General features: G+C 50.8%; 5 protein-coding genes, 1 long non-coding RNA gene and 1 pseudogene across 23 annotated transcripts; 6 read left to right on the forward strand and 1 right to left on the reverse strand.

Moving 5' to 3' along the window:
* Positions 1–26,540: 26,540 nt before the first annotated feature.
* LOC132656148 (U4 spliceosomal RNA) lies at positions 26,541–26,671 on the forward strand (annotated as a pseudogene).
* A 10,542-nt stretch (positions 26,672–37,213) lies between these two features.
* On the forward strand, positions 37,214–69,682 carry Eeig1 (estrogen-induced osteoclastogenesis regulator 1). Its single transcript, XM_021659197.2, has 11 exons — positions 37,214–37,687; positions 58,660–58,780; positions 59,008–59,037; positions 60,882–60,998; positions 63,267–63,313; positions 63,452–63,609; positions 65,048–65,152; positions 65,235–65,451; positions 65,927–66,048; positions 66,143–66,212; positions 67,249–69,682. The coding sequence occupies exons 1-11, from the start codon at positions 37,542–37,544 to the stop codon at positions 67,292–67,294; spliced, it is 1,179 nt and encodes a 392-aa protein (XP_021514872.2). The 5' UTR covers positions 37,214–37,541; the 3' UTR covers positions 67,295–69,682.
* A 1,098-nt stretch (positions 69,683–70,780) lies between these two features.
* On the forward strand, positions 70,781–74,078 carry Dpm2 (dolichyl-phosphate mannosyltransferase subunit 2, regulatory). Of its 2 annotated transcripts, none has more exons than XM_021659308.2 (4): positions 70,781–70,945; positions 71,262–71,351; positions 72,738–72,840; positions 73,451–74,078. In XM_021659308.2, the coding sequence occupies exons 1-4, from the start codon at positions 70,796–70,798 to the stop codon at positions 73,507–73,509; spliced, it is 402 nt and encodes a 133-aa protein (XP_021514983.2). In that variant the 5' UTR covers positions 70,781–70,795; the 3' UTR covers positions 73,510–74,078. The 2 variants fall into 2 exon arrangements, with proteins under 2 accessions (XP_021514983.2, XP_060245923.1); XM_060389940.1 differs by lacking the exon at positions 73,451–74,078 and adding an exon at positions 73,171–73,444.
* Positions 74,079–76,329: 2,251 nt separating this feature from the next.
* LOC132655880 (uncharacterized) lies at positions 76,330–86,259 on the reverse strand. Of its 5 annotated transcripts, none has more exons than XR_009593807.1 (8): positions 86,187–86,259; positions 85,601–85,670; positions 80,872–81,013; positions 79,484–80,501; positions 78,735–78,900; positions 77,767–77,927; positions 76,920–77,064; positions 76,330–76,554 (listed from the first exon to the last, which is right to left on the reverse strand). It is a non-coding gene; the product is annotated as an uncharacterized LOC132655880 (long non-coding RNA). The 5 variants fall into 5 exon arrangements; XR_009593809.1 differs by having other exon boundaries at positions 79,484–79,590; positions 80,052–81,013; XR_009593810.1 differs by having other exon boundaries at positions 77,767–77,900; positions 78,789–78,900; positions 79,484–81,013.
* On the forward strand, positions 76,550–85,315 carry Pip5kl1 (phosphatidylinositol-4-phosphate 5-kinase like 1). 3 transcript variants are annotated; one of them, XM_060389938.1, is made up of 10 exons: positions 76,550–77,093; positions 77,829–78,029; positions 79,149–79,202; positions 79,376–79,530; positions 79,766–79,890; positions 80,159–80,193; positions 80,283–80,338; positions 81,140–81,252; positions 81,382–81,535; positions 84,331–85,315. In XM_060389938.1, the coding sequence occupies exons 1-10, from the start codon at positions 76,551–76,553 to the stop codon at positions 84,596–84,598; spliced, it is 1,704 nt and encodes a 567-aa protein (XP_060245921.1). In that variant the 5' UTR covers position 76,550; the 3' UTR covers positions 84,599–85,315. The 3 variants fall into 3 exon arrangements, with proteins under 3 accessions (XP_060245921.1, XP_060245920.1, XP_021519402.2); XM_060389937.1 differs by having other exon boundaries at positions 77,829–78,083; positions 84,331–85,313; XM_021663727.2 differs by having other exon boundaries at positions 76,550–77,057; positions 77,829–78,083; positions 84,331–85,313.
* Positions 86,041–100,679, forward strand: St6galnac4 (ST6 N-acetylgalactosaminide alpha-2,6-sialyltransferase 4). Of its 2 annotated transcripts, none has more exons than XM_021659429.2 (6): positions 86,041–88,166; positions 88,517–88,617; positions 90,163–90,348; positions 95,666–96,078; positions 97,249–97,356; positions 98,788–100,679. In XM_021659429.2, the coding sequence occupies exons 2-6, from the start codon at positions 88,606–88,608 to the stop codon at positions 98,975–98,977; spliced, it is 909 nt and encodes a 302-aa protein (XP_021515104.1). In that variant the 5' UTR covers positions 86,041–88,166; positions 88,517–88,605; the 3' UTR covers positions 98,978–100,679. The 2 variants fall into 2 exon arrangements, with proteins under 2 accessions (XP_021515104.1, XP_060245922.1); XM_060389939.1 differs by lacking the exon at positions 98,788–100,679 and adding an exon at positions 97,556–98,767 and having other exon boundaries at positions 86,043–88,166.
* A 7,254-nt stretch (positions 100,680–107,933) lies between these two features.
* St6galnac6 (ST6 N-acetylgalactosaminide alpha-2,6-sialyltransferase 6) lies at positions 107,934–121,386 on the forward strand. Of its 10 annotated transcripts, none has more exons than XM_021659899.2 (7): positions 107,934–108,085; positions 108,981–109,035; positions 110,158–110,248; positions 112,806–112,985; positions 115,695–116,101; positions 119,262–119,369; positions 119,942–121,386. In XM_021659899.2, the coding sequence occupies exons 2-7, from the start codon at positions 109,010–109,012 to the stop codon at positions 120,129–120,131; spliced, it is 1,002 nt and encodes a 333-aa protein (XP_021515574.1). In that variant the 5' UTR covers positions 107,934–108,085; positions 108,981–109,009; the 3' UTR covers positions 120,132–121,386. The 10 variants fall into 10 exon arrangements, with proteins under 10 accessions (XP_021515574.1, XP_021515353.1, XP_021515722.1 ...); XM_060389941.1 differs by having other exon boundaries at positions 107,939–108,085; positions 108,981–109,164; positions 112,868–112,985; positions 119,946–121,386; XM_021659622.2 differs by having other exon boundaries at positions 107,940–108,085; positions 108,981–109,164; positions 119,946–121,386.
* Positions 121,387–121,896: the final 510 nt, after the last annotated feature.

Below are 121,896 nucleotides of genomic sequence, written 5' to 3' on the forward strand. Positions count from 1 at the left end.
TTGACTGGTTTGAAGGAAACTGTAGCCTATCCCTCGAGCTCTAACATGCTGCCCAGTCCTCTTCTGGGGATGTCATGCCGAAGCCTTGGGCTGTGGCTCACACGGGCAGGTCGCAGCCACAGGGCCAGGTGGATCCCCAGGAAGTGATTCTGGGGTGGAGAAAGGGCAGGGCCCTTGCCTCTCCATGCATGCAAAGCGGCTGACACCTGGCAGGGACTCAGCCAACCTATGTCACAGGGCGCTTTCTAGACTAGGGGTTGGACCACCAGCAGGGAAGGATGTGTTGAGGATAAGACGGCCTGACGAGAAACTATATGATGCAACGGGATAGGATGAAGACGGCAGAGCTAATGCCTAAAGCAGAGCCACGTGCTCCTCCAGCGTGACAAAGGCTCTTGTCACCATCAGCGAAGCACCTTCTCACCAGCCCTAACAACCGTTAAGGCAGCGTCTACCCAGAGCCCAGAGAGGTCAAGCCCCACAGCTAAGGAGCCCGACTGTACCAACCAGTTGGCCCCACTGCCCCTCGAGTGTTCACGTGTTGGATGGCATTCATCAATTTGGGGCAACAGCTCCTCAAAGGAAACCCACATCCTGTCTCCAGTGCTGCCTCAGAGATATGAATATGTGATAACGGGGCACCAGGAACTGGTCTCTTAGGTGAAGCCCCACCCCCTTTTCCTTCCTCTCCCCTCTGTCAACTGTCACAAAACCCCAGCAAGCCCAAGACTGCCTATGGTCCCAACACTCTGTGGCCTGTGACATCTGTGGCACGGCACGGCGGACCTCCTGCCTTGTTGACTTGGTTTCCTCGGTATGGAGCTGGGGGAAGAACGAAGCTTACCTCAGGATCCCCGTGGGACCTGAGTAACTGACACATGTTGATTGCCTGACATTTAGCGCTGGTGGTGGGGTCTGGAGGGAGCGCAGTAGAGTCAGGGGCATGGCTGTGACTCCTGGATGTGTCACTGGTCAGCTGTGCAGCCTGAGGCAAGCGTCTGTCCCTCTCCCAGCCTCCATTCCCTCATCGGTGAGGTGTGTGTCTGTGTCTGTGTGAGCACAAGCATGTGCACAATTCCACTTCATGTGCCTGAAGCAGGTCAGTTGTGATGTATCCCTGCAGTTGGCAGACATTCTCTAGCTTCAGCTTTGTGGGCCTCTTCTCCCATTGAGTTTAGATTATATACATATCCCAACAGTGGTGGTGGCACAAGCTTTAAACCCAGCACTCAGGAGGCAGAGAAAGGTGAATCCCTGAGATTTCCTGGCCAGCTAGGGCCACATAGTGAGACATTGTTTCAAACAACAAGAACAAACCAACCAGCCAAATTACCCCCATCCCCCCCATGCTCAGGATCCCAAGGGAGGGGCTCCTGTGGCTGCCACCCTCTACCCACCAAATGGCCACAATGGTCCTGTGGGGTTTCCACGGGGCGGAGGTGAGAGGGCAATGGGCCTGTGTTTCCATTCTGCCAGGGGCAGTTTACCCAACAGAACACCTGCCTTCCTGTAAGTGTGCAAGGAGAGGAGCAGAGAGGGTCACATGGCTGGCATGGGGATGTTTTCCCAGCTGTGTCAGCTCTGCCTGAGGGAGCCAGCTCCGAGTATCTCAGATGAGCCAAGACTTCCAGCAAACCTGTGCACTGCAGCAGAGCTGGCCAGGGGCCTGTGGCAACGAGGCCAGTCACTTCTCAGAGCCAGAGTCGGTTACAGGAAACGCTGCTTTCTTCTTGTGCTCCCTCCGCTGGTTCTAGGGGAGCAGAAGTCACGTCATAAGGACAGAGATAGCAAGGAAGTCAAGACATGAGGTTCAAAACAACAGGATACAGAGCCCACAAGCAGGTCTCTAGCCTCTTCAGAGGACTAAGCACAGCCATGCCCTCACGAAACGCTCCAGGTCAGACCACAGGCCAGTCACAAGCTTTCCCCACCAGAAACCGAAACAGCAAATACTTCCAGCTCTAAGCTGCTAAGTTGTTTTTTTTTTCGTTCTATGTTTGTGGTGGTGGTGTGCATGTGCTAACAGGTACATTGCATTCATGTAGGCACCTGTGTGCAGGCGTACCTATGAACATATATACCCATGAATGTGAGGCTTGAGGTTGATGCCAGCTCTTCCACATCATTCCCTGAGACAGGGTCTTAACGTCAAATCCAGAGCTGGATGACAGGCTGTCCTCACTAGCCAGCTTATGAGACTTCCTGCCTCTCTCTCCCAAGGCTGGAGTCACAGATGTGTTCCTACACTCACCGAGCCTTTACAGGGGCTCTGGGGATTTGAACTCTGGTCCTCAGCCTTGCACAGCAGGCACACTGAGCAATAAGCCATCTCTCAGCCCCTCTGCAGCTAAGCTTTGAGGAGATGTGTTGCACTGTGGCAAAATAGTGTCTACGTTTCAGGAGGCCAAAGCAGGAGGATGGCTACAGCTCTCCAGTTCAAGGTCAACTTGGGCAATGTAGTAAGACCTCATCTAAAAAAAAAAAAGTCTAAAGTGCAAATCAAGTGTGGTGGTGCACACCTTTAGTCCCAGTGACCGGGAAGCAGAGGCAGGTAAGATCCAATGTAAGACTACTTAAGTATATTTTCATGAGTGTGTACCGTAAAACAACCCATTAAAGTTAAAAAGAGTGCTACAGGTTCTGCTCTCCAAGGCTGCCAAAGTTCCCCAGATGTGCAGATAAATAAAAGAACATCTTTCTGTAGTTGGTAGCACACACTTGCAATCTCAGCACTCAGGAGGAGGCCAGAAGATCAATAGTCACTGGAGGCCAGGCTGGCCACGGGCGTATAGAAAAACTATGTCTGAAAAATAAGAGTCAGTCTGGCATGGTGGCACAAGCCTGTAATCACATCCCTTGGGAGGTGAAATCAGGGAGAACTGAAGCTCAAGGTGATCCTTGACTACAGAGAGAGTCTGAGGCCAGCCAGGGCTACATCAGACCCTGTCTCAAAAAGAAATAAAAATAAAGTTATGTGTGATCATAGTGGAAAGTTTTGGTGTCTTTAAAAACTCAGTTCTGTCATGTAAACATGTTTTTGTTTTAATCCCAGGTGTGGAATATGGGGCTGATTCAGAGGGTCCACAGCAGCAGACTGTTTGCCTCCTGCGGGCTCTGAGAGGGGCTCTTTGCCAGCTGCAGATAGTTTAATTCTGAGGACTCTGGAGAGGGAACAAATGCCGAAGCCCTGAGAAAGGGGGCTCTGAGAAAGAAGAACGCTGCTGGTGCTTCCTGCCTGCTGCTCCTGGTTGCTGTTGATGGAAGTTTGATGAGAAAAAGTTGGGGATATCCTGAAACAAAGATTGGACTTGCCCCCAAGGAACCCAACGACCCTAACCAGCAGGAAGTAGCCAAAAAGAACTCTGTCCCCTCTCCCCACTAACCTTCTTTCTCTCCTACCTGGTGTTGGGGTGTTGGAAAGGATTGGGGTGGAGAAGGGAGAAAGAGTCATAAGAAACGTAAATAAAAATAGTTTTAAAAAGTACACCAACATCTGATAAAGTCACAGACTGGCAGGAAATATTTGAAAAAGATGTGTCATGAAGTATTGATAAAGTGTGTTAAAGGTAAACAACTTTAAATTCAATACGAAAACCCAATAAAAATGGGCAATAGGCTTGGATAGACACTTCTAAGAGATATTGATAGGTGCATGGAAAGAGTACATCTTTAATGATCAGAGACGTGCGTGTCAAAATCTTGTGTAAGGAGTGTGTGTATGTAGCTAGTGTGTAAGAGTATGTGCATACTTAAGTGTATGTTGGTGTATGTCTACTCTCAGGGGCCAAAGGAACATGTCAGGTGTCCTGCCTCACTCTCCACCTTAATCCCTCGAGGCAGAGTCTCTCTGTGAACCTGGCACCAGGCTGGCAGCCAGCAAGTACCATTTACCCTCCTTTCTCCACCCCGCCCCCCCCCAGCACTGGTTGCAAGCTAGTTCAGCCATTTCTGGCTCTTGATGTGGGTGCAGGAACCTGAACCCAGTGTGCTTTGCTTGCACATCACACACTCTTATCCACTGAGCTATCAACTGGAAATCCTGATGAGAAATTCCACATAACCGCCCAATGTGCCAAAAGCACACAAGCTTGGTGGGCGGCGGTGGCACACGCCTTTAGTGCCAGCACTTGGGAATCAGAGGCAGGTGGATCTCTGAGTTTGACACCAATCTGATCTACAGAGCAAGTTCCAGGACAGCCAGGGCTACACAGAGAAGAAGCCTTGCCTTAAAAATCAAGGTCCAAAACAGAACAAAAAAGTAGACAGGCTGACAGCCTGCAAGCGGGTGCGGCGACAGACCTCACACACCCCGCACACCCCGTGAGTCAGCAATCCTGGCACCTTACCTAAGAACTAAGTGTATGTCCACAGAAACGCTCGGGCAAGAATATTCATAGCTGCTTTATCACACTCCCAAACTGGAAACCGCCCAAATAGCCATCAGCAGGAAATGGATAAACAAATTGTACTGTAGTCCTAGAATACCACTCAGCAATAAACAGGAGCCAACCCCCGACTCGGACGACACTAGAGATGCAGAGCTATGTGCAGACATCTACCGAGCGAAAGGGCAGGGCCTGCTGCTGGGCTTCCTGCACAGGAAATCACAGCAGAGAAAAGGCCAGAGATGGGAAACTGGGTGGTTCGGGGTGGGGGGGGCAGGAATGTTCTAGACACGGTCAGAGGTTTGTGTTTCCCCCCAAACTCAATAAAATCCACAATTAAAATGCGGGTATGGTGGCCCACAGCTGAGGAGCCTGGGGCAAGAGGCTAGCCTGAGCTACAGAGTGAGGTCCTATCTCAGAAAACTAACACACACACACCACAAAAACACACACCACAAAAACACACACCAACCCCTCCCCCCACACCCCATCCCCTCACCCACCCCCACTCTCAATGCTGAATGCGTTTTTGGGTTGCAGAGAGGACTCTACAGTTAAGAGTACTTGTTGCTCTGCAAGAGGACTTGTGTTTGGCTCCCAGCACCCACATGGTGGCTCCCTGTAACCTATAACTCCAGTTCCAGGAGGTCTGACTCCCAGGGCATCAGGCCTGTACTGATGCAAACACTCAAACACATGTAAAATATAAATAAAAGTGTAAAACTTTTAAAAGAAACTCTACCACGTACCAAAGTGAATAATCCCAAAAAAATGTGGTTTATAAACATGTTGACAGCAGAACGTAGAGAGGCCCTGCAAAAAAGTGCTAAATAGGCCACACATGCAAATGCTCCTGACAGAATCTATCATCATCGAGACAGTAGTAAGATGTGGTGGGGCAGCCAGGCTCAGAGGCCAGGAACTCAGAGATCTGCCTGCCTCTGCCTCCTGAGCGCTGGGATTAAAGGCGCGCGCCACCACCGCCTGACTCGGTACTTAGGATTTATAGGGACGTCGGTGGATTACAAGACACAGCAGCTCTGGAGTCAGTGTAGCTCAGGCTGGCCTGGGCACTCACAGTGTAGCTCACAGGACGAGCTGCTCACCTCAGCCTGCCAAGTGCCGGAACACACATGAGCCACGTGCCCAGCTATGTTGCTCTTTGTAGAAAAATATGCTGAGTGTATACAGTAAAAAGCCAGGAAGAGTGTTTGTAGCTCGGCTCAGAAGTCAGGAAGGGATCTTTATGTGTCTTTTTTTTTTTTTTCCTGTTGTTTGCTTTGTTTTTTTTTTTAGACAATGCCTGTGCCTACTCTGTGACCCTGGCTGGTTTCCAACCTTTTTTTTTTTTTTTTTAAGGCAGGGTCTCACTATGTGGCTATTGCTGTCCTAAAACTCACTACGGAATCAGACCAGGCTGTCCCGGAACACACAGATCCTCTTGCCTGTCTCCTAATGCTAGAATTACAACTGTATACCCCCACATCTGACCGATGCTTGCGTTTTTTTTTTTTTAATAATACGTGTGTCCATTTTGATAAACCAATAGGGAGTATGATAGTTTACTTTTAAAAACTGTTTACTTATTTATTCCAGACGGCACATGCACACACGCCATAGCTGCTGTGTGGAGGTCAGAGACAACGTGGTGAGTGGATTTTAATTCTTCCGCTGTGGGGGTCCCAGGGGTTCGAGCTCATGTCGTCAGACTTGGCAGCAAGCACCTTTACTTCCCGAGCCATCTTGTCAGCCCTAAAATATAACTTAAAGAATGTTTGCCCCAGAAATCTGGTAGAAGAGCATACCAAGTTGGCTTGAGCTTAGCACGCATTCCTGTGACGTCTGGGGTGGCAGGAAGAGGTCAGGGAGGACCTCTTTCCACCAAGCCATCCCACCTGATGTGCATGTGACATAGGCACAGACATCGGGCTGGTAGAGTGGTGAGTGAGTGAGAGGATAGAGGAAGAGTTGGAAATTTGTTGTGGTTCAGCCCTGGAAGCCATACCAGGGGTCACTTCAGCCCATTGTCCACTTGCCCCACCCCCACCCCCCAGTCGAATTCCAGCATGGCTCCTGCTCCATGACTCAGCACCACCTGCCCCTCAGCCACTATCATCGATGCATGGCAGGTCCGCTCACCCTGCATAGGCCCTGCTCATGACCCTACATTCCAGGGCCACCCAGAAGAAGGAAGTGTTGAGGCCGGACATGCTAGAAGCCTAGTAACTTTCCTCAGGGGTAGGCCTAGCCTGTCTGGGGCAGCAAGGAACACAGTGTTCTGACCGATCCAGCCTCCCCACCCAGGGTCAGGGCCAAGGCCTGGGGCATGGCTGCTTAAGGAAGGCCTCTGGGTCAGGAAAGCTCCTTCAGGCCTTGTGAACCATCCCCAGGCACCTGCCTGTAGCTCCAAGTAGGAGTTCCTCAGGAACAGCAAGCAAGAGAGCAGGCGGTCTGTTTTGTTTTGTGGCAGGTTCTCATGAGGCTCAGGCTGGCCTGACTCACTGTGTGGCTGAGGGTGACTTTGAACTCCTGCCACCGCTTCCCAAGGACCGGGATCAAAGGTGAGAACCCGCACCCTGATGTAGTCTCACTTCGGACCCACACCCTCAGTCAATTTCATCTCAGTAATCTCACCTCAAAAGGGACACCGTCCTTTGTTTTTGTTGGTAGTGTTTGTCTCTGTCTGCTTCTGAGATAAGGTCTTAGACCCTGGTTGGTCTCAAATTTGCTGTGGTAGTCCAGGTTGGTTTCCAACTCAAAGCCATCCTCCTGCCTCCACAGCTGGCCTCCTCCCTCCCTCGTTACCTCCTCTGTCTTCCTTCATCTTTTTCTCTTCCTTTTTTCAGTCAGGATCTCACTATGCAGCGCTGGCTGGCCTAGAACTTGGTATGTAGCCTAGGCTGACTCTAAGCTCACAGAGATCCACCTGCCTCTGACTCCCTGAGTGCTGGGATTACAGGTGTGCATCACTTCGTCCCACACTGGGGTCTTTTTTGGGGTGTGTGTGCTGGGCAGAGAACGCAGAGCCTCAAAACGTGTCAAGCAGAGACTCTCCCACTGGACCACTTCGCTGCCCACAGCTCTGGGCAAATGCGCTCGTTTGGAATAATGTTAGGTTTGACACGATGGTTACCAAGTTTACATGCTTTTTGTCTGGTTTTCCTCCTGTCACCACCTTAGTCAACTGTGGACTGTGTGTCCAGAAACACTGATTTTGGTCATGACTGCTAGCCAAACCCGGCCTCCCCCTCTCCCCACCCCCCTGGCTATCCTGGACTCGATTTGTAGACCAGGCTGGCCTCGAACTCATAGAGAGCCGCCTGCCTCCGCCTCCCTGAACACTGGGATTATGGGTGTGAGCCACCGTGCCAGGCTGCCAAACCCAGCCTTAATTCAGATTTCATTCACTGGTTCACACAGGTCCTGTCCCAGGATCCAGATGTTTGGCCACGTTGCCATGTCTTCTTGGCTCCTTCCAGTCACAGATTTTCAGTCTTGAGGTTTGAGGCTTGTCAGTCAGGCATTTTGTAGATGTCCGTCTGCCTGTCTATTTATCGATGTTATATATTTTTCTCTTGATTACCTTGGATGCTTGTTCATTCCATTAGACCAAGGGCAGGCGATCACCATGTGACACACGGAGTTAGCATCACTTATTTAAGGTGGTGGTCAGCTTTTGACTATTTTCCTCTTGTGTCCTCTTCCTTGCCCTCTCCCTTCTCTCCTCTTTCCTTTCTGTTCATCTCCTCTTCCTCTCCTTCCTTCTCTCCTCTCTGTGTTTCTTTTTTGTTTTTTTGAGTGGGTGGGGGGGGGGGGGCAGGGTCTCACTATGTAGCCCAAGCTGGCCTTCTGGTCTCAGTCTCCCCAGTGCTGGAGTCTTTGAACTACCATGCCCAGATCTGAAATTTTTTACTTTTTTTTTTTTTTTTGGTTCTGGGGAGCAAACTCAGGCCCTCCCTCGTGCTCTGTGCTTTATGCTTTAGAAGTGAGTCACTAGGTCCCATGCTCATTCAAGGGGCAGTGACTTGAGCCACTTCCTGGAGAAAGAACACAAATTATTGGAATTCTCCTGGGAAGACAGAAGGTCTTTTCTTGCAGTCTACTTGTTTCCTCAGTCACTGACTCCTGTGGTGTGGATGCAGCAAGTGTGAATTCGTCTTTTAGACTTGGTTGTTTCCCTGAGCCAGGGGCTGGAGACCCGGGCCTTTCATGACAGGCAAGCTCTGTCCCTCCGAGCCTTCCCAGCTCCACAACTTGCCCTTCAAACTGCAATCCAGAACTCTGCTATTTCTTCTGGTGTTCAGATTGCTTTGTGTTTGGACTTGAGAGAGAGTTGGCTCTCTCAGGAGCCGGGTTGGCTCCTGGTTCCTTAAACATGGGGCTGTCCTTTCCTTTGTTTTTATTTCAGTTATTTTAACGTATGTGTGTGCGGTGTAAGTACACGAGTGTGTAAGTGCCAACACACCTGAGCCATGACTCGTGCAGAGGTCAGAGGACGATGACAGGTGTCGGCCCTTGCCTTCCTCGTTGTGTGAGTTAGGGCCTCTGGCCGTTCACCACTGTCACACAGGCTAGCCGCCCCCCAAGCTTCTAGGGAGTCTCCTGTCTCTACCCTGTGTTCCACCAGGAGAACTGACAACTCACACACAGTTTGTTTTTTTTGAGACAGGGATTCTCTGTGTACCTTTGGCTGCGCCAGACTTGCTTTGTAGACCAGGCTGGCCTCGAACTCAGAGAGATCCACCTGCCTCTGCCTCCCAAGTGCTAGGATTACAGGCATGTGCCACCATGCCTGGCTTAAAAAATATTTTAATGTGTTTTGTATTTAGTTTTTTTGGGAGCTGGAGAGATGGCTCAGTGGTTGATGTCTGCTCTTCCAGAGATCCTGAGTTCAGTTCCCAGGAACCGCATGGTGGCTCACAACCAAATCTATACCCTCTAATGCCCTCTTCTGGCATGCAGGTGTACCTGCAGATAGAGCACTCATATACATAAAATAAATAAAAATATTTTTAAAATGTTGTAATAAGCAGGGTTGTAGTGGCACAGGCCTTAATCACAGTGTTCTGGAGGCAGAGGCAAGTGGAACTCTGTGAGTTCGAGGCCAGCCTGATCTACAGAGCAAGTTCCAGGACAGCCAGAGCTACACAGAGAAACCCTGTCTCAAAAAACAAAACAAAAAAGTTGTAATAAAAATTTATTTATGGATATTTTGCATGATGCTTGCCCATGCCTGTGCACCACATACATGCCATGCCCTCAGAGGCCAGAAGAGGGCATTCAGCCTCCTAGGACTGAAGTTGTAGACAGTCGGGGCCTGCCGTGTGGATGCTACAAATCTAACACAGGTCCCTCAAGAGCAGCCAGTGCTCCTAAGCACTGAGCCATCTCTCCAGTCCCCCTCCCCCCACATACTGTTTCTTAATGCACTATGACCTTACCACAGACATTGTGCATCAATGCAGATGTCCTGGCCCCCGGGTCTTGCCTCTAGCATCCGCATTCTGCAATAGGTGCTCTTAGAGTAAACTGAGAGCCTCGGCGTATGGCCAGCCTTGACAGACGGGACCTTAGTAGTAGACATGGCCTAAACAGAGGCTTGTACATGTGTGTGTGTGTAGATACATATATATACATATGTGTGTATAACATACAGATGTATATCTAATAAATATCTGTGTGTATGTATGTATGTATAGTTATAGATTTTTTTAAAAATATTTATTTATTTGATGTTTATGAGTGCTCTATCTGCAAACAGACCTGGGTGCCAGAAGAGGGCTTCAGATTCTGTTACAGATGGTGGTGAGCCACCATGTGATTGCTGGGAATCGAACTCAGTACCTTTGGAAGAATAGTCAGTGCTCCTAACCACCGAGCCATTTCTCCAGCCCCAGGGAGAAATTTTTTTTTTGTTATTTAGACAAGATCTTGATATGTATCCCTGGCTGTCTTGGAAATCGCTACGTAGACCAGGTTAGCCTCCCGCTCACAGAGCTCTGCCTGCCTTTGCCTCCCTAGGGTTGGGATTAAAGATGTGCTCCATGATGGAAGGGGAGGGCCCATAACCACAGGCTGACCCCCATAAACATAGCCTGGCCCATGTATACCCCTCACACACAGACTTGTACACACACACACACACACACTGTACACATACACAAAAATATATTTTAAAAAATCTATATATGCCAGGTGCACACCTGTAATCCCAGCACTCAGGGAGGCAGAGGCAGGTGAATCTCTGTGAGTTCGAGTCCAGCCTAGTCTACAAAGCAAGTCCAGGATAGCTAAGGCTACACAGAGAAACCCTGTCTCAAAAAACAACAGCACCAACAACTACATACGTATATAAATGTTCTTGTATATTTATTTTTAAGGTTTATTCAGTTATTATTTATACAGTATTCTGCTTGCATGCCAGAAGAGAGCACCAGATCTCATTATAGATGGTTGTGAGCCACCATATGGTTGTTGGGAATTGAACTCAGGACCTTTGGAAGAACAGCCAGTGCTCTTAACCTCTAAGCTATCTCGCCATCCCTGTATATGTAGTTTTAATACATATAGGAGCTGGGGATGTACCTCAGTAAGTAAAGTGATTGCTGTACAAGCATGAGGACCTGAGTTCAAATCCCTAGAATGCAGTAAAAAGTTGGGCGTGATGGTTGGAGCCTTGGAAGCATCAGATAGCAACATTGGCCGGCCAGCCAAGCAGAATCCATGAGCTTCAGGTTCAGTGGGAGACCCCATCTCACAAAATAATGACGAGAGTGATAGCAGAGGTTGACCTCTGGCCTCTAACATACACATATATGTAATGTGCACACACAGCTTAAAGATACATAGAACTGTCACAGACATGCTCCTCTGTTGGTTCATAGTAATCCACTCAGCTTGTTGTTGGTTCCTTTACTGTTCTGTTGTGCTGGGATGTAACCCAGGACCACACGCACATGCCTGGAAGTGTTTGCATAGGTTAGCTTAGGCTCTGAGTAACGTCACCACTTTCCATCCTCCATGGAGTGAGTGACGTGCCATTGTTCTACCGTTCCGGCTGATGGACAGTAGGTGGGTCCTGGCGTGGCTGCCCTGTGAGCATTCTCTCTCCCTGTGAACATCAGCCTCTGCTACGCTGCTGTTCCTTTAGGGCAAATCCCTCGCACATTCGTGGATCACAGTGCCACACACATAGACAAATTACCTTCCCAAGTGGTGCCAACTGCTTTCCACTCCCACCCACGGTGGGCACATAGGCTTGGTCCTCAGCCTTTGTCTACTCCCCGTGTGGCCCATCCCAGAAAGCCGTTTATGTAGCAGCACTGGCCACAGTGAACGTGTGAGTTACAAGATGGCTGCGGGTAGGATAGGTGGAGGCCAGACGTGAGGACGCTCGCTGGGCCACTTGGCACGGGGTCTATGCCCTCCGCTGCAGCCACGGGTTCCTTCCTCTTCTGGGCAGCTGTGCTCAGCACATCCTCTTGAAGGCACTTCCCCAGGGGACCTGTCGCTTGGATTGGCCCAAGTTCCTCTGGCCTTGACCCCCTTCTCACAGCTCTGATTCCAAGCCGTTGCCTCCTGCAAGATGGAAGCCTTCCAAGTTTCTCTGGTATCTTTGGACAAAAGTCTCATCTTGTGTGAGGCCCTCTCTGCTTTTGAAAAACGGTGGATGAAGGGATGGGAGGAGTAGCTCTGTTACTGAAGAGCTCGCCTATCACACGCAAAACCCTGGGGTTCGATCCCGAACACCACATAAAATGGCTGTACACACTTGGGGTCTGACCACTCAGCAGGCAGAAGTAGATAGATAAGATGTTCAAGGTCACCCTTGGCCACGTAGCAAATTTAGGGGCTGGTCTTGGCTCCATGATCCCAAAAGACACAGAGAGAAAAACTGAACAAGAGCTTTGACTCCACCAGAGACTCTGCTGGTGACTCCTTCAGTAAACACGCTTATTCCTTCAGCAAATATTTACCGTCTGAACCTTGTAGCCGTGAGGATGAGGTGGGGAAGCAGATACCAATCAGGTGAGCACATGGAGGTGTATTTCTGGAATGGAACACTGTGCCTGGTTTATGTAGAAGGTGGAAAAGCCAGCCCCTTGGAACAAACAGCAGAGGATGGCTGGGCCCTGTGGGTGGAGAGCCCGCTGGCTGCATTCCTGCAGTGGCTTGTGCACAGGCCCCCTGAGAAGAAGGGCAAGTTACACTCATTTATGGGGCTGAGAGAAGCTGAGCGCAGAGGGTGAAAGAGAGAGCGCCCAGGCACGTCAGCGGGGCCACAGCACGCAGGGTTTGGCCCACAGTCACTGAGACAGCGAAGTTTAAAACAAGAGCAGTGGGGAGATTAAATGAGATGCGTCATGCAGGCTTTCTGAGATAAAAGGGAGCTGAGAATCAAGGCCCCTGCACATACATGCTAAACATCGCCCTAACCACTGGGTTATCCTCCCAGCCCATGTCACACAACATTCTTTTGTTTGAGACGGGGTTTCTCTGTGTAGCCCTGGCTCTCCTGGAACTCGCTCTGTAGACCAGGCTGGCCTCTAACTCACAGACATCCCCCTGCCTTTACCTCCCTGCTGGGATTAAAGGTGTGCACTGTCACCACGTGCCTAAGTAACATTCTTATGCTCAACAAACAGTGTGTGCTAGGGACATAGTCCAGTTGGTAGAGGGCTTGTTCTGCTTTCACAGAGCTCTAGGTTTGAATCCCAGGACTGTAAAAACTAGGCACAATAGTCCCAGTCCTCAGGAGGCAGAGGCAGAAGGATCCTGAGTTCAAGGTCATTCTCAGCTATACACTGAGTTTGAGGCCAGCCTGGGATACAGGAGACCCTGCCAATAAATAAATACATGAATAAACAGGTGCCAGTAATTATTCACTCACTATTTATTGTGTGTGTGGTAGACACAGCTTACTCTCTTGTGTCACCCCTTAGTTCTCCACTGTTTGTTTTTGTTGTTTGAGTCCAAGTACCTCACAACGTGCTGCCCGTATTTCTGGAGAAGAAGCGGAAGTTTACAGCCAGCCCACCTTCATGAGGTGTTGTGAGTTTAGAACGGGCATGGCCACACACTGGGGCTAGTATTAGTGCCTCTACTCCACATCTGGGAAAACAACAGTTATGGAGGTGAAACGGCTGAGCCGAGGTCACAGAGCCAGATCTGAATGCATTAGGACTCCCTTCTGGGTCTCCTCCCCTCTCTCCCCTCATCCGAGTCACAGCTCCCTCAAGCCCCAGCGAGGAACTTTCCAAGGCTGCCTCAAGTGAGTCCTGTGGCCAATTTGCCCTCTTCCCTGGCTTCCTGCCAGAAGTCATAGGGTCACACTTGAAAGACTTCCTCCAACCCTGCAACTCATCACTCTGGAGGGCTCTGCCTGAATTAGAAGCAGGAACCATTTCCTATATGCTGCCAAAGGGCATGGGATGAACTGGGGCAGGTCTGCAAAACCTTAACAGGGTGCTTTCCTTCTTTTCCTCCCACCCACCCATGCCCCAGGAAGGAAGCAGGCAAGCGCGCAGAAATGCATATTCAAGGTTGCATGCACACAGGAGCATATTCAATAGAATGAATAGAAGCTTGTAGTGTGTTGTCGTTAACAGTCACAGCCTAAGGGCTGTGAGAGGGCTCAGCGGGTAAGGGTGCTCACTGCAGGTCTGATTGTTACCATCTAGGGGTCTTAGTTGGGTTAAAGAATCAAAAGGCAGGAAACTCGGACAGCATGGGAGGAGCCTGGAACACAGAACAGACGCAAACAGAATCGGCACTGAAAGGCTCAGATTAGGGGTAAGGACACCTCAGTGGGCTCAGATGCTCTGCATAGCAGAAGGGAGACGTGGGCAGCTAAGCCCAGCTTCCTGAGTGCTGGGAGCTTTTAAGGCCTTTGAAGGGTTTTCCTTCCCTAATTTAGGGTCGATCAATTTGAAGAAAGACAAGATGACCAATTGGCCCACCACTGTTGTGTAAGAATGTCCCGATCCAGTCTTGTAAAGCCCACGGAGACTTTGTTTAAGCGGCCAGGTTTTTGTCTCAGGTCAGGAGGGTGAGGAAGAAGCCGGCCATCTTGGGAGTTCATGGCCCCTATCCCTATCCATCAGCTTGTTAGAGAACCTGCATGACTCCTAGTTCCTCAAGACCATCCGTCCTGGGACCCACCAGGTGGAAGGGGAAAACAGACTCCCAAAAGCAGTCCTCTGAGCTCCACACTCACTACAGCACTGTCACGTCTATGCACACTCCAAACTTAAAAACTTTTAAATGGAAAACAATTTTAAAATGTAAAATGGGCTGAAGACCCGTTTGGCTTGGTGGGTAGAGTATTTGCTGCACGAACGTCAGACCCGAGTTTGATCCTCATGAGACATGTGAAAATCCAGGTGTGGTGGCTTGTGATCCCGGTGTGCCAGCAGAGATCTTAGACCTCCTCACCCAGCTGGGCAACACCAGACCTCAGTGACCTGTCGCAGAAAACAGAGTGGATGGCTCCTGGGGAATGAAGGCTGAGATTGACCTCCGACCTTTTGTATAAACATTCATGGACTCTTGTACATACAAATACATGCGTGCACACACTCAGTGTACATATAGATGCCTGTGCATACACACATACAAAAATGCTAACAGCCTAGGTTGGTAGAGGGCTTGTCTGGTATCCCTGATTCCCAACGATAGAAGATGATGGATGCTTTACCGTCATACCCTGGACCTGCCTGTTCAGCCCACCGTAGGCTGAGATTATGGGCATACTCCAGCACTCCAGTTCACACGTCTGTTGACTGATACAGGAAGATGTACCAAATAGCCTCAAATAAGCACAGGAGCTGAGCATGGTGGCACACGCTTTTAAGCCTAGCAGGGAGGCAGAGGCAGGTATGAGTCCGAAGCCAACCTGGTCTACAAAGCGAGTCCAGGATAACCAAGGCTACACAGAGAAACGCAGCCTCGGAAACAAAACAAAACAAAAACAAAATAACCACAGAAAAAGACAGGAGTCTAAGGTGTGATAGTTAATGTTGAAAGTAAACCAATGGAATTGGTTTATTATTTTGTATTTTGTTTTTGTTTTTCAAGACAGGGTTTCTTTGTGTAGCCTTGACTGTCCTGGCTTCTGCCCTCAGTCACCTGGACTAGACATTCCCTCTTAGATAAGCCAGACGTTTGTTTCCATGATGATTCTAAGTCAAGTTGGAGCTGCAAAGATGGCTCAGAGGTCAAGAACGCTTGTTCTTTCAGAGGACCTGTTTTCAGTTCCCAGCTCCAGCCCCAGGGGATCTGACAAGCTCTTCTGACCTCTGTGAAAACTATTCGTGCGTGTGGTACACATACACACATGTAGGCAGAACATTTATTTTTAAAAAGGAATAATAAAGAAACAGTAAATAAGATGACAAGCAAAGGAAAACAAAGAGATCTAAAAATAGATATAAATCGCAGCTGGGCATGGTGGCGCAAGCCTGAAATCCTAGCACTTGGGGAGGCGGCGGCAGGCGGAGCTCTGTGAGTTCCAGGCCAGCCTGGTCTACTCTGGGAGTCAAGACCAGTCAGGACTAAGTAATGAAACCTTGCTTCTTTAAAAGAAAAAAAAAAAAAAAAAAAGCTAGTCCTGTGGAGTAGGTCTTTAGTCCCAGCACTAGGAAGGCAGAGGCAGGTAGATCTCTGAGTTCGAGGTCTACAGAGCGAGTTCCAGAATAGCTAGGAGTATACAGAGAAACCCTGTCTCAAAATAATAATAATAATAATAACAATAATAATAATAATAATAATAATTAGATGCTAAATTGGGAAGCTGAGGCAGGGAGACTGATGTGAATTCAAGGCTAACCCTGACTACACAGCGGAGCTTGTTTCAAAACAAAACAAATGAAAGCTAAGGTGTTTATGCCTGTAATCCCAGGATTTGGGAGTCCACGGCAGGGATAACTGCTGCAAATTTGAAGTCAGCTGGGACTACATAAGGAGGTTCTGGCCAGTTTGGACTACAAAGTGAGACCTAGCTCTTCAAACAAAACAAGCTGCAAACATCACGAATCTCACCGTATGTCCAGTTCAGCTTCATTTCTGCGGTGGGCTGCGTTCACGTGTGTTTTCTGGGAAATGGGATCAGATGGAAGGAGTCTTTTTTCTTTCAACTTTCCTGCTTCTGCATAGTGATTTTTTTTTTTAACTTGGTTTCCCCACTCAGGGATATGATTTTTTTTTCCCTAAGGACCCCCCCCCACATCTGCATTTATACGTATAACAAATAAAGCAATTTCCATTTTTTGCAAGAGAAAACAAGAGCCGTGCACAGAACCTGACTCGGCTGACCTCACAGAGGCTCCTGTCTGGTGTCTGCTCCCCTCTAACCGGAGACGGAGATGACACAGACTCAAGGGCTTCCTGTGCTGGCCAGCAGAGCTTGTCCCAGGCGCTCTGTGGCAGTGACGAGAGTGGCCACAGATGCTTCCCGGAAGGCTCAGGGTCAGGCTTGGAGCGGCATTAAATCAATGGTTTGGGCCCAGGTTGTGCCGGCCAGAGGGCCAGAGTGCTTAAAACACGCAAGCTTTGCATGAGAGTGGCGTCCTCGAACACTGAGCCTCACCATCTGGGGCTGGTGAGACGGCTCAGTCAGTAAAGTGTTTGCCTTGCAAGAGTGAAGACCCTAGTTCAGATCCCCAGAACTCAGGTAAAAACCGGGGCACGGTAGGGTAGCATATCCCTGAAAATCCCAGCTGGGGAGATGAAGGTAGAGATGGGCGGATTCCCGGAAGCTCCTGGGACAGCTAGCTTGGCCCATGTGGCAAAGTTCCAGGCCAATGAGAGACTTGATCTTATAAAAACATACAAGTTGCCTGAGGATTGATACCTGTGCCTGTCCTCTGCCCTCCACCCAGGGTCCGCTCCACAATGCACGCACGGAGGGGGGGAGGGGCTAGGCCTGCATGGGGAAACGGGTAGCTGCAGCTGGAGAGAAGTGAGGGCAGGAGTGCCAGCCATGCCCCCTAGTCATGAAAAACGGACCCGGAGAACCAGCGGACGTCTCAGACCAGTGATGACCTGCTTTTTTCTCTGCTTCTCTGGGCTCATGTCCACGCCTGTGGGTTGTGCACCTGCTGATGGAAGTCGGGCTAGTCCATGCTTGTCATCCCAGCACTGGGGATGCCGAGGCAGAAGGGTTGGCCTGAGTTCTAGGACAGCATGGGCTACAGAGTAAGACTGTCCAAAGGAGCCTGAGAGATGGCTCAGTAGTTAAGAGCACTCTCTGCTCTTACAGAGGATCTGGGTTTGGTTCCCCAAACCAACATAGAGAGCTCACAGCTGTCTGTAAATCCGGTTCCGGCAGATCTCACGATCACATGATACATATGCAAAAAAAAAAAAAAAAAAAAAAAAAAAAAGAAAAGAAAAAGAAAAAGAAAGAAAGACCACGTTCAACCTGCTAAATAGTTCCTATGCAGGGGGTGTGTTGGCAGACAATCTACCAGGGCCTGCTGTCCTGAACCCCAGGGGACCCTCATCCAACCACTGGCATCTATTTATTTATTTATTTATTTGGTTTTTCTTTTTGTTGTTGCTTTTGGCTTTTGGGGATGGGGGTGTGGGGATAGGGTTTCTGTGTGTAACTGCCCTGGCTGCTGGCTGCCCTGGAACTTGCACTTGCCCTGTAGACCAGGCTGGCCTCGAACTCAGAGATCCTCCTGCCTCTGCTTCCCAAGTGCTGGGATTAAAGGTGTGCACCATCACAGCCCGGTTAAAAAATATTAAGGTCTGGCGTGGAGGCACACGATTTAATCCAAGCACTCAGGAGGCAGAGGTAGGAGGATCTGTGTGTTTGAGGCCAGCCTGGCTGACATAGCAAGTTCCAGGACAGCCAGCGCTACACAGAGAAACACTCTTGAAAAAAAATTATTTATTATGTATACAATGTTCTATCTGCACGTACACCCACATGCCAGAAAGGGGCCCCAGATCTCATTACAGATGGATGTGAGCCACCATGTGCTTGCTGGGAATTGAACTTAGGACCTCTGGAAGAGCAGCCAGTGCTCTTAACCTCTGGGCCATCTCTCCAGCCCTGAGAATGTATTATATTATTATTATTATTATGTTTGTGAGCATTTTGCTTGCACGTTTTAAGCACTGCACCCTGTGTGTGATGGATGCTTGGAGTGGTTAGCTAGGTCCCCGGGTCTGAAGTTACAGAGGGTTGTGGGGCCCCGTGTGGGTGCCGGGAATTAAGCCTGGGTCCTCTGCAAGAGCATCAAGCGCTCTTACCCACTCAGTCAGGACTCCAGCCAGAAGTATTTGATGTCAGTTTAGCATTGAGCCAGCTTCGGTCCAGGCACCCACCTCACACACACCCAACCATGCATTTCTCCTACTGTCCCTAGTAATCAAGTACTACCTTTTTCCACCCAAGGGATTTGTTGATCCCTGTAGAACCCGAAGAAAAGCCATAAACAGTCATAGCCAGGCACGACAGCTAATGTTTCACTGTCTTCCCCATCTTAGGACATATTCTATGAGGTAGTCCATCCATGTCTGCCCAAAATGTTCACCAAGTGCCTATTCTATGCCAGGCATAGAGGAAAACAGATTTACTGCTGATGCTTTCAAACGAGGCCTTTCCTCTGGGGGTCTGTCAGGGTGACTACACCTCAGCAGGCAACACTGATGCTTCCCGGCTTCATGATTGTCCTGGCCGTCAGTTACACATACACTCTGGCGGCAGAGAGTAGGTGCAGATGCAGAGAGCATTTGACAGCACTATCAGGTTTTAACCACCGGCCTCCCGAGCTGGGGAGACCACAGGTGAAACAGGTGGGGTCTCTGGGGAGTGGCTGCTAGGGGAGCTCAGTGGGCCAGGCTACCTGGACCCCATGTCTGGAGGGCACACAGCCAAGAGAGCCTTTGCTTTGAAATCTCAGGCAGTATTCTTAGCCTCATTTTTACTTATTTTGAGACAAGTTCTCATTGTGTAGCCCTGGCTGTCCGGGGGCTTACCATGTGGACCAGGCTAGCTTCAAAACCCACAGAGATCCACCTGCCTCTGCCTCCGTAGGGACCAAAGGTGTGCGCCACCACGAGAGACCCTTAGCTTCATTTTACTGACAGGAAAACCTAGTTGCAGATATTCGGTAAGTTGGAGGCAGGGCTCAGACCTGGGTAGCAGCTGTCCCATCCTGCTAATGTCCAGTGGGCTCCTTGTACTTGATGAAATCCAGATACTGGGACTCAGATCAAGACACAGGTCTTGAGCAGCTAGCATTCATGGAGCCCTGTGCTTGACCCTCAAATATTCGCCACATAAACTGGGTTCAGTGGCATATATCTGCAATGCTAGCTCTTGGGAGGTAGAGACAGGAAGACTGAAAGCTCAGGACGACCTCAAGATACATAGGGAACTTGAGGCTACAGGAAATCCTGTTTTAACAATCAGACAGATGGACAGACAGACAGACATAGGTCTGGCTATATAGACCTCACTGAGGACCTGAAAGGACAGAAACATTAATAACAATCCTCTTGAGGATACACTTGCTAGGATGTTGATCGCCTCTTTAAGAGTTTCTAGAATGGGCCCAGCCACCCCTCTCTGGAGGGCCATGAATGTACTGGTGCTGAGTCTAAAGAGTGACAAAGAGGAACCAGGCAAAGTATGGGGACACCAGGTAATAGAGAACACGGCATATACAATGTGCCCTGGATGAGAAAAGCATTTTTCCAGAGGTCACCTGGGTACTGGTGACAGACAGGGCATGATAAGAGTCCTGCCCTGGTCTCTGTGACCCTGTTCGACCTTCCCCATTGCCAATCACAGGCGAGTGTCTACAGCCTTCTTGGAGGTAGCAAGACAACCACTCTGAGATGTACTCAAAGAGACATTGGGTTTCAAGTGTCCTGAAGGACATAACCTCTATGGTTGTCTGTGGGAGTCATAATGAGTCAGGGAAATGAGGTCTGATGGAGGAAGGGAATGGCATGGAGATGCTATCAGAGGCTGGCTTCCCTCCAAGGGCTTATGTGGGACATTCCTGAGTTCCATAATGAGTTATAAGCAATGCTGGGGTTTTGAAAAGTGCTTTCAGTTTAGCCAGTTGGTGAAAGTTCTCGATAAGCACCTTCGGTTTCTGGACTTGAATGGCAGTAGCAGCCAGATCTGTCACCACAAGAGGCTGGGCTGCAAAGAGGCCTCAAGGCCAACCTGTTTGGTAAACACAGCAGCAAGTGTGTGTGTATGTGTGTGTGTGTGTAGGGGGGACCTGTGTCCTTTGTATTCTGGGAAGAGCTGCTTCTGCCTGGAGGGAACCTCAGATGTTCTTGCCTTTCAGCTCAGAGGTTCTGCTTCTAGAAATCACTCCAGACACCCTGCCAGCATGCAGGAGTGTTCACAAGAGGGTCATTGCAGCGTCATCGAGAGAGTAAAAGCCTGTAAGCACCTAGCAGACTGTGGAGGCTTCTGAGTTCCAGGAGAGATCCTGCATCTACATGGCTAGGGAGTCCTGAACAGCTTTTTTCAGCAGGGAGGAGCCTCTCAGACAAACCAACAGTGTTTGGTTGTTGTTATTTTAGTTTTTGTGGGGGTTTTTGTTGTCATTTGTTTGTCTGAGACGAGGTCTCACCACGCAGCTATTGCTGGCCTGGAGCTCTCTGTGTAGACTGGGCTGTTCTTGAACTCATGAGCTCTAACTGCACGTGCCTTCTGAAAGCTAGAGTTAAAGTTATGCCCCCAAATGTTCATTATTTTTCAAGCATGTATGTCTTATGCATGTGTGTGTATACGTGTTTTTGCATATGTGCGGTTCTACCCTATTTATTGAGGCAGGGTCTCTCAATCAAACGCAGAGCTCGCTGATACGGCTAGTACTGTTAGCAAGCTTGCTCTGGGATCTCCTGCCTCTGCCTTCAGGGGCTGATTACCGACAGGGCCCCCACATTAACAGGAGTTTCTGGGGATCTGAACTGGTGTCCGTGTTTGCTGGGCAACTGCTTTCGCCACCAGGCCATCTCCCCAGACCATTTTGAAACAGGAGCTGTATATTGAGTCAAGGCTGTCTTTGAACTCTGGATCCCACCACCCCCACATTCAATTGCATTTCTCTACACTAGAAATGAAAAAAGATTCTGAGGAGAAAATGATGTAAATAAGTTCATTGATGTTAACATCAAAAAGCATAAAACAGCTGGGCGTGGTGACATGTACTTTGAATGTAGTGCTGGAGAGCTGGCTAAGTGGTTAGGAGCATTTCCTTCTCAGGAGGACCTGAGTTTTGTTCCCAGCATCCATGTTGGGAGGCTCCAAACCAACCTGTAACTCCAGCTCCAGAGGATCTGAGTCCTCTTCTGGCTTCCACAGGCTCCTCCACGCTGGCATTCACTCACACAGAAGATGCACATACTTACTAGTGTTTTGTTTTTTTTATTTTTAAGGGTGAGGGTATGGAATTGGAGAGATGGCTCGGTGGTTAAGAGCACTGGCTGGTCTCTCAGAAGACACAGGTTCTATTCCCAGCATCCACATGGTGGCTCACAATCACCTGTAACTCCGGTCCCCGGAGATCTGATGCCCATTTCTGGCCTCCCAGGGCACCAGACACACACACACATAGTGCACATACATGCAGGTGAAACACTCATGAATAAAATAAGAATTAAAACAGAGACAAAACAATCTGACTACAAAACTACAATAACCAAGAGAGCTGACCAGGCTTACAGACAGACAGAACAACGCAAGGAGCTTGGAGCTTAGCAGTCAGCCCTCACGCCTGTGGTCGGACGATTTCTGGCTAAATTGGCAGGATCACACAGGAGGGAAAGACAGTCCTTCAACGTGGTACTGTGAAATAATTTATGTTTAACACTGGTTACAAACATTAACTCAAAATGGATCAAAGACCTCAAAGTGAGACCTTAAAACTATAAAACTCTCAGAAGAAAGCAAAGGGCAGCAGCCTCATGACATTGGATTTGGCAATGATTTCCTGGCTATGACATCAAAGGTAACAAAAGAAAAAACAGAGATAAACTGGACCTAAAGGACATTTTTTGAAATTGTGCATTAACAAAACAGTATCTGGGGGCTGGAGAGAGCACTTGCTGCTCTTGCAGAGGACCCAGGACCAGCCTCAGTTCCCAGCACCTATAGTACTGTCTCACAGGTCTGAGAGACCTGGTGCTCTCTTCCTTCCTCCGAGAGCATCTGCACACATGTGGGCACACTCACATACACAGACACACACAGACACACACACAACATACACAGATACATGCATGCACACACTCACACATAAAGATACACACATACACAGACATGCACACAACACATACACAGACACACAGATAGACACACAGAGACACACTGACACAGACACACACATATACAGACACACACACATACACACAAACACATGCACGCACACCCTTATGCAAAGTAAAAATACAACAAATCATTTTGGAAATTCCTATCAATAGAGTACTCATGCAGATCCTCAGAATGAGTAAAAATGACTACAAATTGCGTACCCAGGGCTTGGGATGTAGCTCGGTGGCAGAGCACTTGGCTTGCACGCCCGAGCGCCTGAGGTTGATCTCCAGCATTGCAATGGGTACAGCTCAGCAGTTGAGAGCATGTGCTGCTCTTGCAGAAGGGGGTTCGATTCCCAGCCCACATGGTGGCTCCTCACCCTTGTAGCTCCAGTTCCGGGTGCTCTGATGTCTTCTTCTCACCTTCAAAGGGACCAGGCATGTACATGGTTCGCACACATACACTCAGGAAAAAGCATCCATTCACACAAAAGAAAGCAAATACATACAAAATTTTCAGTAAAACAATTAAAGAGGGTGCACCATCAGTTTGAACATGACCTGATGGCACATGCCTGTAATCCCAGCCACTCAGGGGGCTGAGGCTGGAAGACTGAACCTTAAAGGCTGTCTAAGAGAAAAACAGGACTGAGGATACAGCTCCAGGCTAAGGGGTGGCCAGGTTGCCCGGCATTTACAGAACTCTAGGGTCTATGCCCAGCTCCACGGAAACCAACATGGTGGCATGGTGGACACTCATGTAATCCCAGCATTTAGGAGGTAGAAGAAGAGTCAAGGTCTTAGTGATTCTGAGGCTAGCCTACGCTACATAAGAACTTGTCTCAAGCCTGGGTATAGCAGAGCACCCCTTTAATCTGAGCACTTAGGGAGGCAGAGGCTAGCCTGGTCTACAGAGTGACTTCCAGGATAGTAAGTTACAGAGAAACCTTGCCTCAAAACAAAACAAAACAAAACCCCAAAACAATTATCAACAACAACAAAAAATTTGTTTTAATACGGAACACTTAGGAAGTAGCAATGCAAGCTGGGCATGGTGGTGCATGACTATACTCCCAGTGCTCTGGGAGGCTGAGGCAGGTGGACACAGAAAAACCCTATCTTGAAAAGCCGAAAAGAAAGAAAGGAAAAAAAAAAAAAAGAAAAGAAAAGACATAGCAAATGCTGGCGGTGAGAACACAAGTGCTGAGGAAAACACTTTGGTCATTATTCAAATCGTGAAAAACAGAATTTAACCAAGGTTGGATAATGTTCTATTATCCAACCTTGGGAAGGCAGGATATCGAGAACTGTGCTAGAACATGGGTGAGCCTTGAAAACACGCTAAATGGAAGGAGCCAGGAACAGAAAGCAAACGGCTGTGTGGGTGCATATCTACTCAGAGGAGATAAAACCACAGAAGCACGATTTGAAGGGGTGCTGGCCAGCCTGCTAGGGAGCAGAACTGGGAGTTAGTGTGTAATGAAAGCATGGTTTCAGGATTTTCACTTTTCACATTTTATTTATCTATTTACTTGGGTGTGTGCCCATTTGTGCCTGTGTGGAAGTCAGAGGACAGCTTTTGGGAGTCAGTTCTCTCCTTCTACCAACCAAGTGGGTCCTGGGGATGGAACCCACTCAGTGGCCAGTGTCTTTCACCTGCTGACTCATTCTCTTTCTTTCTTTTTGGCTTCATTAGGGATCAAGCAAGGGCATGTTGGGCAAAGGCTCTTTGACCTAGGTACGTCCATCACGGCTCTGGTCAAGAGTTCAGGCTCAGGGTTGGAACTGTCTGTATTTGAAGCCAGCTGCGTCAGCGACTCCCCAGGCATGATGGGCACAATGCTGCCTCTCTATGCCTCGGTCTCCTCATCTTTCCTACCCCATGGGATTGCCATGAGAGGTAGGAAGGCTTCTGTGCAGGAATCCCAGGTTTAACCTCTGGCAGCATCCTAAGTGGCCAGTGAAGCACAAGGTCCAGTGATGCTGTGTAGGAGGAAGAGGAGACATGTCTACTGAAAACTGGATGTTTTTGCTAAGCCCAGGGCAGCAGCCACAGGCTACTTCAATAAGGAAACGTCCTGCCCTCTGAGAGTTTCTGGAGTCAGCTGCAGGGCTCCTGACTCTGGCTTTAACAATGACCCCTTAATGCCCTCAGGCTCTGCTGTCCACCGACTCTTCTGCTCAGTGGTTACTTTCTGGCCCTGAGCAGGGCAGGAGGTAGAACCTCGCTGGGCCTTTTTTCCCTCTATGAAATGGAGATGACTGAGCGTTCTTTGGAAGGGATCACAGCAGATGTGAATTAGCCCAGGGCACAGTGCTCAGGCTGAAGACAAAACCTGCCTGTTTCTGACAAGCATGGTAGGGGAAAATCGAGACCTTTAAATAAAGCAGAGTGGCCAGTGCCATGCTGCCTTGGGGCTCTATCTCATCACAGAGGGGGTGATTTGGGTCTCTTACCATAACAAACCTCAGGGCCTACGGTTCCCCTTTGTCTCCCAGTGCCCACAGAAGCCACAAGAAAGTGTTTGATCCCAGGCAACTGGAGCTGCTATCAGCTTCGATCTCCCAAGTGGGTGCTGGGAACTGAATATGGCTCCTCTGAAAGAGTCGTCACTGTTCCCAAGCTACTGAGCCATCTATCTCTCCAGCTTTCCGTTTTTTAAAGTCACTTCTCACAGACACCTTCAAACTGACCATTAGGCTGATTCATATTTTAGAGCTCCAAGATGGCAGCAGAAAGAGGTTAAGCAGCTTGCCCCAAGTGGCCCGGGCAGGGGCTGAGGCTAGAGCGACCCTTGCTGACTGAATGAATGAGAAGAGGAGGCTAGGCACAGGGTTAGAGGGGGCTCTGAGAGGTAGCATCAGAGCACGAAGCCTGGAACAAGCACCCACCTGTCAACCCTCCAGGGTTCCCTGAGTGGGGACTGAAATGTGGGACCATAAGATTAAGCAGAACGTTAAATTTAGGGTATCCAGATCCCAGGCCCTGAACCGGCCGCTGTCAGGAAGTTGGGATTCATGAGAAACCCCAACAGTGTAAGTTCCCTACTGTCCCTGGGGAGGGTCGGATGAGCAGAAAGGGCACATTATGCAGCTCCGAGGGCAGGGCTGGGGCTATAGTGCAGTTGGTAGAGGGCTCGCCTGATGTGCACACAGCCTGGGGTGGCACACCTCTGCAACAGGAGAGTGGCAGCAAGAGGACCAGGGACTCAGGGTCATCTGTGGTTGGGTATCAAGTTTCAGGCCAGACAGGCATCTATACTGTCTCAAGCCGGGCAGTAGTGGCTCATGTCTTTAATCCCAGCCCTAGGGAGGCAGAGGTAGGTGGATCTCTATGAGTTCAAGGCCAGCCTGGTCTACAGAGTGAGTTCCAGGACAGCCAAAACTACACACAGAAAAAACCCTGTCTCAAAAAACATAAACAAACAAACAAACAAACAGTCCTGTCTCAAATAAAGCAGCACCAACATCAGCCTGTTAATAGCCAGGATCCGATGAGCACTTCCTGTTGCCAGGTAATTCACAAGGTCTTTTATCTACATGCTCTGATCCACAGGGTATGTTCCCCGTGATAGATGGTATAAGGTTTTTAAACACTGCCAGATCCACAAGGCTAGTATGGCCACAAAATCTGTTTCACAAGTGAGAGTACTGGAGCTCAGGAAGGCCACACCAGACTCCCAGTTCTAGAGCTGAAAGGCACAGGGTTTGCCGGTAATGTCCTAAGTGGCTGTTCGTCCCTGGGCTCCCCTGTCCCATCTGTCCCAGTATTTCACCACTGCATGCCGTCACCAAGCTGCCAACAGTTAAAAACAGTTTCAGTTGAAACTGGAAAGACGGCATGGCCGTTAAGAGCACTGGCTGAGCTTTGCACAGTGGCAGTATCGTGGCCAGTGAGGTTCATCCGAGGCGCGATTATTGCTGATTGAAAACTTTCCCCAAGAGCACTGGCTGGGGGTCAATTCCCAGCACCAGCATGGCAGCTCACACCTGACTGTAGCTCCAGTTCTAGGGGAGCGGGCACTTTCACAGACATACATGCAGGTGAAACACCAACACACATAAAATAAATGAAAAGATCTTTTTAAAGAAAAAAAAAAACCCAACAGTTTTGGTCTAAGGAGTATGACTAAGAATTTAGCAAATATGCAGAGCTCAGCAAAGGCTAAAGGGCTCTCTGTGTGTGCAGGTGTCTAAGGACAGGGTGGTGACCCTGGGGCGCTCCTCCATGGTGGACACAGCCCTGGTCACTGGGTGAAAGGTCCGGCCAGGTTATATAAGCTCCATGCCTGCAGCCCACACCTGGCCTCTGAGCAGGCTTTTAGAAAGATCCAGAAGAGCTATTCTAAGATAAGCAGGCCTCTATGGACCGAGCCTAGTGTTTGGGTAGGCCGCCCAACGGAGATCTCAGTCCGCCCATCCCTCCTGTCTCTGGGTGTCTCCACTCTACTTCCTGGGCGTCTCTGTGCCCTTTTCCCTGTTGCCTTATGTAACCGTGCAAAGAAGGGGTCCTTATCTTCCTTTTACAGGTGAGGACACTCAAGGTGAAACAGATTAATGATTTCCTTGAAGCTATAGGGCCAAGGAGTGGCAGGGTGTCTGAACCCAGGGCAGGTCTTGGTCAGAAGGCCAGGCACTTATGTGCTCCAGCTGGACTGAGATCTGGCAGCAGCTAGAGAGAGGACAGGTGAAGTCCTATGGGAAGGCAAGGGCTATGTGGATCTGGTTTGAGCGTACCGTGAGCCCTTCCATGGCCCTCCATTATATAGATAAAAATACAGCGCTGGGCTGATATTCTTTGCTAGCTTGCCCATCCTACTGGAAGATTCTAGACTTTTTATCTCTTTCTTTCTTTCTTTCTTTCTTTCTTTCTTTCTTTCTCTCTCTCTCTCTCTCTCTCTCTTTCTTTCTTTCTTTCTTTCTTTCTTTCTTTCTCTTTCTCTTTCCTTCTTTCTCCAGCTGCCTCCTCTCTACCAATGCTGCTTCTACTTGCTGACTTTTACTACTTCCTCCAAGAAGCCTGCCTTGACTGACTACTCATACTAAATCAAGCTGCTGCTCCTTCTTCTTCCTCTTCTTCCTCTTCTTCTTCTTCTTCTTCTTCTTCTTCTTCTTCTTCTTCTTCTTCTTCTTCTTCTTCTCCTCCTCCTCCATATCAGGCCTAGGCTTTTATGTATACTCCCAAATCAAACCTCCTGTGAATGCTACTGAACAGGTAAGGAAACTGAGGCTGAGAGAGCTGGAGTGAGCTGACCCAAGTCATGTAGGGACTTCTGAGCCTCTGCATTATAGTATTCCTCCATATTGTAGCTCTCCCAGAGGCTTGGACCCTCTACACCTGCCCTGGCCAATATTGTGGTCATCAGCCATTTGGGGCTACTTATATTTTAAATTTGAACTAAATGAAATTGAAAACTTAGTTCCTCTTGGAAGGTGGAAGGAGGAGGGTTGCAAGCTAGAGGTTAGCCTGGGCTGTATAGTGAAACTGTCCTAAAGCACTCAAAGAAACAAAGCAAAAAGCAAGGAGAACTCAGTTCTTCAGCTCTGCTGGCTACAGGTGAAGTGCTTATAATCACAGGTTTCTGGCATTTGCCACACTGGTTGGCTTAGATGGGGATCGCCTTTCTGTCACCACAGAGTTCTGTGGACAGTACTGGTCTAGACCGTGGAAGTGGTCAGGTCTTAGCACTACTTGAATGTCAATGCTCATTAACAGATGTGGCGCTGAGGACAGGTCATTAGCAGAGTGCTTGGATGTTAGATGGCAGCATTCCTTCTCAATTTCCAGAACTGATGAGCTGGAGGCAGAAGGATCAGGAGTTCAAGGCTAGTTTTCTCTATGTAGCAAGGTTGAGGCCAGCCTGATCTGTGGGTGAGGCTGTTCAAAAACAATGACAGCAACAACAACAACCAAAAAACCAAACAGGAGTAAAGCATGGCGGTGCACACCTTTAATCCTAGCATTCAGCAGGAAGAGGTGGGTGGATTTCTGTCTGTGAGTTCAAGACCAGCCTGCTCTATGACAGCCCAAATTCAGCCCCTGGAAGCCACATGGTAGGAGAGACCAGACTCCTGAAAGAAGTCCTCTGACCTCCACATATGCTTTTGGTGTGCCCTTACTCACCCACATAGACACATACAAATATATAATAAATGAATACAATAAACAAACAACAACAAAAAAGTGGAAGTGAAAACCTAGGCTCTTTGGCTGGTTGTGGTGGTCCATGCCTTTAATCCTAATACTTAGGAAGCAGAGGCAAGTGGATCTCTGAGTTCAAGGCCAGCCTGGTCTACATAGCTAGTTACAGGACAGCCAGGGCTACACGGTCAGACAAAACAAAAAACTACTGGTCTCTCACTTACTCCCAATTCAGCGTACTCTCCGCTGAAGTCAACTGACGCCTGTGTCTTAGTTCGGGCTTGGTAAGGGTCCCTATGAGAAAATACAATACTAAACCAAATCTAAAGATAATTTCCTAAATGAAAGCAATACTTCAACACACATATAACAGCAGTTGATATTCATATTATGTAATAAGCCACTACAAATAAATAAGAAAATATTATCTCAGTTTAGAAATAGACAATGGAGCCAAGGGTACCAGAGAAACCTTGTCACAAACAAACAAACAAATAGACAATTCATAGAAGAATTACAAAAGCTTTAAAAAATAGAAAAATACGTTGAAGAGAGATAGGTAAGCAGAATAATGCAGCTTTTCTTGCTTGTTTATCCCAGCAGGTTAGAAGAGCTGTGGAAACGTGCGTGGTTTTGTGCATTGGTGGGACATGTCCATGGCATTGTGTCCAGCCTTAGTGGGCAGCTTGGGGCGTCGTTCAGCAGTAAATCTGCAAACACCCTTTGAGTCAGTAAGCCTTGGGCCCAACACAGGATGGCTGACTCCAGATCTCGTGCTATGAACCATGACTCTTCTGTGAGTCCAGCTTGGGCTGGAAAGGGCAGAGTTGGCAGATCATCCAAACGACTGTGGACTTGGCCGTGGGAGGCTTAAGCAGGATGGATTGCCGTGGGCGAGTTCTTTGGAGTCTTTATCTTTTTGTGTGGCTGGCTCGGATGACAGCAAGGAGCCCAGGACAAATCAATATGTCCTTGGTCAGCTGCTCTGGTGGCTCGGCTGCCATTCCGGTTCTGCAGATAATTGGAGCCCAGTCACCGGTGAATCAGCACTGACTGCCCTTGGCAAGCTGGGCCAGGAAGGCTGCTTGGCACAGCATGGCTGTGTGAACAAGGCTCTGTGCTGGGGGTCAGGTGACAGACAGCTGGGTAGGCTATGATCAAGGAGATTTGGGCAAGTGACATTTACAATACCTACCTTACTCTCTCTTGTGTCTGGTTCTCTTTTGATCATTCCCTTCCCACTTCTGGCTCTCCATTTCTTTCTTTCAATTAATATGGCCAGGGTTTTATTCTAAGCCCTGGGCAGGGGAGAGCAAACAGAACCTTAGGCTCTTGTTTTCTGTGCATGTGGGTGTTTGTTACCATGAAGACACAGAGTCAGGAGCAGGCACCGATTCAGAGCGGGAAGGCTGAGGTGTAGATATGTGGGCTAGCACCAGATACTGAGTTAAACCTAACTCAGATGGGCAGTAAGGGTCTGACGGAGGTGGGTAGAGGGTCAGAGCAGTTGCTTCTAAAACAGACTAAACGCCAGGCTAAGAGCTTGGCTTCCTATCAGGAGAAAGAAATGTAGAGGGACTCTTGTTTATGGTATTCTTGTCGTTAATATTGTTCAATGGCAAAAAAGAATTCAGGTGCAGGGAATATAGCTCAGCTTTAGGGTGCTTGCTTAGCATATGGAGTCATGGGCTCCAGTCCCCAGCACTGAGCAAACTGGACATGGTGTTACATGCCTGTCCTCGAAGAGCTTGGGGGGTAGAGACAGGAAGATCAGAAGTTCAAGGTCATCTTTGGCTAGATAGCAAGTCTGAGGGCAGCTGATGCTGTAAGGGGGGGGGAGGTCCTGTCTCCAACAACAAATCTAACTCATTCTATTACAGGAATCAAACAAGAGCCAGGAGAGTTTTCCTTTAGTGAACTGTGTGTGTGTGGTGCTGGAACTCTACCTCCACGCCCTTTGTAAACGTGCGGTAATGCTTCCCCCCCATGCCCTGCCCCCACCCAGAAGAGCCAGGATCACTCCAGCAAACATCTTTCCAAAGCCTCGCCTCAGATGGAAGCTTCTGCAAACAACCTCTTTGGGTGTATCCCTCCAAGATTCTTTTCTATGCCCACATAAACAGCTCTTACTTTTCTTCACAAAAACAAGCTTGTCCTTCACACATTGTTCTGTGAGAATCGTGGCCATCTTCCACCTCAACAGTCTCTCAAGAGCCCATTAGTGCCACCTGCCTTCACAGGACATCCCGAGGGCCGAAGATGGAGTAGGGGACACACAGTCCTTGTCCTGCGTGCCTCCCTCATCCTCCCAGTATCTCCCTATGATACATGGCGCGCAGGGCTGTCTCACGGTGTAGCACTGGCAGGCCTGGAACTCATTATGTATGAAAGTCAGGCTAGTTTGTGTATGTGCCTTCCCATGCACATGGAAATATTACAGTTGGGTCGTTTGTGAAAAGCGATTTTGAGAGCTGGGTGTTGCGACACGTTTATAACCCCAGCACCTTGGATGCTGAGGCAAGAGGACTGCTAGGAGTTTGAGGACACACTGGGCTACTTAGCAAGTACAAGGCCAGTTAGGGCTGCATAGTGTGACCCCTATCTCAAACAAAAGGAATTCTGCACACACACACAAAAAGGTTTTGATGTGGGGTCCTGTTTGTTGGCTAGGCTGGTGTGGAACTCTTGGAGCAATTTCTGCTTCAGCTTCCAGTGACTAGAACTATACACATTGAATTATTAAAAGGGTGTGTGTGTGTGTGTGTTTGTGTGTGTGTGTAGGAGCATGCATGCCATGGCGTGCTTGTGGATTTTAGAGGACAGCTTTCAGGAGTGTGTCTCTCCTACCATCATGGGGTCTGGGGTTCAAACTCAGGAAGCACTTTTACCTGCTGAACAATCGCTCTAGTCCAATGAAGCTCTATCATTCTGTATGGTTATTTTGATGAGTGGAAACAGTCATTCATGTAACCACCCACGCACCCGTCTACACATCCATCCATGCATGCCCACTCACATATCTGCCCACTATGTACCATCCCATTCTCTCTTCACATGTACATACATTTGGTCACAGTTTTGAAACATGTATTCTGTGTCAGGCTTTGAACTAGATAAAAGGACCCTGTGGGTGAAGTGTCTGACTGTGCAGTTCCTGCTCTAATGGGGCAGAGCTGTCAACAGCATCACAGAGTATAGGCATGGCCAGAGAAGGTCAGTTTGCTTTCTACTGCTGTGATAAAGACCATAACCAAAACCAATTTGGGCAGGAAAGGGCTTATTTGGCTTACACTTCACAAGCCACAGCAAGAACTTAAGCAGAACAGGAACCTGGAACAGAGGCCGTGGAGGAGTGCTGCTTCCTGGCTTGATCCCCATGGCTTCCTCAACCTGTTTCCTTCTACCATCCAGCACTGCCCACACAAGGGTGGGCCCTTCATATCCATCACTAATGGGAGAAAATGCCCTACAGACCTGTCCACAAGCCAGCCTGATGGAGGCGTTTTCTCAATCAAGGGTCTGTCTTCCCAGATGACTCTAGCTTATGTCAAGCTGACAAAAATCTCACCCAGCACAGAAGGAAAAGGCTCTCTACGGTGCCCTGATTCTCTGGTCGCCCTTCTGTTCTGAAGGATGAGGTCCCATGGCATTTCTTCATTCTTGTCTACTCCTTTCCCATGCCTAAACCCTTGCTGACTTTCACTTAACTCTAACCAACAACACTGCAAGCCAGGCAGTGGTGGTGCAGAGAGGCAGGTGGGTCGCTGTGAGTTCGTGGCCAGCCTGGCCTCTAAAACGAGTCCAGGACAGCCAAGGCTACACAGAGAAACCCTGCCTTGAACCAAAACCAAAACCACTGAGGCTATTGAACAGGTAGAAAACTCTCAACTCTTGACCGGGACTTTGAGTAACTTTAAAATTTTATTTGGGGGACTGAAGAGATGGCTCAGTGGTCAAGAGCACTGGCTGCTTTTCCAGAGGACCTGGGTTTAATACTTAGCTCCTACATGGTAGCTCGTAGCCATCTGTAATTTCTGTTTCAGGTGATCCAACGTGCTCTTCTGGGCTCTTCAGGCACCAGGCATGAATGTGGTGCACAGATGTACATGAAAACAAAACACACCAATACATGAAAAAAAAAAAAAAAAACTATTGTATTTGATAATCACTTATAGAGGAACAGCCACACAGCTTTGTAAGTCTGCCTACCTGGACCTTTTCATATTATCTGCTCTCTGAGCATGCTTATCTAAAGATCCCCTTTCCACTCTGGCTGCTGTAGGACACATGGCTGACCTCCATGTCAGCCTAACTCAAGGCATGGCATTTTCTCTCTTTCATGTGTCTTTCTCTTCCACGCAGTTCTGAAGATCTGCAGCTTGACACTTCCAGTTTTCCTTTTACTCACTAACGGGGCAACTTTTAGGAGTGAGTTTTGTTTCTTCATGACGGGTTCTGGGGATTAAACTCAGGTTGTCAGGCTTACATATAGCAAGTGAGTGCCTCTATGGCTACACCATCTCTCTACCCTCTCTACCCACAGCGAATGAATATTAACAGTGCTGCAATAACTATCGATCAGTACTTCCTGTGAAGTGTCCTCTTTCTCTTCCCATCATCCCGTCTCTGCATAGGACTGGCTTCAGACTCCTGTCTGTGTCCCTGGGGCTTGCCAGCCTGGAAATTGCTATATAGATGAGGGTGACCTCCAACTTGTGGCAATGCTCTCGCCCTCTTTGTACTTCAACGACAGAAGTCACAGAGTCCCCTAAATATGCAAACTTACAACCCCAGTTTATCATGGGCCTGGGTCCCCTGAATTACCGAGTCTCAACTGAGATGATACCTCTGAAGTACCTACCCCTTAACCACTGCACCTGAATCAGAACTTCCGTTCAAACAATCTCCCTAGGTCTTTCCCCCAAGACTATCCGTCTAAGCTTGGCATCAGTTAGGTTCCTTATTCATCTGATCAAGGCCTCAGCAAGCTAGGGTGGTAAAGGGGTGGCTTCTGGGACACTGGAGGAATGTGAGCTGCTGGTAGGAGATTCCCACAGATACTTGCTCAGATCCCCTTGTCTCTCTAGTCCTGAGTCTTTCATAGGCACAACGTTCTAGAAAAGCTGCAAGGGAAGAAATGACAGCTTAGAGGTAGAGAAATTGAAGGTGTCTCCTTTGACGTTCCTTTCCTCCCCTGCCCTCTTCTTTTGCAATAGGATTGGCCTTGCTGGGATCCTCTAGCTTCAGTCCCCTGCGTCCTGGGATTTTCACTTCACGTGTCTCCACACTTGGCAGGAGTGAAGGTCCTTCTTTAAACCTAAACTCATGTCAGTAGCCCAGTGACTTCGGGAGGTCACTGGATTTACTTGTTTCATTTCCCAATGTGACAATAAAGCTACCTTTCACTCTTGTTTCTTTTACTGGAGTATCTTTTTAAAAAGTGACTATTTTTATTTTATGTACACTGGGTTTCTGCTTGCTTGTGTGTGTTTGTGTGTGTGTGTGTGTGTGTGTGTGTGAGGTTGTCAGATCCCCTGGAGCTGGAGTTATAGACAGTTGTGAGCCACCATGTGGTTGCTGGGAATTAAACCCAGGTCCTTTGGAAGAGCAGCCAGTGCTCTTAACTACTGACCTGTCTCTCTAGCCCCTTTACTGAGTATCGAGGGCAGCCAAGCCTAACCTCTTTTAGAAGAAGCTCTTCAACATCCTTTTCTGTGCATGCAAAGCTTCACCCAAGCTTGTGTGCCACAAACTGCCAATGGTACGCTGACTAGATTTTGAGCTCAGTATTGTTGGCTCCAAAGCATACAGTCCTCACACGGAATACCCCACTGCCATCTGTAGAGCCTGAGCTTCAGTTATCACAAGCTGAGCACCCACCTTGTTAGCCCTGGCTGTCCTGGAACTCGCTCTGCAGACCAGGCTGGCCTTGAACCATAGCCAGGATTCTAACTAGAGTTCGTATCACACCAAATCTTGCATCCTATTCTGGTATCACACTTTTTATACCATCTGGGAAGCAAGAAGGGCACTTCCTGGGTTCCTAGCCTTTAGGCTGCACAGAGAGAAATGGAGCTAAGCCTGGTGGCAAAGCTGAGTTTACTTTCTGTTGGAGTGGCCTGAGGTTACACACAGTTGAAACTGAGGACCCAGTTAGGTCTGCTGACATCCTTGGCTGACTTCTTGGATATCCTATCTTTCTTTATGGAGCTGGCCTTGGGGGAAAGATTGAGAGTCCAGCCAAAGAATTTAAACCCTCTAGGCCAAGTATAGTGGAAGTACAAGCCTGCAACCCTGCAGCTTAATCAATAAAGGCAGAAGGATCATCCCTAGCCACACAGTCAGTTTGAGGCCAACCAGGGCTAAAGACATGGGGCATGGAGATACCATGTCTAACAAAGAAACAACAACAACAACAACAAAAACAAACAAACAAAAAACAACAAAAAGCTGAGCTGGTAGGAAGACGCTGCAGGTAAAATGTAAAAGTACTTGCTGCTAAGTCTGATGACTTAGTTCAATCTCTAGGACCCACACGGTAGAAGGAGAGAACATAAGTTATTCTCTGTCCTCCACGGCACTGTGTCACATGTGCCCACTCATATAAATAAATGCATTTTTCAAAAAACAAAGCCTTAGGCCTCTACCTCCCCACCTGTAAAAGGAGATACCTAGCTACATCAGAGAGGGCTGGATTGTGTTTTCTACATAATGGGCCAAATAAGAGAGGCACAGACTGCCACCTGCTATTGAAATGCAAGCTCGGAAATGCAAGTTTACATTCACATGTCCAAACATGATGTCAAATTCTGCAGGGAATTTGCATCTTGACTGCCAATCAACCCATCTCTCTTTAATCTTCCCCAGTGAAGTCCTGCAGGCCTTATCTCCTGTCTGGATGGTCTCTCACTCACCCATTCCCCATCTTCTTTCCAAGTTACCTGAGGCCAGAAAAAGCAAGTCACTAGCTCAAAAAAACAAAAAACAAACAAACAAACAAAAAACAGGTGATGGCTCCCTCTTTGCTCTGGTCTAAAATTTGGCTGTGCCAGACTCTAGCCTGACCTGCTTTTCCCTCAAGTTAGAATGCGCCCAGGGGTGCTCAAAACTTTGTGAGTGCCATGCTGTCTAGCCAACAGGCCTCTGGTGGCTGCCTCTGCCTGTACCGAGGCTTGGACCCTTCCTTTGAGTTTCCTTCCCAATCCAAAGCGCATGCCTCCTCTGACCTTCCCAGCTCTTCAGCAGACCATAGCTTCCTCTGTGGTCCAGTCTTCCCACTGGGTGCTTGGCTGACTCGGGGCAGAGCCCCTAAACACTGACGGGCGGAGAAAAAGAATTACAAAATGCCGACGGCTTGGAGAGTACGAGGCTCCCCAAAGCGTCCCCTGTCGTAACTATCCAAGAAACCGAAGAACAAAAGCCTTAGATAACAGCCCGGAACGAGGCAAGCTGCCTCTCAGGGCTGCAGGGCTCTAAGGGATTTTCACAAGCGGCAACGCCAGGGCAGACCCTAGTCACAGAGGGGAGAAAGACCTGCGAGTGTCGTTTTCCTGAAACGGGGGGCTCACTACCTCATCAGCCTGCTTCAGTGCCTAACGAGCTCGCCTCTTGGCGGGACCCAGCAAGTCGTCCTAGCCCTAGTTTTCAGACTGTTTCTCCTAGTCATTGTTTCTTGGGCTCGGGCTCTCCACCCGTTCTAGCCCGCGCCGGCCCCCCACCCCGAGACCTCCCACCGCTTCTCCGGGCCCCTAGACCCCTCCCCACCGCGCTTCTCGTGGAGGCGGGTCCAGCCACGCGAGCGCTCCAACCCGAGCGCCCTGAAGCGGCTCTGCCTCCGCGAGCCCCGCCCCACGCCCCCACCCAGCCAATAAAAATCCGCGCTCATCCAGTCGGGCCGCCCAATCGCAGGTTGGCTGTGAGCCTCGGGCGCCCCGCCCCTGCCGCGCTCGGCCGTGGCTCCGCGGGCGGTCGCGTTGGGGCTTCGGCATTCTCCGAGCAGTGCCGAGCTGCGCCTGGCTCGGTCGGCTGCGTCCGGAGGTGCGGGCGACGGCGCCGCTGTCCTCCCGGTACTGAACGAGGCAGAGGCCACTCGGCCGGTTCGGGAGGCGCCTCAGACTCCGTCAGGGCAGGCGCGGCGTGCGTCCCAGGACCGAGCCGGAGGCCGACCGGCACACGTTCCCCGCCCGGCAGCGCCTCCCGAAGCGGTCTCCGCGGAGCCCGGGCGGTCGCTGAAAGTGGCTTCCGCTTGCCGCGGCCTCACCTGCGCAGACCGCGGCGCGCCAGGTGCGGAGGCGTGTGCGTCGCCCGGCGCCTCCCCCTGCCGCCAGCGGGGCGGGGGCGGGGCCGCAGCCCGGGCCTCCCGCGGCTCGCCTGGCGGTCTCAGTCTCACCGGTCCGCCGGGCCCCGCGGCTCGGGATGCTGCTGCCAGCCCGCGAGCCGCCCTCCACGCCTGCCCCCGCCGCCGGGGCCGCGCCTCGCTGTTTACATGTCGGTGGAGCCCGGGTCCCCCGAGGGTGAAAGCAGCCGGACTGATTCCTCAGACCCGGGGCTCCGGACTCAGAACCTCTACTGCCCCTCAGCCTCTGCCGCCATCTGGACTGGATCCGGCTCTGGTGTTTTTTGAGGAGGGGGTGTGGTGTCGGGAAAGGAATCCTGGGGATTTCTAGGATCCCACCTCTTTTTCTTTTTTGGCCCTGCGGGCTTCATACTCAGGGAATTCGCTCATGGCTTTTTTGATGAAGAAGAAGAAATTCAAATTCCAAACCACTTTCACCCTGGAGGAGCTGACTGCGGTCCCCTTCGTGAACGGGGTCCTCTTTTGCAAGGTCCGGCTGCTGGATGGCGGGGACTTTGTCAGCTTGTCGTCCAGGTAGGCATGGAGGCTTTCTCGTAGGGGAGGGTGGGGAATGCTGATGAGTCCAGGCACTTGGCAAATGTAGAAGCCTCAGCTGAGGACGGGAAAAGAGGCCCGTCTGGGGAAAGACTTGGGTTCGAGTAACTGGCAGAGTGCCAGGCACTTGTCTGCAGGTGACTAGCCAGAAACCTTTTTAGGGCCTGCGAGCATTTTCCAAGTCACCCGTTTAGCAAACTTGCGTGGAGAGATCTGAATGAGATTTGCACCTTGAGGGAGTAAGTAGGGGTGGCCCAGGCCATCTTGCCACCAAGCTGGCTCTTGTGGCTGTCATATGATTGAGAGCTTGGTCCAGCCACAGGTTCTCTGGCAGTCAATCTCCTCTTGGCTGGGAAAGCCCAGTCCCAGGCACTCCCTGGATTTGATTGAGGGTGGTGCCTGGATTTTGGGTTGCCCAGCCCCCTCTGAGTGACTGCCCTTTACTGGCTGAAGCTGGGCTGCTTTGCATTGCAAATGTCCTTGCCAGGAGACTGCCTTCCTCTGAAAAAAAAAAAAAAGCTCTGGAGTTTGGTTTTGTGTCTTTCACCATTCTGGTAGATCCAGCTTCCCAGCTTATTGTTGAATGAGATCGGAGTTCCCAGTCTGTCCTTTGCAGATTGAGCTCATGGGGTGGGGGGGTTTACACGGTCCTGGCTTGCCTGCAGAGGTCCTTGGAGTCCAATTGATGGAGAAGGGGAGTCAAGTTCTGTCTCTTTCTGGGTTCCTGTTCCCTCTTCTGCACCTAATACAGGTTTTCCATCAGAGTCATTGCAGAAGTTGCAGTAGATAGGGCCCTGGCCCAGGGCCTGGAATGCTTCTCTTACCTAGTCTGTCCTTGGTCCTTAGGTCTTGTGGACCTGGTTAGCTGGGACTGTCTCACTAGTCTAAGGTTCCATAGGTGTGTTTTACAGATTGGGATAATGCACCCCAGAAAGAGGAAGTAAATGGGTTGCCAGGGACTTGGCCAGAGGCAGTTGTCCACCAGACTTGGCCAGTTGGGAGACCTGTTGGGAGAAGAGAAGCTATATGGCCTGATTCAGATTTTGGAACCTGTGTGTAGAGTGAGGTGCCTGTTCTGTGCACTGGGCCTCCGGTTCTGCTCTGAGCTGATTATCTGAGGAATTTGGAAAAGGGCTGCCCTTTGTGGTGGGGGTGGTGCAACCTGCTGCCTGTGAAGCCTGGAATCCCTACCGGAACCCCTCCTAACAGCACGGTGTCAGAGAGTTGCGCCCATCAACGGACCTGGAGTCAGCCACTTTTAGGCTAAGTGGCTTTGGGTGAATTACCCAGTCTCCCTGATCTCAAGAGCTAGCAATTATTGGTGCTCTGCTTGCTGTTTTACTAGCACCTCTCAACCCCTTGACTATGCCATGGAGCAGGAGTAGAGGTGGGGAGCATTTTTACAGAGGTAAAAACAGGCTGGGGGGGCTCTAACTGCTACCTTGTGCTTCTGAGCCTCAGTTTTCTCTTGTAAAATGGGGAAGTAATACCCACCTTTCGGTTGTGAGGGGAAGGGAGAGTGTACCAGATCTGGCCAGGGAAGTTGCTCTAGCTGTTACTATTCCTGTACTGTAAGGGGCCCAGGTCCCCCAAGCCCAGGTCGTGGGGACACACCCGTAATTAACAGAGATCGTTTTTGTGAGTTAGGATTGAGGTACCAAAGAATTTGTACCCAGCCCAGGCTGAGGGTTTACCTGTCCCACTAGACCCTTAGCCAGCAACTGTGACCCTACCTGTCAAACTTTTTTCCCTTGCCCCAACTTGCCCCCACATCCTGGAAAGTCTGGAAAGTTCCGGGACTTAGCACACATGCTCTGGATTTCACCTCTGTTTTCCCTTCTTTTGCCTGGCAAGAGGCCACATGTTCTCTGAACCCAGCTGAGCCCAGGCAGCCTTCCCCATTCCCGTTCTAGATAAATCCTCGTGTAGGGGTGGGGTAATAAAGAGGAAGGAGCTGGCATTGAGGCCCAAATCTGAGTGCTTAGATACTGGGCACATGGGTACTGCTGGGCAGGTGTGGCTGCAGAGAGCAGTGATGTTGGAACTTGAGCCACTTCAAAGCGGCTTTGGCTTCTGTGGGCTTTTACCCAAGAGATGGGGGTTCCTAGGTTGCTGTTCCCTCTGCCCACACTCCTCCCACATTGATCCTGTAGCCCAGGAGCCTTGGCCACCTCTCTACTTCCGTGACCCTGTTTATAAGTTGGAGTAGGGACTGAGGTGACTAGACCTGCTTAGATCCTAGGCCTAGTTGTGACAGAACATCTTCCCAACCCTAGGGACCTCTGGATGGCAGATGTGCTATTGGCAGCATGGGCGGTGTCAGACTGACAACAGCCCTGGGCCCCACCCCTGCAACACCCTCTTTCCTAGCTGGTGTTTTCCAGTGTGTTGAGTACCATGGCAACAACTGGTACTCAGCTGCATCTGACCCAATTGAACAGGTGGAACAGGTGATTCCTGGGGCTGTTCCTTAGCCTTCTAATACTGCCTTAGGAACAGCAGTTCACACAGCAACCAGATTCTTATACTGTGCCAAGCATAGTGCTGAGTGTTTTGTGCAAGGTATCTCTAGCCGTCTGGAGAGGCACTGAGGCCAGAGTGGCAAAACCACATGCTGGAAGTTACCAGGTGGTAAATGGCAGTGGGGAAAAAGTCTTTTCTCATAGTGGCTTTCTCCGATTGTGTACTTGATGGTGCCGGGGACTTGCTGAGCTACCCAAATACCTGACCGGTTGCCCTACTTGTGGTTGAGGACACTGAGGTCAGGAAAGATGAAGTGACTGGACCCTAGAGAGTGCTAGAGATAGAATTTGATTGCAGGAGGTCCAATTCAAAGCCTGGCCTTGATTGTCTCAGTTATAAGCAACTACAGATCCATGTGATATTCCAGACTCTACAAAGGCCCCTTTCAGTGGGTTGGGTGGTACAGCAGAGTCTGGAGCTGGGCAGTTTAGAGGCACTACACTGGGTTTTGTGAAGCCCAGGTAAATAGGGAGTCCCCAAGACTATAAAGTCAGGGGTGGGACTAAAGTAATCACCGAGTATTTGTGGTCAAGCATGGGCAGTCACTGGGGTGCAGTGGACATTCGCCATATGTATTTGCCTGAGGCCTTCCAGGAAGATAATCCCAGGTGGTACCTGGAAGGGCTTTCAGATTTGGAGGGTGTTCAGGAGGATACAGAGGTCCCATCTAAGTGTGGTCATTCTGGCAGAAGCTAATGTGTCCAAGTGGCCTTCAGGTCAGAAGAAGTCCAAACCTCCTAGGGGCCCTGCCCCTTGCTGGCATTGGTTCTTTGGCTTGCCACATGCATGTGGTAGCTGTGTCTGGGGAGAGGAGTGCAAGGGGAACACTGACTTACTTCACAGGATGAAGAAGAGAGAGGAGAGAAAGATACTATCTTCTTAGCCAGTGGACTGGGAAATCAAGGTCTGGGGCAGAAAAGTGACTTGCCAGAGTTACTTCATAGGAGAAATAAATGTCCCAGTTGGACAGACTATAGTCTAGTTTTTATCTCTGTCCCCTGTGCTTCAATTCTCCTCACTGCACGAAGAAAGTGGGTGGGCCAGGAGGAAGGAAAAGAAAGATCTCTTGCAAGGCCACCTCTTGCTCTATACTTTAGTGCCAGGCTGTCTGAGAAGCTGACTGTGAGTTGAAGATGGCCTCCCCACAACCCTTTTCCTTTCTTCTTGGCCAGTTTTGAGTCCTCAGTATGCCTTCAGTGGGGTTTTATTTTTGTAAATAAAGCCTGGCTACTTATCACACGGGCACTGTGCACAGCCATGTGCCACCATGTAGGAGTACTCAAAGGAGCCTTTGGGATTCTTGAGCATGAAGAAAGTCCTTGGACAAGTTAGCTGTGCATCTGGAGGCCTTGTGCCCAGGCCCAGATCCTAGCCCTGGGGGCAGGCAGACAGGCTTGATTGTTTCTTGTCCAAGCCACACATTTGGCCAGGGTTTTGCCCCTGAGAAGAGCTGTAGAATGCCACTGGGTTCACCGCCATGCACGGCATATTCTGGGGCTGCTTGGTCTGGGCCCTGAGAAAGCAGGTTGGAGATTGGATACCCAGTTCATAAGGGTCATAAGGGGGTAGTAGTGTGAAGATACAAGTGGACCACCAAGTTGGATAAGGCATCTATTGTCCTGCTCAGAACAGGACTGTGGACTGAACAATTGGAAAGGTAGGAGGGAGCTAGTAGACGTGGGTCTTTTCTTCCTTCTTGACTGAGACTCCTACAGGACTAGGCAGTGCTGTTCCTCAGAGCTCCCACTTAGTTGGTGGCAGAATGCCTGGTAGGCCAAGCTAATCTGGGGCAAGCCCTTGTGAGTCCCAGCGGACCCTGGCAGATCAAGTGGCAAAATGGTTTTTGTGCAGACATCTGTCCATCTTTGTTTTCTCTAGCCTCTAACTCCTCTCACTCTCTGCCCCAAGCTCACTGTCTCATAGTAAGCACACCATCACCATAGGCAGGGCTTCCCTGAGGAAAGAACACTTATGGGGGTCTTAGAAGCTGAGAGGGATTGAGCTGAAGATGGGGAGGAGCCTGTAGAGGAGAAGCCCGTGGCTTGAAGGCATGTCTATCTGGACGAGGTGGGATGGGGGTGTGAAGAGAATTGAGGGACTAGAGAAAACAAAGGTGGAAGGTGGCCTGACTGGAACTATTTCTAGTCTTGGGAATCCTGCAGGGGCAAGGGAACAGTGTGACATCATTTACCAATTAAGATGATGGCTCTTGGGTGCAGAGACTACAGGCAGTGCTGACCTAGCCTGGCAGAGTAGTGGCACTCAGAGAGAAGAAGGAACAGACTGGAGGAGGGTAACAGGCAAGTTGTGCGAGAGCGTTCCCTGTTCTAAAGGCATGGCATCATACTTTGAAGGTGCTAGGAGGTAGGTATTCAAAGGCTGCAAAGGTGGACTGGAAACTGGCTCTTGTAGAAGTCCAAATTTTCTGTTTCCTTTAAGTGGAAAACCAGGTAACAGTGCTGTGATGGGCTTTGTAACTGCCTCCTCACCTGGGCATGAGGGCTCTTCCTCTTCCCACAGCATACTCTTAGATCCATGGCATGTTCTGGGTGTCTCTTACTGTCACTTTGATTCCTGAGGCCCCTGTGGAAGGTCTTTCCTGTGCAGGCACCGGGACCAAGGAACCTGTAGTTAAAAAAACCCATTGGCAGGAGGAGAGGGGGAGGAGTGGGCCTTAGATGTTGGCTGGGCTGTGGCACAGGGTTACTTGGATCTCTTTGAAGTCAGATCAGACTGCTGGTGGCCTTCGTAAGAAGCTTCCCAACCTGTTTCCTGCCTTAGTGGCGGTTGCTTGGACCTGGCCTTTGATGCCAACTGGCTACACTGTTGGCATGTGCCACCTTGGCTGTGCCTTCGCCTGCCTGGTAGCTTGGCAGTAGCCCTGACCCTAGGTGATCTGGTTCTGTGGAGCCAAGGCTGCTCCCTTAGGCCTGCTATTTGCTTGGAGCTCCTGATTGGCTGGGGCTTTTTGGCAGCAATAGCATTGCTGCCTGTAGGTCCTGCTTAACTGGGAGTGGCCTGGAGGCCTCTGAGTGACTTTGAGCCCTGCTCTGTCAGAACCTGGAAACCCTGACTTACTTTCAAAGGGTCCTGCCTGTGCATCTAGGTGCCAGCTAGTAAGGCTGCCTCCAGGTCTCAGGAACTGAGGGACTTGGTATGTGGAGTATAAGGAACAGAGAAGTAACCAATTTAAGAGAAGCCAGGGACAAGTGTGAGCAAGGGAGAGACACCAGTAAGAGACCTGGAGCTAAGTAAGGTGGGGTGAGAGCATATAGCTCCTCTTTACCTCTCCTGGAAAGTGCTTTGCATTGTGGGATGTTAGTTTTGTCCCAGATCCTAGAGATGTTGTAGGCCTCCTGGCTCCCCAAAGGGCAGACTGCATTTCTGTATGCTTGAAGCTGCCCAACCCATATCTAGCCTTAGAGTCATCAGAGTTGTGGTTGCAAACTTGTGGTCTTTTTTCTTTGAATCTATTGGCACCCGTGGCTTAGAAGAGCTCTTGAATATAGACCTCAAAATGCTTTTACCCAGTTCTGCCCAGATGTTGCCTGGCAGACCTCAGCTCTGTAGCCTCCTCTTCTCATGGGTAGAAGGAGTGCTGCTAGGAACTGACTCTGCTGGCTAGGTTTCTGCCTTGCCTACCCCACTGACCCACCCCAGCCTGCTGTTCACTGCCTGTGGCTTCAGCAAGGGACTTCAGCCCCAGCCTCTTCCATCTCGCTTGAAGCAGGGCTGCTGTTGCTGGAGGATGTACTGTGTACTAATAGTGCTTACTGGAACGCCAGCTTGGCTTCTGGTCCATAGTGGGAGCACTGTGCTATACTCTGTCCTATTCCCTCTGGGCCAAGTGGTATGTCACTTAGTAGCTGGTACTCCCCTGGGAATCTAGACCACTGTGTTGACAAGAGAGGGTATCACATACCTTCTCTTCCCTATTGGCTTAGCCTCTCTGCTGAAACACTGCTCAGGGACCCTGGCTGACGAGCAGACAGCCCCTCAACTGAGGTTCAGGACTCTGGCTGTAAGCCTCCTGGTAGCAGTAGATGAGAGAACCCAAGGTCTTTCAGTGGCCCACATCCTGCCCCTTGTTTTTCTGGTTACTCTGCTTTTTCTCAAACCCGTTACCTGTTTTTATATGGACCTACTGCTCAGCACAGTGGCCACTTCTGGGAAATACCCTCCTGGGCTATTGGCATTGCTACCTGCTGTGCCCCTTATTTCAAGACGTTACAGTCCCTATTCATTGTATTCAGCTCCTTCCCAGACTATGACCCTTCAAGGCCAGGAGTATCTCCATTGCATCTTACTTCTTGGGCCTCTTGCTGTGTGTTGGCACTGCCTCAGGCTTGGATTTCTCACCCCTGGCTCTGAACCAGTGTGATTGTTGGTGTTGACTATGTGATGGCTACTGCCAGCTGCTAAGCCTACCCCCCGCCCAGTGCCCGAAGTATCAGTCTGTGCCAGGAGGAACCCTTATCCATATACTAGGCAGCTGGGTACCACTGTGGGCTTAAAGACTTCAATTGAGAGACAGCCAAGGGCCCACTAGCTGAGTTGAGTGTATCCCTTGCAGAGGATAGCAATGTCCGTACAGGTTTGAGATGATAAGTGAGCTCAGGCACTGCCATTGGATCTTGCAGCTGTTGAACTGCGCTGGACTATGGTCAAAGGCTTTTCCCCTAAAGACTGTATTTCTAGGAGCTACTAACTTGAGGACAGCAGAACTACCCACGATCAAGGTTATCTGCCTAGCACGTGGCTAGGCCCTGGCAGCTTACCACAGACTCAACCTGCTAGGAGAGGAAGTGTGTAGCCTGGTTGGTGTCAGAACAGGCTGGGCCCCATTTACACGTGAAGTGTCCTTCACCACTTCCTGTCGTCAGGGCTGGGTTCTGCAGACATGTGCAGGCAGCACCTGCTGCTTGTACTTCCCTGGGTTGTTCCATGACAGTTTTCTGGTTACCTTATCTGTCTGGGGCCATGGGAGATAGTTTAGCTTTGTAGGCTCCCACCTGTCCAGTGATGTGGAGTTGGTGTGGGTAGGCAGAGTTTGGTTGTGGGAGAAGAGTAGCTGTGCAGGAAAGAACCAGTGGTTTGGGAAGGGCTCAAAAAAGAGAGGTGCTTGGGGATGGACTTAACAGTGTGCTGAGGAACCTGGGGTTTAAATCAATCAGATTGCATTTCCTTCCTCCTCCTTCACTGCTTCTCCTCCTCCTCCTCCTCCTCCTCTTCTTTTTTTTTTCCCCCCCTTTCCCCTGAGACAGGGTTTCTCTGTGTAGCCCTGGCTGTCCTGGACTTGCTTTATAGATCAGTCTGGCTTGGAATGCAGAGATCTACCCGCCTCTGCCTCCCATGTGCAGGGATTAAGGGTATGCACCACCATGCCTGGATTTTATTTATTTCTTAGTTCACTGCTATTTTTATGTATATGGGTGTTTTGCCTTCATGTAAATGTGTGTACAATGTGTGTGTAGTGCCCACAGAGGCCAAAAGAGGGTGTCAGATCCCCTGAAACTGTAGTTACAGATGGCTGTCAGTCTCCATGTGGGTGCTGGGGATTGAACCCTGGTCCTCTGGATGAACACTCAATGCTCTTAATTGCTGAGCTGTTTCTCTAGCCCCAAGACTTGTACTTTAGACCTACCAAAAGTAGCAGTGGGATAGATTACTTAGGATTGCCAGTGATAGGAAGACAGTTGTGTTAGGCCAAGAATGATGTCTGCCATCATCATGGAGCAGTTCAAAGCAGCTAAGATGCATAGGTGCTGCAGACAAAAGGCCTGAAGCCTTTCGGGTCCGTGTTACTTATGTAGAGTTTAAAAACAGTCTGGTTCAGAAAAGATGAGGTTATCTTTGTTGGAGTTGGAGCCATGTCTGGAAAGGTCTTGTAGGCCTGCACATTCTCCTTGGGCTTGGTTACGTAAGTATGTTCTCTGTGAGGACTTGTGCACTGTACATCTCTGTTGCAGAAACAGGCTGTGAGATGGCCATATCTCTGGGCTCTGGGTGGGCACCAAAGCTTTCAAGACAAACACAAGATGCCTGGAAGTCTGAAGTTGATCTTTGGGGCTTTTCCTGGGGCTTTCTGGCAAGCCAGACGGAACCATTCCAACCCGATGAGTATCGCTCTTGTTTACTAGGCAGAACTTCATCTTGGCAAACTGCAGGCGGTCTTCTTGGGCTGGGGATTTTCCTTCTGCTACTCAGTACTTATTTGTTTATATGTTTGTTTATTGTGCATTGGTGTTTTGTCTGCATGTCTGTCTGTCTGTAAAGGTGCCAGATCCTCTGGAATTGGAGCTGCAAACAGTTGTGAGCTGCTGTGTGGGTGCTGAGGATTGAACCTAGGTCCTCAGGAAGAGTAGCCATCTTAACAACTGAGCCATCTCTCCCGTCCCCCCTTCTGCCACTTATAACCCCAGCAAAGCAGGGCCTTCCAGGCTCTGGAGCTTAGCAGTTTGAAAGCTTGGGGGGTTCCTGAGATTACTGTCAGACTACTGAGTGTCTGAATGTTGCTATGATGGGATAATGAATTCTTCCACGGTACCTGAATGCCATGGTGAACCTATTACCTACCCATTATAGCCTGTGGCTCTGATGGCTCATAGCACATGCTCAGTAAAAGCTGGCATGCTTAGTTTCAGTGCAGAGCAGCAGTTGGAGGGGATCTGGGGTGGAAGCATAAAAGGAAAGGTTCATATTTCTTCCTTTCTCCTTCCAGTTGTTGCACTTCTCTCTTCCTGATGTTCACCTGTTGAAACAAGTGTAATTAAAGCTGAGCCACTCTCTGCCCTGGCCATGATACTTGTGGTCTGTGCCTGGGGCCTAAGCAGAATGAGAACATTAGACATCCGTCTCAGAGAAGTGCAGAGCATAAAGTAGATGGGGATTTGCTATTAAGCTTACATCAACTCCAAACCCTCACTTTTTCTTTTTCTTTCTTTTTTTTTTTCCTCCTTTTTGAGACAGGGTTTCTTTGTGTAGCTTTAGCTATCCTGGAACTTGCAGCGAGAACTCACAGAGATCCACCCACCTCTGCTTCCCAAGTGCTAGGATCAAAGGTGTGCACCACCATCGCCCAGCTCCCTCACATTTTGTTCTTGGCTTTGTGTCAAGGTCTCACTATGTAGTCCTGGCCGGCCTAGAACTCACCATATAGACCAGGTTGGCCTGGATCTCACAGAGATCTGCCTGCCTCTGTCTCTCGAGTACTGGGCTAAATGGTGTACAGTACTACACCTGGCTCCAAACCCTGTCTTTGGGATGAACCCTTGACTGGTGTGCCCCACTAAGAGAAGACTTAGCCTGGGCTTGGCAGCTTTTACAGGGTTTGTTTTTGCCAAAATGATAACAGGGAAAGATTGGACCTGATTGTGAGGCTGACCAGGCCCATCTTGGATGTAGGCAAGTCAGCCTTTCTTTTTAGGTCACAGTGGGATGGAGTGCTCGGGGTTTTGGGTTGCAGACATTTTGCAACCCATTGTAGCAGCCATTTTCACAGACAAGGACCCATCACATAACACTGTTGAACAAAAAAGGCCCAAGGCAAGATCCATGATGACACTCCAGTAGAGTTCAAAGGTTCTGGTTCAAGAAGGATGGGATTATCCTTGTTGTGTGCCTGGAAGGGGTCTGCTTAGCCTGACTCTTAGTAAGTGCTCAGTAAATATGAGTGAGTGAGTGGCAATGGCAGTTCTTGGCCCAGGCTTGGTCTTTGAGTCTGCAGCGTCTCAGGTGTTCATGGAGGAGATGGAGCCCCATGAGTCAGTGCCTCATGGTCCTGTCTAACCCTGAGTCCTCTGTCCTGTGATTGGAATCTTGGGTAGCTGCTGAGCACAGCTAGGAAAACAGGTCTGAGTCAGTGCTAGTCTGTGAAGAAAGGTGACTCTGGCTAAATGAACCCTGATTATCTTGTCACCTCAGGAGTTCAGAGAACCATGGGGAATCCTGTGTGCACAGGAACACCTGGGTAGCAGATGCAGCGGTAATGATGGGGCCTGACAAGGTGCAGCCACATCTGGGAAGCCCCTACCTGGAAGATGAATGAGAAGGCTTAGCTGTACGGAAATAGACTACAGAGATCTCTCATTCGTCAGATGCTCAGCATCATCTTTGAGGACAGGAGACAACTGTAGGCATCCGAGGCCCTGCCTCTAGGAGCTCGGCTCTATAGACCCAGTCCTGTGTGTACAGACATGGGGTGCCCTTAGGATGGGCCTGGGTGAAGGTGTCCCCATGACTGGAGACCAGTCATTTCAGGAACCAGGCTCCAGGGACAGGAATCTCTCCTTCCTCTCACTTCTTCCTCTTTGGATGAATCAAACACCACCCAGGCTCGAGTCAGCCAGGAACTGGTCACACATTCCTGGCTACCTGCCACTCCTCTGCACACCACAGCCAGCTTTCAGGTCTGAGGAAATGGCCAGCTCCAGGATCCAGGGCCAGGAAGAGGACTGGGTCAGTGGGTTTTGCATGCTTCTGGGACCACCTGCCTCTGAGGTCTCTCTCAGCAGGTACTTTTCAAGGCTAGGCCCTGTCTCTCATTCAGTAGAGGTGCCTACTATATTTAGGCCAGGCGCTAGCAACTCCGTGAGAAAGGATAGGATGTTGACTGAGACCTGAAGAGCTCTTGTGTTTATTGGGTGACAAAGGATTGCTTAGACCCATCTTTGCCTCCTCATGCCACTCAAGTGAGCCTTCTGGGTACAGGAAGTGAAGTTCCCTGAGCAGATCCAGCTCAACAGCTCTGTGTGTGCTAATAGTCTGGGTGTTAGGAGAAGAAGTTGGTACCACATACCAGTATAACATCCATTGTGTCTTCTTCCTTTGAATTCCTAGGGCCTCTGTTTTCCAGTCCTTAAGTGGAAAAATGTAGTGTTGGGTACCCAGAGTCACCTGTGGGTTCAAATCACAGAGCTCCAGTTGGTAGACCTTGGACAGGCGAATATTTTTGCCTTGTGTTCCTTGCCTGTGACATGGGAGTGATGGGCTATAGATTCTGTGACCATCTCTCCCTTGATAGGAACCAATTTGCAATGTGATCTCTTCCCTTGTGTGCAATACTCATGGTTAAGGATGAGGCCACAAGGCCTAGGGCTCTGGCATGGCAGGTGGCCACGCTGTCACTGAGACCCAAGAATGGTTCTCCTATGTTGACAGATTTCCAAGGGATGCTGCAGGGTTAGGGCTAAGGGTACAGACTACCCCTCAATTCCTACAAGACCTGCCTCAAGTCCCTGGACTCCCCGAGAACCAGTGACGTGGTCTGTGAAGTGGAAGCAGGAGGTCAGCATGTGAAAAGCACTTGCACTTGACACACAGGAGGTCATCCCGGAAATAGGAGCCAGGGGACACCTTTGCTTAGTACATGGGGCTGGACCTGCATTTGGTTCAACACCAGCAGCTTACTATGGATCGCTTCATGTAAGAGTGAGATCCAGGAACTAGGGCCTGAGGATACAGCCCAGTGGTAGAGCTCTTGTCTGGCATACACACAGTTCTGGGTTTTGCCCTAGACCAACAATGAAAAGATAGTGACTCCTGCCACCATTTCAGAGTCCATTACAGCATCATGGGTGGCAGCATGAGCTGTCTGCACATCCTGTTAAGGAGCAGAAGGTAGAAAAGGACAGCTACAAGTGTGTGTGTGTGTGTGTGTGTGTATGTGTGTGTGTGTGTGTGTGTAAACAAAGGGAGCCAACACCTACCTTTTTTTCCCCCCTGTAGGTCTGTGAGATTGAGGGCATCTAGGTTGAGAACAGGCCAGATTACTTAACTGAAGAGCATCAGGTTTCAAACTCAGGTGTGTCTAAATCTGATGCTTCTAAGCCAGCAAGCTTGAGTGCCCTGTTGGTATCTCACCATTTCTCTGTTGTTCCGTTTCTAAAGCTGCAGTTTGCTCACACTGTGCTTGATGGGGTCACTTGCCAATGTCAGCTTGTACTCCCAGCCTTTCTGTTAACTCTTGAGCCATTTTTAGGGTTCTTGCCTACCGGGGGACCAGAAAAGGCAGCATGGGGCCCCCAAGAGGCTTCTCTGAGCCCTTCAGTGTTGGGTACCAAGTGGCTTAGTTTCTAGGAACTTCTTGCTGCCTCACCACAGGAGGAGGAGGGACTGGCGTGCCAGAACTGTAGGGAACTGCCTCCTGTGCACGTGGCCCTGAACTCCTGGCAGGAACCAGACACTGTTGGGTTGCCACGTTGGCCCTTCTGGCCTGCAGCCCCTGGACGGATGCCTTGGCTGGTCCCTGGGGTGGGCCCCTCCCCAGGCAGCTGTGCCGTTCTCTTTGGGAAAGCACTGGCAGATGTTGTGGATTTAAATTGTTTCCTTATTAGACTCTCACTCAGGCTGGGACTGCCTTTCATCAGCCTGGAGTCTAGATTGCATCACTAGGACCGCTCATTCCTCAAGGAACCAAGCAAAGCTTGGGGTCCAGGTTTTTGCTGGGCAGAGCTAGGGAGGAACAGCAGGAGTGGATGCCAAGTAATGGAACTTGCTGTGGTGCTTGTGGGCCAACTCATAGAACCAAGTTTCCTAAGTCCCAGGAAGGTCTTAGGAAGGGCTGGGAGTTCCCTAGGGTCCTATATGTCCATGTTTACCTCTCCATACCAGAGTTACCTGGGAGCTGGATGAAGAGTGGCTTCCAAGACCCCAGTAGTGCATCTCAACTGGAGCTGATTTGGTAAAGTCCCAGGACAGCTTGTCACATCTGGAGTTGTTCTACTCTATTAGCAGGCTGCAGCTAAATGTGCTGCAGTGTACAGGACAAGTTCTCACAAAGAAAATCCCCATCCTGCAGAGCCCATGGTCCTGGCAGACCTGCTGGCAATCTTCATTGGTGGCAGGCTAATGGGCATGTGTATGCTCACTTGTCTAAAAATGCCTGTCCTGATGGGCCTCACACTCTACTTGCTCAGAAGATTTGGGCACCTAACTTTCTGCCAGTCTAATGTCCCATACTGAGCATGCCAGTTAGGCGTTTTTGTGTGCGCACGTGCGTGCGTGCGTGCGTGCATGTGTGCGTGCATCATGTGTGTTGGGGGATAGAACTCAGGTTGCTAGGCTTGTGCACCAAGCACCTTTTCCAGGTTAGTCTTTTAGCTAGTCCCTGGTGGGCACTTTCTCTAGGAAAGTGAAGTGTTTTAGGTAGCCCTAAGGTCACTTTGGAGCTCTGTCGTAGGGACTGAGCTGCCATATTATTCCCCGGGGCTCACTTTTCCTTGTTTCTGCTCCTGTAGCAACTACCAGTCTTGTTTTCACCTTAGCACCATTTCTGGGGTGTTCCCCTTGGCCTTTTGGTTCCCAGCAGCCTATGGCTAGGAGGGAGCTCTCATGGCAGCCAGTCCCTTGTCACCTCTGGTGGAGAACTAAGGCCAAGGCTCCAGGGCTTTGTTGCACCTTGTAAGCAGTGGTGCTTCTAGGTAGTAATTGTTGCAGTGAACACGTTCCTGGGAACCATGAAGCCAGACTGGGGTGACTCCTAATGGGACATTGCATTTCTGTCAGAGAAACCGTTGGAAGTGGCTCACTTGAGTCTGACCTGCTACCCTCGTCACCTTCTGGGGCCTCTTCAATAGTCTTGTTTGCTGTGAACCAGAGAGGCAGTAGAGTAATCCTTCCTCCATAGTGTCTGTTTACCTTCCTCCTTTAAGGGGAAACTGACTGTGAACTGGGAAGCCTCATGGCAAGCTGCTGCAGCGAGACCTGGTGTTCTGTGACTTTGTTCCACTCTGCTGGACCTCAGTTTCTTCATCATGTAGAACAGATGGTATTCACACAGACCTCAGGATTGAGGGAGAGTTCTTTCCGCTCTGTGCTTGAATCCATGAATCCCAGAGAACAAGCTCAAGGCCCGGGGGATGCTTTGATGAACTAGAGGGGCCAAGGAGCACATAGAGACCCCACTCTGCCAGCCCTGCCCTGGGCTTTTAGAGAGAGGCCATGGTAGCAGACAGAAATGTGGTCCCCATCAGCATGGGACCCTGATGGTGGCCAGTCACATTTCTTGGTCCCAAGAAACAGCAAGGCAGATGCTAGGAAGATGTGGCTGTGCAGACACCAGGTCAATGGACTTGTTTACTTTTTACTTGAGGTGAACAGTGAGGAAGGAGTGACTGCAACAGCCCTGTGCAGTGGGCATGCCTCCTCCCTTTCAGGCTTTCCTTCCATTGTTCCTATTGCTGGAGAATTCCTTTTCTTCCATCTTTACCCAGCTGACCCCAGCTTTGAAACCCTGGCTCTGAAGTCACTGTCCCCAGATGTCTGTTCTACTCTGTCGAGTGGTCTTTAGCCTGTCTTCAAAGATGCTGGCAGCTGCCAATTGACTCTTGTGTAACATGTTTCCCACTCTGCACCAGGACAGTTAAGGAGGTTCACTCCATGCCTGCAGCCAGTCTCCATGGATACCACCTCACAGAGGTCTGCTTGACAGATGGGTATAGGTGCGACAGTCTTGCTAAACCAGTCTGTGTGGCTGCCTGGGTTAGGCAGAGGCAGGCAAGGAGACAGACTGGGAGAGTCCTCAAGAAGAAAGAGATGCAGAAAGTCTGGAACATCCGAGACCACTGTTTTGTGGGGTGCTTACTCTATTTTAGGACAGTTCAAAAATAACTGCATGCTGGCCACAGAGGCCACAGTGGGTAAAGGGCTCACCCTGTCTCACTGAAATTTGCACGTCTAATTGTATATCTTAAAGCTAAAAGCAAAACCTGTGTCTTTAATTACCTGTCCTTGGCAGTGGCAGCAGGGTGCAGGGATGCACACCCTGAAACCACAAGCTGGGAGAGCTGACTGCCAGCCTTACAGCTGGTTGCCCACATCACTCAGCATATCCCCACTTGACAGTGCCTCAGGTGGGTAAGGGTGGACTCTGGCCTTGAATCAGATACTTGCGGCTCAAATCCCTTTGCTTGTAACCACCCTAATTTAATTACCCTTTCCTTTACATTAGGAGAACTACTCTTAGACAAAAACAGAGTAGCCCCAACAACCCCTCACCTGAAATGTTGTCAGGCTTGATTGGCTATCCCTTCCTTCTGGCCATTGTCCTTTCATGTTAGTATGACTAGGCCAGGTGTCCAGGGAGCTGGCAGTTCAGGTGTCCAGGGCCCTGGTTATCTTGGGACTAGGATGATCTCTTTGAGCCTTGGTTTTTCCCATTTTAGTTATCTGGGGCTGAGAATGCTAAAGGTTTGTGATTTTACATTTGCTGTTTGGGTGCATCCCAAGTCATGTTATCAGGGCAGGGAGTGGGATGTACACTGTTTACATTTTTTTAAAGATTTAGTTATTATTTATTCAACAGTCTGCCTGCACACCAGATCTTATCATAGATGGTTATGAGCCACCATGGGATTGCTGGGAATTGAACTTAGGACCTTTGGAAGAACAAGTGTTCTCAACCTCTCAGCCATCTCTCCAGCCCCGCTGTTTACATCTTAAGTATAATTTGTCTTTTCACTTTTTGATTTCCATGGTTGGTGGCCCACTATGCCCCAGATGAATGGAATATATATTGGACACTGCTGTGCGTGGGCCTATGGTACCCTAGCTGGCCCAGTCTCTGCCTTTTGAGCACCTCCAAGCCCACTGAGGTTGCAGGTGGTATTATAGTAGTGCTCAGCTCTCAGCATTCTTGATACTCCAGGGTCTCCCAATATCAGAGGGGCTTCTGCTGTTCCCCAGAGGGGCTCCTTTTTCTTTTCTTCCCTCCTTCCTACCTTCCCTCCTTCCTTCTTCCCTCCCCTCCCCTCCCCTCCCCTCCCCTCCCCGCCCAAGACTTTCTCTGTGTAACAGCCCTTGCCATCCTGGAACTCACCTTGTAGACCAGGCTGGCCTCAAACTCACCGAGATCCACCTGCCTCTACCATCACACCCAGCCAGAATGGCTTTTCTGCCTCTGACCTTATTGTATACTCCAAGGCTTCTAGAGGAGTTAGTTTCCTTTTACCCTGGCAGGCATTGTGAAAATTTACAGCCGATATTAGCAACTCAGTGTAGAAATAAGGAGCTGGGGGTTTAACTCAGTGGTGGAGCACTTGCTTAACATGTGCAAAGCCTTAGGTTCAGTCCCTAGTACCACCAACAATAAGAGAAAAGAAAAGGGAAGAGGCTGAGTGTCGTAGTAGAATGTTTGCCTCTTACTCATAAGATCCTGACTCCATCTCTAAAAGGCAAAGAAAAGGACACAGTATCGCCTCCCTCCCCGTCCTCATCTGTAGTTTCCATACACTAAAGTACGTAGTGGTGGCCCTCATTTGCCAAATGAAATTGCACTGCATTTTGAAACTAATGAAGATAATGTATTATAGAAGCCCTTCTGTATCTGGCTTTTCCTGCTGTCCTGCCAATGAGCAAGACTACTTTCCTTCCCTAGCTTTTTTCCTTTTTGTGGTGTTCTTTTTTTTTTTTTTTTTTTTTTTTTTTCTGAGACCCAGTTTCTCTTTTGTAGCCCTGGCTGTTCTGGAACTCTATAGACCAGGCTGGCCTTGAACTCACAGAGATCTGCCTGCCCCTGCATCCTGGGTGATGGGATTCAAGGCATGCACCACTGCTGGCCCCCCACTCCCTTAAAAGAAAAAAAAAAAAAAGACAGGATCTGATTATGTAGTCCTGGCTGGCCTTAACTCAGAGATCCACCTGCCTCTGTCTCAAGAGCGCTGGGCTTAAAGGCGTGCACCACTGAGCCCTACTCCGTCCCCTTGTCTTTCCCCATCCCCAGGGTTCTTCTATAGCCCTGGCTTCCTGGAACTAGCTCTGTAGAGATAATGAACTGTCTTCTGCCTACTGAGTGTGAGGACTAAAGGTGTGTGCCACTTCGCCCACCTTTCCTTCCCTTCTTTCTACCCCTTTCCTACTTGATGCCGCTAAGCACTCTCTCACAATGGAGCTGTTCTTATGTTTGCCTAACTGTGAAGGCCTTGGCTGCTCACTCTACTTTCGTACCCTCACCCTATATATCTTGGGACCAAGATTCCCTCTCTTTGCACCACTCTGCCCTTTGTTCCTCAGTATACACATTGGCCACATTCCTACCTCAGGGTCTTTGTTGTTGCTACTCCTACCCTAAAAGGTGATAGTGGTCTTCATCTGAAAGTGTGTGTGGCTCACTCTCACCTCTTCAGTGCTTTTTGGCTTGGTGCTATTTTCTTAAGACCTTCCTTAGCCACCTTCCCTCAGTCTCTGTTTCTCTTGACTGGCCACTGCTCACCTCCTCCCATTCCCCTTTAACACCTGGGACATGCATTACCTAGGTTTTCTGTATCTCTTATCCACTGCCAGAGTAGCTGCCCCTCAAAAGCAGGAATTTCTGCCTGCTTTGTATACTTACTTCTCATTTCTCCATCCAGAATTTTTACAAGTGCCTAGCACACGGTGGGTACTTCAGTTTATACATTTGAAGTGAATCCAGCTTAATTCCTAAACCCAGCCAGACCAGCTCCTGTTCCAGTAGTCATGGCTGCCCTTTTGACATCCTCAGTCCTGCCTCTGGGCCTGAGTTCTTGTCCATCTCACCTCTGCCTATCTGGAACCTCTGTTCTTTCATAGTGACCTGTTTCTGGTAGAGTGCCTCTAGCCTCTATTGTCCTGCAGATCTGTGGCCTTGGCCTGGAGTTGAGAGTGCAGCTCTAGAACTTGGGTGAGCTTTGTAACATTCTGCACTTCATTTTCTTCATGTGAAAAGTAGACAGGGAAACAGCCACCTCTCTGTTGAATTGTGGAGTGGGGTTAGGCAGGTACTCAAGCAGTGACCACTACTGTAGTGTTTCTTACGCCCTTACTGTGACCCTCTGGGTCGGCACTGCCAAGGCTGCCTGCTGCTACTTTTTCCCAGAGGTAGTGACATGTACTGATGGTACAGAACCTTTATGGAAACAGAAGGGAGGCCCAGGGCTGAACCCATAAACCCTGCCCTGCTCAGCTTCCTGTAGGAGGGAGCACGCCTGTCACCTGAGCCTGGGAAAGGCTTCTCATGATTTTGCTCTGCCTGGCCTGGCAGGGTTGACAGGAACCACAATTGTGCCCCAGGCTTCCTAGCTGATACTCTGTGGCAGTCTCAAAGGAGGGGCAGGCAGTTTGCTATCAGCCTTTGTTCCCAGACTCTAATCCTAATTCCTCTGGGCGTTTCAAGTGCCCTAACCTTCCTGCTTCTGCAAATCTCAAGCAGCTGCTCCTACTCTTAAATGTGCACACATGGGGGAGGGGAGCTGAGGGTCCACACAGACTTGTTCCCAGGCCTGTCCCCCGTTAGGCTCAGGCCTCAGTTGCTCAAGAATGACTCTTCTCTACCTTTCTACTCCCTGCCTATGTGTCTGTTCTCTGCTTCCATCTAAGCCGCATCCATGGAGGCGGGGCAGCCAGGAGCAGATTCTGACTTCCTGGCTTCACTAATGTCCATTCCTCACCCCACTGGCCATCTTCCTTGATGTTTCTGTTTACCAAGCACATTCTCATGTGGGAGCCTTTGCTGTTCACCTGAGGTACCAGTGTTAATAAGGCCCATTTCTAGACACCTACTTCAGATAGCAGCTCTGCCTTATCTCTGCCCAGCTCTCACCTTCCTTGCTCTGCTTTCCTTGTCTGTGTTTATCAGATGTGCTGTGCATTTTGTTTCCTGTTCTACTGACAAAATTCACATACATAACCCATCTATTTTGAGGCATGTGGTTCAGTGTTTGGTTTCTTTGGTGCTAAGTATGGAACCTAGGGCCGTACACATAATCAGCAAGCATTTTTTGTTTTGCTTTTTTTCCCCACAAGCCAGTGTTTTTTCATATTCACAAGGTTGTGCTCTCATCACTGCGGTCATCTGCAGACCAATTTCATTACTGCACCAAGAAACCCCACACATTAGCTGTCAGTCTTCATTTCCCCAACTCCTGTCCCCTGGCGATCACCAGGCTGCTTGCTGTCTTGCTGGATTTGCCTATTCTGGGTATTTCTTACAAATAAAATCCACACTGGGCTCTTCCATGTGCCTGGCTTGACTTAGCAGTAATGTGTTCAAGGTTAGTAGCACTATGTAATGCCTCATTCCTTTTCTTACCAAAGAACACGGCAGCTCATGAGCCGACCACAAGCATTTACCCTTACCATCAGTGGGTGTTTGGGTTGCTTTTGCTTTCTAACTATCGTGAACAGTGCTGCTTTTTGTGTGGATGTAGAGCTGGTTTTGTTGGCTCTGGACTTGCAAGTAGAATGTCTAGGTTATGATAATGTGGAACTGCTGGCCTCGCAGGCCACAGGGCTTCAGTTGCCAGGTTTTCCTGCTTTTTTTGTGTGCTGCTGAGTCAATGTGACAGTCTAGGGCTCTTATTCTAAAGCTAGACAGCCTGGATTGCAGCCTGCTTTTTGAGTCCTGCATTCAAAATCTTGTTGGAGTCCCAGGGTCACCAGCTATAAAAAAGAGTAGCATAGATTCACAACCACCCAGGCTGCCATGAAAAGCAGGCAGTGCCTGACTGAAGCCCCGTCTGACCTTTACCCCAAGCCTAAATCTGGCAAAAAAAAAAACCTGTTTATCTTCCCTCAGGTTGTGAGAAGGTCAGCTGTCTGTCTGATTATCCATCCAGTTAGGTGGGGTGCACTGAATGGAGATACTGGCACACAATGCCGCCTTCTTGTGCCTGCCCCTTCCTGAGCACCAGTTTTGCAGGGGGTTTGGGTGGGGACTGTAGTGGTGCCACAGTACAACTCTCCAGGCTGTGCAGTGCTCTCACCCCACATCTTGCTGAGCCTTCCACAGCAGCTGGATGAGGTTTAGGTGAGCTTCTCCCAGAGTTCCTGTCACGTAACAGCCACCTCATATGATCACATTCTGAGGCTAGAAGGCTGGAATCCCACCTAGTATCAACCTTATGTTTCTTTGTAGACAGAGGAGGCTGACAGGCTCTCTCCAGCACTCCGAGCAGGCTGTGGTGACCACTGGCTTTGCAATTCTTTGAATGGTGCCTGGCACCTGGGAAGCAGCATGTAGCATTAGCTGTTGTGGTTATTGCTGTTGTAGAGGAGTCTGGCTGAAACCAGCTGTGGGCCCAGCAGCCTGGTGGGATGTCTGGAGAACTGACTTAGCCTTGGTCTCTTATCTCTACATTGAGTCCATCCTGGGAAGGCTGAAGTGAGAGTCACATAAGGTGGCCAACAGGAACCTGGCAGGGGCTGATAGTGGGAGCATAGGAACACCCAAGGTCAAGGTGGGGGAGTAGAGGCTGAGCATATCAGTGGCTAGCATACCTAAAGGCTAGCTGCCGTAACCTTTTCCTCACCCAAAGGCTGCTTTTTGATTTTTCATTTCATGCTGTGTGTTTATAATCATGAAAACACTGGCAGCGAGGCCTTTGCTCTGTCTGTGGTAGGACTGGAGTCAGGGTTGGTGCTCCACATTAACCTCATGTTTACCTGTCTCATGTTCATCTATCCTGTCTCTGCAGGGAGGAGGTGCAGGAGAACTGTGTAAGGTGGCGGAAGAGGTTCACCTTTGTGTGTAAAATGAGTGCCAACCCAGCCACAGGCCTGCTGGATCCCTGCATCTTTCGAGTGTCTGTGCGAAAGGTGAGGTGGGTTCATGTTACTGAGCCTAGGCACTGTGAGCTCAGAGCTGAGGGTGGGAATGGGACTGACTGACCAGCAGTTTTAGGTCCCTTTCCTACCATGTCCACTCCAAGAAGTGTGAGTTATCATTCTGCCCCCTTTATGTTCTCTCCTCATGGTACTTTCGGGAGATCTCTGAGAGGCCAGGGTTCCCTAGTCATGCCTGACATGTTTCCCTCTCTCTACAGGAGCTGAAAGGTGGGAAGGCTTATTCCAAGGTAAGAGGGCCATTTGAAGGCCTTAGTTCATTCACACCAATTCCCTTCTTTTTTTTTCTAGGACTTCACTAGTCAGGCTAGGGATTGGTTAAGAACTTAACAGAGATCACCCAGCCTGTGTCTCCTAAGTGCTAGGATTACCAGCTTCTGTACTTTGAGTGTGTGTTGTGTGCGTGTGTTGCTGGAGATTAAACCCGGGGCTTCACGCATACTAGACAAATACTCTGCCACTGATTTTCTAAGGAAAAAAATATGCAAATGACTTAGAGAGATGGAAAGTAAGTGCTCTGTGCACGTGTGCTTATAAATAGCAGTTGTTCAAATTGAGGTACAGATCTGCAGCTTGAGCTTTTTACTTACCCAGTGTATCATGGGTATCTTTCAGGTCACCTCAGCTTTCCATATTCTTTCTAGTGGCAGCAGTGTCCCACTGTGTGGCTGGTGACGCAGATTCAGCCATTCACTGCTGTTGTAGAGCAGTATCATCTCAGGTTTACATTAGTACCTATCTTTCACCACCACCTCCACCCCTGGCTTCAGCCCTAGGAGTAAAACCCTTTTTATGGAAAAGAGTGGGTGATGATGGCCTAGGTTTGAATGAGCCTGTTTTGGCCTCCATCTAATCTCTGGGAGACTGTTGGCCAGCCCAGCACAGGGGGGACTGTATCTTCACCCTACCTCTCACCCAGATACCTGAGATAAGGGTAACATGGGCTTATGCATCCCGACTGCCAGGGCTCTAGAAGCCCACAGCTCTGCATGCCTGCCCTACCCCAGCAATGGGGGTGGGGGTGGGGAGAGGTGCAACTGTCAGTGTGCAAGTGTCTCCTGTTTACTCGTGAATAAGAACTGCCAGTTTATAGCCAAGGAGCCTCCAGCCCACATCACATGCTGCCAGACCTTTCCTTGCTGTTCCATAGCAGAACCTCACCTTGGGCCTCATGGTGTTACGCAGATAAGGAAACAAATACCTACAAAAGGGCTGGACTCTAAAATGGGGTCCCTCTGAGTCATTACAAGGGTTCAAGTCTAAACCCAGTGTTTTGATCCTAAAGCCTGTTTCCCTAAATACTGCAGTAGAGACTTGTGTGTAACTGGGATAAATATATATAAATATACATATATAAAACGTCTAATTGGTTTGCTACCCAGGTGGCCCCAAGCTTGGCACTCCCTCACTTCAGCCTGTCTCCTCTGTTCAGGCAGACATGGATTCCATTCTTCCCTTGCCCATGTGCTGCTACTTTGCCCTTTTTTCTGTATCTCTCTGTCTCACCTGCACACATCCCAAGAGGAGCTGTCCCAGCGCCTGGGTTCTTGTCCTTATGCTACACCCTTTACTCTTCCCTCCACTGGGGACTTCATGGGGATCCTGCCCACTCTGTAGTATCTTATCACCTCACCCTGCCACCAAATTCCCACGGGCCTTCCCTTCTCCTCTGCCTGCTCTTTTGTCAGTTCCCGACAGCATGTCCTTGTTTCCCTGGGAACAATGTGTCTGTGTCACAGACAACAATGTCCTTTCATCTCAGGCACACTGGCCTTAGTGCACCCTGGGACTCCACACAAAGGGTGCTTTGTGCTACTCAGGGATGCGAGCTCCTTGCTTTGCCACATTGGTGCTGCTGACCCAGGATCCTGTCCTTGAGTCCTGGTTATGGAGCAGTCAACTGGGGCTGTGGGGTGGACCTCCCTCCCTTCCCTCCCTCTCCCTTTCCCTCCCTCCCCTTCCCTCCCCTCCCCATCCCACCCCACTCCATCCCACTAAGTTAACCCTTCTGGTGCATCTTTTGCCAAGTACCCGCTCTCACTGCAGCCTCTGACATTTTCTTTTCCCTTCCCAGCTGGGCTTCACTGACTTGAACCTGGCTGAGTTTGCAGGCTCAGGCTCCACCGTCCGCTGCTGCCTGTTGGAGGGATATGACACCAAGAACACCCGCCAGGACAACTCGATCCTCAAGGTACCAGGACTCTGCTGCCTCTTCTGCCTTACAAGGGTTAGATACAGTGTAGCTCCTTATCAGAAAATACAAGTTCTCAGAGATGCTGGGAGGAAGTAGGCCACCTGTGCCATGTGCCTGTCTTTTTCTGTCTTGTGACTGTAACAGCAAGCACAGCCTCTGCATGTGGTATTTGTTATTAGCTCCAAGTTTGAGTACAGGAAGTGATGACAACAGAAGTTTCATCATTTGCCCTAGGTCATCAGAAGAATTGGCACTTAATCCCCCTAGTCATTTAGCTGCACAGCCCAGCTCCTAATTGTTGCCTGTCCTGATCTGAAACTTCCTGGCTCCTGGTGAGGCATCAGGGAGCAGAAGTGATGTTCTGTACCCATGTGCACCATGTAGGGGTGGTATTCTGAAGGCTCCAAGGCAGTCCTGCCCTGCTGGCTGCACAGGTTTCTGTTTCTAGTAGCCCAGGTAGCTTCTTTTCCTCAGGCAGCTGATGATTTGTCCTCTTAGGAACAGAAATAGCCAGGTGTTCGCACCCGCGCACCTCTTTGTCTCTGTCCACATCCTCTTACAGGTTGGCCAAGAAAACAGGTTTGCCTAATACTATGTGTAAACTGATCTAGGAGTCACCAGTTGTGTCTTTTTTGCCCGGCACAGAGTTGGGCATGAGTTAGTTGACAGGACCTGAGAAACATCAAATATGTTTAGGTTTGTAGATGTGGTGATACTCTGTAATCCCAAAGTTGAGCTAGCAAGACCCTATCTGTCTTTGGTTGGTTTGTTGGTTGGTTTTTCCAAGACAGGGTTTCTCTGTGTAGCCTTGGCTGTCCTCTGTCCTCAACTTTGTAGACCAGGCTGGCCTTGAACTCACAGAGGTATGTCTGCCTCTGCCTCCCTGTGTGCTGGGACCAAAGGTATGTGCCTGGCTGACCCTATCTGTCTTTAAAAAAAAAAAAAAGTTGACACATGCCTTTAATTCCAGGAGTTAAAGGTAGGTGGGTCTACATTCGCTCTGGGGCAGTCAGAACCTCTAAGACCCCGTAGAAAGAAGAATGAGAAGGTCCAGACTGGTTGGTGCAAAGTCTTCCCCAGAAGGCCTATGTACTCAGGACAGTGGAAGAGGCCTGGGGCCAGGTGGCCTGGGGTTCAAGGCCAGCTCCCCTATGTCCTGTCTGCTGAGCTTTTGGGAAGTCAGCTATCTTCTTAGTCTTGGTCCCCTCAACCTGCACCTGGGCCTATCACCTACTTTATAGGCTGTTATCGTGGTCAATGGAATGATCCATAAAAAAGCCTGCGCCCTGAGGTTACCATCACACTGAGGTCATTGGTGGTCTGGGATCTGAGCACTCCTTTCCCATCCTGTTATTTCTTGCCTGTCGCTCCATCTCAGCCCATACTTTGGGACTCAGGCTTTTACTGTGTTGGGACTATCGGCAGAGTCATTGCAGTGGGGGCTACATTGCATAATGGCCGCATATTTTACTTTATTTTTCAAAAACTTTTGCCAGGCGGTGGTGATGCACACCTTTAATCTCGACACTTGGGAGGCAGAGGAAGGCAGATCTGAATCTGAGGCTAGCCTCGTCTACAGAGAGTTCCAGGACAGCCAGGGCTCCACAGAGAAACCTTGTCTCAAAAAAACAAAAAACTTCAGCTAGCCTCTGCTTGCCATGGTGGGCCCTTTCTTCCTACAGGGCTCCTTGAGCCCTGTTCCCCAACTTGAGGTCCTGTTCTCACACACCTGGGCAAAGCAAGTGTGAGAGTAAATGTGGCCCCTGAGCTCACAGCCCAGGTGTAGTTTATAATTGCGGGAGCTGACTTGCTCCCCTAGGTGCCAGCCAAATGAGCCTTATCGCTTCTCCTTCCTTCCTTCCTTCCTTTTTTCCTTTCTTCCTTTCTTTTTTTCTCTTTTTCTTCCTTCCCCTCCCTTCTTCCCTCCCTCTCTCCCTCCCTCTCTTCCTTTTTTCAAAACAGGCTTTTCCTGTGTAGTCCTGGCTGTTCACTTTGGAGACCAGGCTGGCCTTGAACTCACAGAGATCCACCTGCCTCTGCCTTCTGAGTGCTGGGATTAAAGGTGTGCGCTACCACTCGTGGCTATTTTGTCACTTCTTCCACTGGGCTACCCACTCTGTCCTCCACACAGCTTACAAGGCTCACTGTTGGCAGGTGACTATACCAGAGCCACCAGTGGGAAGGGACAAAGTTGAGATCAAAGCCCAGAGGCTGGCCTGAGCTGGGTGTTAGCAGCTGGCGCTGATTTCTCTCTTCTGCCCATAGGTCACCATTGGCATGTTCCTGCTCTCTGGAGACCCCTGTTTCAAGACGTGAGTGTCATCCTGGCTATAGGTGGGGATGGAACCATGAGATAGATTTTTCCTCCCTCTAGACTCTGGGGTATCCCTGTCTCCATCTGATCCTGAGATTGGGGCACTTTACTCACACACACCCTCTGTCCTCTCAAGGCCACCATCCACTGCCAAGTCCATCTCCATCCCAGGCCAGGACTCGTCTCTGCAGCTGACATGTAAAGGTGGTGGAACCAACAGTGGCGGCAGCAGTAGCACCAGTTCCCTGACTGGGTCCTGGCCCCCCAAGGCCCGGCCTACCATCCTAGGCTCAGGTACCATCTGCATTTGCCTATCTCTTCCCTGCCTGTGACGTCAGGTTCTCCCCTGTGCATCTTGTCCCAGGAAGATGTTTATTAAGAGTAGGGTGCAGGGGCTGGAGAGATGGCTCAGTGGATAAGTGCACTGTCTGCTCTTCCAAAGGACCAGGGTTCAATTCCCAGCACCCACATGGCAGCTCATAACTGTCTATAATGTGTATTTCAAGGGATCTGACACCTTCCCACTAACTGCACATTAAATAATAAATTATTAAAAAAAAAAAAAAGAGGAGGGTGCAGGCATGGTGACACCCTCCTCTTGAGGGTCTAGGCAAGGTCACCTCAGCACAGATGCTGCCCTTGTGTACACTAAAAGAGGCAGAGTGAGACTTGAGGGCCTGTGGGCCTTAGCAACTGGTTCCCTGCCATGTGTACAGGGCGTGTTGAGAACTTGAAGTCTACCTGAGTTGATGCGGTAAGAGCATGTTATGTCAGTGTGGGAGGTAGAGCAAGAGGATCAGAAGTCCTGTCGACATAGTGAAATCAAAGCTGGCCTGGACTATATAGGACCCTATCTCAAAATAAAAAAAAAAGGGGGGGGCATGGTGGTATACATCTTTAATTTCAGAAGTCAGAGGCAGCTGGATCTCTGAGTTAGAGGCAGCTTGGTCTTTATGAGTTCTGGGTCACTTGCCTAGTGAGACTCTATCTCACAAAAACAGACAAAACCCTGCTTGGCTTCGGTGGGAATACGGGCAGAAGTGAGTCCAGCCTGTAGCTTAGGTATACATTCTCATTTCTGGAGTGGAGTTGAAGAGTCCAGACCTTCCCTCCTGTGTTTGTTGGCAAGGCTGGGATGTGTGCGTCCACAGGGCCCTGCCTAGTTCCACCTAGTTCCCTTGTGTTTATAACTGGGGTGCGCCAGGAAAGTATCCTTTGAAATGACCTGGAACACCAGCTGTTGGCCTGTCTTGGGTCCTTGCCTGTTTCTGTCTTCCCAGATCTCTTCCTTTCCCAGATCTATCCATGAACCCAAGTTTATTCCAGTTTCAAGGCCCTTAGTATGCTATTCCCTGTGTCTGGAAGGCCCTGTGCCTGCTGTCTTCTCTGTCTTCCCTCCTTGATGTTCTAAAGGTCTCAGCATTAGGGCATCTCCTAGGAAAAGCCTTTCCTGATCCACAGACTGACCAGGCATGTATGTTATCCCTGCTCCACACCACTCACTGTGGTTGTAGATAAGTGGCTATGCTTTTGTCCTCAAAGGCCTGTGACAGATACTGTTCTCAAGGTTCCAACAGCTGTTTGTGGAGTGAGTGACCTGGGTTGGAGGCAGATGGCTGCTCCTCTAGCCCTGGCCTTCAGTCTTGGAATGGCGTCTCAGTGCTCCTCGGAAGGCTTGCTGGAAGGAGGGTTGCAGGTGAGGTAGCCCTTAGTGTATCAATGCTTTCCCCAGGACTGCCAGAGGAGCCAGACCAGAACCTGTCCAGTCCTGAGGAGGTGTTCCACTCTGGCCACTCCCGAAACTCCAGCTATGCCAGCCAGCAGTCCAAGCTGTCTGGTAAGTAGTTAGGCCTTAAACTTGGGACCTCCCACAGCCTTGGGCCCCTGTAATCACCTTGCCAATATTGTCCACCCCTCAGGCTATAGCACAGAGCACTCTCGCTCCTCCAGCCTGTCTGACTTGACCCACCACAGAAACACATCCACTAGCAGCAGCGCCTCTGGTGGCCTCAGCATGACTGTAGAGGGTCCTGAGGGCATTGAGAGGGAGCACCGGCCCCTTGAGAAGCCACCTCGGCCGCCTGAGAAGCCACCACGACCTCCACGGCCCTTGCATCTGTCAGACCGCTCATTTCGGTGAGTCCCCTTGTTTGGAACTCCCTGGTAAACAGAACCCTTCCAGTGCTCCCCGTACTTCTTTGCATCTGACTACCCAGGGTTACACAGAATAGACTCGCCCCATCGCAGAGTGTTTAACGGTTAGGAATTAACCAACTGTTGGTTGGAAAAAGCACAGCCTTGGGCTAGGCACGTGCCCTTGCTTAGACAGTGCTGCTATTTCTGGTTTGTGTATTAGTCTATAGACCCAACAGTCCTTGTTTGAGCCTTAGACCCACTGCATAAACGTTGTTTGGCTTCAGGCAGGTCACTTAACCTCTTAGTCACAGTCTGTGGTCTACCTGCCCCAGAAGGGGAGTGGAAGGGCTAACTGAAGTGCAGCATGCAGTGTGCATAGAATGTTGTGGTGCTGTGGGTGCTGCTGGGGTTATTATCCTTGCCTTGTTGCTACAGCTGTCACTGTCCTCTCATAGTTCTGTTCCTTTTCCCCAAGGCGAAAGAAGGACTCCGTGGAGAGCCACCCAACCTGGGTGGATGATACTCGCATTGATGCAGATGACATTGTGGAGAAGATCATGCAGAGCCAGGACTTCACTGACGGCAGCAACACTGAGGGTGAGCTGCCCACTTCCAGCCAGCTATGGTGACGATAGCCTCCAGAGGCTAGCCCTGTTTCTCTCAACCTCTGTCCTCCCTTGTGTCCCCACAGACAGTAACCTTCGGTTATTTGTGAGCCGTGATGGCTCCACCACACTGAGTGGCATTCAGCTGGCCAACAGGTAGGTGTTGCCTATCAGGTCCCCTGACCTGTCTTTGAACATTCTTCTTGTCACAAGTGACCTTGGGCCTATCCATCATCAGAGCCCTTTGCTAACTGTCTTCAGAGTACCTTCCCTCAGGCCTTTGTACAGAGTAAGTGGCAGTATTTCTGGTTCCCCAGGTCTTTGAGCCAGTGAGAGTAATATCCAGCATACAGAGGTGTTCCGGGGCTCTTCCTTGTGTTCCTGGGAGCTAACATGTTCTTTGAACCTCTGTATCCAGAGCCCAAAAAACTTTTGGATTGGGGGCGGGGTGGTGGTGGTGTGGGGGGTGTCTTGTGCCGCTCTGCTGACCCCTGTTGGCTGAGGCTAGAAATTACAGCCAGCAGTCATTCTGGGCTGCCCTGTGTGATAGACATTCCTTAGACCACTTGCAAAGTGATATGCTGAGAATTAGAGATTGGAAGAGGGAAACTAACCTGGTTTTTGTAAGACCAAAACAGTGAAGAGTAGACGCCTTCTTAATAATCTTACAGTCTTAATAAATCTTATAGTCAGCTGGAGGTAATAGCACACGCCTGTGATCCCAGCACTGGGGGAGGCAGAGGCAGGTGGATCTCTTGTGAGTTCGAGGCCAGTCTTGTCTACAAAGCAAGTCCAGGACAGCCAAGGCTACACAGAGAAACCCTGTCTCCAATGAAAAACAACAACAAAAACTTAGTCTTACGTCTTAATAAATCTTACCTGTTTTTTAATTTGTCAGGTGACACAGGGCACAGTCCCTCCTTGCCAGGGTTACTATGAGGATAGGAGTAGTACACCCAGCTGTGTACACAGCTGATGTCCAGAGGGGATCAGGCATAGCTGTGGACCCCACCGACTCTGCTGTTTCTGTCACCCTGAACCAATGACTAAACATTTCTGGGGCCTCCGTTTTAGCCGATCTATAAGACTGTCAGAGTGCTTGCATGTGAAGTACCCACAAGGGCCTGGCCCAGAGGGATGCTCAGTAACTGGGGCATTAAAGGGAATACGCTCACTTTTCTCTACCCTGCAGAGTCTCCTCTGGAGTCTATGAGCCAGTCGTGATTGAAAGCCACTGAGGGACCAGTTGTCCAGCTGAAGAAGGGTCCTTCCATCTCTGGTATCCAGGCCAGTGGCATTCCTGGAGGAGCAGGAACCTGCCCTTTGGATCTGCTCTGCATTGCATCTGTGCCTCCTGCTACTCTAGTCACACCAGCCCCCAAAGCATCATTCCATTGTCCTCCCATCCACTCTGGAACCACTGGTCCTGGGTGCCACTATGAATATTGTCCTCAGAACCACTAGAAAATGGAGCAAGATGGAACTAGCAGGGACTGTCCTAACTGGATAGGATCTGGGCCCAGCGAAAGACACGTAGCTCCTTCATGTCGGGGTGCTTGTGGCTTACCCCACCTTCCCATGACCCACTTTAGGAGCAACAGCTTCAGCCAGGCTGACAGGGCCCCTTGCTCCATTGCCCTTGCCCTTTAGAAGCTGGACCATCTCCAGAGTGTTGTCACCTATGACCCTCTGCTTAGTGCTTTACCGTCCTGTCTCTTTATCCTGAGGAGATAAACCTGCTGGCAGCTTTCTCCTGGGAGCCAAGACCTCAGACCCTGCATTCCGGATTGAGACCCCACCTTTGTCATCAAATGATCTCCTGCTGCTCTGCAGCCTGCACTTTGCACATGCTTGTCCTCAGCACAGCCTCTGGCCCTTGCTCTTCTCCAGGAATCCTGGGTGCTGTCTGCTGTGCAACTAGACCTAGGATACAGTAGCCCGGCTGGAACGTGGCACTGTCCTTCCCCTCTAATTTATCCTCAGCTCAGACCTGACCAGAGCGTAGAAAGGTCTGAGCATCATGGTGCCATCTGCTCAGGGCTGGGTCCTGAGCAGCTGGCCTTCCTGCAGGAAAGGAAGGGTGAGGTCCAGCTGTGCTGGGTAAACAAAGGCCTTTTCCTCTGCTCTCATGTCAACAGATCTGGGCTGGGTTCCAAGCTAGAGAGGCAGTCAGCCAGGTGGGCTGTGACTGGATGGACTGCCAGACAAGCCTCAGCCCTCCTCTGGGCAAGGGGCATGCTTTCCCTGAGGAGACTAGCCTTGTGCCCTGCCCAGGCCTTCTCCTTACTGCCCATCTTCTTGGTACCTCCCCGACCCCCACCACTTTCCGTCTGTCCTGTAGTTTGCTTGAAAGAGGGCACTGGCTGCCAGTTCCACCATGGATAAACTCCACCCTTTAAGTTTCACTCGTTTTTGTATCAACCCAGCAGGCTGGTGTTTCCTTTGCCCTTTAGGTGTTTTCCTTTTCCTCCTGAGTTCACAGTTCTGTATCCCCTGCACCCCCAGCAAGGGTAGGGATAGGTGCCTCTGTTCCCCATTCCACCTGCACCCCAGCAGGGCTGGGGACAGGGGTGTATGGGACACTGGTTCTGTGGGTGAGGATGGCTGGACTCCCCAGGTCGGGAGGTTCCTTGCCCAGTTTTTGTCTTTCTCAGCTAGCAAAAGTTGGGGCTGTGGTCTTGGAACTTGCTGGGGTTGGGACCAGAGCATTTCTAGGGATTTTGTTGCCATTATTTTAATCACCTGATTACTTTTTAAAAAAATGAATGTTAGAAGATGCTGCCAAGGCAGGACAGAACATGGCTAGAGAAGGTTCTGTCAGCTCAGAGAGTCCCTTCCTGCTCAGCAGGTACCTGGCACTTTAAGGGACACTGACCGCTCTGTTTCTGGGTGAGATGACCCCCATAAGATGGAGAGAGCACTGTTCTTGTCTGTGACTTGCCCAATCTGAGCATTATTTTTGTCTGGTTCAAAATTCCAGGTCTCCAAACACAAAGCAGTTGGTACTGTCAGGAAGACTCCTTCAAACTAAGAATCCCTGCCCAACCCAAGCCAGGGTCTGACCTAGATGGTCACTCCAGAAGTAGACAAGAGCCTGCCACATTCTCCTGTTCCAGGCACTGGGCAGAAAACATGGCCATAACCAAATGAACACTGGCAGGAGCCAGAGGTTAAGAGCCTTTCCTCTTGATCTCAGTGATTCCCACGGGTGCCCAGAGCACCTGGACTTCAGATTCTATATACAGAGATAGAATATATTAGAGATATTTTTGGAAATGAATTGGTCTATGCAATGTCAGTTTGGAACCTTCTTGAGAGACAGTTTAATGTTTCTACTAGGGAGATACAAAGATCTACAATATTTTTAGGATTTTCTGGTTACCCCACAACTGACCACATACTGCATGGTCTGGCAGGGTGGAGAAACCAGTCTTCCTCCGTGGGGAGGTGACTGGGGAGGAGGGTTTGCTGCTGTTCTACTCCCCTCTTTTCTAACAGTGTTACCACTGCTACCCATTCCATGGGCTGTTTATATCTCTGTCTCGGCTTACAGTAGAAAATGATGTCATATGGGGAAATCAGCCTAGTGTCAAATGTTTGGACATTAAACGTTGATGTTTTTGTTACACTGTGTTTGGTGTTTCTTTTTCATCTCATTACCATGTTGACTTGGGGGCCAGTAATAACAGAAGCTAGCCATATATGTGTATAGGGTGGACATTCTAGGGAGAGTATAGAAGGGCCAGGGTTCTCCAGGTCCTGGTCCTCACGTCCTTATATATATATATATATTTTTTTTTTAAATTATATTTTCAGTTCTGTTTGTGAGGAATGGGCAGTTGGCAAAGGTCAGAGAACTTTATCTGCTAATCCATTTCACTGGCCTGTACATCTTTTTGTTGGAGATAGTGTCTCATTCTGGTTGGGGGAGGGAATTTTTTTTTATTACTATTATTTTATTTTTATAGTTAGAAGGTTTCTTTTAGCCCTGTGGTTTAAGACCTGATCCGCATGCCTCCAGAGTGTTGACCGACGTGCACCACCGTGCCCAGCACAAATTAGGGAATCTTAACGCTGGTTGTTCCAGTCAAAGCTCCTGCTGCTCTCTCTGGGCTTGGGGTACTAAAACCGAAGAAACTCGGGCACCAAGGTTGCTGCTGCCTGTAGTTGCAGAAATATCATCTGGAGACCAGATTGGCAGCGGTCAGCCCCATATCCACATGCTGTGTAAGTATAGTGTTTCAGGTGTTCAGAAACTCAGAGGAAAAGCATCAAGGATAATTTGGCCCAACCTCCCTTGGTGCTAAGGGGCGGATACACAGGGCCGTTCTGACTGCCTCGGGACCTAGAAGTGGGCAGTGGAGGGAGGCCTAGAAGGCCACCTTTAGGAAGCCAGTCAACTTTCTGCCAGTGGAAATTGTCTTCTCTCCTGCCTTGTCTGACCCCACCGCTCCCAGGCTGGTGGTGATCATTCTACACTGCCTCTTCCACCAACAATTTCAAGGCCAGGAAATAGAGCCTGCTTCCCACCGACTCAGATTAAGATCTGTCCCTCTCTGAGCCTCAGTTCCCACGTGACAAAAAGGACCTTCCAACTGGGGTTCATTTCACTCTGGCTTGAGACTGATGGTTAAAGGAGGATTATTGATTGGGGAGGGTCTGACGGGGCTGTAGCCACAAAGACCAGGAAATCTGAGTTCCCAGCTCCACAGTTCCCTTCAGAAACTACATTTCCCGACATGCAAAGGAGGGCGGGGAAACGTGCCGGCACGTCCGGTCTAGGTCGGTCAAGGGACTACAACTCCCCCAGTTCCAAGGGACTTACAGGCCGGAAAGGCCTGAATCAGAAACCGGATGTGTCTTGTGGCTCCGGCGAAACACGGGAAATGGTGAGCCTGTTCTGCGGTACCACGGTGATTTGGGGGTACCATGGGTCTGGCCCAGAGTCGGAGACTCCCTGGGAGATGGGGTCTGGCTCTCCGAACTCGTTTGGCTCTCCCGACCGCTTGCGGCCAGGTGACACGAGGCCTGGCACAGCTTTCTAAGCCGGAGAGCCACTTCTAGTCAGCCACCGCCACCTCCTACCCTCGTGTGCGGCTGTTTGAATGAAGGAGAAGCTCAGGGTGTAAACCCGCTGCGCCGAGCCTCCATTAGTGCACTTCCAGGTTCAGACATCTCGCCAGCTGAGTCTCCCTTTTTCTCTAGGCCACCGGCACAGACCAAGTGGTGGGATTTGGCCTCGTCGCCGTTAGCCTGATCATCTTCACCTACTACACCACTTGGGTGATTCTTTTGGTATGTGCGCCCAACCCCCACCCTACCTTGCCCACCTTCATCCTGTTCTGGATCTCTAAGCCAATTCCTAACCGACTTAAGCAGCGTCTGCGTGCCAGGCACTGAGCTAGGTGCTTGACCAGCCCTAATTTCACGAAATCTCCACTCTGATTGCTGATGGTGCCTGTATTTTATAGACGAGGAGCCTGAGACCCACAGAGAAGGATATGGCTCAACCTCTTTTATTATTAGTTTTTAATTTATACAATTTATTATTATTTTTTAAATATTGGTCACAGTTTGTTAACTTTGTATCCCAGTTGTATCCTGCTGCCTCTTTTCCTCCCAATCCCACCCTCATCTCCTCCCTGCCCCTTTCCAAGTCCACTGATTGGGGAGGACCTCCTCCCCTTTCATCTGATCCTGGTTTATCAGGTATCTTCAGGACTGGCTGCAAAGTCCTCCTCTGTGGCCTAGCAGGGCTGCTCCTCCCTGGAGAACCCGCCTGGCTCAACCTCTTAAGTGCTACACTGTAAGGCTCTATTTTAGGTTTGTCCTCCTGCTCAGCCAGCTGGTTCCTAGGTGTAGCAATGGCCAGTGGATTTTATTAACACCTTAAGGCTTTCTCCCTTTTTTTCAATGTGGGAAAATGTGTTAGTTATTGCTTAAAAGTGTTTTGTGCTTGGAAAGGGGAATCTTGCAGTACTTTATTCTTTAGAGAGAAAAGTTAGGTAGGCTGAAGAAGACTTGTCTGCTCCTCCAGAGGACTGGAGGTCAGGTCCCAGCACTCACATGGCCAGCTACAACCATCTGTAACTCCAGCTCCAGGAGATCCAGCAAAAGTGCCTGGCACACCAATGCTGCTTAAGTTGTGTTAGGAAGTGCTGGAAGATCCAGGGCTTAGATGAAGGTATACCTGCACTCACGTGTACTTACACATAATTGAAACATAAAATAAAAATTTAAGAAAGACCTAGAGTTCCTGCGTTCAGAAGGCAGAGGAAGGTGGGTCTCTGTGAGGCCAGCCAGGGCTTTGTAGTGAGACCCTGCCCTAGAAAACAGAAACAACGGTTTCTAGCACTCAGAAGGCCAGGGCAGTAGTTCAGGCTACCTGAGATAATAGAGTGCATCTCTCGTCAAAACATATGCCCAAGCAGAGCCCAGGTTGGGAACCCCTTAAAACCCAGTGCTGCCAGTGGGTTCAAGCCTCTTAAACAGAGGCAGTGGGATGGCTTCCCTTTGGGCTGGGTCAGGTGAGCACACCCCAAGCAGAGCCCAGGTTGGGAACCCCTTAAAACCCAGTGCTGCCAGTGGGTTCAAGCCTCTTAAACAGAGGCAGTGGGATGGCTTCCCTTTGGGCTGGGTCAGGTGAGCAGTACTTAACAGAGCTCTTGCCCTTGGTGCCAGCCATTCATTGACAGCCAGCATGTCATCCACAAGTACTTCCTGCCCCGCGCCTATGCTGTCCTCATCCCATTGGTTGCAGGCCTCCTGCTGCTCCTATTTGTGGGTAAGTCTTCCATTCTCCAAAGGTCTCCTGGTCTGGGCAAGTTGTCTGGAAGGCTAGCCACCTTCACCCATGAGGATGCTTCCACACTGGCACTTGCTTATAAGCTCCTTGTCCCCAACTCTCCCTGGGGTTTTCCTGTTCCTCTTTAAAGTCCATAGTCAGAAACCCTCTGGTGTTCTCAGCGCTTCAGGTTTTGGGAGCTTAAGGACGTGTCTCCCTTTTCCTGTCCAGCTTCATCTTCACCGTTCACGCCTCAGTCACCCACCCCCTTTCTCACCCTGGCCTCTCTAACTGCTTCTTTGCTTGGGGACTGTGTCTTCATCGTTACAGTATTCCAAGCTCTAGTAAAGTCGCTTAGGAGAGTGATTCATGGCTGGATGATGGCACAGTGGTATCAGCAGGCAGGAGGGCAGAAAGACATCAGAGCATCTTGCATCATTCACTCGGTGATGTTTGACTGACCATCAGTAGTGTGTGGCTTCATGAAGTCTGGGAAGATGTGCCCCCAGGGTGGTTGGTTGGGAGCCTGACCTTGCACGTGGGTCATTTTGCCCAGGCCACCTAGCCTTTACTCGGACCCCCCCAGTCCTTTCTGCTCTGTGTATTCCAGGATTGTTTATCACATATGTGATGCTGAAGAGCCAGAGGGTGACCAAGAAGGTTCAGTGAAGGTCCAGCACAGATGAGGCTGCCAGAGCCTTTTCCGTATCTCCTCCAGGGAAGGGACCAAAGGTCACAGCCTGCAAGACAGTCACCTGGCTGCACTGTAGCCCTCTTTGGAATGTGGGGTTGCTTACGACTCAGCTCTGACAAAGTGGGCCCTCTCTCTCTTGTTCATCCTTTCCAAGCCGAGAGGAAGGTGGATTGGGAAGCCTCGCTTACTCCCCTCTGGGCTCAGGGGCTAAACATTGCTGGCTTCTGTCCACCTCAGAGTCAAAGCTCCCTGCCTCTCCCACAGAGTCTTTCTCTCTTTCCTCAGTTTTCCTCCTGTCATGTGCTGAAAGACTTAGGTCCCACCGCTGTGTGCAGCCTCCCTGCCTCTCTATACAAATCCCGTCCCTTTGCAAGGCAGCTCTTCTGAGTCTGACACTGCCCAGGCTCCATGAGGGCTTCTGGACCGAAAGCCCTAGGGAAAGACTGACAAACCCCAGAAACACAGGGACACATCCAGGCAGCCACACCAGAGCCCAGCTGGCCTGTTGGAGAAAACTTACAAATAAATGTTGATCATGCTGGTATTTGTCTCTCTGCCATCTTTGCTTTGGGGAGACTGGCTGGAGGAGGCTCAGAGATTGCCTGTTTGTGCAGAGAGGGGACCTCAGGTTGCACTTCTGAACCATCCCTATGTTAGACACAGGGTAAAGCAGGAACTGGCACAGATGTGGTTCTGATTGGGAAAAAGTCACAGCTGGGGAGTCAGAAACCTAGCATACCCCTTAAGGTCTTGTGTAGCCCAGACTGACATTAAACTGTGTAGCTGGGGATGACCTTGAACTTTTGATCTTCTTGACTCCATTTCCCTGGGACTGGGACTCCAAGGTTGGGATAGCATATGTGGTTGAACCCAGGGCTTCATGCTTGCTAAGCAAGCACTCTTGCTCCTAAGACATCCCTTAGTGTTTAAGGGACCCCTGGGGCACTTCTCGAGAAGCTTAAGCTGCTGTCCCTCACCCTGGCTCTCTTGCCCCAGTGTTCATCCACATAATCCCAAATTGTATCCGTTCTCACTCCTCTTCTCATACCCTCTCCAGCCCCTTTTTTGGACAAAAAGCCACCATCTCTTTTCCTAAAAAAGTAAGGACCTCCTCACTGCGCTTTCCCTACCACTCTGGGTTCCTTCATTCTGATGGCATCTCACAAATACATATGGGGAGCTAGAGAGATGGCTCCACAGTTAAGAACACCGGCTGCCCTTCCAGAGGTCCTGAGTTCAATTCCCAGCAACCACATGGTGGCTTACAACCATCTATACCCTCTACTGCCCTCTTGTGGTGTGCAGGTGCACATGAAGATAGATCATTAATGTGCACAAAATAAATAAAAATCTAAAAGAAAATAGGTATCGGGCTGGCCATGGTGGCACGTATCTTTAATTTTAGCATTCAGGAGGCAGGGGTATTTCTGTGAGTTCGAAGCCACCCTGGTCTACAGTGGGCATTCCAGGACAGACAGGGCTACACAGCGTGTCAAAACCAACCACCCTTCCCGTCCTCCCCCCCCACAAATACACCAAAAAAAGGAAGAAAAAGAGAACATACATACAAGGCTGGAGAGATGTCTCATCAGCTATCCCAGAGGGCCAGCGTTCAGAGTTCACAGTGACCAGCTCCTGTGACCCCAGCACCACAGAACCCAACACTCTTCTAGACAACACTGCACCCCCACACATATGCACTCAGACACACATAGACAGAATTTTAAGATGAATAGACAGTTTTTAAAGCCGGCATATCTAAGCAGTTTTCTCATCTTCACTTCTAGGGTCCCTCCTGTCCCAAGCCCCTGCACACCAGGCACTATCTCTAATTACTACAGCCATTGTGGTCTCTTACTTGAAGGAGTTCTGTGCCTCTACTCACATCATTCCAATCTCTCCTCAAACACCAATCTCTGCTAGGACAAGCACATGGCACTGAGTCAGGAAATGAGGTCCATGTAGTTCCTGCCCTGGTGGCACTCCCATTTCAGGAGGCTTGATGTAATAAACCAATCCATGAGCAAGACAATCTCTGCTCATGTCAAGGGTGATGAGAATAAAGGTCATGTGATCCAGACTGTGGGGGAAATGCATAGAGCCCTGCAAGGTGGCAAGAAGGATCAAGGCAAGTAAAAGTCCAGACAGTACTGATAGCAGGGAGCCCAGGAAGGGGTAAACCTAGAGTTGAAAGCTTGTAGCTGGGGCTGAGGGTAGGAAGGTGTTTGGAGTCAAGTCTGGAGTGGGCAGAGGGCCTAAGCCAGGGTGAGGAGTTTGAATGCTGTTCCACTGCCAAGGGAAGTTGTGAGAGTTTTGGTTTCCTTAAAAACCCACTTACGTTATGTGAATATGTTTTTGTTTTGATCCCAGGTGTGGGATAAGAGGCTACTTCACAGCAGGTGATTATGATTTGCCTTGTGTACTAGCAGGGGCGTGGCCTTTGCCACTTGCTAATAGTTTATATTTGAAATTCTGTGGACTCTTGAGAGGATATAAATGCCAGAGCCCCAGAGGGGTGGAGGGGGGCCACTCTGAAGAAGGCTGTGCTCCTGGTTGACAAGAAGTTGGAATACCCTGACTACGAAGATTGGACTTGTCCCAAGGAACCCAACGACCCTAATCAACAGGAAGTGGTCTAAAGAGGTCTACGTCCGCTTTCCCCTCTAACCTCTCTCTCCTACCTAGGGTTGGGGGGTTGGAAGGGGTTGGGGTGGAGAAGGGTGGTAGATACAAGAACCCAAATAAGATACCCATACACACAATAGCGCCTACAGGAAGTCACTGGAAACTTAAAGTACAAGGGTGACATCACTGATTTATGCTTTTAGAAGACCACACTAGAAGCTGTGTCCCTCTAGCTAGCTCACCACGAAATCTCCGGTGTCTGGCAGCTCCGCTGTGGCCCCCAGGGGGTGCATCAGTCGCACGGAAGGATGCTCTGACTGTCGATCTGGAGAGGGTCACTTCTTTTTCTGCTCTTAGTTTCTTCACCTAAGAGACAGTCAATGCGGATTTCATGCCTGAAAAGACCGGAGAAACACAATTTAGGCTACCTTCCTCCACACCCAGTAATTCGCGTCCACGGTTGAGAAAGAAAGGGAGACTGGAAGCCTCCCTCCGGCAACCCAGCCAAGGCTCGGCGGCCCCGCCCAGTCAGAGTTCGGAGGATGCCTTAGACTCAGAGGTTGTCCCAGCAGGCAGACGACAGCGCCCCACTGGCAGAGCGAAAGCAACCGCGACAGAGTCTTTTCTCCAGCAACCCACCCCACTTGTAGGCCCGGCGACTCCGCCTAACCAGGAGGACCAGGGTCCAGAGGATGCTGCATCCTCGGAGGCGCGATTCCCAGCCAAAAACCAGCGTCCCAAAAGAGGATGGGGCGCATACCGGGCAACTTCACTAGGAGTCTGTCGCAATGAGGAGGCGGGGCCTGACTCCTGCATCGGGACCTCGGGGACACCACCAAAGCCAGAGAAGCTGCAGCTGGGGGCGATGGCGGCCACGCCAAGCCTTGGGCGCCGGGAGGTAGGGACTGACCGGAGACGGGGAAGAGAGGGAAGGGTAAGTGAGCAAGTCCCGCCTTGCTCCTGGCCAGAGGCGCGGGCACACCCCCATTTCAGCTAGAGAAGGACTCTGATCTGGGAAAACCAGGACCCGCTGTACATGGTATGAAGTGGGGTTGGGCTCTGGTGGGCGTACAGCACCCCCCCCCCCGCGATCCCGAGGTTTTCCTCAGTTTCCTCATCAGGAAAATTGGGGTGATAAGATGAGCTCTCCCATAAGGCTGTTAAGAGCTCAAGCTCTCAGCTTTTCACACACCATGGATCTCCACTAGGAATGGGTGTGACTTCAGCACAGAAGAGCACAGCACAGTGGAGGAAACAGATAAGTCACTGAATCTCCCAGCATCCTAGTCTGCTAGCAAGCCTTCCTGTGAAGGCAGCTCAGACACAACAGTAGCAGTTAACATGTAACAGACCTTACATGTTGCAGAGGAGAAAGTGAGGCAGGCACTGACCTAAGATCATGCAGCTCTCAGACTCGACTGGACTTGACTACAGAAGGCATGCTCCATCTCCACCCTATTTGCATACCATGTGCCACATGCTACGCCATGTGGCCCCTCAACAACTGGGGAGATGGCTAGAGCATCATCCCCATGTTTTATGGCTGAAGAAAGCGAAACAGAGAAAGATAAGGGAAACATTTCTAATTAGTGGAAGTAAGATTGAACCTGTGCATTTCCTTCTGAGACAACACCGCATGCCCTTTGTTTCCTGTGTCTCTTCCCATCAGACCCTGTCCTTCTCCCCGGAGATTGCAAGCATGACAGTTTCCTCAGGGAACCGAGGTGGCTTCTTTTGGCGCCTCCGAGACAAGCAGAAACGAGTTGGCCTGTTTGAGATCAGCCCGGGACATGAACTGCACAGAATAACGCGTATGATGCAGGAAGGGCTGTGGGCTGCCACCCAGGTCTCCATGGACAACCCACCCACGGTGAATGGCCCATTCTGTCTCATGCACCTCAACCTCCAAGAGGGAGACCCAGCTGTGGGTATATCTCTCTAACATTTTGACACTGGGGATCGGAGAGCGCTACCAAAAAGAGGGAGGCAGGGATTTGTGCCAGGAAGCAGAAATTCTGGGGTGGGAAGCTGGAAAGTCCGGGCGCTATGAGAGACTCCCTGCTTCAGCTGGCAGATGTGTGCTTCAGGTGGGCCTCTGTCTCTCTAGGCCTCAGTGCCCCCATCTGTATCATGAGTGGAGGGGCCAATAACCCCTGGTTTCTGATGCCCCTAGGCCCTGCCAGCTTGAGTGGTTAAGAAGGGCTCCCCCACCCCCACACAGCCCAGCCCTGTCCATCCTCCCTGGAGCCTGTCAGGCTGGGGCCAGGCTGGCTCAGCAGAAAGGGTCACCCAACTGCCAGCTCAGCAACCCAGCATGCCGTTGAGCCTGTATGTGTGTGTGTGCACATATGAACAGTTCAGCTACAAGATCTGGAGGAATTCTCTAGAACACAGCCTGACCTCATTACCGACAGACAATCTCCCATGGTTCGCTAGGACTGAGCACAATGTGAAGATGCCGCTGGCTGCAGGGCTGGCTGTCCAGCCTCACCCACACACACTTCACTGCACCTCTGGCCTCCAGACACCTGAACCCTCTTACGCTACCTCTGGCCACCAGTGCCGTTTTCCCTACCTCAAGAACTCTGTTTCTCCTCTCTACCCCCTTTCCGATTTCTGCTCAGGTCACCTTCTCCAGTCAGGCTCTCTCAGGCGACACCTGGGATCACTGGGCTTCAAGGCCATTTTCTTTTACTGGGATGCCATCTGGCTGTATACAGCCAGCACGAGTGTTTGAAAGCCTGCAACAGGCTTGAAGTCAGACCCTGGTCCTGAAGACCCAGATGTGGGCGATAGCACACACCCATCGGTTCTCCAGCCCGGGGTGAACCAGAAGCTCACAGCTTCCCAATTTAAGCTAAGGAGACTTGTCAGGTTCTTGTTTGCTAAAGGAAAGGGTCAGGTCAGGTACTGGACTCACAGTCTCCTCTCCAGGTAGGCGATTGGGGAACCCCGATTTTTCTCTGAAACTCTCTACCAACCCCTGCAGGGACCTCCCACCCAGAAGGATTACTCGGAAGTCATGACCCAGGTTCACGAAGAGGTAGGAAGCCCAGAAGGGGTTGAAGTCTTTGCCCTGGCTCCTTCCTCCTCAGCTGTGAGTGGGAGTGATGGCCTGTTCCTGGAACCTTGCTGGGTCCTGACTGTCCCTAACCAGACACCTGGCCCCTGGCCCCATGTGGGTGGACTCCCTTGGGGCTGCTTTCTCCCCTACAGGGCTTCGAGCTGGGCACCCTGGCTGGCCCAGCTTTTGCACGTCTGAGGCAATCCCTAGGCCTGACTGAAAGCGACTATCAGGCTACTCTGGGCCCCGGTGGCCCCTACCTTCAATTCCTCAGCACCTCCAAGAGCAAGGCCATCTTCTTCCTGACGTGAGCTGGCAGCAGGGGTTGGGCAGGACTGGGGCTTGGTTCTGGACTGGAGGAATGGCCCTGGGAAAGAAATAGCAGCCATCAGCAGAGAGGATCAGGTCTGGCGAAGGTGGGGTGAAACAAGGGAGTGGGGAACAGACACACCCACCCTCAGGCAAAAGTAGGGGCAGAACAGGGACTAGGGGGGAAATGCACCAGCCAAGCCTGGACAGTGGCCCCTGGTCCCCACCCGCAGCCATGACCAACGCTTCTTCCTGAAGACCCAGCGCCGCCAGGAAGTGCAGGTGCTGCTCGCCCACCTGCCCCGCTACATGCAGCACCTGAAGCAGTACCCACACTCACTGCTAGCACGGTTGCTGGGTATGCGGCCGGGGCGGGGCCTAAACCGCAAAGTGCCTGGGGAGGGTGGGGTTGTGGGTGGGGAGGCTGGTTTGGGGTTATAGGCGGGGATATCACTGAGGCAAGGCTTAAGGTCCCTGAGACACAGATTCAGGAGAAGGGAGGGGAGTCTGGGGCAGGACCTGGATTCACAGGCTCAGCAACGGGGCCGGTCTTGAGAAAGATGCGAGCCCTGGAGCAGGGAACGTGGAGTTAGAGGCCTTCACCTGCTTGCCTTCTCCTCTTCCAGGAGTGCACAGTCTGCGGGTGGCTCGTGAGAAAAAGGTGGGTGTAGCGGCGGCGAGGTGGCTCGGCAGTGGGGGCTCCTGGAGGGTGATGTCCAAGCTTCCCTCACTCCCCACCCCTGTCCCCAGAAGTACTTCATCATCATGAATAATGTCTTCTACCCTGCTGGCCGCAACTCTGAGAGGTGAGTCCATCCGGAGCAGATGCAGGATCCTGACTCCACAGGAGAGGTGCAATCTGAGGCATAGACACTCACCTGCTGGACAGCCAAGCAGACCCAGGAAGAACCAAGATCCTCCCAGCGGGGGACAGTTGTTTGCATTCTTTCATCTTTTGAGGGGCCAGTACTGGGAAGAGAGTACATTGCTTTCATGGCTTTATACATGCTAGGCTCACCACTGAGCTACATCTTCCTTTGGGTCCCGTAGTCCAGATTAGTCTCCCACTTCCTGTCCTCTTGCATTACCTCCCCAGTGCTGGGATCAAGGGCCACCACACTGTGTTAGCTACCCACATTTTATAGTTGAGAAAGTGAGGAAGACTAATAGAATCAGAACAGGTCAGGTGAGATGGTTCAGTCGGAAAAGGCAACTGCAACCAAGCTTGGGGATGGGAGTTCAATCCCCAGGACCCGCATGGTGAGACAAGATAACCAATTCTTTCAAGTCATCTGCAGGAAATAAACAAATGTAGCTAGAATTGTAGAACATCACCAACCTGCTGGTGGGGCTCCTCTCCTGGAAGACAAGATGTTAGCCCCTGGGTTGAGCTTGTAGAGACCTGAGTTTTAATCCTTGTTCTGTTTCTTTGCTTACCCTGTGACACAGGCAAGTTAATGCTTGCATCTCTGTTTCTCCATCTGTAATATGGGGGCACAGTCTTAAGGGCTCTGAGGTTGAAAGTGAATCCACAGTGATTTAGTCGATATAGGAACAATCACATCTGGGAAGCTTCCAGCGACTCTTATGTGTGCCCCACCTCATAGGTATGACATCAAGGGCTGCAAGCTAAGCCGCTGGGTGGAGCCAGCCCCTGAGGGCAGCCCCATTCTCTTGGTGCTGAAGGATCTCAACTTTCAGGGAAAGACCATGAAACTGGGTGAGTCACAGGCAGTCACTGTCTATTACTCCATCCAGGGTGAGGACTGGAAGAGGGGGGTCCTATTTGCCTAAATTCTATCCTATTTGCCAACGATTCAAATCCTGGTGGGATCTGGTGTTCTTACAGGACCCCAGCGGAAATGGTTGCTCCACCAGATAGACCTGGACATAGCCTTCCTGCGGGACCTGAACATTCTAGATTACAGTCTCCTGGTGGCCTTTCAGCTCCTCCATGAAGATGAGAAGGAACATTACAGAGGCGTCATTTTCCGCACATTTAGGTGAGCCTTGCCTCCGGGGGGGGGGGGGGTATGGCAGCCATGGGTGTGGTAAGATAGGCAATGAAGGGTAAGACTATCTTCCCTGTGGTGGCTTGGCCCAGAGCTTCAAGGCTGGGAAGTACTGTCTGTCTGTCTGTCTGTGTGTGTATGTCTGTGTGTGTGTGTGTGTGTCAGTGCCTGTGTGTGTCTGTGCCTGTGTGTGTGTCTGTCTGTGCCTTTGTGTGTCTGTGTGTTACTGTGTGTCTCTCTCTGTGTTTGTGTCTGTGTATATGTGTGTGTGTCTATCTGTGTCTGTGTGTGTGTATCTGCAAGCATGGCTGCTAGAGGCAAGGGACCCAGATGGACCATAGCAGAGGATAGAGCTGAAGGGTCTAAGAAGGCATTTAGTGATGGTTTGAACCGTCTGCCTCTTTTCCAGCAGGGCATATGGGGCCAACCAAGGTTTCTGAGCAGAAACAAAATTCATTTAGTTTTGTGCCCTCTGACCTCGGTCATTCTGTCTCTAGACCCCTGAAGTCATCAGCACCAGCACCATCACCGTGCACTCTGTGTAGAAGAAATGGTCACTCCTTCCATGTGACATGACCCTCACTGATACCATGGACTGATTCTCACTTTACAGATGTAGCAATCAGGGCTCAGAGCAAGGGAGAGGAGTCAAAGAACTCCCAATAGCAGTTCTTCAAGGCTCACCCTTGAACAGAAAGGCCATTTGAGAGGTCAGGCCTGCGGGATGTGACCTTTAAAGCAGGCCTTTAGTCCCAGCACCCAAGAGACAGAGGCAGGTGGATCTCTGAGTTCGGGGTCAGCCAGGATAACATAGTGAGACCCTGCTCAAACTACACCAACACAAAACCTAAGCCCATTGGTCTTGTGCATAGACAGGGGAAATAAAAGATGAGGGTGCCCTCAGCTCTCGTGCAGCTTCTATTCCTGCCCCATTTATGGAAAAGAGGCCCTTGGGGTGGGGGAACTTGAGGAGGGCACAGACTGACGGCTCCCCACAGTCACAGCCCAACCATGTCCAGATCAGATGAAGTGTCTGTCATGGGGCAGTCATGGCCCAGCTCCTACCCTCTGCTGATGAATAGAGCAGAGCTCTGCTGTCATAGATCCAGTAAGTTCCAGTTTGCATAGGATGGTCCTCATGGTGAAGTATTTTCCAACAGGCTCTTCACCATTGCCCCACAAGTCCAGTTTCCAGGTTAATCCTGCCCAGGCTCTTCTACCAGCTTTTTGATTGGTACTGTGGTGGGGCTTGTCTCTCATTGGCTGACTTATTTTCTTCATGACACTCCCCCCCCCCCCATGATAGGACTAAAGAAAGCCTATGGCAGCAGTTTTCAGCCTGTGGATAATGACCCACAACATGAGGAACTGTATTAAAGGGTCCCAGCATTAGGAATGTTGAGAACCGCTGCCCAGCTAGCGTCCCCTGCTGGGATTTGGCAGTAGGGAACCTGCCCCTAGGAATACATTTGAGGGAGATCACAGGTCTACACACTGGGGGTGGTTAGACTCTGCTCTCAGTTCAGCACTGCGATCCTAAGACTTCTAGGGACTGGACTACCCCAAACCTGGCTGAGGCCAAGTCTGCATGACCCAGATGCTCTGGATTGACCCCTCCCCAACAGAAATAGGATTCAGCCCAGGGTCCTACGTCCCATTCACAGGTACAGGCCACAAGTGGCTGCTGAGTCTTTGAAATATAGAATTACTTTTTCCCTCTGATAGCCTCAATTACAAAGGTTAAAAAAAAAAAAAAAGAGTGCTGCACAGTAAGTTCAAGACCAATTTGAGCTACCTGTATTGAAACCCTGTCTCAAAAGCAAACAAAATCGAGGCACAGTGGCACCTATAATCCCAGCACTCAGGAGGCAGAGGCAGGTGGATCTCTTGAGTTCAAGGCCAGCCTGGTCTACAAAGTGAGTTCCAGGACAGCCAGGGCTGTTACACAGAGGAACCTTGTCTCAAACTAAACCAAACCAACAACAACAACAACAAAAAAGCAAGCAAAAAATTAAAAAATAATGTTGAGTCAATGTGTTTGATTATTTTATATCATTAACCTAAAAGTTGATGACCTTTCCTGTTTTGTTTTTTTGTTTTGTTTTGTTTTGTTTTGTTGTTTTGTTTTTCAAGACAGGGTTTCCCTTGCTTGTCCTGGACTCTTTTAGCTTTGAACTCACAGATTACAGGAGTGTGCTACTGAGTCCGGCATTTGCTTTATTTTCAATACTGCTTTTTAAAAAGATTTTGTTTGCTGGGCTCAGTGGTGCACACCTGTAATCCCATCACTTGGGGAGGCAGAGGCAGGTGGATCTCTGTGAGTTAGAGGCCAGCCTGGTTTACAAAGTGAGTCCAGGACAGCCATGGCTGAACAGAGAAACCCTGTCTCAATAAACAAACAAAACAAACAAACAAAATGTATATATGTGTGTGTGAGTGCACTGCCTATGGAGGCCAAAAGGTGGTGTTGGGTCACTGGAGCAGGAGTCACAGGCAGTTTTGAGGGGCTCTTGGTGTGTGCTGGGAGCTGAACTCAGTCCTCCACAAGAGCAACAAAATGGCCGAGCCGTATCTTCGGCCTATTAGTACTGACTCTGAAGTTCAGTTTACCCTGGAGCCTGCCATTTCCCGTGACACTGGGTATATTTCAAGGACTCAGCAGCGCTCTGGGCCAGTGGCTGTGAAAGGGAAGTTGAAAGGAGAATTTCAGCTCCTTTATTCCTTAGCCCCCGAGCGTGTGCTCACTGGCCAGGAGGCGACAGCTCTCTCCTATTGCCCCCACTCAGGTCCGTACATGGTGCGCTGGATTCGGCAGAGGCAATGGGTCAGAACCGCCGGCTGCTGTCCGATGTGCCCAATGCGCTCCATATCTTGGACGGGCCAGACCTACGCTATTTTCTGGGCTTGGTGGATCTGACCACCGTCTATGGGCTTCGCAAACGGCTGGAGCAGCTGTGGAAGACGGTGCGCTATCGAGGCCAGTCCTTCTCCACTGTCAGCCCGGCTCACTACGCCCGGCGCCTCTATCAGTGGGTGGAGCAGCACTCCGAGTGACTCCACTCGCACCTGCCTGAGTTCTTCCCCCCTGGACAATGTGCCCTCAACAATTTTCCAGCTCCACCCAGGGAGCTAGCCTGCAGTTCCAGCTATCAGCCACAGGAGGACAGTACCCCCTAATGAACGCTGCAACTACTCAGCTCCATTCAGTGATAGTACTGCGCCCTGCATAGAGTCAGGGCACCCCCACGTAGCTCATTTACTATTAAAAATGTTGATATTCTCTTTTTACAGACTGCAAAATGGAGGCTCACTGGATGAAGGGCTTGAGTGAGACCACTCAGCAATAAATGCTGGAACCAGTCTGCACCATGCCTTGGGCCTGGGGACTTAGTTTTGGCCACCTAGCTCCTATGGCCTCATGCTCTGGAGAAGTGGAAGGTGGAGGCTCTGCCCCCTTGTTCCAATGGGGAACAAGCCCAGGAGTTTTAAGGTGCAGGCTTAGGAACAAGACCAGCCCCATATACTAGGCCTCCCGTTTCCCAGCTCTGGAATGGCTTCACAGTGCCCCTCTAAGAGAGAAGGAGGCAAAAATGAGCAGAGGCATGCCCGCTGGAGTTGGTCGAGGGGGTGCCCTTCAAGGGTCACTGTTACTCTTGAGTCAAATAGGGAAGCCTCAATGGCCAGCCTACGAGTTCTAGGCTAGCCTATAGCATCCCTGGGCTACCTCTTTTCCTTCCCATACTGGGAAACCAGTATGGCCTTGACCTCAGTCTGACCTAGCTGTGCTCAGTGGCCTTTTCTTTCAAGGTGTTCTAGAGCCTGGCTATGTTTCCAGGACATGGAGCTTTCTAGCCCCTTGCCTCCTTGGTCTGAAGTGTGAAATGGAAAGAATGCACACAGACCTCAGGAACACATTAGACTGCCTGAGCAGCTGTCCTGTAACAGGCTATCAGCCAGGATGACACAGCTTTGGGGAGAAGCCCAGGGCCAAAGTCCTGGCGAAGGGAACCATTACCAAATCATCTCATGCGTGATGTCAGGGGGAAGGGGCCTTACCTTCTAAGCTGAGACCAGAAGGGTCATACATGTCCCGGTTGGGTCCCAGGCCAAGGGCACAGTAAAGGACCTGGAATTTGGGAGAAAGAAAACATTTTAGCAATTGGGAGAAAGAAAATATTTTAGCAAGAAGTAGCATTGTAGGGGCCATGAAGGGGCCAAGACTGGTCTGCCGGGACCCTGGAAAAGCCTTTCAATAATTGTTCTACTGGCCCATCAAATGTGGCCAGAGTTTGAAAAGTGGCTGGTGAGAATGGGAGAGAAAGGGGGAGCAGAAGGGGCTGGCCTCAGTGCGGCATTCCAGGAACTGGCACTTTTCAAGCAAGACACGTGGCCTGTTCTGGGTGGTGTTGGGCGATTACTCTGTGCTGGCACAGCTGCAGGGATTCATTCTTGGTTGGCAGGAAGTTGGGAAATAGTGTTGAGCTTCTGATGCCACCCAGAGGTGTCCAGCCAGGGACGCAGGAAGGTAGGAGGACGACAAGGTAGGAACTGGGATCTGCTGCCACATCTTCTGGGGTCTGGCTCCCACGGGGCTAACCTTGAACTCAGAGTCCTGAGGTCACACACATAGGTGACAACTTACCTTCTGGCCAGGAACCTTGGCAGGGGCTTGAGGCTGTGAGGAAAGTGACCTAAGACCTCAGAGGCTCGTGGTTCTCCTGCCTTGTTTTGTTCCTGTCAGGGACCACGTGGGTGCTGAAGATTGTCACCATGTGGAGATGAGTCCAATGGGAGCCTGAGCTTGAGAACAAGGGAACTGACTTAGAGTCCTGTGGGGGAAGTGTGGCTAATGCCTGTAATCCCAGCACTTGTGAGACTCACACAGGAGGATCTCGGACTGTACTTGACACAAACCGAGGTCATCTGGAAAGAGGGAACTTCAGCTGAGGAAAATGCCTCCATCGTTGGCATGTTGGCATGTCTTACAGGGCATTTTTCTTTTCCTCTTTCTTTTTTTCGTTAATGATTGATGTGAGATGGTTCAGCCTACTGTGGGCAGTGTCACCGCTGGGCAGGTGACCCTAGGTGGTTATGAGAAAGGTAGCCGAGTGTGAGGCTGAGGAATAAGCGAGCAAGCAGCACTCCTCCCTGGCCTCTGCTCCAGTTCCGGCCTGCAGGTTACTGCCCTGACTTCCCTCAGTTTTGGGCTGGGCTGTGGGAGTTGTAAGCGGAAATAAAACTTTTCCCTTCACCATTGCTTTTGTCACGGGGACAGAAAGCAAATGGGCAGCTACATAGAAAAAGCCTGTCTGAAACGTCATGTTTGGGTGTGCCGTTGGGAAAGGTGGTTGGCAAGGGTCTTCCCTAAGAGTTGAGGTTTGAGCTGAGAGACAAGGAGTCCCACTAGGAATGTGACAAGAGCAGTCTAGGGAGAGAAGGCAGCAAGTACAGGGTCCTGGGGTAAGAACTGGTTTGATGTGACATGTTCAGAAGGTGGCCACGATGGAGGGATTCCGTTTGCAACCTCAGAGGCTCAGAGGCAGTGGATTCGACAAAAACCAAGCAGAAGAACCTCTACAGGACTGTGAAATTTTCTGGTACTGCCCTGGGTCACCTCTGCCCTTACTGGGAGAGGGGTTTTTGTTTTTTTTTCCTACTTTACAGAGAAAGAGGCTGCATTTACAGATGAATATTAAATATTAAAACAGCCTGCTGGGTGGTGGTGGGCCACACCTTTAGCTTAAGCACTTGGAAGGCAGAGGCAGGCAGATCTCTTGAGTTCAAGGCCAGCCCGGTCTACAGAACAGGACAGCCAGGGCCACACAGGGAAACCCTGTCTCCAAAACAAAACAGGAAAACAAACCTGAGCCATTCCCAGCTCTCAGTACTACAGCAGATGCCGCTGGCCTTGGCCTGCCTGAAATAAGTGGAACTCTTCCTCAAAAACACAGATTCAAGTCCACATCTTGCTTTATTTGTTTTTTCGAGACAGGGTTTCTCTGTGAAGCCTTGGCTGTCCTGGACTCACTTTGTAGAGCAGGCGGTCTTGAACTCACAGAGATCCGCCTGCCTCTGCCTCCCTGCTAGGATTACAGGCGTGTGCCACTGTGCCGGGCTCACAACTCGTGTTTCATTTGAGGTGACAACCCTACCAGCCTGAAACCCAGGGCTGCTTAACTCGAAGCCCTTGCTTCATTTCCTGTCCCTCTGTCACTTCCCCAGTAATTTCAGAACCACAAGTCTCCACGGCCAGCAGCCACTGCACGGTGGCTCAGGCATTCTGGAGATCTCTTCTTCCAGGCCCTCGGCACACAAGGAGCAGAGTGAAAAGCCAAAGCAGACAAGCCCCGCCCCCGACGTCGAGACCTCTCTGCCTGGGCCGGAGGTCTCTGAGACAGCCACGCAGGGCTCGACCGCGCTGCGCAGACCCCGCCCCCTGTGCTCAAAGCCTCCGCCCCTCCGGCAGGCCCGGCACAGGCTCCCGGCTGCGTTGCTCTGGCTTCTAGGCTGCAGTACTGCCTCCTACCCGGGGCCGGTTCCAGCCCATCTGGCCTGGCCCACTGGACATGGAGCTCCGAGCCGCGCATCCTGAGATCTCGGCGCGCTCCAACCTGCCCGTCCGGTTAGCGCCCAGCTTCGGGAGGGGACGGTGGAAGCTAGCAGGGTGAAAACCCCACAGCGTGCCCGCTCCAGGCCTCTCCATCGCCCCGCGGTAGAGAGATGGGATGGATGGGGAAGAAATTCTGACTCTTGGCTTTCTTTGCCCGTCTCTGAGGGGATGGGTGACCTTGAGCCGAGAGCGCCTCCTCTCTGCCTCTCCTTCCCCATCTGCACCGTGGGGGCTGATTTGGCAAGGTCTCTGAACCCACATCATTTAGGATGGGGAACGTTGTTGCATGCTTGGAGACTTTAAGGCTTTTGGTTCCTGGACCCATTTGCCTTGACCTAGATCTGTATTTTCCCTTGCCTCAGTTTCCCTCATCCCCTGAGACCAGCTTCTAGCCTTTCCCATCCCAAGCTCTGGAGACAGCAGCCTCCCGACTGCTAAGGGCAAGGACAGCATGAAGGCCCCGGTAAGTGACATGGAAGAAATAAAACTGACTGAGATTTGTGGGCAATCCCGGCAGAGCTTCGCAGCCACCTTCCCACGCCAGGAGCTAAAGTCATCCTCCCAGCCCCGTTTGGTGTTGGGGACAGAACTTACAGCCATGCGCTTGCTGAGCATATACCCTCACACAGAATCCCACCCACAGCCCTGGTGGTTGCTCCTATGCCCGCACCCTGCTCCTGAGTCTGTGTGACACCAAGGCAAGTGGCTTCCCTTTTGGTTTCACTTTGTTGTTACCTGGAAATGGAAATAACGGTACAGTGTCGCCCAGTTGGGAGGTGAGACTAGGTGTGAAGGTTCAGGCCAGCTGTTCTTGTCTTTACTGGGGAGCACCCTGAATGTTGGGGTGAGGAGATTAGTCACGACTGACTGAGTCAAGGTCTCGGGTCCCTTGTGGGCAGGGGATCAGTTGTTGTGCGGGACCAGAGGCCTTAGGAGCTGTGAAGCAGGTCTCCTGGACAGCTGGCCTCACAGCTTATTTTTAGAAACTGATGTGGCTTATGCACAGACAAGGAAGGGTGGGCCCCTGGCAGGCTGTGGGGGGCTGTTCTGTACCTCTGGTTTTCTGGGCATACTGGCCAGCTTCTAGTGTTTTCTTTGGAATGGCCTTGGGCCTAGAAAACTAGAGCTGGGAGAGTCACAGGTATTGAGATGGATAGATGGATGGCCCAGCACACAGTGGTAGACACCTGGGACATGGCTCTTCCAAAACTTTCTGGGCACTGTCAGTGGGTGTGCAGGAGGCCACCCCTAGGTGAGAGGGCCAGAGGGTTTCTTCTAGAAGTGGGGTGACTGAGGGGAAGCATTCCAACTACTGAAAGCATTTTCTGTTTGCATGTTTGTTTGTTTTGGTTTTGAAACATTGTCTTAGTCTGTAGCTCAGGATAGCCTGAAATTCACTGTGTAGTCCAGGTTGGCCTCAAACTTGTAACAGTCCTTCCTCAGGCAAGGGTGGAGCTACCACACCTGCAGAGATTGGTCTAATCTACTTTATTTACTTGTATATGCAATGGGTGATTGTCAGGCAACCTACCTGGGCTCTTGGAACCTGGCTCCTTTTGCAAGCACAGAAATTTCACCGCCTAGCCCTCTTTCCAGTCCTTGAAGGCATTTCTTAAATGATATTTTTCTCAAGTCTCCTTCCACCTCTTGGACTGCCCACCCAGGTCCTAGCATCAACTGGGGATGGGGTGATGGAGGTAGGCCCATGGAGGTAGCACTGGCCTGGGCTAAAGGCTCTTGAGACCCCAGACTGCATAGTGTATCTGGGTTCTAGGTGAGAATGTGGGTTCTGCCATTGGGTTTAAGACCCCATCCTGTAGGTGTCACTCTGAATGAGCGTGATCGTCCTGACCTGGAAGGAGGGATTTGGGGGAGTTATTTCTAGAGTCAAGGGCTGAGAGCTAGGTATCCCTGAAGAAGGCCTCATCAGTGGAGATGGGATTCTGCACGGGGAGGCTGGGTGTTATCTGAAAGTACCCCCCAGGCACATGTCCACTGTCTCCTTCAGGGTCGCCTTCTGCTCCTCATCCTGTGCACCTTGACCTTCTCTGCTGTCTACATCTTCCTGTGCTGCTGGGCCTGCCTGCCCCTCTGCCTGGCGACCTGCCTGGACCACCACCTCCCTGTGGTCCCCAGACCCACTGTGCCAGGACCCCTGCACTTCAGTGGCTACAGCAGCGTGCCAGACGGGAAGGTGAGTCAGCCAGGCAATGCTGAGGTGGGTTCCCCAGCTCTAGGAAGCAGTGAGCACTGGGCTGGTAGCAAGCCAGCCTAGATGCTGAGCTCAGCTTCTCTGCTTGCTTACCTGCTGTGTGGCTTCTGCCAGTGGCTTCACCTCTCTGAGAGCTCAAGGTCTAGGAGGAAATGGGGTTTGTGTCACGCTTGTTTTTTACTTTATTTGGGGTTCTTTAAAGCCTCTTCCTTCCAACCCTGCAACCCTAGGTAGGAGAGAGAAGGTTAGTGGGGAGAGGGGCACAGACCCCTTTACTTTTCCCATCTGTTTAGGGTCAATGGATTCTTTAGGGCTATATACCAATTCTCCACCAACAGAAAAGGCAGTAAGCACTCTCCTCCGCCTCTCTCCTCGGAGCTGCTGTTCCAGGAAGCATCTCTGATCTCTCCACTTGTGGCCACTTGCCACAAGCCACACTTTCTCTCTCCAGGCTCTCCTAGTTATATTCCTCAGAGTCCTAGACCACACCCCTCTCCTTGCTGCACTGAGGCCATTACCAGCTGGCAAAGACCACGCCCCGCAGGAGGCGATTATCATCTGTGGACAAACTAAAGCCCAAACTGAAATCCCACACTTGGGATTAAAACAAAAACATATTTACATAACATGACTGAGTTTTTAAAGAAGCCAGCATTTCCATTACAGGTCTGTACTAAGCAAACACTGCCTGGGGACTCCCAATGACATGCTGGAAATGAAAGGGCAGGTGCCCAGTTGGGATACCCAGTTCGTCTTTTGACTTCTGTGTCTCCACACCATATGCTCAACAGACATGGCTCCTGCAGTCTGTGGTGTGGCAGCTGAGAATAAAGAGCCAACAGAGGTCAAGGTTTTGTGTGGTCCCAGGACTCATAGAATGGGGGCACTGGGGCTCCTGTCTGTGGTGCCCACCTCCCTGTATTTGCTCTACCTGGTGTGCCACAGGGGCATTCACATCCTTGACCCCGATAGCAGCGGGCCCCTTGAGTCACATTTCACATTTAACAGCTCCCTAAAGCCATCCTGTATGGGTTTTGGCCCTAAAAATCTGGTTCTTAGTTTGGTGCTCTTACTCACTTGGCTCTAAGGGCATGCCCAAGAGTCCCAGCTTGCTGGAGACATGTCGGTCCCCATCCCTTTGAGCCTCAGCCTTCTCATCTTCAAAGGACCATTGAAGCCACTCTTGCCTACGTCAGGCTGCTTTGAGGGTGACCAGCAGGCAGCACATGGCCAACAGTGCACAGCACAGCTGCTGTGTGAGTATTTGTGTGGGCTGTGGCTGGAGCTCAGGTATCCTGTTAGCAAGGACAGGTGCTAGGTTCAATTTCTAGGACCTAAACCAAACCGAAGCAAAGAAACAACACTCCCGGCCAGGTGGGACAAGTGCCAGGGTGTGCTGGACGGCCACGGTCCAGTATGCTGTAGTGTGGTTAGAGCTCTTCTAGATATTTAGGCCCTCATAGGACACTCCCCCTCCCTTTTGTATGTGTGGATGTGTGTGGAGATCAGCCTTGGGTTTTTTCTCAGACGTTGACCGTGTGTGTGTGTGTGTGTGTGTGTGTGTACAATTTTTTTTTTTTTTTTTTTTTTGAGACAGGATCTCTTGTTGTTTGGAATTAAGTTAGCTAGACTGGTCAGTGAGCCTTGGGATTACAAGCGAATGCCCCAGTGCCCAGCTCACTCGCCTGCCCTTCCTCTGCCTGCCACCTTTCCTTCCTTCCTTCCACAGGGTCTGGAGATTGGACTGAGGTCCCTATTTCACCACTGAGCCCTCTCTCCAGCCTCCATTTGTTTTTCTTAAGTGGGAAATCCAGATTTTGAATGTCAACAGCTATACCTTTTCCACTCTTTTTTAAAAAGTATTTGTTTTTATTTTATGTACATTGGTGTTTTGACTGCATGTATGTCTGTGTGTGAAGGTGTCAGATCCCCTCGAACAGGGGTTAGAGACAGCTGTGAGCTGCCATGTGGGTGCTGGGAATTGAATCTGGGTCCTGTGGAAGAGCAGCCAGTGCTCTTAACCACTGAGCTCCCTCCAGACCTCCCTTTTACACTCTTGTCCTGAGTGAAAACAACTTAAGATCTTGTGAGGCCAGTTTGACATTCTTGATAGGTGTCTTAGTTAGAGTTTTATTGCTGTGAAGAGACACCATGACCATGGCAACTCTTATAAAGGAAAACATTTCATTGGGGCTGGCTTACAGTTTCAGAGGTCTAGTTCATTGTCATCATGGCGGGAAGCATGGCAGTGTGCAGGCAGATGTGGTGCTGGAGAAAGACCTGAGAGTTCCCCGTCTTGATCTGCAGGCAGCAAGGAGAGACTGTGTGCCTCACTGGGCATAACTTGAGCATAGGGGACCTCAAAGCCTGCCCCTACAGTGATACACGTCCTCCAACAAGGCCACACCTCCTAATAGTGCCTGTGCCTATAGCCAAGCATTCGAATCCAGGAATTCAGAAGAGCATGGGGGCCATCACTACTGAAACCAGATCAATGGGGCTGATAGTGACTAGAATGAGCACAGACTGCCACTGCCTGGACAGACTCAGACTGAGGGCACAACAAGGAATCCTTTTGAATTTTGTTTTCTGCTTTTTCGGGAGAGGGTCTGGAATCTGCTGTGTGGCAGATGAACTGATCTGAGCCTCCCAAGTGCTGGGATTACAGCTTGGCCCATGCCCCACCATGCATGGTTTAGAAAGTCTTTTTTTTTTTTTTTTTTTTAACACTGTGGTACAGAAAATGGACTTATGAGTTCTTAAATCAACATCTTATAAAAAAAAAAAAAAAGGACCTGAGTGGGATTTCACAATGTCCTTTATTGACTACAGGTAATATCCCTGTATCTTTCACGTGCCTCTATGGACCTGAGGGCCCAGCCTTTTCCTGGGAGCCCTGACACTCTTCTGGGTGTGTGTGGTCAGGCTGCTAGGTGTCTGCCACTTGGCTGGTAACAACTGGAGACCGTGTGGGGGTAGGGGATGGGTTTTCTTGGGCCTGCGGTCTGGGTGCTCACATCTGTAGTTCCAGCACCTGGAGCCCAAGGCATTCTCTGTATAACCAGACTCATCTCAAAAGAAGTGGGGTGGGACCAGGGAGATGGGTCAGTCATAAAGTGTGTGTCATGCAGATGTAAGCACCAGAGCGTGGACCCCAGAACCGACAAAAAGCTAGATCAGCATGGTAACTTGCTGTGGTCCCTTCTTTGGGGAGATGGGATCCCCAGGGTAAGATAGCGAGCCAGACTAGCCAAAGCAGGGTTCTTGGTGTATGGTGAGAGACCGTGTGTCAATATACACGGCAGACAAGGAAGACACTATATATTAACCTTGGGCCTCCGCGTGGATGTGTGTCCACACGTGCCAACACAACAGATTAACAGATCATAACAGAAGTTGCCAATTGGGAGAAACCAGTTCATGGAAGGTTTTGTTGCTTTTCTTGTTATAGACAGGGTCTTGCTATATAGTTCTGTCTGGCCTGGAACTTGCTGTGTAGATCAGGCTGACTTTGAACTCAGACATGCACCTGCCCCTGCCTCCTGAGTGCTGGGACTAAAGGTGTGTGCCGTCATGCCCTGCAGAAATAGGAGAGCATGGAGAGCCCTCACCAAGATGACACAGAACTTTGCTGCCCCTCCCAAAGGTTCTTTCATGTCTTTTTGCAGCCCTCTCTGGCTTTTAGAAGTGCTGGGCGGGGGTGGGGGGGAGGTGGAGCCTGGAGAGAGAGTGTTTCCATTCTGCCGTGTGACTTTGGCAGCCTGTCCCCAACCCCCTCTCAGCTCTTCCCACCCACCCCGGCTCCTTATTTCTCTGTGCTTTTCCTATTGCAGTTCTCCCAAGAGGGTCAGCAGGTGTTTTCACACCCACTTCCCAGAGGAGGGGTGGACATGCCTTGCCCTAGGCCATGGTACTAGGAAGGGACAGAGCCAGGATTTAGGCTCAGACAGAACTGTCATGGGCTGGGCTCGGGAAAACCCTTCTTATTGAAGACTCTTCTGTTCTAAGTTCAGTACAGTGTGGGTTGGGCTTGGGCAGGGCAGCGAGGGACCTACGTGGTTCCAAATCGCTGAGGCTCACGTTTACTTAACAAATATACGACGTCCAGTAAGTGCCAGACACCTCGCTTTATAAGTACTTGATAAATATTTGATCCTGTAACCATAACAAGGTCCCAGTAACGTAGCAACTTTTTAGGGCCCTGGGTGCAGCAGCAGCGCTGGATATGGCTGATAAGGAAGCTTGGGAAAGTCGTTTTCATGTGTCTAGCTTGCCAAGTTGGCAAAAACATGGTAGTTGCCCCCTATGGTCCCAGCATCTGTGAAGTTGAAGCAGAAGAAATGGCACAAGGCATGCCTGAGCAACACAGTGAGACTTCCCGTCACGAATGAAAGAAAAGTGGGGCCGGCCAGGTGGGAGGGCTTAACTACAGAGCCTGCCGACCTGAGCTCTACCGACCTGAGCTCTACCGGTGGAACCCACGAACCCACGTGGTGGAAGGAGAGAACTGGCTCGCGCCAGTTGACCTTGAATTTCACATGAGTACTGTGATGTGTGCCCCACCCCCCCAAAACAAAAACAAGCAACCTAGAGCCTGCAGAGTCGGTTCAGTTGGTAACACCGGTGGATGGGCAAGCATGAGGGCCTGAGTCCGGCCTTCCTTGAGCATTGGCGTAAGAGCACGCAGACACAGGAAGATCCCTGGGGCGGCCTCTCCAGCCAGTTTAGCAGAATTAGCAAAGTCCTGGTTCAATGAGAAACTCTGTCTCAAAAAAAAAAAAAAGATTGGGGGCTGGCGAGATGGCTCAGTGGTTAGAGCACCGGCTGCTCCTCTGGGGGACCTGGGTTCAATTTCCGGCACTCACACGGTGATAAAGAGTGATTGAGGAAGACACCAAGCGTGAACCTCTGGTACACAACCCCCCACAGATGTGTGCGAGCACATCCACCCCTGTGCACACACATAGGCACAATGCCCCAAATTTTATTTTGTTTTGTGTTTGTTTGCTTGCTTTCCAAGACAGTTTCTCTGTGTAGCCCTGGCTGTCCTGAACTCGATTTGTAGTCCAGGCTGGCCTCCAACTCACAGAGATCCACCTGCCTCTGCCTCCCTGAGCCCTGAGATTATATACACAAAATTTAAAACCTAAAACAAGCAAACAAACAAAAAAACCCACAGTAAATCTTAGTCCTTGGAACGGATCCAACTATCAGGCGGCTTAGTGGGCATGATGGGGGCGGGGCGGAGGGGGGGCTGCCGGAGTTGCGGGTTCCTGACCTCTCTCTATTCCCTCTGCAGCCACTCATCCGAGAGCCGTGCCACAGCTGCGCGGTGGTTTCCAGCTCGGGCCAGATGCTGGGTTCGGGCCTGGGCGCCCAGATCGATGGCGCCGAGTGCGTGCTCCGCATGAACCAGGCACCCACCGTGGGCTTCGAGAAGGACGTGGGCCAGCGCAGCACTCTGCGCGTCATCTCGCACACGAGCGTGCCGTTACTTCTGCGCAACTACTCGCACTATTTCCAGCATGCTCGGGACACGCTGTATGTGGTGTGGGGCCAGGGCAGGCACATGGACCGGACGCTGGGCGGCCGCACCTACCGCACCTTGCTGCAGCTCACCAGGATGTACCCAGGCCTGCAGGTGTACACCTTCACGGAGCGCATGATGGCCTACTGCGACCAGATCTTCCAGGATGAGACGGGCAAGAACCGGTGAGCTGGGCACCCCTGGCATTCGGGGCCTGCCTTCTCCCTCTTTCTGCTAGGAGATGCTTTAAGGGTTGGGGTGGCCTCTGAGGTCCGTCCCAGATAACGGAAGTAAGAGCTCCTTCAGGCTGCGGGTGTGTCTCCGCTGGCGGAGCGCTTGCCCGGCATGCAGGAGGCACTGAATAAATTGACCACTCGCACCTCTGGGATCCCAGTGCTCAGGAGCTAGAGGCACGATGGTCAGGAGTTCAAGGCCATCATCAGCTACATAGGGAGTTAGTTGAGTTAGCCTGGGCTACATGAGACTGTTTCAAAAATAGGCAAAAAAAAAAAAAAAAAAAAAAAAGCAAAACAAAAAAACCCACTGTCTCTGGGTCTCTGGCTCAGAGCTGAGCAGTCTGCATCAGACAGCTCTCTTCAACCCCTCATTCTGAAGGGCCCTCAGGACTCCCCAGGGAGTCCTCACCCCTGTGCCCCATCCCCCGTCCTCAGATGTCACATGAGTCCCCGGCAACAGTCCCGTTACACATGCTCAGTTCCTTCTCCCTAGAACATTCTTCCAAATTTTCCCCCCAACTGACTTTTTCTGGCCGGTCTGGTCTGGATGAACTATCACTTCCTCAGGGAAGCCTCCCCGACCGCCTCCTCTGGAGGAGTGGCCCGCCCTGATGGTCTCCGTCCCCCGTCTTTCTATCTGCCAACACCATCTGACGTCATGTTGTCTGTGTGTTAGCACCAGGTGGGGCAGGCCCTGGCAGGGCTCAGTCTGAGTGGGTGAGCTGGCTTGCACCCTCAGTGAAGACCCTCTGCTTGAAGAGTACCCAGAGCTGCCTCCTCAAGAGAGCTGAGCCTGGGGCTGCCACAGCACCTTGACCCAAGTGGGATGGGGTCGGGGCATGGGCAAGGCTGACTGGTTTCCGTCTTCAAAGCCACCTTTAAGTCTCCCCATTTCACAGCTGGGTCACTTAGGCTGAGAGGTACAGGAGTGAGCGGGGTTCCCTACAGTGGAGTTACTCAAAACAGGCTTCCTAGTTTGTCCGTAGGGTTTCCCCAGGCCTGGTTCTCCAGGGCCCTAATCTCATCATCAGCTTGGGTAGCAAGACTAAACAAACCTGGCTTCACATCCAGCTCCGCTGCTGACCTCAGGCTGGCGCTCTGCCTCTTTCCCATCCTCAGGAGGCAGTCGGGTTCCTTCCTCAGCACTGGTTGGTTCACCATGATCCTGGCCCTGGAGCTGTGCGAGGAGATCGTGGTCTACGGGATGGTCAGCGACAGCTATTGCAGGTCAGGCTAGAGCCCAGGCTGGGCATCGGGGGCAGGGGAGGAGGAGAACTCTAGAGGCCCGGAGCCACAAATGCAGACCTTTGGGGAAGAGGGCAACCTCTAGCTGGGCATAGTAATCCCACTTATGAGGTAGAGGCAAGAGAGTCAACCTAGGTCCCACATCAAGTTCAAGTATGCCCTTTTTTATTTTTTTTTACAGAGCTCTAGCTGTCCTGGACCTACTTTGTAGAACAGGTGGTTTTATTTTTGTTTGTTTGTTTTTGCCTCTCAAAAAACTCAAACCAAAGCAAAGATTTGTACATCTTTCCGAAGGCTGCTGAGCCATCAGAGAAAGTGTGTCTAACCTTTGACATTGCTACATGACATTGTCATCTGTAGAGTTCACACTTAAGAACCATGCCATCAACTGAGCGTGGTGACACACACCTGTAATCCCAGCACTCCGGGATGCAGAGGCAGGCAGATCTCTGTGAGTTCAAGTCCAGCCTGGTCCACAAAATAGGATAGCCAGGGCTACAGGGCTACACAGAGAAACTCTGTCTTGAAAAAAAAAAAAAAAAAAAAAGGAAAGAACCATGCCACCAAATTACCAAAAAGGGGCCTGGTGGGACGGCTCAGTGGGGGAAGAGGCCTGCTGCAAAGTCTTATTGAATATCAGGTTGATATTCAATTCCCAGGACCCACATGGTAGAAAGAGAAAACTCACCCTCAAGTTGACCTCCACATGTGCAGTATGGCAGGCTCTTACCCACCCCTCCACACACAAATTAAAAAAAAAAAAAGTTGCCAAAAACATTTGGCAGAGTGGGCCTTGGGTTGGACCCACCTGAAGGAGTAACCCTTAAAAGTGCGTTCATCCCCTGCCTCCCCGGAGCCTATAATAAAAACACTACAAATAGATTTAGTTGTGGCCTTACTCAAATACTGTGAGTTCACATATGGATATGGAATTGTATTATAACAATATTATATTTCAATATTGTTATAACTAAGGAGTTCAGAAGAGATTCAAGGTTTTCACCCCTTTCCCTTCAGAACCTGTGTCTTGGGCATATGAGAGAAATGGTAAGCACAGGGGCCCTGCCGTGACCTGCAAAGGGGCAGGTACCCATGCATAACTGAGAGCCCTGGGCACGGGAGTTAGGCCCCGCCCCTACAGGGAGTGGCAGCTCTCCTAGGTGACTTTATCCTTTGACATGCATTGCCTGGAGCTCAACAACCCACTCCATTTCCAGAGCGGCTGTTGATCCAGGGTCACCCAGCTTGCAAGAAGCAGGTTGTGAGTCCTGGCCTGTGGGTTCCACACCTGCTGGCCTTCTGCCATCTGTCCAGATGTGGCTGTCCCTCGCCCGAGCAGCTGCGGCCCTAGCTAGAGGTACATGGCTCTAAGGCCTTGTGTCTTTCCTCCCTGACCCTGTTCCCTCCCAACAGTGAGAAGAACCCCCGCTCCGTGCCTTACCACTACTTCGAGAAGGGCCGGCTGGATGAGTGTCAGATGTATGTTTTGCATGAACGGGCACCACGGAGTGCCCATCGTTTCATCACTGAGAAGGCTGTGTTCTCGCGCTGGGCCAAGAAGAGGCCCATCGTGTTCGCCCATCCGTCCTGGAGGGCCAAATAGTTCCTGTTGCCAGTGGCTGCCAGGCCTCCGCTGGGCCTGCAACCCATTTCAGCCCACCACACTCCATCATGAACACTGGCTGTTTGACTCTCAGCTTCTGCCTGATGCCAGGTGGAACCTGGGGGTTTGCCCCACACTGGGTACACTTGGAAAAATCTCGGGCCTTGTGATTTGAAGGCGAGTCAAGAGGGTGCCAGGGAATCAACATCTTCATCTTGGGGTTCATCTCACCTCTGGGTTCAAGTGGCCTTTGCCCTGGGGCCAAGGGCCCCCCTCACCAGCATCGTGTCTTCGTGCCAGTCTTGATCTCTCTTCTACCTATCCCCAGCCACATGGTGCCACGTTCTCAGGCTGGTGGCCCTGGTTGGTGCAGCCTGGAACCTGGGATTTGATGGGTGCAAGGGCCTTTGAGCATCAACCTCCCAGGACTGTCTCAGGAGTGTACCGGTAAATGGGTATTTTTTGAACACTGTGTCTAGCTTGGTAACAGATGTGCGATGGGGGTTAGGACCATCCTAACCTGTTCACTGTTCAATGGAGGGCAGACCAAGCCTTCCAGCCTTTATCTAGGCCCATAGCTGTCTGCTCTTCCAGCACTGTAGCTGGGCACCAGCCCCAAAGCCTCCTACCCAATCATCCTCCAAGCCAGGCCTTCTTAGGGTCTGACCACAGGACTCTGCTGGCCCAGGAAGGCCACCCCGTTCTCACTGGGCAGGCACTGAGCAGGGCCTGTGAGGACTCAGGATGAGAAAGAAATTCCACCCAACGCCACTTTCCTGTCCCATGAGTCAGATTCCAGAATCTTTGCCAGTCAAACTGCCTGTTAGCTGTGGGGCTTGGTTCCTTTGCAAAACAGGAGGCAGAATGCAGCTGAGGGTGGGGGCTGCCTGGGAGGGAGTGTTTCTCAGGGCTGGCCCTTTCCCTGAACCATGCTTTTCAGTACTGAAACACAGCCACCATCCTCCAGTTAATGAGGGTGTGAGCCACGCTAAGGAGGGAGCTAGAGCTCATTACAGGTGGGGTAGCCCAGGCTAGCTTTTCTGAGGTGGCTGAGCTGGGATGCTGTCAGTCCTGAGAGCTCACTACCCCTTTCCCACCTCCTTCCCTCTTTGGAAGACTGAAGAATGAAGCCCTGGGGTTTAGCTCTTGGCTCCAGAGCTCTGACCCTCTGGGTATGACCTCTGTGGTTTCCTCAGAGCCCTGGGCTAAGTTTAATCTCTCCTGCAAGAACTTGAAATTCTTTTAGGTTTTAGTTTTTAAAGAAGGAACCTCTCACTTTGCTTTTGTACCGAACCCCACAAATGACAGAATCCGTCATGCTGAGGACTCTGGTGGCCTAGCCCACTCACCCTCCTACCCATTTTCTCAGGAGTGACTGGAGACCTGACACCTGGCCCACAGCACTTTCCTTGTCCTCTGCCTATCCGGTGCCAGATGGTCCGGAAGCCTTCTAAGTAGGAGGGAGGAAGGGGTTAGAGTTCTGAGCTTGGGATGCAGGCTGGAAGCCAAACCACTTCCACAGGCCTGGTGGTGCTGAGGGACCGTGAGTCAGAACAGAGCAGAGGTAAGTAGTGGGTGAGATGGAGGGCCCTGGAGGCAGGCCCTAGTCCCGCTCTCTGTCCTATGGCTCTGTTCGATTAGAACCTTTCTGGGTTTCAGTTTCCCCATGTATAAAGGCAATAAAGTAGTTCCTACCTCACAAGATTGTATGAGTTCAGAGATGCTGGACTGCCCCTGGGCACTTGGTGTGTGGAAGCCACCATTTAAATGGGTTGGCCCTCCCGCTGGGTGGTCCAGCCCCATCCTGGTAAAGGTAGTGTCAATGTCAAAAATAGAGTTCTCATCCTAATGGGAATAGTTTATTCTGGAGCCACTTTGAGTGACGTGGCCCAGGAGCACGGATTTAGGTTACTCCAAATTCCATGTCCCAACATAGAGACATTTTCATCAAGTTTTATGGTTTCACAGAACAAAGAAAGCCATAAATCCAGGCAACTTTAAAATACATTGGTGGGCACATCAGAACGGTAGGTACAGCAAGATGATGGAAGCTTTCCTATAGGCCCAAGATGCTATCTGATGGAGTTCTTAGCTTTGGGTTGGTAGAAGCTAGTGTCTGCTAAGTTAATGGCTCTCAGGGGTTTTATCTATTACTTATAGGATGCTCTGACAAAGATTGGCAAGGAATGGCTGGAGCTACAGCTAGCCTAAGCTGATTTTGGCCTCTGGGCTGTCTCTTTAGGCAAAGCTTCTTTCTAGGTAGCAGGCTTTCCATCCCATTAGAGGTCTCCTCACCCTGGGTGTCCAGAGCCAAGAGACCCCCTGGTCCTGAGGGGATTTAGACGGTATTCCTTTCTAAGAGTCATTCCAGCCACCAGGAAACACTGTTCTAACCTTGGGTACAAGTATACAGAAATGCCTCTGTCCTGGCCCTGCCTCTGGGTGAGGTGTTTATTGCTGGGTGGGCCAGAATAATTTTATTTCTCAGGGAAGCTCTCAACCACTTCCTCCAGGCACACAAAGATGCCCTCTGACAGGTCTGGTTGGTACAGGGTCTACTGAAAACTCTCCTAGGATGAGACTGTGGTGCCCCTTTCTTGCCCACTGTGGGCCTGGTACCTGCTGGAAGGTGAGTAGAGACAGGAGCCACGTGTAGGCTTGAGGTGTTGTGGGGGGCACTCCGGGTTACAATTCCTTTCCCTCCTCTGGTTCCTCTGGTCTCAGCGAACTCACTTCCATCGAAGCCCAGAGAGGAAGCTAGGTGGGTCCCACAGCCACAGGCGTCTTAGGACTCCTTCCTCAGGGATCTCTGCGGATATGGCCCCTCCAGCCGTGAGTTCTCTGCTGTGGCGTGGACAGTTCTCTCAGGCTTGGGGCCCCTGCACCCAAAAGCTCAGTGGGTAGTAAATACGCTTCCCTATACTGTCTATTCAGGGAGGAAATGAACCCCATGCTTCCTGGGAATAGTTGGGCACCCCTGTCCAGGCCCTGTCCATGGGAACCCAGGTGTCTCTGGCTCATGGCCACAGCACCAGGCTCCGAGCTCCGCTGAAGTCCCCAGCCGCCTCTGTAGAGGTTGAAAGTTGGGAGCCCCTAGGTCCGGCTTCAGCTGAGCTCAGCGCAGCTCTGTCTGCAGAACTGCTGTTGTAAATTGGGAGCTGATACGGTAGGTGAGGAAAAGCCTCGCTGGAAAGGCTTGCACAAAGAAATGTGCTGAAGGAAGGATTGAAGTGTAGTTTAGTGGTAGAATGTTTGCTAGGCATGCCCAAGGGTCCCCCCCCGGCCCAGTTCCAACCCCAACAGTGGGATGGGGAGCCCCACATTGGTAAGATGCAGGAAATGGGGGGGGGTGGCGGTGCCTGGCTGCCTCACCAGTGCTTCCCCTGAGGAGAAAGAACTAAAACTGAGTGAGCTCCTACAGAGAGGAGGCAAAGAGCCATGAAGGGCTCTCTCTCTGCTGTGGCTTGGGCCAGCTCTCCCAGGCTTGGGGCCTAACAGCTCAGTGGGTATTAATGAACAGGCCCGGATGAATGTCAGCCTGTAGCCTCCACATTCCCCAAACTGGGGTTTCACCGTCTTGAAGGTGGGTTCCCAGTCGCTTGCCTGTCACAGGTTTCTCTTTGGGGTTCAGTGAGGGGTGTTTAAAAAGGGCTTCATGCAGAGGCAAGCACCCCACCGACTGGACCTTATGGACCCCCACCCATTTGTTTTTGTTTCATTTTTTGAGACAGGGTTTCTCTGTGTAGCCCTGGCTGTACTGAAACTCACTCTGTAGACCAGGCTGGCTTCTAACACATAGATCTACCTGCTTCTGCTGGGATTAAAGGTGTGCTCTGACTCTCAACTCCATCATTGGCACCAGAAAGGGGGTATTACTGTTCTTGGAGACTAGGAAGAGAAGCCAACGTTCCTGGAACAAGTCCAGTAATCAATGGGACAGTGGCGTGCTCCAGAAGTAGGGGTCTCCAGGTCTGCTTTGGTCTGGGTCTGGGCTTAAGCATCCTTCCATTCCATTTTCAGAGTCCCTAGCAGGGCCTGAGGTAGGGAGCGGGGCTGTGGTGGGGACCCTGCTTGCCGTCCTTCCTAGCTTGCGAGAGCCCTCTGGTCCCTGAGCACTTAGCAGTGACGTTCATCAAATTGTTAGCTTGCTCTTCCGCTTGCCCTTCCGTCTTCCTCCTCAGCACCACCCACTGTGATTTCCTTTCTGCGCTGCAGGGCGGGGCCAGGAAGCCTGGAGTGTAGGCGGCTGAGGGAGCAGTAAGGGGGACACTAGAGGGCAGGGCTCCTATGTCCTCCGTCCACTCTAGTCGGGCTGCCTGCTTCCCATCATGGCTAGAGGTCGTTTACCACACATGCATACACCACACACACACACTTACTTTTTTCCTCCAGTTTTAAAATTAATACATTTATGTTATGTATTTGGGTGTTTTTCCCACATATGTATCTGTGTACTCCATGTGTGCCTGGTGCCCCTGGATGCCAGAAGAGAGCATTGGGTTTCCTGGAACCGGAGTTACAGATGGTTGTGAGCCTCCTTGTGTGTGCTGGGACTCTAACCCAGGTTCTCTGGAAGAGCAGCCAGTTACATCACACCTGCTGTAATAAAAAAGTGGTTTTTTTGTTTTTTTTTTTAAGTGTTATTGCTGGGCAGTGGTGGTGCATGCCTTTAACTTTAGCATTCCGGAGGCAGAGGCGGACAGACAGATCTCTGAGTTTGAGGCCAGCCTGGTCTACAGAGTAAGTTTTGGGAGAACCAGGGCTACACAGAGAAAGCATGTCTCAAAAAACCAAACCAAACCAAACCAAACCAAACCAAACCAAACACAAAGTGTGATTAACTTGCCAAAGTAGATTTGGCATGGCAGTACATGCCTATAATCCTAACACTTTGAAAGGAGGTAGTAAGATTAAGGTCATCCTTGGCCACACAGTAAATTTGAGGCTACCCTGGGCTAGTAAGACTGTCTAAAACCAACCAACCATAACTTTCTAAATTAATGCTGTGCAAACAACTTAGAAGTTCATAAAGCTAAAAGTAATGGCAGCGCTCCCCTCTTACCAACCTCTAGGGAGTTACTGCCTCAGTTCATTGTGGATTCTATCTCCTGCCTTTTCAGTGCATTTACAAACATGGCTAATTATATTCAAAGAGGGTGAGGCAGAGGCAGGCAGATCTCTGAGTTCAAGGCCAGCCTGGTCTACAAATCCAGTCCAGGACAATCAGAAAATCCCTGTTTGAAAAACCAAAAAGAAAAAAAAAAAAAAGGCAAAGTCTGGGGGCTGGAGAGAGAGAGTTTACTCTATCAGTTTGTCTATCCTCCTGCAGAGGACCCACAGGCGGGCTCCCAGACATGTGGAACTCCAGGTCCAGGGGATCCAGTGCTCTCTTCTGACTGCTTAGGGCACTGCATGCACGTGGTACACAAATATACGAGCAGGCAAAACACCCACACACAAAATAAAAGTAAATCTTTCAAAAACAGAAAGTACCTTTAAATAAAACAAAACAAAACAGGCGTATGGGTGGGTGAGCAGTTAAGACCACTGACTGATCTTTCAAAGAACCTAGATTCAATTCCTGCATGGCTCACAACTGTCTGTAACTCCAATTCCAGGGGGTCCAATGTCCTCTTTGGCGTCCGTGGGCACCAGGCTCACACGTGACACATGGACATACAAGCAGACAAAACACCCATATATATAAAATAATTAATGCGCGCCTGGTCGTTTGTATGTAAATCGTGTGTCATAGACCAGAAGAGGGCATCAGAACCCTTGGAGCCGGAGTTAGAAGTGGTGGTGGGCTCCCTGATGTGGGTGCGGGGAACCTACCTTGAGTTCTCTGCATGAGCAGCAGTCCTCTTAACTACTGGGCAATCTTTCTGCTCCCCGACTCCTTTCTAAAAATGGCTTTACTCGGTGTCCCAAGATGGCCTCAAAATTCAGTGATTTCTCCCACCTCAACCTCCTGACTGCTGGCTTACAGCTTCAAGCCACCTTGTCTATGAAAGGAGTATGGCTGGGGGTGGTTATGGCTTTGATCCTGGCTCTCAGGAGGGAGGGGCCAGCCCAGTCATCCACATAAGTTCCAGGACAGCCAGGGCTAGATAAAAAGACTGCCTCAAAACCAAAAACAAGCCGGTGGTGGTGCAGGCCTTTGATCCCATTACTCAGGAGGCAGAGATAGGCAGAGCTCTGTAAATCTGAGACCAGCCTGGTCTGCAGAGCCAGTTCAAGGACAGCCAGGGCTGCATGAAGAAACCCTATCCTTAAAAACCAAACCAAGCCTGGAGGCAGTGGCTTCTTTAATCCCAGCACTGGAGGCAGAGGCAGGTGGATCTCTGAGTTTAAGGCCAGCCTGGTCTACAGAGTGAGTTCCAGGACAGCCAAGGTTACAGAGAGAGACCCTGGGGTGGGGTGGGGGTGGTAGAAAAACCAAACCAACCAAACAAAAAAGGATTGTATAACTATTACGGTAAAATTTTGGCTAGCCAGGCCATGGTGGAGCATGCCTTTGATCCTAGCCATGGCTACAGATGAACCCTAGCTTGAAAAACAAACAAACAAACAAACAAACAAACAAAAACTTTTGGGTAATACAAATCCCAACGGGAAGAAAAAGAGCAGCTCAAATCCTAACATTCTACCAAATAAGCATGCTGTTCTGAGACAGTCTCATGCAGCAGTCTGAGCTCTAGGCTGGCCCTGAACTCCTGATCCTCCTGCCTCCCGATCCTGAGTGCCGGGATTATATTCATGGGCCACTGCACCTCACGTTTTACTTTATTTGGGGGGCTAGATAGCACAGAACTTGAGATCCCCTACCTTAGCTTCCTCAGTAGCTGAGCTGACAAGCCCATGCCACCGCACACATCCTAAAATAAAACTCCCTGAGGCCAGACTCCCAAAGTTTGAACCAACACCAGCTCCTGAGTCATACTGGCTCCCGCATACTCTGCGATGGCCTGTGGTGGTCTCAGAGACCAGTCATGCCCAAGCATGTTATCATAATGAACAACAACAAAAAAATCTCATTTGTAATCTTTCTGCTTCCCCACCCCCCTCGAGGCAGGGTCTCTCCGTGTGCAGCTCTAGCTGTCCTGGAACTTGCTTTGTAGACCAGGCTGGACTGGAACTCTGCCTGCCTCTGCCTTCCAAGTGCTGGGATCAAAGGCATGCGCCACCACCCTCGGCAATCTTTCTTCTTTTGCACCTTTCTTTTTGTTACCTTTTATTTATCTAGTGGAGGAGGGGGGTGCGAATGTCACAGCGCACACGAGGAGGCCAGAGGACGACCTGCAAGAGTGAATTCTCTCTTTCCACCATGTGGGTCCCAGGGATCAAACTCAGGTCCTCAGGCTTGGTGGCAAGCACTTTTTTTTTTTTTTTTAACTTGGTAAGCCACCAGGCATGGACTTTTCTCCTTAAGTTGTGATATTCCAATTTTGGGATAGGCTGAGCTGTCTACACTGTACTTGTAAATTATAATGCACAGTAACGCTATAAGCCTCTAGAACTCAATATCCATGGTTACTGTAGCGTGCACACCTCTCGGTGCTTTTAAAATTTTAATCAGTGATACGGGCGAAGGCTATGCCCTGCTCTTGGCGGGGGTGCGTGGGTTTCTCTTTTGTCTGTTTGTGCCCTAGTCAGAGTTCTATTGCTGTGAAGAGACACCACAGCCAAGGTGACTCCTACAAAAGAAAGCATTTAATTGCGGGTCTGCTTACAGCTGTAGATGCTTAGTCCAAGTTCACCGTGGCGGGGAGTGTGCAGCCGAGCGAGTGGTGCACCCTGACAGGGCAGGAGATGGGGGAAGAAGACGGGTGTTTTGTTTCTCAAACAGAGTCTCGGTTGCCCAGGCTGCCCTTAGACTTGACATTTAACCGAAGATAGCCTTGATTATCCTCGCTCCACTCCCCTGGCCCTACGCTGGGATTACAGGCATGCGCCACCACTGCCTGGCCACACTCTTCACTCCTTAGGTCTCCAAGATTCACCATCGTGCTGTGTAATATCCCACGGTGTGAAGATTCCATAACATTAAAAACAAAAAACGGACAACCTTGCCAGGCGGCGGCACAGGCTTCTAATCCCAGCGCTTGGGAGCCAGAGGTGGATCTGAGTTCGAGGCCAGCCTGGTCTACAGAGTGAGTTTCAGGACGGCCAGGGCTACACAGAGAAACCCTGTCTGGAAAAACAAAAACATGGCATCATGTCTGGTTTACTTGACTATCTCTTCAGCCGTCAAGGGGCTCTTTACTTTTTTCAGTTCTTAATTCTATTTTACTTGAATGGCGGGTTTTGCTGCGTGCCACATAACACGTGCAGTTCCCAAGGAGGCCAGAAGAGGGCGTCAGATCCCCTAGGACTGTGCTAGGAATGGATCCCAGGTCCTCTGGAAGTGTAGCCAGTATTTTTTAACTGCCGAGCTATCTCTCCAGTCCTCGGTTGTTTCCATTTGGTTACATAAAATAATACAATATAAGGATGAAGACGATTGAGCCAAGATCTCCCTATGCAGCCCTGGCCAGCCTGGAACTCACTATGTCTACCAGGCTGACCTTGAACTTGCAACAGGGTTCTACCTACTAAGTGCTGGGCTTAGGGCTTAGAGGCCTGCACCACCAGACCCAGCGGAAGCTACGTTTTGAGACCGTGTTCTCTCCATTTTCTGGGGGTACGGAAATGAAGTAATGTACCAGCTGCGTTGGGGAGCTCTCAGCGTTGGGGAGCCCAGGGAATTAATGGCTAGAGTTCGAGTCCAGTGACCTCCTTGTCTCAGTTTCCCCACCCAAGGTCCTGGCGTCCATCTATCTGGAGAGAGAGAAATAGGCCAGACTCCGGATGGGGTGGGTGGGGGTGGCGGGACGCTGGAGAGCATCTTTCCTCTCTGGCACCTCCCTGGGGCGGGGCTAATAGCATCCGGAGGCTCCGCCCTCTCGCCTGGCCCCAGCCCGGTCCGCGAGCGTCGGCACTAGGACCCCGCGGGTCGGAGCTGCGGCGGGGCCTGGGCGGCCTGGGCAGCGCGGACCCTGGTTCTCGGCTCCCGGCGCCATGTGAGGGGGTGCGGGGGCCGCGGGGGCCGGGCGCTCCCCGGCGGAGGTGAGCGGGAGCGGCGCGGGGGCGGGCAAGGGGGAGGGTGCTTGTGCCTGCGCCTCGGAGGATAGAGAGCCGCTGGAAAGCGGGGGACCCCGGGGCTCCCCGAGACCCACTCCTTGCTGACTGCACCCCGAGATCTAAACGCTCTCGGGGCCACCGCCTGGAGATGGGGGGACCCTGCCGCGGCCCCGCACCCTTCCCCTGCGGAGCCGGGGTCAGGATGCTCGACCCCGGGGTGCAGTAGGGCGCGTGGCAGAGCCCCCCACGCGACACTTGGGGACCCCCGGCTCCTGGTACCTGGAGAAACGAAGCCCCAGAGCGCGCTCAGGGTGCGGCCCTCACTGTCGGCTCCGAGCCCAGCCTCCCCACGTCCAGCCTCGGGGCTGGGTCTAGGCTCCAGGCTGCCACCTCCCCGGCGGAGTCGCTCCCCGCCGGGCCCGGCTGCTCCGGGCCGAACTGGACGTCTGGCGCACGCCGGGGCCGGAGGGGGACCCCCCTGGGAGACCTTTTCAGGCTCCGCCCTGTAAACAAACGAACCTACAAAGCTGCCCCCGGCTTGCTCCCGCGGCCTGGAAGGCGTGTTGGCTCGCTGATCCTCAGTCTCCTCATCTGTGAAATGGGGAGCAAGAGCACCTTGCCAGGTGTTGCCAGGAGGACTCTGTAGGCCGGCGAGGCTTAGCGTGAGGCTCTGGGGCTTGTTCCCAGGTAGAGGGAGTCCCTGGCTTGTATCAGTGGAGGATTGTATCAGTGGCTTGTGCAGAGGCGGGCACTGAGCGGAGTAGCCCTAAGGCTAGGGGCATCTGATTGAGCACTCTCAAGCCCCGGGCGCCCCTGGTCACATCTGAATGTCTCCTTCCGGCCATCCCAGTAGTTACCAGTTCTTATTCCCGTTTCACAGATGAGGAAACTGAGGCTCAGAGAGGTCACATGGCTTGCTCGAGGCCCCCCAGCCAGTAAGTGTGGACCCGACATTCGCACTGGCACCTGATATGCTGTTCTGACCATGGCCTTCTCAGAGCAGGACCGTGACGGGGCTGACCAGGGGGACCGTGGTCCTGGCTGAGGGCACTGCTCAGGCAAAGGTGGGAAAGCGGAGCGTGGGTCTGGAGCACGGGGCATGCGCAGGACAGGGTAGTAAGACCGAGGTCTATCTGGGAGCTGCTGCCAGCCCCGGCAGCGCTTTGAATGCTGGAGGTTGGCAGGGCTGATGGAGCGACCCTAAGATTCCGGATTCTGGGTTCCTGTCCTTTGCCCTATAACGGCTTGAGTCCAAGGACAAGACGCGCCTCCCTTCCGATTGAGCCTTGGTGTCCTGAACTGCCCTGTGGGGACAGGTGGGAATCCGGGGTCTCGGGCTGGAGGTGCAGGGATCGCCTAAGAGAACCCCAAAGCCTAGAGAGGGCAGAGCTTATCGCCACGGGGCGGGGTCATGCTTGGCGATGGGAGGGGCCAGGCCTGGCCAATCAGGATCAGGGTGAGTGTGTGGCGCTCTGGCCTGAGGTTTCCAGCTATTCCTGGTGTGGGAGTAAACAGCAGCTAGGTCAGGGGGCGGAGATAGTGACCAGGACCGGGAGGCCCCCAGGGGAACGCTCTGAACCGGGGATCCCCTCCGAGCATCCGTTTTCTTCCTTTCTACACAATCCCTTTCTGCCTTCAGCTGGAGGAGGTGGCCTGGATCCGAGTACTTATGGTCAGCTTACAGGTGGGGGAATGGAAGCGTGCAAGGGCTAGGCCCAGCTGTGGGAGGAGAGGGTTAGGGAGCGAGGCACACAGCTGGGCCGGGCAGGAAGGCCTTTCTAAGGCTGTGGTTGCAGCAGAAACGCCACTATCCCTCTGAGAATCATGGCTGTGCTCTTGACCCCAAGATCACGCTGGCCGATGACCGAGCATTGAGCCGGATGGTTCAGAGCCCTGTGAGGTGGCCCCTGAAGGGAGTCAAGGATCTGGGAAACTTTTCGATCTTCCCTGCTTGAAGTATGAGTGGGAACCGGGACAAAATGAACGCAGCCCCGAGCTGTGATCCAGCCGCATTCAGGGGAGGGCCTCCGGCCATAACCCTTTCTGGTGGCTTGCAGGTGTGACCCCACAACCCTGCCCCCCGGGCCACCTGCAGGACGCTGGCCTCTACCCCTCAGCAGACGCCGGAGAGAGATGAGTAGCAACAAAGTAAGTCCCCTTCATTTCTCATTCCCATTTGAGCTGCTCGCAACCTTCTGTGAAATGGACTCCTTTTAACCTGCCCGGGCCACGGCACCATCACTCTAAAGAGGAGAGAGTCAGTACATAGGAGACCAGGGTTCAAACTCTGCTTCCGACACTGAGAGGTCCAGTGATGTGGGAGGCTCTTGCTTCTCTCTAGGCCCAGGGTTCTCTTTGGTTCCTAAAGCTTCACTTACTTGTCTGTGGGAAAGCCCTGGCTGTGAAGGCCTCTGTGGGGTGCTGTGCAGGAAATTGGGGTGTGTGTGTGTGAGCAGGGGCCTTGGGGGAATGGCCGTGTTCAAAGTCAGAGTACCTGAATCCTCGTTATGTATTTGTTCATGTTTCCTGAGCACCTACTATGTGTTTGATCCCCAAACATGTTTCCCCAGGCTCCTTGGCAGAGTGTGTGATTTGGAAGTGGGGCAGGTGGTTCTATTAGTCTAGTCCAGGGGAAAGACAGCACAGTCCTTTGGCAGGAATAGTTTAATACAGAGAATTATCAATGGGAATCGGGCATGAAGCAATAAGAAATAATGGTAAAGTCCCGTGTGGTGGCACGTACCTTTGATCCCAGCACTCAAGAGGCAGAGGAGGTGGATCTGTGTGGGTTCGAGGCCAGCCTGGTCTACAGAGTGGGTTCCAGGACAGCCAGGGCTACACAGAGAAACCCTGTCTCAAAAACAAACAACAGAAAGCTGGGTAGCACACACCTTTTATCCCAGTGCTCAGAGGCAGGGGCAGGGGGATCACTCTGAGTTCAAGGCCAGCCTAGTGTATATAATTAATCCCAGGACAACCAGGGCTAAATAGAGAAACCTATCTCAAAAAAAACTAACAAAAGGAAATGTGGGAGTCTCTGACTTGTCATGGTTAGATTTAGGGGAAAAAAAGTTTGTGTGTGATAGGGTCCAGTATATCTCAGGTTGGCTTCTTTATTTAGCCTCAGATGACCTACAACTTCTAATCCTCCTGCCTATACCACCAGGCCTGGTTTGTGTAATGCTGGGAAATCAAACCAGGGCTTCAGGCATGCTAGTTGACCCACAACCCTAGCTCCTAGGCTCTTAGACTTTCTGAATTTTGGTGATACGAAAAGCGTTTAGTGGGACATGCACTGTGATCTTTGACATTTTGATTGCCCTACTCTGGTGATGCTGGGTAAGATGGAGGCCTGCAGCTTCCTGTGAGCCCCTGAGGAGGCAGCTGACACCCTGCTGTGTGGTTGTTGCTGAGTTAGGTTACTGCCCAGTGGGCTGCATGTATTAGGTGCCTTATCTCTCTCCTGATATTTCTTGCAGTGGGTTGATCAGGATGCAACCTGGTTGTTAGGTCAGAGACCGACGTGAGCCCCCTCCCCAAGCGCTGAGATTTGGAAGTGGGGCAGGTGGTTCTATTAGTCTAGTCCAGGGGAAGGCTGGGGGAAGCACAGCTGTCGCCCGCATCTCCTACTACATAGACTTCCAACGGGGAAGTCACTGGCTGCTTCTGGGTGTTGCCAGATGGTTGAATGTCTTGGAAGAGCTGAACTTTGAATAACCTGTGGTCCCCGTGGGAACCAAAGAGATTTAGGGGGACCTGCCCAGGCTGCCTTTATTCCTTCAGGGTCTCTTTAGTGCCCTCTGCCTTGAAATCTTAAGATGCTTTGGCAAGGAAAAATACTTAACCAGCCCAGATCCATTTTCACCAAGCAGGCAAAAAAACAGATGACCGTGGAGTGAAAAGTGCCATATTCCTTCATTTTTATAACAGATTGCTTCCTGAGGAGACAGAAATCCAAGGATGTAGTCTCAAGTTCTTCATGGCTATAACCCCCCCCACACACACACACAAACATCCTCTGTGTGGTTTATCATTGCTAGGTAGCTTATAATGCCTAACCCGGAGTCTGCGACAGAAACCGCTGCTGTCGTGGTGCCTGCTTGCCCTCCCAGCACTTAGGAGGTGGAGGCAGGAGGAGCAGTAGCTCAAAGCCAGCCTTGATGACATAGTGACTTGGAGGTGGCCTGGGCCAAAACAAAACAAACCTTACAGGATTAGGGACTAATAACAACAGGATTAGGGACTAATAACAAGATAGGAAGCCTCTGTATGTGTAGCACGGGTGCAGCCTCATTCCCTGAAGCAATCCTCAGGCCTCAGCCCTCAAAGCACTGGGGTTGTAACTGGGCAACACCGTGCTGTGATCTCTCCTTGAGAATCCTTCTGCAGGCCTCAGCCAGGGGCCTGGGAACAGGGCCAAGCCAGCACCAGGACCCAGAGCTACAGGTCTAGTTTGAAGGGAGAGCAGTCTGCCAGCGACATGACTGGACTGGAAAGATATTGTCTCATATACAGGAAGCCCTAGGCCTGGGGGAGGGGAGCATAAGAAGGAACATGAAACGGGGAATGCCAGCTGAGGACGTGGTAGCTGAACTCATCTGGTCTGGCACGGAAGGCATGGTGAGATGCCGGCAGGTGGGGCCCTAAGCCTGTCGTGTGTGTGTGTGTGTGTGCCCGGACCCTCAGTGGCTTTTTCCTTCCCCAGGAGCAGCGGTCAGCAGTGTTTGTGGTCCTCTTTGCCCTCATCACCATCCTCATCCTCTACAGCTCCAACAGTGCCAACGAGGTCTTCCACTACGGCTCCCTGCGGGGCCGGACGCGTCGGCCTATCAACCTCAAGAAGTGGAGTTTCTCCAACGCCTACTTCCCCATCCTCGGCAACAAGGTAGAGCAGCCTGGGTGGAGAGTTCCCCGGCTGGCGACATGCCAGCTCCCAACTCTTCTTTCTGATGCCCCTCTGCCTCCTAGAGGGGATGGAAGAGGCCTATGGGTCAAGATCATGGCCCTTTGCTTGGGGCAGGATCTTGGTCAAGTGTTTTGCAGCAGGCCTTAGTTCTCTCTAGGGCCCTGTCTTTAGTGTTAAAAGTTTGTTATCTTGTTCCAGTGAGATGGCTAGGTCAGTAAAGGTGCTTGCGGCCAAGCCTGATGACTTGAGTTAGATCCATCAATAGAACCCGCACAGTGGAAGGAAAACTTTGACTCCAGCCAGTTAGATCCATCAATAGAACCCGCACAGTGGAAGGAAAACTCTGACTCCACCTGTGTCTTCTGACCTACACAGGTGTTGTGGCATGGCATGCCTCCCTCAAACGTACATGCACACACACAAATGCAATTTTATTTTTACTTTCCTTTTTGTGCATTGGTGTTTTGCCTGCATGATTGTTTGTGTGAGGGTGTCAGATCTTGGAGTTACAGGCAGTTTGTGTGGGCTGCTCTGTGGGTGCTGGGAATTGAACCTGGACCCTCTAGAAGAGCAGTCAGTGTTCTTAACCACGGAGCCATCTCTCCAGCCCTACAAATGGGATTTTAAAAATTAAAATATATCTTCTAGCTGGGTGTGGCGGTGCATGCCTTTAATCCCAGCACTTGGGAGGCAGAAGCAGGGGGATCTGTGAGTTAGATGCCAGCCTGGTCTACAGCGACTTCCAGGACAGCCAGGGCTGCAGTTGGAGTTTGCTACTTTGTGGGTTTTTTTGTTTTTTTTTTTCTCTTCCACCTCTCTCCACCCTTACTCTAACACTAGACAAGAGAGAAAAAAAAGATAAAGGGGAAAAGGGACAAAGTTATCATTAGACTACTTTCTGCCGATTAGGGGTGTCGAGTTCCTTGGGGCAAGTTTGATCTTCCATGTCAGGATATCTGATTTCTCCTCATTTCTTTGGGCACAACTGCTTGACAAACTGCAGCCAACAGCATCCAACCACCAGCCAGCCAACAGCAGCATTTATATCTTCTCTGAAAAGTTCCCTGGACGCCCAACGTCACACACTTGCAGAAACTCTCTGCAGCTGGCAAAAGCATACCCCTGCTAGAGCATGAGGCAAATCATAGTCAGCTGCTGAGAAAGCCTGTGGCTGCCACACCTGGGACTAAAATGAAAACGCATTCCCATAACATTTCTGTTTTGTTTTTTTTGTTTAAAGAAACCAAATGTACACAGTTCTCACTAGACAGGGCTACGCAGAGAAACCCTGTGTTTAAAAAAGAAACAAACTACAAAAAAAAACCCTTCTGAATCAGGTTTTCATGGATCACTAGGGACACGCCGCCATGAGCTTGGGAGGAGACTGCTGTGGCTCTGGAGAACACGAAAGCGGGAACAATAATGGTTGCCCTTTATTGAGTGCCAGCTGCTGACAGAACACGAAAGCGGGGAACAATAATGGTTGCCCTTTATGGAGTGCCAGCTGCTGAGGTGGAAGGCCAGAGATTCTTCCAGCCCCTGCTAAACTGCAGCTACGTAGAAAGGTCATGTGACCGGACTCTAATGGTTAGGGTTCGGCACTCTAACCCCAATGGACCTGCTTAGTTAACCAGTCGTAGGGTATCTGTAAAGTTTGTATATTCAGGCCGCCCTCCCTTGCTGAGCTTTCTTCAGAACCTTTGTTTGTCCGCTGGCTCTGGGCACACCGTCCCTGGGAAGAGATCCCATAGTAGGTGTTAAGAGGAATGAGAGCGAAAGGGAAGAAGGTGGAGTATAGGTGGTTTGAAGGAAAAGGAGTCTGAGCCTGACTTAGCACTTCTCGGCTCGGGGCACTGGTGCTTGTCGGAGGCTGTGGGAAACGACCTGGCTCTGGGAGGGAGAGTTCTCACTGGGCAGCCGGTTTCGCCAGCCTCTGCCTTTTGTGCTGCCTTATCTTTGTGCTTGTCCCTCTGGCCCGGGGCAGTTTTCCTAAGTGGCAGCTCATTATTCTTCAGGTGTGGCCCTGAAGTCTGTTCTATAGAAGCCACATCTCTGTTTCTGATGGCCCTCCCCCATGTTTTTTTCCTATTGTGTATTGTGCTGTCTGTCTCCCCAACTGAAACTTTCCCGTTTTGGTTTGGCTTTAAGTTTTTTATTAGCCTATATTAGTTACATAACGAGTTTCCTGGGACATTTTCATGCCTATATTTCAGTCATCTTCCATTCTCCCATACTTTCTCTTTCCCCTTCTCGCTCCTTCAGCCCCTCCCCCAGCATCCATAAACTGCCTCAAAGGAGGGTTGGGACCTCCAGAGCCTCTGCTGGTGCCTAGATGGCGCACATTAATTAATTTATTTATTTATTTTAGTTACAATTTATACACTTTGTATCCCAGCTGTAGCCTCTTCCCTCCTCCCCTCCCTCTTCTCTCATGCCCCTCCCCCAGTCCGCTGATAGGGCAGGACCTCCTCCCCTTCCATCTGACCCTAGCCCTTGATGGCACACATCTCGAGGGGAGGAACTGGCTGCCCCGCGTTGCTCTGTCCCCAGCTAGTTAGGAGTCTGCGGAACCTAGGATGAATGCACTTTGAAAGGTTTCGAATGCCCCGGGCTCTCCGGAGCCTGGCTGTGTAGAGCGCAGCACCCAGCACAGAGCAACCCTGATACCGGTCCCTCCTTGCCTCACAGACGCTGCCTTCCCGGTGCAACCAGTGTGTGATTATCACCAGCTCCAGCCACCTGCTGGGCACCAGACTGGGCCCTGAGATTGAGCGGGCAGAGTGCACTATCCGCATGAACGATGCCCCCACCACTGGCTACTCGGCCGACGTCGGCAACAAAACCACCTTCCGCGTAGTGGCGCATTCCAGTGTGTTCCGTGTGCTGCGGAAGCCCCAGGAGTTTGTCAACCGGACCCCTGAAACTGTGTTCATCTTCTGGGGGCCCCCAAACAAGATGCAGAAGCCCCAGGGCAGCCTCCTGCGCGTCATCCAGCGGGCGGGCCAGGCGTTCCCTAACCTGGAGGCCTACGCCGTCTCTCCCACCCGCATGCAGCAGTTTGACGACCTCTTCCGGGGTGAGACGGGCAAGGACAGGTACCAGCCTCCCGCCTGCCCACTGCTGTCGTCCTTGGCCCAATACTCCCAGCATGCACTGTGTTGAGGGCGTAGTCACTTCTTGCCCACTCCTCCTTCTCCCCCCCACCCCCCTACTCCGTTCTCTTCAGCTGTCAGGGTGGGTCATCTTCAGAGTGTTGGCCATGGCTGCATCCCTGCTTCCACATCCCCCAGGCTTCTTCCCAGCATGCTCCATTCCAAGGGACGAGGGGCTCCCAGAATGCTGTGTGCTAAGGTTATGTAGCTAGGTGTTCCTGGTGCTTTTCTAGGTCAGTGGTTCTCAACCCTCCTAATGCTGCATGCAGTCTTTTAATACATACAGTCCCTCATCTGTGGTGACTCCAACCACCAAAGTTGTTTTCATTGCTACTTCATAACTACAACTTTGCTGCTGTGATGAGTACTAATGTAAATATCTGATCGGCAGTTATCTGATGTGACCCCTGTGAGAGGGTCACGCGGCTCCACAGAGGTAGAAAAGCACAGGTTGAGAACCACTGTTCTAAGTGGTTCTCACCAGAGTCTGGCGCCTAATGTGGAGTCTAGACTCTAGACTATTCCCAACATGCCTTGCTTCAAGCACACAGGTACTTTTTCTGAGGAAACATCTTTTCTAACGTACTCTTCTCTGACTAGCCCTCCCTAGAAGCCTGGTCAGGCCCTCCTATAAAAAGACAATGTGGGGTACAATTAATGGTAGCTTTGTCCAAAAGGCTAATGAAAATAATAATACAGGATATGTTTAACTTTGTAATTTAAAAATATGTTCAACATACAGCTTCTATACATATGGTGGTAGGTTTATACCTTTTTATTTTCTCTTTTAAGAGTAATTGTATGAGCCTTTTGCCTGCATGTGTCTATACTCAGTGCCTGAAGAGGTTGGAAAAGGGTGTTCTATCCCCCGGAAGTGGAGTTGCAGGCAGCTGTGAGATACCATGTGGTTTCTGGGAAATGATCCCAGGCCCTCTGGAAGAGCAGTCAGTGCTCTTCACCACCGAGCTATCTTTCCAGGCCCCTTTTTATTTATTTTTTTTGATTTTTGGTTCAGGGTTTTTCCATGTAGCCCAGGCTGTCCTGGACTCGCTTTGTAGACCAGACTGGTCTTGCACTCACAGAGATCCACCTGCCTCTGCCTCCCCAAGTGCTGGGATTACAGGCATGTACCACCCATGCCCGGCTTTTTCCAGCCCCTTTTACACCTAATTCTTTTTAAAGACTTGTAGCTATTACAAGTGGTAGTTTTTAGTTTTTATTTTTGGCTCCCAGTTATTGTTAGATTACTTTTCCTGTGTACATGTATGTGTATTCATGTGTTCGTGTGTGGACGTGTGTCTGTACATGTGGATATTGTGTCCAAGTATGCATGCATATGTGCACACAGGCATTTAAAGTGCCCAGGCTGAGGCCAGATGTTTTCCTGGATCACTCTTCATTTCATATACTGAGAAAACTCTCTCATCTGAGCCCAGAACTCACTGTTCCGGCTAGACTGGCAAGGCAGTTTGCTCTGGGGACCTCTGTGTCCCCAACCTGGGACCTTGAATTACAGATGGGCCACCATGACCACCTGGAGTTTAGGTGGGAGCTGGGGGGTCTGGGGTCCTGACATTTATTTGCACAGTGAGTGCTGTGCCCCTGAGCCACCAGCTGGTCCTCTTGCTAGTGTGTAGTTTAAAAAAAAAAATAGTTTTTATATGTTGACTGTTAAACTCACTAGTTCTAGGAGAGTTTTGTAGAATCTTGGATTTTTCACACACTAATAATCATGTTATATGCAGATACAGTTTTCTTTCTTCCTCCCCAATCTCTGCCTCTTCTTTTTTTTCCTGCCTCATTGTACTAGCTAGGATTTTCAACCCCGGCTGCTTTGCTGTAGTTGTTTTCTCTAGGTATGAGTATCAGGTCATACACTGAAAAGCATCCCGGTTCTGTTGATGCTACTTTAATTCTAATTTATTTGGATTTCTTAATGCCTCTACCTTCCTTTCAACCCTCTGACCCCTGCTAGGAGAGAAAGGGGCCAGAGTCTCTGTCGGGTGCCAGATTTATGTATGTAGTTATTTATGGTCTTCTCCTTTAGCATTCATAAGGGAGTGTAGTCATTTCTTTCATTCCTATCTTTGGCAACTGTGTCATCTTTTTTTTCTTTGTCAGACTTGTCAGAAGTATAGTTTTCTTCAGTGAGCCCTCAAATACATGCAAACTGTCTTCAATGTAAAATATAATTAGGTCTGGAGAGGAGGCTCAGGGGTTAAGAGCACCTGTGCTCTTCCAGAGGATCTGAGTTTTGTTTCCGTCACCCACATCAGGTTCCTCACAGCTGCCTGTAACTCCAATTCCACATGACCTAATGCCCTCTGCTGTCTGCTGGCACACAGACATGCCCAAGACATGAATCTATAAATATTGTATTTGGCTGTTGTGGTGTATGCCTTTAATCCAAGCACTCATGAGGCAGGGGCAGGTGGATCTTTGTAAATTCGAGGCCAGCCTGATCTACATAGCAAGTTTAGGACAGCCAGGACTACACAGAGAGACCCTGTCTCAAAATGAATGAAACAAAACAAAACAACTATATATAATAGATAACGTTATCTATATAAGTTATGTATATAATTTTTAAAAAGATGTAGTCAACATCAAAACATCCTGAATGACATAGTCTACATTCTGCTTTTCATGCCACCCAAGGACTCCAGTGTGTATTTGACATAGCACCTATCAAGTGCTTACTAAGTCAACAAAGCTGGTGGCTGCTGTAGCCCCAGGGTCTTGGCTGCCCGTTATGCCGAGTTCTGTGCTCATCTCAGCATTGTCCTCTCTGACTAGCATCCCCATAGGAATTTGGTCCCAGGGGAGGCACAGCTGCTGCTAAGCATGCTTTGTAGTCGTGGTTACTCCTGGCCTGCCCTGTGTAATTAGCCTCTTGAGTTTACGCCCTCTTTCCATTGCGCCCCTCCTCATTTCCCTCCTGAGTGCTGTCACGGTGGGTGGTGCGCAGGTGTGTGAAAGGGAGGGAGAGCCTGAACAGACCCTGGGTAGCACTGGGAACCTCCGTGGGGGTTGACCGTATCCCCTTGCCTGCTCCCCGTCCCTGCCTGCATGTCCCTTCATTGTGACTCCTCTCTGCCCCCAGGGAAAAGTCCCATTCCTGGTTGAGCACGGGCTGGTTTACCATGGTGATCGCGGTGGAGCTGTGCGACCACGTGCACGTGTATGGCATGGTCCCTCCCGACTACTGCAGGTGAGCTGTCCCGGCCAGTGCCCCTGGGGACCACGCCCAGTGACTGGTTACAGGGTGGAGCTGGGAGGTTTAGAGATGTTGCCGGGGCAGGGCTTCCGGTGCTGTTCTGCAGAGGTGATGACTATGAAAGGCCCATGTTCTACTGAGTGCAGACCATGCCCCAAGCATCATCTCCTGCCTCATTTACTCCTCACGAAATGCCAGGGATCTGTCCTCCCGATTTCATGAGGAGGCCATTTAATGAAGGCACCTAAGGTCTCAGAAACTGTAAGGGGTGCCAGGCCTCTGAGTCCACAGTTCTTAACCACTGCCTCGTCCCCAGCCCTGACTGCTGCCCTACTGGAAAAGGAAAAAGGTTCCATTTTGTTTAAAAGAAAAGAAACTTGATGGTTCCACAAACCTAGTTTACCATATACCATATACACACCCACACCCACACCCACACACACCTATATATTTATAGGTGGGGTCAGCTTGAGGAAGGGCAGAGAGTTACTGCACTGAAGCAGGTGAGGGGTGGAAATAGGAAAGACCCCTTACAATGTCCCTGACTCCCTGTTTGCTGTGCCCAGCCAGCGGCCCCGCCTGCAGCGCATGCCATACCACTACTATGAGCCCAAGGGGCCTGATGAGTGTGTCACCTACATCCAGAATGAGCACAGCCGTAAGGGCAACCACCACCGCTTCATCACCGAGAAGAGGGTCTTCTCATCCTGGGCCCAGCTCTACGGCATCACCTTCTCCCACCCCTCCTGGACCTAGATATCCTGTCCATGGACCTCAGACAGATACGGGAGAAGTGGCTCTGGGCCCAACCATTCGACCGTGGCCATCTTCCAGCCAGTTCAGGCTGGCTGGAGTATTTCTCGGTCAGTCAAACGGGGGCCTTGATGAGGGTTTTTTCTCCAGCCAATTAGGGCTGGAGTTATCTGTTGGCCAATCAGGGATTTGGAATTCTGTATGGTTTAATCGGGTGTCGGGGTCTTTCTTATCTAGTCAGGGTCTGAGCATAGTCTATCAGGGTATAGGGGTCTTTCTGAGGAAGTCTGAAGCTTAGGACATGTCCTTTCCCATAAGGCCTTGCTCCAGAGCCCCAGGAATGGGCTCTAAATCACTCCCTCCTTAGCTGGAACAATGGGCTCCTGCCCCAAGGATCTGGGGACTGGCGTTGCCCCACAGTTGCCAGAATCACAGATGCTGTACGGGGTAAGGAGCTGCCAGGAGGTCTGGCCAGAGAATTTGTGGAGTTCTAGAATTGGTAGTGTGGCCTAGGAGGTAGGAGGCGGGTGTCCAGTTCTTGGCATCCTCCAGAGGGACCTTGGACAGGCCCTCTTCTCTTCCTGGCATGCAGTGATGACATCACATTCCCATGTGCAGACAGAGACCCTCACTCTCCATTGTGCTTAAGTGTAAATTCCCCCAGCTGCCATTTCCCGATGGGGGACTCCACTTCCTAAGGGGTGGGGAGCCTGGGGAGCCCTTCCCCACCTCCTTCTAGAAACTTTAGGATATTTTTTTTGTGCAGATGCCCCTGTGGTTGGGGAGCTCTGACAGAAGCGGGACAAACAAGAAGCCGTTTCCTGAGCCCCTCCCCTCGGTCCAGCTGCCATTATCCTGGCTCTAGAAAGGCCAGGTATCTCTGCCCCTCCCTCCAGGAGGAGAGCATTCCCTGCTGCCCAAGGAGCCTTTGGGGCAGAGGAAGGGGTATGCCAGCCTCACCAGGGCCCCTGGCAGTCTTTGTCTGGAGAGGCTGAGGGCTTCGGGGAGAAGAGTCCTCCCCAAGTCTTAGATGAGACTAGAGAGATGGGAGCTGGGTAACCTGGGTTCTATCTCTTGTTCAAGCACTTTATTAAGGTTGGGGCTAGGTGGGCAGTGGGTAATGGCCATGAGGAGGCCGAGGAGTGGGAGACTGGCCAGCTGTGAGCCCTGCACACTGAGGTAATGGGGGGCAGCAGCAGCCCCAGATGTGGTTTTGTAATGATTTATACAGAAATAAACACACCTAAGCCCCGGCTCAGTCCTGTGTCTTGAGTCTGCATTTCCTGCTTGTGCCCTGTCCCCGAGCTGGGAGTGTGGGAGTGTCCTGAGGAACAGTCTGTAGTCTTTGGGTTGGGAACTTGCAAGAGGAGGGTCCATCCTCTGTTTCCGGTGCCTGCGGAGTCTTGTGTCCAGACCCAATAGATCTGTGTGCCACTGGGCAAGGCATTTTGTCTCTGAGAGGATCTGCGGTTAAATACTACCCGCAGTAGTTCTAGGGAGGGAAGGGCATCATGAATTCCAAGGAGAATTCTGACAAGTTGAGGGGAGTTAAGGCTCCAGAGGAGTCTTGAGGCAGGAGAAAGGCTATAGGGAAAGAGCAATGGTCTGGGACCTGAAGTCAACACGGACCCAGGGTTGGAGGGTGGGAAAATATCCTTCCAGGTAGAGTGAGCTTGGCAGGTTGTATGCATGGCTGCCAGCCTCTTAGCACCAGGACTGTTTACACCAGACAGGCAGGAGGTGAAGGGTCCCTGACTCCAGAGAGGAA

The sequence above is a fragment of the Meriones unguiculatus genome, chromosome 8 (genome assembly GCF_030254825.1).
Source record: "Meriones unguiculatus strain TT.TT164.6M chromosome 8, Bangor_MerUng_6.1, whole genome shotgun sequence".
Classification (NCBI taxonomy): Eukaryota; Metazoa; Chordata; class Mammalia; order Rodentia; family Muridae; genus Meriones; species Meriones unguiculatus.

Bases quoted from the DNA above. Each gene is read 5' to 3' on its own strand.
- St6galnac6 (XM_021659678.2), top strand. The intron at 112,986-115,694 runs GTAGAGCAGCCT...CTTGCCTCACAG, and splicing joins TCCCCATCCTCGGCAACAAG to ACGCTGCCTTCCCGGTGCAA. The intron at 119,370-119,945 runs GTGAGCTGTCCC...GTGCCCAGCCAG, and splicing joins GTCCCTCCCGACTACTGCAG to CGGCCCCGCCTGCAGCGCAT.
- Pip5kl1 (XM_060389937.1), top strand. From the start codon at position 76,551: ATGCCTGAAAAGACCGGAGAAACACAATTTAGGCTACCTTCCTCCACA. The intron at 80,194-80,282 runs GTGGGTGTAGCG...CCCTGTCCCCAG, and splicing joins GGGTGGCTCGTGAGAAAAAG to AAGTACTTCATCATCATGAA. The intron at 80,339-81,139 runs GTGAGTCCATCC...CCCACCTCATAG, and splicing joins GCTGGCCGCAACTCTGAGAG to GTATGACATCAAGGGCTGCA.
- St6galnac4 (XM_021659429.2), top strand. The intron at 96,079-97,248 runs GTGAGCTGGGCA...TCCCATCCTCAG, and splicing joins GATGAGACGGGCAAGAACCG to GAGGCAGTCGGGTTCCTTCC. The intron at 97,357-98,787 runs GTCAGGCTAGAG...CCCTCCCAACAG, and splicing joins GTCAGCGACAGCTATTGCAG to TGAGAAGAACCCCCGCTCCG.
- Eeig1 (XM_021659197.2), top strand. From the start codon at position 37,542: ATGGCTTTTTTGATGAAGAAGAAGAAATTCAAATTCCAAACCACTTTC. The intron at 37,688-58,659 runs GTAGGCATGGAG...CTGTCTCTGCAG, and splicing joins TTTGTCAGCTTGTCGTCCAG to GGAGGAGGTGCAGGAGAACT. The intron at 65,452-65,926 runs GTGAGTCCCCTT...CTTTTCCCCAAG, and splicing joins CTGTCAGACCGCTCATTTCG to GCGAAAGAAGGACTCCGTGG.
- Dpm2 (XM_060389940.1), top strand. From the start codon at position 70,796: ATGCAAAGGAGGGCGGGGAAACGTGCCGGCACGTCCGGTCTAGGTCGG. The intron at 71,352-72,737 runs GTATGTGCGCCC...CCTTGGTGCCAG, and splicing joins CCACTTGGGTGATTCTTTTG to CCATTCATTGACAGCCAGCA. The intron at 72,841-73,170 runs GTAAGTCTTCCA...TCATCGTTACAG, and splicing joins CCTGCTGCTCCTATTTGTGG to TATTCCAAGCTCTAGTAAAG.